Source organism: Peromyscus leucopus, chromosome 4 (genome assembly GCF_004664715.2).
Source record: "Peromyscus leucopus breed LL Stock chromosome 4, UCI_PerLeu_2.1, whole genome shotgun sequence".
Taxonomy (NCBI): Eukaryota; Metazoa; Chordata; class Mammalia; order Rodentia; family Cricetidae; genus Peromyscus; species Peromyscus leucopus.
This window is the reverse complement of record NC_051066.1, coordinates 57,212,888-57,322,862: the sequence shown is the minus strand read 5'-3', so window position 1 is coordinate 57,322,862 and position 109,975 is coordinate 57,212,888. Positions and strand designations below refer to the sequence as shown.

The 109,975-nt window shown below is 39.4% G+C and overlaps 2 protein-coding genes and 1 pseudogene across 3 annotated transcripts; 2 read left to right on the top strand and 1 right to left on the bottom strand.

Moving 5' to 3' along the window:
- Window positions 1–47,802: 47,802 nt before the first annotated feature.
- On the bottom strand, window positions 47,803–83,300 carry Dnajc10 (DnaJ heat shock protein family (Hsp40) member C10). Of its 2 annotated transcripts, XM_028884587.2 has the most exons (22): window positions 83,030–83,300; window positions 81,524–81,686; window positions 79,466–79,516; window positions 75,723–75,805; window positions 75,336–75,467; window positions 74,792–74,885; window positions 73,755–73,832; window positions 72,574–72,617; window positions 70,375–70,512; window positions 67,899–67,988; window positions 66,821–66,934; window positions 65,034–65,148; window positions 60,093–60,220; window positions 59,776–59,892; window positions 57,357–57,458; window positions 56,175–56,330; window positions 55,000–55,133; window positions 54,222–54,275; window positions 53,821–53,968; window positions 52,218–52,337; window positions 50,918–51,022; window positions 47,803–49,012 (listed from the first exon to the last, which is right to left on the bottom strand). In XM_028884587.2, exons 1-22 carry the CDS (start codon window positions 83,231–83,233, stop codon window positions 49,001–49,003), a joined length of 2,382 nt encoding a protein of 793 aa, XP_028740420.1. In that variant the 5' UTR covers window positions 83,234–83,300; the 3' UTR covers window positions 47,803–49,000. The 2 variants fall into 2 exon arrangements, with proteins under 2 accessions (XP_028740420.1, XP_037060805.1); XM_037204910.1 differs by lacking the exon at window positions 73,755–73,832.
- On the top strand, window positions 83,255–85,399 carry LOC119087860 (translation initiation factor IF-2-like). The gene is made up of 2 exons (XM_037204912.1): window positions 83,255–83,377; window positions 84,771–85,399. Exons 1-2 carry the CDS (start codon window positions 83,279–83,281, stop codon window positions 85,008–85,010), a joined length of 339 nt encoding a protein of 112 aa, XP_037060807.1. The 5' UTR covers window positions 83,255–83,278; the 3' UTR covers window positions 85,011–85,399.
- Window positions 85,400–90,606: 5,207 nt separating this feature from the next.
- LOC114703721 lies at window positions 90,607–106,097 on the top strand (annotated as a pseudogene).
- The last annotated feature ends 3,878 nt before the right edge of the window (window positions 106,098–109,975 follow it).

The window sequence follows — 109,975 nt, the reverse complement described above, 5'->3', positions numbered from 1 at the left end:
ATAAATGTTGGGAGATCAAATTCATTTCAAAACATCCCTGAAGAAGAAAATGCCTGTGTTTTATCTTACTTGGCAAAGGTTGGTTTTTCAAGTCAGAACTAAGTTTGTTGGGCTCTTGGGTCTCCTTTGAGCCCCAATGAAGGCTGTATAATACTTACAAGTACTTCTGAAAATATTCAGAGACAAAAGCGAAAGTTAGCAGCTAAGAGAAAATCAAGCAGCCTGAGGCATCACCCCTGGACGTTTGTCATCAATTAAAGCCCTGTTACCAGTCAGGCTGGAATTCCCCAGCAGTGGTGTTCCCTGTAAAATAAAATATTGCCAGCTGTGGTCAATTATTTGATTTCCCCATGAAACTCAAGACTCATGTAATCACTGTTAATATGGTAAAAATTGATGAAGTGTGACATGTTGTATAATTTACTGATTGCAATAGCCCTTAGGTACCAGCTCAGAGCAGACCTACTGATTAGTTTCCAGATCACAAAGGCCAAAGCAAGGTTGACCCACATATTTCTAATTTTGCTTTATACCACATCAGATGACTGCTGGCTGAAAAAACCTGTGATTTAGCCCCTTGAGAGTAAAGTATCAATTTTAAGTGTTTTTTTTAAATATGTATATGTAAACAGTTCCTAGTAAAATAAGAAATGATTTTTATTTTATTTTGTTTTGTTTTGATTTGGCTTTGGTTTTTTTCGAGATAGGGTTTCTCTGTGTAGCCTTGGCTGTCCTAGAACTTGCTCTGTAGACCAGGCTGGCCTCGAACTCACAGAGATCCACCTATTCTGAATGTTGGGATTAAAGGTGCCACCACTACCAAACAAGAAATGTTTTTGATAGAATAGAAATGAACAAAACAGGGCTCAAAGTTGTATGTATAACAATTCCAGTTATGTAAAAGTCTGAGCTTTAAAAAATCCTATAGAACACACACACACACACACACACACACACACACACACACACACACACACACTTCGATCCCTGTTTCTGTTAATCCACATGTTGGTTCGAGAATTACATTTAGCCATCTGCATATGATATGGGATTGTTGAAGGGAAGAGGTGTGTTAAAGCCAGAATAAAAGGGAAATAAAGCAGCCACAAAAATAGGAGCCTGAGATCCCAAACATTCATTTTCACAAATTGTGCCAAGAAAGTTAATTCCCTTGCTGCGTTCACAGAAAGCATTCTTGTTGTCTCTGGTGAGGGCAATAAAGACAAGGCTGTGTAATCACTGTGTGGCCCGGAGGGTAACCTCAGGAGCACACCATAAATCCGCTTCATTCAGCTCTCTAATCTACAGAGGAGGAGTAACGGCATGACCCCCCCCCCCCAGAGGACTATTACACAAAGAAGCACAGAACACCTCGCTTGGCCGTGGTTGAAAGCTCAGTAGGTGTCACCCATTTTTATCTTCAAAAAAAATGTCTCCACTTTATGTTTGAATTTTTTTGTTACTGCTGTTATCATCATCATCATTATTATCATTGTCATCATCATCATCATTACATTTATTATATATACATATGTATGTGTGCATGCCATGGTGCATATGTGTGAAGGTCAGAGGACAGTTTGCAGGTTTCTGTTCTCTTTGTTCTATTTTCCACCATGTGGGATCCAGATATTAAACTCAAGTCATCAGGCTTGTCCAGGCTTGGCCCTTTTGCACACTTAGCCACCTCCCCTGTCCCACACTTTGTGTTTTCCAAGTGTTCCCTGTGACCTCTAAATTTTAATTTTTGAGTATACTAGGTAATGACTATTTTAGAGATGATTTTGTGAGCACAAAATACCATAGGCATGGATCAGAGTCTGGAACATACCTCTAGGTTCTTCTGTACCAGAACAAAGAACTGCACTGGGGTCCCATGGAGACACAGAGAGACGGTTTGGTAAGAGAGTGCATCTGAGGATGGGACCGGGATGGTCTGAGAGTTGGAAAAGGTTAAAAGTGGGATGGTGTGGGATCACATGAGTCATCATCCTTTGTGCATCATTTTCACAGTACCTGCCTTCTTCCACATTTGGAGACCACAGGCTTTTCTCATGCATGTTCTGTCCCTTACACCCAGCCGTTGGTTGGGTGTTTCTAGTCTTTTTCTGTTACTGGCTTCTTTTGTGTGATAATCTTGACATCTCTTTCCCTCTCCCTTACTCTTCTGCCATAACTCTGCCCTGTGAGCAGATGGATAATGATCATTATTCTATAATGTCTTCCATGCTGGAAGTATAGATCTGGCCTAAGAGAGACCACAAAACTTTCTTCTGTGTTAGCCATAAATTGGAGAGGTGGCTTTGGATTCACTATATTAGAAATTGGCTGGACAGAACCTGGAAACAACCTAGATGCCCCTCAACTGAAGAATGGATTAAGAAAACGTGGTACGCATACACAATGGAGTACTACTCAACAGAGAAAAAAAATGACATCATGAAATTTGCAGGCAAATGGATGGAACTAGAAAATATCATCCTAAGTAAGGTAATCCAGATTCAGAAGGACAAACATGGTATGTTGTAGCATGAATCTTAAAAGTTCTTATTAATAAAATCAAACCCGAGGCCAGTTATTGGGGTGAACACTGGAAGATCAGAGAGACAGAACAAGCCACAGCTATCTCACCTTGCCAATTCCTCAACTGGTCCTGTTTCCTCAGGTTGGAAGCCTCTGTGTCCTCATCTGGAATGGGTCTCAGCTGAATTACTGCTCAAAAGCCTGAATGCTTAACCAGCCAAATGCTTAACCAGCCAAATGCTTCTAGTTTCTGGTCCTCATGCCTTATATACCTTTCTGCTTTCTACCATCACTCCCTAGGATTAAAGGCTTGCTTTCTGGGATTAAAGGATGAGTGAGTCACCATGCCTGGCTGTTTCCAATGTGGCCTTGAACTCACAGAGATCCCAGATGGATTTCTGCCTCTGGAATGCTAGGATTAAAGGCGTGTGCTATCACTGCCTAACTAGTGGCTTTTCTGTTCTCTGACCCCAGATAAGTGTATTAAGGTACACAATATTTTGGAGAACACAATACCACCACAGTATGTACTCACTACTAAGTGGATATTAGGTGCAAAGCAAAGGATAACCAGACTACAGCCCACATCTCCAGAGAAGCTATCTAACAAGGAAGACCCAAAGTGGGATGCATGGATCACCCTGGGAAGGAGAAATAGATGAGATTTCCGTGAGTAAACTGGAGATGAGGGGAGGGCAATGGAGGGTAGGGAATAGAGGATAAGAACATAAGGGAATGGGATGGAGTGGGAAAGCAGTGAAATAGATATCATGATAGAGGGAGATATCATGGGGGTAGAGAGAAACCAGGTGTTAGGGAAGTTTCCAGGAATCCCCAAGGATGACCCCAGCTTGGACTACTAGAAATAGTGGAGAGGGTGACTGAACTGAACTGGCTTGCCCCAGAGATCAGATCAGTGAATACCCTAACTGTCATCACAGAGCTTTTCTCCAGCTACTGATGGAAGCAGATGCAGAGATCCACAGCCAGGCACCAGTCAGAGCTCTAGGAGTCCATCAGGGAGAGAGAAGAGAGATTCTATGAGCAAGTGCATCAGGATCATGATGGGGAAACCTGCAGGGACGACCAAACCAAACTAGAGGGAACTCATGAAAGTTGGATGAATGGCTGTGGAGCCTGTATGGGACTGGGCTGGGCTCTCTGCATGGCGAGACAGTTGTTTAGCTTGATCTGCTTGGGGGACCCCCTGGCGGTGGGAATAGAATCCATCCCTGGTGCATGAGCAGGCTCTTTGGAGCCCACTACCTATGATGGGACATCTCTCTCAGCGTTGTAGCAGGGTTAGGGGCTTGGACTTGCCTCTATTGGATGTGCCTCCTCCTGGGAGGCCTTGCCTTCTTGTGCATGGGGAGTGAGGGGTGGGTTGAGAGAGGGGGAGGCTGCAGGGGTGGGGGAGGAGGGAAGAGGAGGATCTTTGATTGGTGTGTAAAATGATGGAAAAATTTTCTTAATTAAAAAAAAAAAAAGAAATTGGCTGGAATCCCTATATCAAAAGTTCAGTTTGAGGCTGTAATATATTCTAGATGACACAAACTTTAAGTATTCAGAATATAAAGTCTGAGTGAAATTAACATGATTATGACAAACAATGGACCAGAAAGACCAAGATACAGGAGAGCCATGGCCGTGCTTGTCCTAGGAGAGCCATCCTTATGTAAAGCTGTTCTCAGGGGTATGGTCCCTTGGATAGTGAAAGAAACAGCAACAACAAAACAAAATTCCAATGCAAACTAATGGTTATGTATTGATAACATGGCAGAATACAGCAACACAGTTTTAGGTAGGAATCAAGGGATGGAATAGGATAAAAATAACGTGAGGTTGTAATTGTTGAGTACCAACATAAAGTTACAACTATTCATAGATTTAAAGATAGGGCATATCCTTGTATTTAAGATGATATCCACTTTTTCTTGATTGAAGAGAAGTTTTAAGTCTTTTGTTGTTATTTTGCCTATTTTGCAGTTTTTAGGTATTGATGGTGTATTTGCAATGGCATTTTTAAAAAACATCTATTAGTTTTATTTTATTTGTATGAGGGTTTTATATTTATGTATGTGCACCATGCCTGGTAGCCACAGAGGCCAGAAGACGATGGCATCAGAGCCCCGGCAATTGGAGATACAGATGGATGATTGTGAGTCATTATGTGGGTGCTCAACTGAACCAGGGTCCTCTGGAAGAGCAGCAATTGCTCTTAACCTAGGAATCATCGCTCCAGTCCATTAAGGTATTCTCAAGGCTTCAGAAACTCATAAGGGTCAAGGCTTATTTTAGAGACTAGCTTTGTATCCACCTTGAGAAGGCACAGCAAACACAAAATATTTATGTCCTTAAAACAACTCATCTATCAGCATTACTTTAGTTGTTATAATAATACATGTCCTAGATATCCATATGTTGCATATTTTGAGAATGTTGCCATTTTTGAGAAGTGTTGATGGACTTTTCTTATGGCCACCAGTTCACAAAAAAACCAAAAACCAAAAACCAAAACCAAAAAAACCAAAACCAAAAAAACCAACCACCACCACCACCAACAACAAAAATAACCCAACCAACAAACAAACAAAAATGACATGGAGACTTATTAATCATGAAATCTTGGCCTATAGCTTAGGTTTATCCCACTAGTTCTTATAACTTAAATTAATTCATTTCTATTCATCTATGTGCAGCCATGTGACTTATGGCTTTTACCTCTCCTCCTGCATGTCTATTCTCTCTCTGCATCTGGCTGGTGACTCCACCTTTCTTCTTCCCAGAGCTCTCTCTATCCAGAAGTTCTGCCTAACCTCTTTTCTTGCCAAGCTATTGGCCATTCAGCTCTTTATTAAACCAATCAGAAGGCGCTTTGGAAAAAACACATCTTTACCATGTACAAAAAGATTATTCCACAACAGAGAAGTAAACTACAGGTCCAGGAATATCCCCTAACTTTTGGGTAATTACCCCTAGTGTTACTAGGCCATGTATAGGGCAATTCCCAAAGCTGAGGCTGACTGTAATTCCTTTGGCTTTTGACATTCCCATCAACACTGATTACTACATAAACACTTAATAAGGGGTTCTGAGTGATTAAGGCAGAGAATGAAGCCCTATGATTGGGAAGGCAGTTAGCACTTTACGTGTGTATGATGAGTCACCACAGGCACCGTGCTGACCATCTGAGGTCTTTTGCGTGGGGTTTAACAGGGAACACTGGGGAGCATCAGTCTTTAAGGGAAGCTGTCACTGGAGCTAAAGGCCCATCCTCTGTTGAGAGGGTAGGGTGTCATCCCTTAAAGTGATCTTCCTTTGTAGAGTGGGCAATATCCGTTTTCTCAGAACCCCACTGAGAGCAGCTCTTTGCCACAGCTGTGGCAAGCATTGCCCCTTCACAATTATCTTTCTTTAGTCTAAGAAAATATATTATTTCCATTGTTAAGGTTATTAGTTGTGTTGATAATAGTTTCTCCTGGCCATTTTAGATGATTTCTATATGCTCTCCTGGTGGGTCTCTTTCTTTCAATTTCTTTCTCTCTTTTTTTTCCTTGTCAACTTTACAAACCTTAATGGAGAAAATGCCTCCATCAGTTTGCCTGTAGGCAAGTCTGCAGGGTATTTTCTTAATTAATGGTTGAGGTGGAGAGCCCAGTTCTTTGTAGACAGTGCCATTCTCGGGCAGGTGGTCTTGAGTTGGGTTACAAAGCAGACAGAGCAAACCAGTCATCTGTTCCTTCATGGACTCTGCGTCAGCTCCTGTTCGCGTTCCTGCCCTGACTTCCGTCAATGATGGAGAATGACCTGAGAATTATAAGATGAAATAAACCCTTTCTTTCTCAAGTTGCTTTTGGTTATGGTGTTTTATTACAGTAATAGAAACCCTAACTAAGGCACATGCCATCATTACATTTTATGTCCCACATCTTTCTGTGATCCCCTTGGACTTTATGTGATGTGCTTAAGCTCTCTGGTTTTGTCTAATTATCTAAGCATAGTCAAGGATCTCTGTGAGTTCAAAGCCAGTCTCATTTACATAGTGAGTCTCAGGCCAGCCAGAGTTACATAGAGAGACCCTGCTTGTTTCACATGTATGAATGTTTGCAGATCTGTCTTTGCACACCTTGCATGGTTGGTAACTGCAGAGGCCAGAAGAGGGCATGAGATCCCTGGGACTGGAGTAACAGACAGTTGTGAGCCATCATGTGGGTGCTGCGAATCCAACCAGGGTCTTCTAGAAGAGCAGCCACTGCTCTCAACTGCTGGGCCATCTCTCTAGGGCCCTAAATTCTTCCTACTTCCATTTTTACACCACCTTTTAGGACAAAGCTTCCATCTAAATCATTCTTCATCACAAGACATTTCCTTTATTAAAACCTTATTGAATATATATTCTGTATCTGGAACTTTTGATATCTTCTTTTCTTACTTGATGGTTTCTGTCTTTTTTTAAAAAAAAACTTTAGAAAACATTTAAAAAATGAAATAGTTATATTCCAATGAGAACATAAGAAATATTTCGGAAACATATAAAACATAGACATTGTAGATTAAATATCTAACAACTATACAGAAAGAAAAAACTGTTAATTTACCGGAGAACATTTCTGTGCTATAGGATGGTCCCTCTGTACACTGTGAATGTGTGTTGCTCTCACTGGTTGATAATAAGGCTGTTTGGCCAATGGTGAGACAGGATAAGGCTAGATGGTACAATCAAATTGAGGACTGAGATGAAGAAGGGTGGAGTCGGGACAGAGACAAGCCATTAAGCCACAGACCACATGGAGATGCATAGATTAATATAATTTAATTTAAATGTGAGAGCTAGTTAGTAATAAACCTGAGCCATCAGCCAAGCATTTATAATTAATATAAGCCTCTGAATGATTATTTGGAAGTGGCTGTGGGATGGGGTGGGACAGAGAAACTCTGTTTACATTTCTATTTTCTCTTCCCAACAAATTAGAGTTAACTGATGCATTAAGAATTCAAGTCCTGTAAGAGGCACTTGGAAATGGTCTTTGTTTATTTAAAAGGATTTATCTCTCATTTGGGCCTGCAAGGTGAAGAGAAAGTATGATCAGATCCTGGCATTTTTGTCTAATCTGGGTTATCTGCCTTCAAATTGTTACTCTGTTGCTGTGATAGAACACCTTGACAAAGGCTATTTTAAAAGAAAGAACTTATTTTGGGCTCCTTGTCCCAGGGGGATATATTGATGTAACTAACCGTCTTATTAAATAAGAAACACAGAAACAATGTAAAAGAGAAAGCCGAGAGGTCAGAGCTCAGAGCTAAAATCTCACCCTTCCGCCTGTGGTGTCCTAGCTTCCTGAAAAGAAGGCTACTTCCTGTCTGTTCGTTTTTTTTATAGTATGTTGTTCTGCCTTCTCATTGGTTGTAAACCCAAACACATGACTGCCTCGTCACTGTCTGAATGTACAGGCCCCTAGGTCTTAAAGGCGTATGTCTCCAATGCTGGCTGTATCCCTGAACACACAGAGATCTATGGGATTAAAGGTATGTCCACCACCGCCACACTCTGTCTATGGCTCTAATAGCTCTGACCCCCGGACAACTTTATTTATTAACATACAATCAAAATCACATTTCAGTACAATTAGATTACCACCACAGGGATAAGAGTGCAATATGGCAGGGAAGCATGACACCAAGCCATAGGCATGCTGGCAGGGGTAGGAAGCTGAGGGCTCGCTCACATCTTGAACTGCAAGCAGGAAGCACAGACAGCGAACTGGAGATGGCAGTCTTTAAACTCTCGAATCCCACCTCCAATGACACATCCTTCAACAAGGCCACACCTCCTGAATCTTCCCCAAAAGTACCACCCATTATGGACTGAGTGGCCATCTTGGGTTCCAGGAACATCAAGACCTCCCGGGACATATGATGGTTAGTTACCCATGGGGCTTGGCTAGGCTGGAGCAGAAGCAGTCATGGCCTGCCAGCCAGTTGATTCCCCTGAGCAACAGGACCTCTGTAGAGCACTTGTCGAGACAGACCTGAAATACTGAATTCGTCGGGTAGCACATTGACTAAAGCTGTTCAATTACACGTGCTTCTTGTCCTCTGTTTTCATTTCTCCTCATTGTCCTCATAATTACTATCTCTTTAATTGGAATATTGGAACTGGTGGCCCGGGTTAACTGAGCTGCCAGAGCCAAGACTATTTGTTTTAACGTTCAGGCTACACAAGGATCTCACTGGCTAACTTAACTGTTTTAATTTCTGTGAATATTTACCTATAAGTGAGTTTGGTACCATGCAAACAGATAAAAACATAAGCCCATGTAGACTATCAAGATACATTTAAAAAGCACAAATTTTATAGTTTCTATCTAGCCTTATCATTCTAAGTTAAACCATTGGTCTGATCATTTTCCCATTGTGTTAAACAATCCTTAACCCAAAATCTGTACCTCAAACACATGGCACAATTCAGAAATATTTTTAGTTTATTCTTTGACAAATTCATAGACATATAATGTATCATTTTTATTTTTATTAATGCGTACAGGCATGTGTGTGTGTTGTGTATTTTGTGTGTGTGTACGTATGTGTGTGCATGTGTGTGGGTACCCATGGAGGGCATTGGACCTCCTGGATCTGGAATTACATGTAGCTGTGAGCCACTGAGTTTGGATGCTAGGAACCAAATTCCAGTCCTTTGGAAGATCAGCAAGTGTTCTTGACTACTGACCCATATTTCTAGCCCTTATACAGTGTATTTTGATCATATCCATTTTTAAAAATTTATTTATTTTTATTTTATGTGCATTGGTGTTTTGCCATGGGTGTTGGGGCCTCTAGAGCTAGAGTTACAGACAGTTGTGAACTGCCATGTGGGTGGTGAGAATTGAACCCAGGTCCTCTGGAAGAGCAGCCAGTGCTCTTAACAGCTGAGCCATCTCTCCAGTCCTGATCATATCCATTTCTAACACCACCTACTTTCTCTGGATTTCTCAAAATTGCACCCCATCTGGAGCACTGTCATGATCTTCTTGTTCTCTCTCCTCACCGCCCCCCCCCCAACCCAGGGAATCCAAAACTCCAAAAGTCAAACTTAAAAGTTAATTTAGGATGTCTGGGATTCTGCTGCCTCCCACTATGTGCACATGGACATCCCTACCAACAGCCACACCTCTAAAGAAGAATGACCCCTCCTACATCCAGCAGCCATCCTAGACAACAGCTGGTCAGATAGAGGCAGAGCCTCGTGAAATACCCCCCATCCATGCTGGAATCACTGACTGTTCTGATCTCATGCAGGTTTTTGTTCAGGTGACTACAGATGCTCTGAGTTCTCAAGCGCAACAGCTATGTCGTGTCCAGAAGACAGCTCTCCTCCACACTTGCCATTCCCAGCTCTCACAGTTTTTCCGCCTCTTTCTCCATGATGCTCCTAAGCCTGGTGTGGGTTGATATAGATGTCCCATTTAAGGTTGAGCACCCAATAGTCACTTCTTCAAGAATTTGAGCAGTTCTGAGTCTCTGAGTTGACTGGGCTCTACAAAAAACAGCTTCACTCATGAAGACTGAAGGCGGCCCTCGTCTCTGGGTGTAACCATAAACATGGAGAAGGCAGCGTGGCAACACCAAAGATGTGACACTACATAAATACATTAAAAAAAAAATCTATGTCTTAGAAGCACAGTAGCTGACCTGTGCTGAGAAAGCTCCACATAGGTTGAGCAGGCATTAACAACTTGCTTTAAAAGGACCTTTTTCTTTAGTTTAAAATTAGACAAGAACCTTGAAAACTACCTTGGTTTGATTTTTTTTTTTTCTTCTGAGAACATAGGCAGACAGGCAAGGACTCATTCTTAATGATACAATTGTAATTTAAAAATTATCCTACGGATGTGACGTTTGTTATTTCTCTTTGTTAAGACAGTACCGTAGTCACTTCCTCCCCTTATGTACAGCTGTGTGGACCAGAATTCTGAATGCTATTGCTTTGTTGGGATTGTATCCCCTGTAATTTCATTGTGAAAAGAAAATTTAACATGAATTTTTAAGACACCCCTCCACACGCATCCACCATTTTACATATATCAGAAAGTTCATAAAAATCTTACATTTTTATACTCAGGTGCCCATAATGCCTGCCTCACATAATTAAATTACATAATTGAAAATCTTACATGTATTATTTTATGTTAAAAATATAGAAAAAATCCATAGCAATTCATCTAATAAAGGAATTTTTAATGCACATTATTTAGTAGTGTTTTGATTAATGAAGTGTTTTGTGTCATTTATTTTTATTACTTTGACTATAAAATTGAAATAAATTTTTAATTTTTTTTCTAAAATCTGTTTTGGAAGCATATTCTTATAATGTCAATCTAGACAATGTTAAATGTTAAATTTTATAGCTTAATGAAACTTTTATGACTCCATGAATGTTGTTTCTAACAAACAAGTAGAATTTAAAAGATTTATAAAACACATTTAATAGTACCAGTAATACCATCTTAATAGATTTTAAGAAGTTATGAATACCTGAGTTTATAAGCCAGTATGCATTTGTCCCATACTTTCTTAGACACAGAGTGACATACAATTACATGTAAACAATTCTTATGAATCCATATGACACAGTCATATTAAATCAATGTATAGTTAGTAAAACAAAATAGAAAAATTTTTATCTCTGTGTATTTTTAGAAGAAACAAAATTACTTCTTTGGAATCCATAAGGTGATCTTTGCTTTTATGTCTTTAGTGCCTGTTTTCAGTTCTGTAAGGTGGTAATGTCAGGGCTTGGCCCTTTCCCTTTCTGGGAAGAGGGAAAATCCACCTTCCAGTGTCATGCCTTTGGGTTCTTACTCATTGGTTATGGCTGTGGGTGGTGTTTGGTGCATCAGTGGCCTAGGGCTTTGCATTTGAATTAGTCCTCACTTCTATTTTTGTCTATCTGAGACCCGTCTAGGAGTCCCGTAGCTGAGCCCATCCAGTGGTTCCTATGGTCTGTCTCCCTTGTCCTGCTGCTCTGAGTCTTTCAGATCTTGGTTGTTGAACACTAACAAGGCAGTGGCTGATAGCTGAGTCTTTAGGACCTAAGGTCTGTCTGCATTTCCAAGGATGTCAGGGCCTGACTGGCTAAGGCAATGTTGGTCATGACAGAGATCAGGAAGCCATGTTGGTGAACTTCCTGAAAGCCTCCATTAGCCTGTTGAGAAAATAGAGCGGTATTTTCTTTCCTTCTCTGGATAATGTTGCTCATTTTTTTATAGATAACGTATTTCCTACTATAATTGTTTATCCCTGCAGTGAGACTCCATCATCATCTTGTACAGGAGTCCCTGATAGGGTGTTCAAGTCTTAAGCAGCAAGTTCTGATCTGCAAGGGTTAGCACTCCTGGCAGACAGTTGGTAGTGCTTTCAGCAAATGGTTTATCTGCATGCCATCTAGCTTCCTCCCAGATCAAGGCCCAGCAAACAGTCAGGGTAGGTACAGGTCCTTCTATGTAAGGTTAGAGTTAAGGTCTGAGAGTCACTAGTCAATCGGGATAGGCCCTTTGTGTGCTTCAGAAGTGGCTGCGGTGATATATCCTGTTACAGTTGGTCTAACTAGGCACAATGAAGACTCTGCCCTTAACTTCAGGTCTCCCCTTGATACACAGAAGGTAAGAAGTGGAGAGGACGCAGATTCTCAGAGGGGCAGCTGTAACTTTCAACCACTAACTTTCAAATGCTAACTACTGCTTACTTAAAAATGAGCAGTAACAGACTCTAAACTGGCCCACAACAGGAGCTTTAAAGCAGAGGCCTTGCCTCTCCTACCATTGGTCAGTCTTCTTGTGTCTGCTGATAGCTATCAGTCACATGGAAGGTCATGCAAGTGTGTCCACTTTCTCCATAGCTGCTTCTAGGCTCTGCAGGTCAGTAGCCCGTGGGAGTGGAGTTCAAGTCTCGCCTCTGAGAAGTGTGTTGTGTGTCTAACCACCCCAGCAGCCTAGCTACATTTTCGTTGTAGCAACTATAATTTGCAGGTGTCTGGGGTCAGTCCTCAGACTGCCTTTCTAGTATCTCCTCCAACTTTCGTTGACCTTGGTTTCGCATATAAATATCAAGGCAAAATTGAAGTTCTTCTGGAATTCTCCAGACAGACAGTTTTGTGGTGGATATCCATTTGGAAACTCTCTGGAATATCTCGAGGACTACCCGGGGAATCTTCCATCCTTCCTTCATGCTCAGTGACTTTAGCGCTGGCATAGCACAGCGCACCTATCTGGTGTAGTTTATTGTTACTGAGCACGGAGACAGGCTGGTCTTCAAGATTTTTATAAGGACCACAGGTCTTTCCGTGATCCTCCCTGAACTGTATAGTTGCCCTAGAGTAATCACCTATGGATTTGGGGCAAATTTTGATAGAAGAAAGTCAAGGTAATTCTTCCAAACAAGATAAAAAGTACTGAAACCTGAATCAGTCAACCCTTAATTTTTTTTTTAAAAAAATAGGAGGTTCTATGAGCAGTGACATGGTTTTGATTATTCAAGTTGAAAGAAACAATATGCCCTAAATTGAATCAGCAGGCAGTAAATAGAAGAAAATCTAGTCACAAAAGATAACTGTTTCTATTAATTTATTTAAAGATAAACTTCACTAGTTAAACCCCAAATCAGTGTCTCATTTCCATTAGGGAAAAATATAATTTATGTTTTTTTTCCATTGTCTATTTTGGTTTTTATGAAAGGAAAACAGAAACACGGCCTGATGAGGTGATGGTAACGCTTAAGTCCACACCCGCCCCGACTTTTCTCCCCACAGGGTTCAGTTCGCCGAGTCTCTAACACTTGCTGCTATTAATAAAGCTGAGCAAAATGATGCCTTTGTCTGAAGACATTAGCAGGGTTGTAGTTGGGTTCCAGAGGACTTGGGGGCGGAGGCTGTGAGGAGGCTGCTTGTCCAGGGCCCTAACCTGAAGGATTGCTAAATTTGTTAAGGGGGAAGGCATCCAGCCAGGCATCTCTGAACCACGAATACAGTTGCCGCTAATCTAGGTGTCCACGATGCTTGGAATAAAGCCGTATGCCACTCTCATTTCTGCACTTATATGTTTTAATGAACTGATGATAAAAATTAAATACGTACACTTAGACCCTATGTATCTGTCATGATTAATTTAGAGTTATGCTATAAAGATATCTAGATATTTTAAACAAACCAGGAAAAGAGTACCATTTACACCTCCCCAACCAAGCCTCCACGATAGAGAAAAAAAAAATGCTCTGTGCGTGTAGTTCTTATTTGAAGGTAGTGCAATGTTTTAACCCCTTGAGTGAAAAGAAAATGACTAGAAACTTAGGACCCCACCATAGTATAGCTGAAACGAACCCGAGAGTCTAAATTCTCCTCAGCTGATTCTAGCAAGCATGAGAGTCCAAGAACCAAACATAGTTGCAATGAAAACACTCTCAAGCTTTCACTTACATCAGAAACACCCGGAGGGCTTTTGAAAACACTGATGAGCCCCACTCCCAGGATTTGCACTCAGTGGGTCGGAAGGGGGACAAGAGGGCTCGCTGCTGCTTCCGGTGCGCATGCTGAGAACCGTGGCTGTGAAAGGAATCCAGAGTCATTTTGTACCTGCTAAGGCATTCTCCTAGAAAACGGTCTGAAGTCTTAACTGGTTTTTAGGGTGGGGATCTGGGGAAGGGGCTCCGAGTCAGTGCCAAAGGGGCAGGAGCAGAGGAAGGAGGTTTCACAAGGAAAGGAGAGAGCTGAGAGCTTTAAAAGCACAAGCTGTCAGAGAAGTTTTCAGAGGAAAGCTTGGGGGTGGGGTAGGGGAGGAGGAGGGGGCGTTAAAGAAAACTAACAACCACGAAGGACAGGGATGGGCAAGATGAAGGCGCTTGCTGCCCAGCAGGATGACCAGGTTAGATCTCTGGGACCCTCCCAGGAGGAGACAACCGGGCCCCCAGGTTGGCCTCTGTCTTCTTGATAAAATGACCATGTCAGAAGTTGGGTCTGACGAATATCCCATAAAACAGAGACAGAATCTGCTGTGGATGGTACTTTGGACCTAGTTTTTGAGGAACAGAACTGTCTGCCTTTGACTAAGACTCAATTAGGTAAAATTCAGAGTTGTTTTCTTGAGTTTGGGGAAAAGGCCAAAATAAGATATAAAATAGCGTGGAGAAACCAGGAGGGCCTTTTTTTCAAGGTAGGAATATACAAAATAAACATTACACACAGTTCATCTTGGGCAAACAAGAAATTTTTCGATGACATTAGCAAAAGACCTCAAGACTTAGGTTTTTTTTTTTTTTTTTTTTTTTTTTTTTTTTTTTTTTTTTTTTTTTTTTGCTTTTTGTTTGTTTTTGAGGAAAATGTGACCTTTTTTTCTGCCCTTTTTGGGTGGTGTAGAGGTGTTTACATTCCTCAAAGGACATAGAAAATATAGATGTAATTTACTCTGCAATCTTAGATTCTGATTTCCTGTTTATTTTTAACTATCTTTATCAATTTTGGTACCAGCAAAGCCGTCATTTATCTTTGTGTAAATTAAGTTTATTGTCATTCTTTGCCCTATTTCTACCCAATCTCAGTAGTTATCTGTTTTATTGCTAAAATGCAAAGTTCTGCCAAAGGAGAAGTCATTGCGAACAAAGACAACAGTTTGACCATACTAGACTGCAGCCCAAACTACAAATGTAAAAGTTACCTATTCTGTTATTGGGTTTATTCGTGTTTGTGTGTTCACGCGCACACGCAGTAGCAGGCCCGTGAAGGTCAGAGGACATCCTGCAGGAGCTGATTCTCTCTTTGTGCTATGTGGATCCTGCAGATTGAACTCGGGTCATTATGGCTGTAGGATGTCTTTATGTACGCTGTGAATATGGGTTGCTGCTATTAGTTGATCAATACAGCCGTTTGGCCTATGGCAAGTCCGGTTATAGCTAGGTGGGAAATTGAAGAGAGAGTCAGGAAGAAGAAAGGCAGGAGGGAGATGCCAGAACAGCCAGGAGAAGCAAGATGTGAACACATGGCGATACATAGATGAATAGAAATGGGTTAATTTAAGTTATAAGAGCTAGCTAGTAAGAAGCCTGCCATAGGCCATGCAATTGGTAATTAATATTGAGCCTCTGGATAATTATTGTATAAGCAGCTGAGAGACTGCGCAGTCGGACGGTACTGGAGAAACCTTCTGGCCCTACATCATAGGTGGGGGGAAGTGCCTTAACCTGCAGAGCCATCTCACCAGCCCAAATATTAGCTACCCCACTTGATTGTAATATTAAACCAATTAGGAATGATATAGGATCATGAAATTTCAAATCACTCTTAATCAACAGTGTATGACTTGCCATGGACTTCTCTCTTACAAAACTTAGTTTTTATTGGATTATAATATATACCATCTTTCCTTATTACACAAGCTGTGTGTGATGTTTCCTGGGGGAGATAGGAAGGAATGTTTATTCACCATAGATAGGGCACTGATGACAATCCAAAGAACTGATTCCACCAAAGCCTAGCTTGGTGAATCAATGAGAGTTTTGGGATTATTTAGAGAAGCATGGGGAACTCAAGGCAGGTGTTTGGGCACCTCAGTGCAGGAGCATGGATGTCTCAAGGCAGCTGCATCAGCAAAGAGCCTACCCCGGCTGGAGCAATGACACACGAAATGGGCGTCCCTGAAGCTGTCTAAGGTGCAGGCAGCTTCACTGAAGTGTCTCCTCTTTGCTTACTGCTTACATAAGCTTGGGAGCAGGCCTCACGAGTCTTGGAAGTTTATGGGCTTTCTGAATCTTGTAAGTTTTGTGAGTTTCCCAAGCCTCTAAATTTTATTAGCTTCCTGAGACTTGTAAGTCTCCCTGGTCCCTTCAGGAAAAGAAATTTCCATTCAAAAGAAAAACTATGCAATAAAAACTGTCACCACAAAGGGCTTTATCTTTAGATAGGGCTCTCTGCTCTGCGTTGCCTTTGCCTCTACCCACAGACCTGCTCAAGACATTCACTCATAGTACAACTGGATCCTGTCCACACAGTGTTGGGTCTGTCCTTATTTCTCTTGTGTTCCCTTTCTCTCCTTCCTTCTCCATGCCCCTGTTCCCTGTTCTTCTCCACTGTCTTCTCCTTCTCACCCTCTCCTTCACAAGTCATATACTTCTGGGGAAAAAGAGTGCCTACCACGTTACAGGACCATCCTGAGTTGAGGCAGATGTGAAGAAACGGGGCAGACTGGACTTTGCCTTCCAGGAGCGTATGATCTGCTAGTGATGACAGTCATTTGCGGACTCCTCCCACTGTATTGTAGTCAGTCTATTGCACGCGAGCTTACAGCTCTAGTCTTGGTCACCCGTGACCTTCCAATTCCCAAACGAAGGCTCCCCTGTTTGTGTTTCATTGTGTCATTTGTTTACTGCTGACATAACCTTAGGAGCAGCCTCGTGAATCTTGTGACTCTATTGCTCTGTCTTTGTCCCTATTTGCATTTGCTGTTTCCTGATCCCATGAGCAAGTCTCCCAACTCTCATGTGTTCAGCCATTTTCCTCCAACCATATCCTTTTGCTGGGTCTGGTTTCATCAGTTCAGCTGTCAGGTAAGCAATTGATTTTATCTCAACTCTATCATGCCCTACATTGAAATAATTCTTTCTAAAATTGCTCTCTCTTCATTTGTTTCCTCTTCTTTTGGGGAAACACCACGTACAATCACCTAAATTATGCTGTTGTAAATAAGGAGCAGAAGGATTTTTCAAGCCCTGGCTTGTGTAGGTAAGATTTAGGCTGAGAAAAATGCCACAATGAAACTTGCTATGTTGAGTGCTAACAATTTTCTTTTCAATTCGAATGGAGATTTGAATGACGAAGAGTCAATCACATCCATGTTTGAAGAATGAATGCTCTAGGCAGAGGGAACAGGAAGTGCAAAGGGCCAGTGACAGAGAATGTGTTTTGAGGAATTCATCAAAGAGTAAGAACTAGAGTGACCGGAGGGTGGTGAGCAAGAAGGAAAGAAGGGGGGCTGGAGAGATGGCTCAGAGGTTAAAAACACTGGCTATTCTTCCAGAGGTCCTGAGTTCAATTCCCAGCAACCACATGGTGGCTCACAACCATCTGTAATGAGACGGGCTCACTCTTCTGGCCTGCAGAAATACATGCAAACAGAACATTGTATACATAATAAACAAATAAATAAGTAAATAAATAAATAAATGAATGAATAAATCTTTGAAAAAAAAGAAGGAAAGAAGGGTCAAGGGCATGAGGAATTAGCAGAAGTCACAGCACAAAGATTGTCACAGTTGTGGGGGCTTAATTTTATTGTGAGATGAGATGCATCAATAGGCATCTGCTAAGCAAACAGTAAGAACAGAAAATCAAGTGTGTTTAATATAAAAACTGAACTGAAAATGAGAGCAGCACAGCGGATAGCCGGACAGCTAACAACAACCACAGGACACGGAGAGTTCACTTCCTCATAATGCTAACAATATGGAGTCAAGTTGGCACAGTGGGAAGAGTTTTCTATATTTTTAATGTACTTTCAATTTCTGTACTACTAGCAATAAATATAACTTCCTTTAACAAACCTCAGTCAGAAATGACACAAAACATGCAGCAGACAATGTTTGAATAACAAGGCCATTTAAAATTACTCACTTTGAAAATTCTAGGGGCCAGCAAGATGGCTCAGTGAGTAAAGACACTTGTTTCATGACCTGAGTTCAATCCTGAGACCCACATGATGGAGTGAATTGACTCCTCCAAGTTGTCATTTGACCTCCATATACATGTGTAAATTCATACACACACACATGCACATTATGCTATAAATACAAGTAATTAAAATTTTTAAATCTATTTTTTTGAAAAAAAGATATTGTGGTTATATTAATAATAAAAAAAGCCCTTATGTGAAATCCATGTCGCAATACAACTGATCTGTACTGTTGAGTTCACATTTCTGCATTTGCTCACATACGAAAATGCATTGATAACCCCCAAATCAGGGTTGGTGGAACTTTTGCTGCCTTGCTAGATATATATGTTCAGGGTGCAGAAAGTTGAGGTCCTGAAGTAAATAGTCTCAGCTAAGAAGAAATCATGTGACAGTGACATTCTGCTTTCTTGTTTTCTTCTTCTTCTTCTTCTTCTTCTTCTTCTTCTTCTTCTTCTTCTTCTTCTTCTTCTTCTTCTTCTTCTTCTTCTTCTTCTCCTTCCCCTCCTCCTCCTCCTCCTTCTTCTTTTCCTCCTCCTCCTCTCCTTTTTTAATCTTGGGTTTTTTGTTTGTTTGTTTGTTTGGTTTTTTGAGATAGGTTGTATAGCTCTAGCTGTCCTGAAACTCACTCTGTATACTAGGCTAGCCTCAAACTCAGAGGCCCACCTGCCTCTGCCTCCCTAAAGGCATGGCGATGACTCCTGGCCTGCCTTGTTTCAATTCTCAACTATAAAAACAGACAAGGAAAGAAAACACCTCCTCTTGGTCTACTTTAATATCAGGCTTCTCATGTTTTTGTGCATTTTACACTTAAAAGTGGTTCTCATGCATAGAGTTGACATTCTGGTTAATATTCCCAAGTACAAAACTCATGTGTCTGTTGAGAACACGTGTCTATTAGGAAGCTTCAAATAGGCATGAGTTACAGCGCTGTTGGCCATGTGTTAGATGTTCATAAATGGACAGTATATTAAGTCAGGTGTTTTTAAGCAGAAGCACACATAAAATAAAGTTATGTTTGACAAAATTATGACCAGAGGTTTATAGTGACATGACTCTTTCCCTTCCCTAGTAACAATGACTTAGTAGTACCTGCCAATTACTGTTGGGGGTAACTTTATTTACCACACCTGCTAAGAGTAGAGAAAGTTAACTGTGTTTACTGATGGAGTGATGTGATATCTGGGTATACTTAGAAAGAATCTAGGGAGGCACAAGCATTTGGGTCCAGGCATCAGTGAGACAAGTTGCATGATGCCGGCCTAGGACTTGTCGCCTGTCTCCTCATGGGTGGAGGTACTGGTAGAATACACACTTGCTGTGCACAAGGTCCTGGGTTTGACCCCTAGCACAAAACCCCCAAAAGGTGTCCTTTATTTTAAAATTGTGTTTGATATGTTCCATAGTGGAGTCATCTTTAAAGCCATCACATTTATATTCAGAGACTGGAACTGCCCTCTGAACATTTCATGCTTTCAATCTATGTCAGTATTAAAATTTTCCTTAATCATGCTGCTTCTCCAGTTACCATAACTTATACTGTGGCTAAACTAAAATAGAATGAAGTTAGAGTAGAACATGAGGGCTCTGAAAAATGATGAAGCAAATCCCGCAGACCTAGAAAGAATAAGTTTGCGTCTGGGTTTTTTGTTCACTTCCCCTTCTGAGCCTTGTCATCTCTGCATCTCTGCTTCTTGCCTCGGGGACTCTAAGACGGGCTGCCTTCATTTGTTCTCCTAAAATAAGTTTGACACACAAACCCCTCTGCTATTCCAGCAGGAACAGCCAAAATAGTTTGTAGAATGGTAGGCTATTAGTGTCATGTTGATCTTGACTTTGAGTGTGGAGGATAGTCTCAGGACTGCCCTTGATGCAGACATGTCTAAAATGACCAATGAGGTTAGCTTAATGAGAGGGAGGGATAAGCCACCAGATCTGTTTATTTGCTTTTAATAAAATAACAGCCCAAATGGGAAGAGACAGGAGAAAATATGGAGGAAAAATCACGTCATTGTACTTTGCGTTTTCCTAATGTTCTTTGCCTGTAGGACTGAAAATATTCTCTGAATATAAACCCAAGCTTCAGCAGCTGCAGAGGACAGACAGGACAAACACTGTTACCTCTTGTGAGAGCTGAGGTCAGGCAGGGCAGGGAGCTGCCAGAGCCAAGATTAGGACTCTGAACTGGACTCCTATTCAGCAGCCAGCAAAATGAACCCAGGGACCTGCTCACCCTTCCCTGGGGAGGTTCTTTCTTCACCTTGTTGCAAATCATTTCTTCCAGGTAGCCCTCTTGACATATCCTTTTTCTTGTCAGTGTGATCTTTCCTGATCCCCTTTTTAGTAGTGACTCCAGCCACACACACACACCCCTTCCTATCACTCTTTCTTCTTTTAATGCTTTATGATTCTTTGTGTCTCCCATCAGCAGACACATTGTTTATTCCTGGTTCGCTCCATTGTGATGCTCTGCAAAAGCATGTTGCATTACTTTATCTCTGATGACTGTGGAGCTGTAATAGTAGTAAATGCTAATAAGTCATAGTAGCAAGTAGTTCTGGACTAAATCCCTTCTTCTTTTGAAAAGGTTTATTTTTATATCTGTATACGCGTGTCTATATGCATGCTTGTATTTACATATGTGTGTGGGAGGCCTTACAAGGGTGTTGGATCCCATGGAGCTGAAGTTACAGACAGTTGTGAGTCATCCCACAAGGGCACTGGGAACTGAACCTGGGTCCTCTGCAAAAACAGCAAGTACTCTCAACAGCTGAGCCATCTCTCCAGCCCCTGAATATCTTCTTTTTTACAAACCTACTTAATAGTTTCATTATAATAGGAAAAAGTCTGCTGTTTCTGAAACCCAAGGAATAAAGCTCTAATTTACAACAATTGAAATTTGGAGCAAGTACTTTTATGTTAATGCATTCTTTGACACTCTTATGTGTGTGTATATGACGTCCTGATCACATTTACCCCTCTACCCTCTCTTATCCTCCTCCTAACCCTCCCAAGCCTCACCTTCTCCCACCACTTTTTTGCTCTGTGGTCCGCTGGATTTAACCAGAGCTGCCCATGTGGGCAAGACTGTGAGGCTATCCACTGGCACACGAGTAACTCAGCAGTGGCTGCATTTCTGAGGACAACGACTTCCTCTCCCACAAGCATTCCTCAGTGGCCAATAACTCCTTGGGCAGGGCCGGGTGCCATGAGACCCCACCCTTCTGTTTATGGTCTCAGTTTTGTGTAGGCCAGCAACAGCTGCTATGAGTTCATGAGTGCTGTGGCTATCTTATGCTCATAAGATAGTGCTTCATGACCTTCTTCCCTGTCACCCAACTCTTAGATCATTTCCTCCCCTTCCATCGTCCACCATGGTCTCTGGAGCAGGTGATATGGGTGTCCCTGTTAAGGCTGAGCACTCAGCAGTCCCTTGTTCTTGACACCTTGGCCAGTCTTGAGTGTGCATTAACTGCTGTTCATTACAGAGAGAAGATGTTTTGATCAGTACTAGGGACAGCCCTATTCTATTGCTACAAACAAATCTGCAGGAAGCAGTTTGGCAACACGTCCTTTTAGAAAAAAAAAAGTAGTAGGTTCACTCTTAGAACATCCTCTCTCAGGCTGTAGAGATGGCTCAGTGGTTAAGAGCACTGGCTGTTCTTCCAAAGGTCCTGAGTTCAATTCCCAGCAACCACATGGTAGCTCATAACCATCTGTAATGGGATTTGGTGCCCTCTTCTGGCCTGCAGGGATACATGCAGACAGAACATTATATACATAATAAATAAATAAATCTTAAAAAAAAAAAAAAAAAAGAACACCCTCTCATCTCCCAGCCATGGGCCTTTGACTAAGTCCACAGCACCAGGAATCAACTCCCTTCTCCAAAATAGTCTATAGAAACAATCAGAAATCAGTTGATCACCCCAGAACAGCTGTGCTTCTGTTGTCCTAGTAAGCATTTTTTTTTTCATGTAAAGTTTGCATTGTAACATGTAAGGTCCAAAGCTGGGAAAGAACATTTTCTTCCTCAGCTGTCCCTTAGCATCTCTTCTGATACTACAAAAGCTGTCCAGCAGGAAGGAAGCTTTCAACTCAGCATGGCTTCTCTGTGTTCTGTAGATAAGGTGCATGATTTCTTCATCAATAGGGTCTTACCATACAGTTCTGATGGGCAGCCATGGGACTGTGACCATAATATGCATAGTTTTGGGAGCCTCTAGAGCTTTCTTAGCAACCAACTGCTAGGAAGGTGTCCCACACCTGCCACTAGGAGTTTTGTTGAATAACCCATGGCCTCTGGGATCTGCACATATTCAAACTCTTTTTAAGATTATATTCTAAAATTAGTTTATAGAGAAGTAGGTTTCTGTGTGGCTTCTTTATCCTTGGTTTTTGTTAACCATCTGCCTGTACCCTTACACCCATTCCTATTTGTGGTAGTTTGAATGTATTTGGCCCCCATAATCTCATAGGAAGTGACACTATTTGGAGGTGTGGCTCTGGTAGAATGGGTGTGGTCTTGTTAGAGGAAGTGGGCCACTGTGTGGGTGGGCTTTGAGGATTCCTATGCTCAGGATGCCACCCGGTGAGTCAGTTGACTTCCTGTTGCCTGAGAGATATAGCACTCTCAGTTCCTGCACCATGCTCCCCACCATGACGATTATAAACAGAACCTCCGAAACTGTGAGCGAGCCCCCTTTTCCCCATTAAATGTTTTCTTTATAAGAATTGCCATGGTCATGGTGTCTCTTCACAGCAGTAAAAACCGTAACTAAGGCACTGTTTAAACGTTGTCACCCTCACTATTCCGTCTTGTTTAATATTACAAGTCTTTTACCATAAGGCCTTCCCTATCCATTGCCCCTTTCTCATGTATAGGCCTCTATAGAAATTCTAAGCTGCCAGGCTATGGTGGTGCACGCCTTTAATACCAGCACTCCAGGAGATAAAGGTAGGTGGATTTCTGAGTTTGAGGTCAGCCTGGTCTACAGAGTGAGTTTCAGGACAACCAAGGCTACACTGAGAAACCCTGTTTAGGAAAAAGAAAAAAGAAAGAAAAGGAGAGAAATTCTAAGTTAAACAAACAAATATAAAAATTGAAGCTATTGTCTATATGTGAGAGAAAACATACAAACTTTCTGGGCCTGATTTACCTCACTCAGTATAGTATTTTCCAGTTAATTATAGACTTGCAATTTTCTTTGCAGCTGAATAAGATTCTATTGTGTATTTGTGCCACATTTTCATTATTAATTTATCAGTAGATGGACATTTAGGATGATTCCACTTCCTAGGTATTGAGAATAGAGCAACAATGGACATACACAGAGAAGTATCTCTGTAGGAGAAATAGAACCCTCTGGATATGTATCCAGGGTTGATAAAGCTGGTTTATATGGTATTTCTATATTTAATTTCTTTGTAGAATTCCTGAGACTGATTCTCATATTGGCATATTTTGTACTCCCACTAACAAAGTAGCAATGAAAATAATTATTGTGGAATCCCAAAGTAGTTTTCATTTCCCAGGTAGCTAACAATGTTGGACACTTGTAAAAGTATTAACCAGCTGTTCATGTTTCTTCTAAGAATTCTGTTCAGCTCTATATTCCATTTTTAAATTATGTAGTTTGTTTTTGTGATGTTTAGATTTCAAAGTTCTTTGTATAGTCTAGATATTAATCCTCTTTCAGCCATATAGCTGGCAAGTGTCTTGGGAAAAGTATTTTTATATAGCAAAGGATTCCTTGGATTTCACACCCAAGAGTGTGATAAGCCTTTTTTAACAACTCTCACCAGAGGTAAGGAATGTCAGAAGTTGATAAGAACTACTTGTTTAAATTATGGTGATGTAAAACAGTGTTTCACTTTAATTAAACTATATTCTACCAGGTAGTGGTGGTGCACGCCTTTAATCCCAGCACTCAGGAGGCAGAGGCAGGTGGATCTCTGTGAGTTTGAGGCCAGCCTGGTCTACAGAGTGAGATCTAGGACAGCCAGGGCTGTTGCATAGAGAAACCCTGTTTTGAAAAACCAAACCAAACCAAACAAACAAACACACACAAAAAAACTGTATTCTGTATTAGGAGTAAACCTTTCCATGCTTTTAAATAACCCCCTTTTCTATCTCATGCTTTCTTTTTTGCTGGATAGATGATTTTCATTTTTATCTGAAGAAATGATTTCCACACACAAGCAAAAGATGCATTGCCTTTTTAGCCAAGCAACCAGAGTAGCTTCCTTAGAGATGTGGACTCCTTGGGAAGAACAAAGAACAGAGACACAGCTTTCCTGAAATGCTGATCTTATCTGCTAAGAGGATTTTCAGTGGTGTCTTCCAACAGTGTTTCTTGGTCAGTCACATGGTACAAAGAACTTCCCTTATAGAACCTACAATCATGAAAGATTATAATTAGAGAAAATCAGGGCACAAAGAGACTTCTAGTTTCCCTGAAAGAGGCAAACACCATATTAAGGTCTATCTAGTCCAGTGGTTCTCAGCCTTCCTAATGCACAACCCTTTAATACAGTTCCTCACGTTGTGGTGACCCCCCCAACCATAAAATTATTTTCATTGCTACTTCATAACTGTAATTTTGCTACTGTTACTAATTATAATGTAAATACCTTTGTTTTCTGATGGTCTTCGGTGACCCCTGTGAAAGGGTTGTTCAAACCTTAAAGAGTTCATGACTCACAGGTTGAGAACCATGAATCCAGACAATTATTTATTTTTATTTTATGTGTATATGCATTTTGTTTTGCCTGCTGTGTATATGTATACCACACACATGCTGGGTGCATGCAGCTATTGAAGGAGGGCATTGGTCCTGGGAAGTAGAATTTTCAGTGGTTGTGAGCCACCATGTAAGTGCTAAGAGGAAGTTAATGTAAAAGAAAAGTAAGAGTGGTAAAGGTGAGAATAATGTCTAAAGAGAAACCATTTGCTTGCTGTTTGGTAGGTACTATTTTGAGCTTCTTGTGTGTGTGGTTTTTATTTAGTCCTGATGCTAACCCCAGGAGGTAGATGTTATTGTTTTCATTTTAGAAATGTGGAAACTGAGCATGGGTCAGGGATAATGACCACACAGATTTTAAGAGTCCGAGTTCTAGGGCTTAAAACTCAGGCCTGTTGGCCCCACGGCACTGTTCTGCCCCAACAATGAAGCTGGAAGTCAGGATAACACAGTAGAAATTGTAAGGTCCTGTGGTCTGGCTGGAGACTGACCACAAATTTGCCTCTCAGATTCTTGGCAGACAAAACTGAGAAGGGAAAATGATCCATGACATGATTCACAGTGTTGAGGAGATAATAAACAAGCCAGTTACTCAAGAGTAGCATAATTATTTCTGGTTAGGAGACCAGGAAGAAATTTCTCTGTAAATCTCACAAAGAAGTCACTATGTGATAAAGAGGACACTATTTTCCAATAAGTCTGACAGATTTTCACAGGCCCATTTTTAATAACATCCCACAGTGTTTCGTAATGTATAACAAACACCCAGGCCAAATTCAGTGAAAGGCTCTCCAGTGGGGGTGGGGATAGCAGATGTGGTCAGGTTTGTGGTGCTCTGCCTGTCTGGCTTAATTTGGGAAAACATTTTAGGCTATTTAGAGAGTTGAGTGGACTGTAGACCTTGCAGTCCTCAGTCCAGAATTATTCCTCTTAACTGAGCTTCGTAAAAATGTGAGTGGCAGTGAGTTTGAGGTTGCTTTCTCCCCAGGGTCACCCTCTGTGCTAACTGTAGAGTGAACTGAGGTGGGGAATGATAGACGGTTTTCTTTTGAAAAACAAAAAAAATCAAGACATATTATCATATGATTTGTGCATTTTGTGGGGTGCTTTATGATAATCCAGTGCAGGAACACAACGTGAAATAATCAGGATGAGATAGGTGAAATGGCTCAGTAGGCAAAGGGGCGTGCTGCCAAGCCTGAGGATCTGAGTTCAAATCCCAAGACCCATGTGGTAGAAGAAGAGAATCAACTCCCACACTCTAACCTCCATATGTGTGCACTGTCACACATCACACACACACACATAGTACTATACACACACACATCACACACACGTCACATACACATACCACTCACACACACATACACACACACATACACTACACACACTACACACACACATACTACTATACACACACACATCACACACACACATACTACTATACACACACATCACACACACATCACATACACATATCACACACACACACATACTACTATACACACACACACTCATCACACACATGTCACATACACATATCACTCTCTCACACACACACACATACACTACACACACTACACACACACACTTAAATGTAAAACATTTTAAGGTCAAATAAGTGTTGGAACATGGTCCAAGAATGGAGTCATGTGACAAAATTCCAAGAAGATAAGACAAGACTCTTGTGACCTCAGTTCCTTCAAAACATGGAAATTGTTCTTGGAATGTGATTTTGTGTTCCTTGTCCCAGGTGTAGCAGATAGGAATGAATTTACTTTAGATTATTCATTACAGCTGGATATTATTTGTTTATATACCTCAATGGAAAAACGTTTTTATCATGTGCAGTTTGTCTGTCACAGGCAACTTGTCCTTGTGATTATATGCTTTACTCATGTGACCCTTCTTAACCCTCAGAGTATAAATTATCTGATACTCTGAAAAAAGTTGACTATTGCATGAGACTTTAATCTGTCTCATTTATTAGCTCCAGACTACCAGGTCCCACTACCTTTAGAATTGTAAAGAAATAAACATTTAGGAATAAAACTTCTTAATACATTTTTTAAAAAAGATTTATTTATTTATTATGTATATAGTATTCTGCCTGCATGTATCCCTGCATGCCAGAAGAGCACACCAGAACCCACTATAGCTGGTTGTGAGCCATCTTGTGATTGCTGGGAATTGAACTCAGGACCTCTGGAAGAGCAGCCAGTGCTCTTAACCTCTGAGCCATCTCTCCAGCCCTTCTTAATGCTTTTAAATTGAACATGAATCATTTGCATGTGGCACTTCATCCTGTTCCTATTCACTTTGAAATATATCATGCAGTTTCTGCACTATGCTATACAAAACAAACACCATTTCCTCTGTGCTTTGATGACCTTTAACCCTTTCTGTCTCCCTTGTCCAGTGTGTGATGACCACCCTTCCACTCTAGTCAATGAGATTAACATTTTAGTTTCCACAGATAAATGATGAGAAAATGTGATGTTTCTCTGTATTTGGCATATTTCACTTACTACAATGACATGTTCTATCACATGGCTGCAGATAAGATTTCAGTCTTTTCTACGGCTGAAAAATATATATGCACGTCACATTTTCTTCATTCACTACTGGGCTGCTAGGCTATTTCTGTGCTTTATCTGTAAGTAATGCTGTAACAAATATAGGAATGTATCTTTTGGTGTACTTATTTCCTCTCCTATGCGCGCGCGTGCACACACACACACACACACACACACACACACACACACACGCCTACATTGGTAGAATTGTTAGAAATAGGCAGCTGTGTTTGTATTTTTGAGGCATTATTATAATGGTTTTTCATAGGACTGTACTAATTTACAACTTTACTATGACACAAATGCCCTTTGTCTACATGCTACTAAGCATTTACTTTTTTTGTTTTTGTGATGACAGCCATTATAGCTGTGTGGGATAGTGTGTTTCTGAGTTGCATTTCCCTAATAATTTGTGAGACAGGGCAATTTCCCACGTATGTGTTGCCTATTTGTGTGCCTTCTCTGGAGAAATGTATATTCAGATTTGCAGCTCAATTTGAAATGGGATTATTTGGTGTTCAGCTTTTTCCATTCCTTATATTCTGGAAGTTAATTTCTTCTCAGATGCATAGTTTGATTGTATTGCAGTTCTTTTTTTAAAGTTAATTTTGTACTTATTTCCTTTGCTGTGCAGACTCTCTTAGGTTTGATACAGTCTTAGCTGTCATTTTTGCTTTCACAGTCAGTGTGGTTTGGATGTGAAATGTTTCTCCATAGGCTCTGAATTTGGAAGGCTGTGGGAATTTTCATATCTTTCCTTTGTTTTGGAATTGTGGAGTGGGATGGACTTGCCTCAGTCATATGAGATATGCACCATCAATCCTGAGGACTATGGCCAACCCTCAGATGGAGGTTTTGGGCCAGAGATATCTTCTCTAGGTCCCATGTAGCAGTGGAATTTGATACTGTGGCTTGTAAGGACTGTTGATCACATTCATGGAGCTGTCAATGGACAAAAGAGCAAGAGATTGAAAAGAATAGGACAATATAGAAACAAATGCGGTTTATGTAGTTGTGACAAGAGGCCTGAGATTTTTTGTGCAAATGAGATAGGTTAAACAATAAGCCTTTGGACCGACCATTTGGGGGCATTAAAACCAGGGACCAAACAAGCGGCTAAAAATGAAATCACTCAATTTTATTAAGCTCTATGACAAATACAATAAAAAGCATCTTGGTAAGAAAGAGACTGAATGGGACTTTTACATTTTTACATTCTTTGAGTTCAAAATCTTATTCCATTCCGTAGGCTCCAGAATCTTTCATAATGATGACCCACTCCAGTGGTGTCATTTTATTTGGTTCAATTTCAATGTGTACTTCAGCTGATGCATTCAGGCCCACTGAGACCTGTGCAAAATTATAGCGTAAATGAATACGATGTTGTGCGAGTATTTGAAAAGCTAATGCTTTGTATACCTTTTTTTTCTTTCATTCATTTATTTTCCCAAAAATATGTTGAGCTTTGAGTCCATGGCATAAAGAGGGAAGAAGGTAGTGCCTCTGCTTTCAACCTTTGTGCAGCCTGGGGCAGGAGAACCAGGCTGGAACTGAGAAAAGTTTTAGCATCTGGTCCTCTGATTTTCTTGAATGTTCTATTGTTTAGAATTCAATTTAAAACTCAAAGGTTCAATACTGTATAAAATACAAATGTAATTTGCAAACTCTTTAAATGTCCATTTTTTTGAAATGCAATTTTGATTTTTGAGCGTTAATTTGATACCCATGCTGGAACAAATTAAAATGGCTAATTGTAAATAGAAACCGTAAGATGTTAAAAACCACAAAATTCCTGGGGTTGTTTTTGTGTCTTATCAACATATTTGAGTGTTTGTTTTGACACATTGTGTACAGTTTATGCAGCAGAATGCTAGAATTGTTAAAGAAAAGTGAGAGGCAAGAGAAGTAGGCATTATTGTAGCTGCTTCCATGGAGGAGAGCCCTTGGAAGACAAGGCATAGAACTGTGGTAGTTGTGGACAGTTGCTGTGGGATAATCCTTCTGTATCATGCGAATATGTATTGCTCTCATTGGTTAATAGCAAAGCTGATTGGCCTATAACAAGTTAGGTGGGACAATCAAACTGAGGACTCGGAGGAAGAAGGGCCGAGTTGAAGGAGACACCAGCAAACGGCCCAAGAAGCAAGATGCTAGAGGACAGGTAAAGCCATGAGCCATGTGGCAATACATAGATTAATCGATATGGGTTAATTTAAATGTAAGAGCTGGTTAGAAATAAGCCTGAGCAATCAGCTAAGCATTCTGTAATTAATATAAGCTTTACTGTGTTTATTTGGGACCAGGCGGTTGGGACAAAAAACTCTGCCTCTGTTTACAGATAGTGTTTTATGACCAGCTGTAGAGATAACCGTGGACAAATCTATTTTCCCAGCCTTGTATCAAAACACACATTTACTTCTAGTTGGGCTGAACTGTTCAAGATGTTGATATGTTTTTATTTTTTTCTAAATTTCACTCTACAGTAACTCATTTGATACTAATTTGACCGAAATGGTATTCAAAATATTGTGTATAAATGTCCACCTGAATTTATTTCTCCCTTAATTTCTAGCTTTTGAGGCTGAGTGAAGAGATTTTATGTTAAGGCTTATTCACACCAAGGCAGGATAGCTTTTGTTGCCAACTAGTTATGATTCAGGAGGACTGCAACCCAGGCTCTAGAGTTTTCTTTAATTGGAGAATTATTGCTTGGATTCCAATTTTATGGCTCAAGCCTGTAATAGATGAATTGCCCTACTTCTGAGGGAACACATTTCATGGAGGGTAAATCTCTGTGTGGGTGTTTATTTTTTGAATTTACATAGTTCATACTTTATCATAAATGAAGAACTATTAAAATGTTGATTTGAAACTATGTCATCAAGCTTAACTATCAGAAGAATGAACAAAGGGAGAAAGAGTAGAGTGGGAAGGAAGAGGAAAAGACAAAGCAAACCAAGGACGATTATCAGCAAACACGTCAGCTTAGCTGCGGTGTAACTAATGGACCGTGTCACGAGGTATCTGACTTCTGTGCTGGATGATAGTGTTCCATAAGTTTCTTCAAGAAAAGAGATTTCATTACCCAATGACTCTTGCCACATTTTATTTAGCAGATTTAAACACATCTAAGTATCGTTCAGATCTGTATGAATGAAATTTTTGTGTTGTAAATGTCTCAATTTTTGATTTCAGTCATATAAATAAATGAAATGAGTATGTTTTATGGATAAACCCTCAGCAACTCTTAAGTCTGTCTATTAAAAAACAAAACAAAACAAAAAATGGCTCCTACTCTTGAAGATCTAGCCATTTAGCTTGAGAAAACATCATATGTGAAAATCAGGGAATAACACAAGACTAAATAAAAGTGTGTGTGTGTGTGTGTGTGTGTGTGTGTGTGTGTGTGTGTGTGTGTAAATCCTAAGTCACATTAGGTTGAGAGTTAAGTATCTTTTGGAAATTGATAGATCATTGTAGGCTAAGTAAAAAAGTCAATGAAAGTTCTACAGTTCAAGATGCACGTTGGAGTTTAAGAACAAAGGTATAGGATGAGAACAGCATCCTCACAGAATAATGTGAATCAAGGTATTAAATGTAACTAAACAAATTTCTAAAATGTTTTGATATGGAAAAACAATAATTAAAAGAAAATTTGAATTGGGTAGGGTAAACACGTACCTGTAATTCCTGCTGCTTTGGAGCTGAGGCAGCATTATGAATTTAAGGCCAGCTTATGCTACACAGTGAGATTCTTTTTCAAAACAAAAGCATAAGCAAACAAACAAACAAACCCAAGATAGGCTATCTAACAAAACTACAGTGTCAGGAATTGGAAACTTCCTGTGACTTGCTGGTCAGGGAGCATCCAAGAGACTCTCCAAACAATATAGGTTATTGCCCTTGCCTTTGATTGTCTCAGTAAGACCCTGGTGCTGAAGACAGCATCCTACTATCAAAGACACCACACATTTTGGACATAGAACTTGGAGGAATGAAGTTGGAACTGATCTGGAAGACTTTTCCCTGAAGACTAGCTCTTGTAAGACCTGAAAGTATGATGCAAGCTGACAAGGAAGAAAAAATATTCATCAGTAGTTTTATCCAGCTGCAAAGTCTACAAACCACAATGACAGGTACAGAAAGATAACCCCCAATGATGGAATAGCGTTACTTCTATCTTGAGAGTAACCAGCAGTTGTCTATTGGACTTAAATACAGCTCAATAGGAGAGAATTGATGCCAACTTATGGTTATAGAACTCACAGACTCTAGAGGAGCACCTACTATTGACATTTTCCTAGACCAATATAACTCCTAATTGCATTCTAAATACTTATCCTTATACCCTCAGGTAAGTGTAGCTCTCATCCCTCATCTAAGAAGCTTCTTTTTACAACAGATGAAGATTATTAAAGAGATCCACAACGATTGAAATGCAGAGACTAAGTGACCATAGGGTACCCAGACCCAGTTGTATAGTTACAATGCAACCTCTGTACATAAGGCTCGGGGAACATCAGGAGAGAGGGGATAGAAAGACCGTAAGGCCAGAGGCTAAGATTCCTGTGACAAGACTAGTGTCTTCTAGGCATGTCAGGGAAGATGCACCCATTAAATCTCAGCAATATGGTTGTGTAAATAAAACCCAATGATGACAGTACTAACTGACATGCCAACTCGGATGGGTAAAATCCCACAAGGGTAGTTTTATGTCAGCTTGACACAGAAAGAGTCATCTGAAAGGAAGGAACCTCAAGTGGGAAAATGCCTCCATAAGACCAGGCTGTAGGCAGACAAGCCTGTAAGGGCATTTTCTTAATTAGTGATGGATGGGGAGAGCTTAGTGCATTGTAATTGGGGACAGCACTGGGCTTGTGGTCCTGGGGTCTATAGGCAAGCAGGCTGAGCAAGTCAGTCAGCAGCATCCCTGTATGGCCTTCAGATTCCTACCCTGCTTGAGTTACTGTTTTGGCTTCTCTCAATAGACTGTGACCCAGGGTATGCAAGCCAAACAAACCCTTTCCTCCCCAAGTTGCTTTTGGCCATGGTTGCTTTATCACAGCAATGGAAACCTAAACTATGAAAGCCCCACTCCTTGAGCTGTAGACAGTCAATGGCTACTGAGAGAGTGGGAGAACCAGTTTTCTCCAGGGACCGGCTCTCTGATGTTATTCAGTCTTAAGTGGTCAGCCCTAAACGGATGTACATCTGAACAACACTGAAAGGGATCAGTGGAGTGGTTATCATCGACAAACCAAAATCAACCAGGTAGGTGAGGATGCAGAGAAATTGAGATTCTGTCACACTGGTTAATGGAACTGTAAGATAGTGTGGCTATATTGAAAATAGAATAGCGGTTCCTCCTAAATTAAAAAATAATTACTATACAATGCAGCAATTTCACTCCCATAAATACGTCCAAAGAACTTTAAGAAATGTCTCTAAGGGATTCTGTACTCCCTTGTTCACAGCAACAGTGGCTCAAAGATGAACTGTAGTACCCAAGTATCAATCAACAGATGAATGGATAAACAGCTTTTGTTATGTATATGCCACTGTGCGGGGAGGGTGGTGGTGGTGGTGGTGGTGGTGGTGGTGGTGGTTCCCCTGACCCCACCGAAGACCTGCAGCAGATCTTGAGTGAGGAAGGGTAGTGTGCCACTGGCCCATCACCCAGCCTCCCAGTACCAGAGACAATCAGAGGCAGTGGGGAACCACGTCAAGTAGGAACTCATTTATTAAGCATCAGCACACCCTTTATAAAGCACCAAACTGCAAGCCAGCTTTCCTTCTACCAATCACAACAAAGGTCACATATCCACGAGCCTCTCCAGGCATAGCTCAGCATGATCATGAGGAGATCATGCACCTACGTCGTCATCTCTCCTGATCCCAAGAGCCAATCATAATTTTTGGTAAACAAGTTAGGTCCCCGCCCAGCTCACTTCCTCTCAGCGCCATCCTTGGCTTTTGCAGCCTGACATGTGCTCAGCATACCTACACCACTGACTGTTACTCAGTCTTTAAAAGGAACATTCAGGACAGGTGCTACACTGTGGGTATTCTAAGACATTAAGGACATTGTGCTAAGTGAAATAAGCTAGTCACAAAACACCTGAACTGTATTGTTTCATTTATAAGTGGAATCTAGATTAGCTAAAATGATAGTTATAGACAATAGACATAGAATAGCAATATGCAGAAGCTGGAGTCAAGGAAAGATGACCGACTGCTTAGTGATGTTTAAGTTTTGCAAGATAAAACATTTACGGAGGTTGGTCACCGATAGGATTTCTGTTAATGTTAAATAACAACAGTTACCTCTGTGTATTATGAGAAAAATAATTTCTGTCATGTGATCATGAAGTCTCCAGAAGTTGTCCATTTTCAAAGACAAGTAAATATCTTTCAGTAAGAAAATTCTTTGGCTTTGCTCTGAGATAAATCTATCTTGCAAGATTAAATGTCTTCCTTTGTTTTCTGGAACTAAATAATAGACATGGCCATCTCTTACAGGACTCATGACTACTACATACACAGAAGTTTCCTTTTGAGAGAGCTATTTCAACTCCATCTTACTTCCTAGCTATTTTCCAAATTTTATAACTTTTATTTATACAGTTTCTACTCTAGTTTTCTCACTTATTTTTTAAAGTGTGTGCGTGTGCGTGTGCGTGTGTGCGTGTGTGTGTGTGTGTGTGTGTGTGTGTGTATGTGCATGAGATGTGTTGGGAAATGTGTGCCATAGGACCTATGTGAACAGAGAATAACTTGATGGAGTAGGCTCTCTCCTTCTGCCCTCATGTGGATTCCTGGGATCAAGTTTAGGATGCCACTTGTTGGCACCTTTAACCAGTGAACTCTCTCTCTCTAGACCCTTGATTCTCTCAATAATGGTTCTCAATGTTTGTCATACCTATTTCTGAGGTTACAGTGTAAGAGGAAGTTTCAGTTTTTCTTCTTGCTGTTATCTCAGAAATACCTAACTCTTAAAAACATGTCTTGCCTATTACAAGTTATTGCAAATACACATTCAGTACTATACTATACCTATTTTATTATTGGTAGAGTTGGTTTGAATTTGAAATTGTTAATCACATGAGTCTTGATCAGAAAGATATGAACTGTCATCTGGGGCTTTGACAAGGGTAAAAGATCTAAGCAAGGGTAGTAGATCATGGGTTTGTCACAACTGCTTGAGCAGTACAAGCAATAAATTATTCAGTCTGGACACTAGGGAAGTAACAGATACGGAAACTAGGCCCACACTATTTTCTTTTTTAAAACAGTTTTTAAAAGACTTATTTTATGTATATGAGTGTTTTGCCTGCATGTACATATATGTATCACATGTGCCTGGTGCCTGTGGAAAAGGTGTCAGAAAAAGGTGTCAGATTCCCTAGAACTGGATGTATAGATGGTTTGAGCCACCATGTGGGTGCTGGGAACTGAACACAAGTCCTCTGCAAGAGCAACAAGTGCTCTTAAGCATTGAGTCATCTCTCTAGCCCACCACACTCTTTCTTACACATATTCCAGACTCTGAAAAAACAGAGACTGTGACGATGAGGGTGTGATAGGTACATTGGTACAGCCTGGCTTAGCATGCACAGCTCACCAAGTCCATAGTATCTCCAAGAAGAGGTTTCATCCATCACATTCATGCGATCAGTTGAGCTAAAATTGACTTGATGAAATATGTACAGTTAAAGGAGACACTAATGACCAAGTGAAGATAGCCCACACTGATGTCACTCTGATCTCAGCAGATCCTAACCAGTATTCTTTTCAATGATGAGATATTTTTCAAGATAATTTTTTTGTACGTAAAGTTCAACATCACATATTGTGGATGTAACAGACAAATTCATATTCGTGTAATATCAACAATTGTCAATAAAGTAACAAATACTCCAAATTGTGTCAGAGAGAGCAAATATTTAAAAATAGCAAATATTTCTCAATTTTTCAATTTCCTACCTTTATTGTCAGTGTAAGCATGAATATTTATGTCCAGACAAGTGATGCCTGCTGCTTCTGTGAGTCAGATGTAGCTCGCCAATCTCTCCTCCTGAGGAGGCTATGGTCAAGTTTACTGAGTCACCTCTGCCCTGGCTATCTCTGAGTGACTCACTATCACCACAGAGTGTGAGGGAGAAATAAAGTTTACTGTGGGAAGGTATGAAGATTTTGGATTAATTTGCTAATGTAGCATATGTAGTATATTATGGTTAATAGATGAATAAAAAAATTGGAAAAAAACAGGAAGCTCACAGAAGAAATGGTGATGACTAATAAATGTATTAAATGATAGGCAAATGGAAGGATCATTGAAATATTTTGACCAGTATAATGGACAACGTGGAAGATATTGGTCCTCTGAGTCTATGGTATTGGATGAGTGAGAGTCAGGGTCTGTCACAGTAGAAACCAATCTAGAAGTAAACACAGCTCTTTTTTTTTTTTTTTTTTTTTTTTAAAAAATAACTTTATTTATTCATTTAATTTTTATGTGTGCTGGTATTTGGCCAACATGTATATCTGTATGAGGGAATCAGAGCCACTGGAAGCTGAGTTACAGACAGTTGTGAGCTGCCATGTGGGAATTGAATTCAGGTCCTTTGGGAGAACAACCAACACTCTTAACCACTGAGCTGTCTTTCCAGCCCCAACACAGCTTTGGGGATATTTTGACAATATCAAATTCTATGCTTGTGCACACACACACACACACACACACACACACACACACACACACACACACCATGGTACACTTTGAACAATGAATGTGATAGTCATAGCTTTGTCAGAGAGAAAAAACCCTATAAATGTTTATTAATAAATACTTAAGTTATATTAGTTTCACTTTGCACCATGTTATTAAAATATTACAGAACAGTAGGGAAAAGTTCAGGTTTTATGTAGTAGTGATTTGGAGCCTTCTTCAAGATACCAAGTTAGGTAAAAATTCAAGTTACAGAAATTACTTTTTAATTGTTCTGATTGTTTGAGACAGATTCTCACACAGTAGCCCAAGCTGGCCTAGAACTCACTGTCATCCAGTCTGGTTCCAATCTGGAAACATCTTCCTTCCAAGTTCTGAGGTTCCTGGATGAGCCATAAACTCAGGGGAAAAAAAAAAAATCAAAAAACCATTTCCCAGTGTGACTTCAAGGCAGTTAATCTTTGTAGTTATGCACATAAAGAGATATTTGTATATATTTTTGATTAAAAGTAGGAATCTAGGACCTGAGAACTTCTCAGGCTTACTGTTTATGTTAAATTCTATGTACTAAAATTTCTTTTAGATTTTATGTGCATGGGTGTTTTGCCTGCACGAATGTCTTACATTGTATTTTGAATATCGTTCAGTACCTACAGAGGCTAAAAGAGAGTGTTGCATCCTAAGGAAATGGAGTTACAGAAAATTGTTAGCTGCCCTGTGGGTGCTGAGAACTGAACCTGGGTCCTCTAGAAGAGCAGCCAGTGCTCTTAACACCACCCCTCAACTCCCCAGGCCATCTCTCCAGCACTCCTGTGTTGGGTTTTGTAACAAGCCTATGTTCATGTATTACTGTGGACTCAGGAAATTAGAGGCTGTTGCAGAATATTTGTTTTATACTGTAAAGATATGTGTCTGACTAAGGTGCCTTCTGATTGGTTTAATAAAGAGCTAAATGGCCAATGCCTAGGCAGGAGAGAATAGGTGGGACTTCCGGGGAGAGAGAGAAACTGGGAGGAGGAATCTAGGCATGTGGCTCGACTTCCCCGGCAGACTCAGAACAAGTCAGATGTTCAGTACCAAGAAGAGGTAACCAAGCCATGTAGCAGAATGTAGATTTAAAATATATGGGTTAATTAAGTTATAAGAGCTAGTTGGGAAAAAAGCCTAAGCTAAGGCCAAGCTTTCATAGTTAATAACAAATCTCCAGGTCATTATTTGCAGGTTGGCGGTCTAAAGATAGTCCGACAAGAAAACTTGCTGTCAGAGACGGTTCAAACAAATTAAAGATACTTTTTTAGTGAAAGAAAAAAAAATTCTCACTTGTGCATCAGCCACCATTCTGTTTTCTTGTTTTGTAGAAGGGGACACGTGATGAGGACAAAATAGAAACTATCAAACAGACCGGCAAGCAATGGTTCTCTGGGACCCACTGCCTGCTCACCCTCACCCGGCTCCCTCCAACGCTTCTGCCTTGTCTAAGCCTCCCGCTCTTGTCTAAGCAGGAACTTTCTCACTTGTACCAGTCTCCTTAGGCTGCTGGAACAGACACAACCTAGATGGCTGATCAACAGCAGACTCCTGAACGATGGAAAGTTGAAAGTTGGATTCAGGGTATTGGCAGGCATCTGATGAGCATCCACTTCCTTGTTTACATCATAGATGGCACCTCTTCACTGGGTCCTGTCTGGCTTTCTTGCTCTACACCATTCTTTATTTATTTCTCCAAACCCACTTCCTAATACTGTCACTTGGGGGATAGGACTTCACAGATGAAACTGGTGCGTGCGTGCGTGTGTGTGTGTGTGTGTGTGTGTGTGTGTGTGTGTGGGTGGGGGAGGGTACTAACATTCAGACCACAACTTCTAAAAATAATATCTAAAATTTGTTGTAAAATTTGAAAATATTAAAACAAAACATTCAGTGCTTGAATCTTCAATTTTACTTTTCTGAAGCCAAAGAAATTTCCTCTTTACACTTCTCTATTGATTAGGACTTAGTTTATACCTCTAACTTGGGGCAACAGGGCTCAGCTAAGAGTGTTCCTGGCCAAACCTCTATATAAACTTTTATACCTCATAGCTGGGTCATGCAATTGAATCTTGAGAATTGTTCTAGGCTCCCTAGAGATTTGAATTTAGGTGACATTAAGTGATGATGGAAACCAGATCAAATGGGATCAGCCTGTAATCCTAGCACTTAGGAGGCTGAGGCAGGAGGATTCTGAGTTTGAGGCCAGCCTGCACTATATACTTGAAAAAGGAAAAAATAATAAAAGGATTGATGAGCTCTAGCTTAGCACACAGGGAAAGAGTGGGGAAGAATACCTTCTGAGCATATGAAAGTCAAGTGAAATTCTCTCTTTGCCTTTAGAACATCCAAGGTTAGTGTGTGCATGCATAACCCATATCCAAGTCCATGTGTCCATCTCACACATTGATTATATGGCTTTACCATTGTATGTGTGGTGTCTTAGAATTCACTCTGTTAAATGAAAAGTAGTGTTCCCAATCCTGGAGAACTAGTTTAGGTGCTGCAGAATGCATGGAATTCCCTTAAGGGAAAAGTTCTAGTTTCTAGTGTATTATGCTTTTATATAGAATTAGTTCAGAAAGAATAACACACACACACACACACACACACACACACACACACACGGAAAGGGAGGAAGAAGCTGAGATTCTGTACTGGAAAAGCTGGGCCTCCCACAGCATCACAATAATCACTGATAAGTGGTTATTCAAATCTGGGGCCCGGTGCTGCTATTCCCCTGGGGAAAGCAGAGGTCACCTTAGCTCCCTAAGATGGTTCACCCTGTCCTGAGTTGGTTGATCTTCCTTGGAGACAATGGCAAGAGCTCTAGGAGTTCTTTCACTAGACAAGAAATCCAGTTAGTGGTTTGTGCTTGGGGATTCAGTCTCAGGTTTTAGTGGGGAGCAGGGTTGTAATTTCACAGTGCTGTCGGAGAAGGACCCTAGACTCCAGGGAAGGGAAGTCAAGGAAGGGAGGTGGGGCAGACCCACACAGGCAAGCTGGCTCCTCACTCCAGACAAATCCACTTTCATGCGGTGACTTCCCTACTTCTAAATCAGTGAACTAATTTACTGGCAAACAATCATTAATGCTTTGTTTCCTTATAAATTTTTTTTTTTTTTTTTGGTTTTTCGAGACAGGGTTTCTCTGTGTAGCTTTGCGCCTTTCCTGGAGCTCACTTGGTAGCCCAGGCTGGCCTCGAACTCACAGAGATCCGCCTGGCTCTGCCTCCCGAGTGCTGGGATTAAAGGCGTGCGCCACCAACGCCCGGCTTCCTTATAAATTTTAATATTATACATTTTAAAATTAAAATTTGGTTACTGTTAAGCCTTGATCATGGAATATTTCAAAGTAGTGCATTAGCCCTTATTGGACACCTCTTCAGCACTTGTGTTTTAGACCAGCCGCCTCCATCCTCAGAATTATTTCTGACTCACCCCTGCCCATTTTGTTTCCTTTATAGTCTGGGTATTTTGGAGCAAATTTTGGACATTGTTACTGTTAAAAAAAAAGTCGGTCCACTTAAGAACAAAATACCCCTATCAAATATCACTTCCAGTTTTCTTGTTTCTCCCCCCACCTCCTCCCTTCTTGTTCCTCCCCCTCTCCCGCCCTCCCTTACTGAGGTCGATCCCAGGGCCTTGTGCCTGCTCGGTGAGTGTTCTACCACTGAGCTGTCTTCAGCCTTCTTTGGTTTCTAATGTTTGTTTGTTTTCTGTGCAAATCTAGATCCAAAACGTCCTCACACTATATTTGGCTGATACAACACGAAATCCTCCTTTTTTTTTTTTCCTGTTTTAAAAAATTTCTACATTCTTGATTTTTGTTTGCACATTTGTCAAAACGTGTTTTTTTTTTTATCTACATGACTAGCTGATGAAGTAGGCAAAAGAGATGTTTATTTTTTTCACTTAGCAAATTAGTCATGGTACAGAGAGATAAAGTAAGCAAAATTACCAAACTCACTAAGGAATTGGGTCACAGGACAGGAAATCCATTTTTTAGACCAACAGTTTTTTGTTTTCGTTTTTTTTTTTTTTTTTTTTTTTTTTACAACTGAGAATGGGGACTTTCACTTAATGAGTTTAAAGTAGCATTAAGAATCACAAAAAATTCTGAGAATCTTAGAAAAAAGTAACAATCTGATGAATATTTTAAGATTTCATATGAGGTTGAATATTGTTCTTTCGAGGTCCGTGAAGAATTGTGTTGGGATTTTGATGGGCCTTGCATTGAATCTGTAGATGCTTTTAGTAAGATTGCCATTTTTACTATGTTGATTCTACCTATCTATAAGCATGGGAGATCTTTCCGTTTTCTAACATCTTCTTCAATTTCATTCTTCAGAGACTTAAAGTTCTTGTCATACAGGTCTTTCACTTGTTTGGTTAGAGTTATTCCAAGATATTTTATATTATGTGTGGCTATTGTAAAGGGTGATGTTTCTCTGATTTCTTTCTCAGCCCATTTATCATTTGTATATAGGAGGGCTACTGATTTTTTTTGAGTTAATCTTATATATTGTCATATTACTGAAGGTGTTTATCAGCTGTAGGAATTCCCTGGTGGAGTTTTTGGGGTCACTTATATATACTCTCATATCATCTGCAAATAGTGAAAGTTTGACTTCTTCCTTTCCAGTTTTTATCTCTTGATCCCCTTTTGTTGTGTTATTGCTCTAGCTAGAACTTCAAGTGCCATATTGAATAGATATGGAGAGACAAGACAGCCTTGTCTTGATCCTGATTTTAGTGGAATCGCTTTGTTTCTCTCCATTTAATTTGATGTTGGCTGTTGTAGTTGGAAGGTTCTTCTGGTCCTGCCCAGCCCTGCAGTCCTGCAGCAGCTTATAAAATAATCACTCAGAAGCTTAATATTATTTACAAACTATGGTCTATGGCAGGCCTCTTGCTAGCTAGCTCTTATATCTTAAATTAACCCATTTCTATTAATCTATGTTTTACCATGTGTTCCATGGTTTACTGGTCTGCTGGCATGTTGTTCCTTAGGTGGCAGGCTGGCATCTCTCTCCAGACTCTGCCTTTCTCTTTCCTGTCTCTCTCCTTGAATTTTCTGCCTGCCTCTAAACTGCCTTGCCATAGGCCAAAGCAGCTTATTTATTAACCAATGGAAACAACATATATTCACAGCACACTGGAAGACATCCCACAGCAGGCTGCCGGCTTGTGTAAACATGGCATGTACTCTCTCATACGTGGATACTAGATGTAAAGCAAAGGATAACCAGACTACAACCCACAACTCCAGAGAAGCTAGGTAACAAGGATGACCTAAGAGGGATGCATGGATGGCCCTAGGAAGGGAAAATAGATTAGATCTCCTGGGTAAACTAGGGGTGGCGGGGGCAGGGGTGTGGCAGTAGAGGGGAGGGGATGGGGATGAGAATATGAGGGAACGGGATGGTCCAGCTGGGGGAAGGATGGAGAGGGAGAGCAATGAAAGAGATATCTTGATAGAGACATTATGGGGTTAGGGGGAAACACAGAAATGGTGCTAGGGAAATTCCCAGGAATCCACAAGGATGATCCCAGCTAAGACTACTAGCAATAGTGGAGAGGGTGACTGAACTGGCTTATACCTCAGTGATCAGATGGGTGAATACCCCAACTGTCATCATAGAGCCTTCATCCAGTAACTGATGGAAGCAGATGCAGAGATCCACAGCCAAGCATCAGGTTGAGCTCCTGGAGTCCAGTTGAAGAGAGGGAGGAGGCATTATATGAGCAAGGCGGGGTGGTGGTCAAGATTACAGGGAAATCTACAGAGACAACTGAACCAAGCTTTTGGGAACTCACGAACTCTAGACCAATAGCTGTGGAGCCTGCATGGGACTGAACTAGGTCCCTGCATGTGGGACAGTTGTGTAGTTTGATCTGTTTGAGGAGCCCCTGGCAGTGGGATCAGGATCTATCACTTGTGCATGATCTGGCTTTTTGGGACCCATTCTGTGTGGTGGGATGCCTTGCTCATCCTTGATGCATGGGGGGTGGAGCTTGGTCCTGCCTCAACTTAATGTACCAGGCTCTGTTGACTCCCCATGGGAGGCTTTACCCTTTTAGAAGAGTGGAGGTTGGGGGGCGGGGGATTGGGAGAAGGTGCGGGGGATCGGGAGGAGGGGTGGGAGGGGGAACTGTGGTTGGTCTGTAAAATGAATACAAAATTTAAAAAAACTCATGGAGTGATACATGGAAACTAGGCAGCATTCTTCATGAATGGGAGTCTGCTGAGCCTCAAGGCATGTATGGAACCTTCCACTCCATATGAGGCTTATGATGTGTTGTTGCACTGTTCAGTTTGTCATATTACATTGGATCAACAACTTTAGTCTGATTTCCATTTCACAAGTCAATACCTGATATTCAGGAGCTTTTAAGCCAGAAAACAATGCAAACCAGGGGCTCTGGATACACCAGACTGACTGATGGCAGAAAAGATTTTTTTTTTCCCCAATTGGAATAAGGTCTCTGCTTGGTTTTTACTGCCACCTACTGGTGCCTGATGCTCCTAATTAAAACCTACAGGGAAGCCTGTCTGAGAGACTTGGGAGAAAATACAGTTAGGAAAACTGAGGAAGTTCTTTTCAAAGGAGTAGGTGTGGCTTCATAGGCATTAGATCCATTAGATTTTCTAATAAACATCTTAAAAACACTGATTGCGCCAGGCGGTGGTGGCGCACGCCTTTAATCCCAGCACTCGGGAGGCAGAGCCAGGCAGATCTCTGTGAGTTCGAGGCCAGCCTGGGCTACCAAGTGAGCTCCAGAAAAGGTGCAAAGCTACGCAGAGAAACCCTGTCTCGAAAAACCAAAAAAAAAAAAAAAAAAAAAAAAAAAAACAAAAAACAAACAAACAAACAAACAAACAAAAAAACAAAAAACTGATTGCAATACTCTTAAGCATTTTGAGGGCTACTAATTCAACAGGAACCACCAGTGATATTTTTATTGTGACATTTGCACTTTTCTGGGCACAGCTTGTTAATTATATACAGGGAATACAGCACACCATCGTGTAAGTTAGGCAATAGGCTGCTACACCAGTAACCATTCTTACATGTTGATTTCCTGCCCTTTAGTGCTCTGAATTATATTGCAGGCTTTAAAGAAGATAACATTTCATTATTTTGTGTGTGGGCATGCATGTGCCATGGCACACACAGGAAGGCCAGAAGACAGCTTAAGGGAGTCAGTTCTTTCCTTTTCCCATGTGGGTCTGGGGAGTCATGGCTTCTCAGCAGGTACCTTTGACCCACTGGACCACCTCACCAGCTCTCTTGTAGGATGCTTTACCTGGTTACTCTGCTAAAGAACCAGAAGAAAGGACACCGTTTGATCAGCCCTTATTTGACTTCTCTAGGTCCCCCTGCCCTCCCTTAGTTTACAGAGGCACAGTGGCCTTTTGTTCTTCTGGAGGTCTTATTACTTTTCATCAACAACTGAGAGGTGGTATTTTCCTGTCTGCCTTATTTCACGTACTACAATGAATGCTAGTTCCCCAAATGTTGCTGCAACAGACAGGACTCCACTTTTAACAGCTGAATGATGCGCCACGACACTTCTATTTCTTTGTGATGACAGTCATTGGAACAGGTGTGTGTCCTTGGGATCTGTGGTTTGCATTGCTTCACTAGTGAGGCTGAGCAGCTTTTAATATGCTTGTTGACTACGCAGAGAAGTCATATTTCCATCTTACTTTGATTTTTTCTTTATAATCTGGACATTAAGATCTTAAGTGAAGTTTGTACTTTCATATGCTACATGGTTTCCTCTGCCACACAGCTTTTTAGCAGAATGTGATTTCATCTATTTGTGCCTTTTGCATCTTACTCACAAAATCATGGACACACTGAAGTATTCCCTCTATATTTCCTTACAGCAATTACAAAATTTGAGGCTTTACCTTTATATTTTTAATTGACTTGTGTTTGGAAAAAGGAAACGATAGAATTCTCTACTTCTGCATGTGTGTCCAATTTTACTAGGTTTTACTGGAGACACTCTGCTCTCCACTCTATGTTCTTCGAGTCTTCGTTGAAAATTAACTGTCCACATCTGAGGACAGTTTAATTTCAGGGCGCTCTCTTCCACCGACCTACTAGTTTTGTTGGTACGATGCTATTTTTGTTACTATGATTTTATAGTATATTTTGAAGTCAGGTTTTGTGGTATTTTCTAGTTTTCTTCTTTCTCTCATCACTTTGGCTATTTTTTTTTCATTTTGATATGGATTTTTACTTCTATTTTAGGATTTTTACTTCTATTTCTGTAATGAAGTCTTTGTATTCAGACAGGACAGCTACTATCACATATGAAATTACAATTTACTCAATAATTCTTATCACAGATGAGTTATTAGCACAGTAATTAGAATTAGAATATACTCTGGTTAATTAAAATACATGTGTACACCTGTGGGTGAAACCATGCTCTAAGCTATGGACAGGGCGAGAATTATAAAGACATGGCTGGGGTGCGGTGAGAACCAGCGCCTAGCAAGGCTGAAATCCTGGTTACTAGCTCTGGGCTGAAGAAATAGGAAAGGTTGAGCCAGTGATCAAAGTACAAAGGACATGGCTGCCTTTCTCAAGATGGCTACAAACAGGACAGTGACTTGTTTCAAATTAAGATATTTTGCCAGGCGGTGGTGGCGCACGCCTTTAATCCCAGCACTTGGGAGGCAGAGCCAGGCGGATCTCTGTGAGTTCGAGGCCAGCCTGGGCTACCAAGTGAGTTCCAGGAAAGGCGCAAAGCTACACAGAGAAACCCTGTCTCGAAAAACCAAAAAAAACCCAGATCATTGGAATTGATCCAATTAAAAGAGTTCTGGGACATGACTCAGTGGTAAAACTTGGATCTAGCATGAGCAAGGACCCTACATTCAACCCCCATCATCACCAAAACAGACTTTGAACTGGTCAATTAGAAGAGAAAACTTAGGAGACATATACTTTTTGGGGTGTCAGTAAGGTTAAAAAAATAGAAAATATTAAAGATAGAAGATATTAAAAAAAAAAAAGAAACCATGAAAGACCACCAAAATCCTGTGAAATAGTCATCTTAATCCAGGCATCAAAAGAAAAACAATGATCACATACAAGGAAATCCTCCTGAGACTATGAGTCGATGCAATCAGGTGGCTGGCACAGTATTTCTGGGTCATGACCTTCCCAACAAATCTACCCAGTTATTTGCAAAGGAGCTCTGACAGAACCTCAGAGAACTAGTTTGTAGCTGGGTGCGCACATGTGCCAAGCCTGTGGTAGCCAGAGCTTGAGGCCAGGGGCTTTCCTCCCTTGTTCTTGATTACTTTTGAGACCTGGTCTCCCACTGGACTTTCACTCACTAATTCAGCTGGACGGGCTGGCCAGCAAGCTCCAGGGTTCTGCCAGCACCAAGATTACAGGTGTACACCAAAGCACCAAGGTTTTTACATGGTGCTAGGAATCTGAACTCCTCATTTGTGTGGCACTTTACTGACTGAGCCATCTCTCTAGCCTTTTTTTTTTTTTTTTTTTTTTAAATAATTTATGAGTGTTTTGCCTGCAGATGTGTGTGTGTACACATGTGCTGGTGTCCAAAGAGGTCAAAGGAAGTACTGAACGCCCTGGAACTGGAACTGCACAGTTGTGAGCTGCTTCATGGGTGCTAGGAATTGAACCCAGGCTCCTCTAGAATCACAGAGCTTAGCCATCTCTCCAGCCTCTGGTCTTGGGATTTTAAAGAGTATCACATGCAGCCCTGGCCTAGAACTAACTGGCTTTGAACTCATGGCAACCCTCCAGCCTTGTTGAGTGCTGGGATTATAGGCCAACACTACTATGCCTGGCCAATCCAGTGTTTAAAAAAAATGATTCAAGCAAGTGAATCATAACATTTTCATGCATGATCAAAACTGCAGTATTTTACTTTGGTCTAAATTTACTACTACAAAATACAAGCTTATTCACTAAACAAATTTGGGTGTATTTTCAGGATTTCAGGATGTGTAATGTAGGATGCTATCAGAAAGAGTTGCTTCTCACTTTCAGAATTAACATTGTTGGGTATTTTGGAACATTCAAGATGCATCTTCTCCCACTTTGTACTATTTCCAGGTCAGGATGGAATGACCTTGACCTAATTTGGACACTTACCTGGCTCTGCTGGCAGACTTAAAAGGACCAAGAGTAGACTGCCACACACTGCTGCACTGTCCTCTTGTTAAATCCTTGGCTGTTATGTGTCATCAAAGACTGTCCCATAAGAAACAGTGTGTCTTTGAAACAACTGTACACCCAAGAAATTCCTACTGTACAAACTGTGGGAAAACAACTAATTTAAACTTTAGAATAATTATTACACAACCACCTCATTTGGTCTATGTAACCTGTTTTAAAATCTTGTGTGTCTATGGACAGGCACATGCATGCCACAGCATGCCTGTTTAGGTCAGAGGACAGCCCTGGACATTTGTTTTCACCTTCTGCTTTGTTTTGAGACAGGGTCCTTGGCTTCCAATCTCACACAGGGATTACATAAGTACACTAGCACCTCATCTGGCTTTAGCTGGCCTCTCAGATCCTGACGATTGCATGGCTAAGTGTTTTACCCATGAGCCATCTCCCCAGGCCCTAGAGTAATATACCCTTGAATAAAAAGGTATAAACAACCCAGGTGCCCCCAATACAGTCTGACTGGCTGTACACAGCTTGCCCCGCAGAATCTGCTCTGGTATGCTAGAGTGAGCTGCACACAAGAGTGGTGTTGCTGAGGGAAATGGCATTCCACATGTGGTACTCCTCAGAGGCGTTCTTATTTAAACATCAATCTGCCAGCCAGTTTTGAAAGATCCAGCAACACTGTTATGAATGGACAATGTGAATCCAAGGTGGGTCACCGTATGATCCTAGACTTGACCTGATGTCCAGCAGATCCTAATTTCAGTGCACATTCCATAGGCATACAGCTTAAGCAAGTAGTTACTGTTTAGTTTACTGCCTATAACATGTTTATCAAGTATAGGACATAATACTAGCCAGCCATCTAAGTCGTCCCTATGCACTATTTTTACGAGTTTGTGAAGGAGGGTAGTCTGTAGGCTCCCTTTGTGTTCTCTACTGCCCAGGATAGCAGTATGCTAACTTGGCATACTTTTACTAAGTACGACTTCACTGGGCATTCATTTGGGGAATTTTGCATCAACAAGCCATTTTAAAAAGAAATTCTAGGCTTTCAAAGTTCAATATATGAAAGGCTTTTGCCATTATCTATCAGTCATGATTCAAAAAGTTGGTTAGGAATGGTAACTTACATGTACAAACAGGATCTGAGGCAGGGAGTTGAGTGATAAAACACAGGAGAACCTGACTGGATTAGAGCAGAAACCAAAGTGCACTGCTTTCCCACCAATCACACCTCTGACATAACCTTTATCAAGACAGACTACGGAGTGCGGTAAAGTGATAAAAATCTCCCAAACAACAATGATCTTCCAAAGAATTTTAGAAAAATCATTTGTCTTTATTCATTGGTGTCTTTGACCATCCCCCATATTATGAGAATTAATATAATTATAGGTACACTCAACTTTTTGAGTTGCAGGAGAAACCCTGTGACCCTTTGAGTCCAAACAACTGAGAAATGGGACGAGTCCATCATGTGTTTGATATCAGTAAAAATAACTTCAGTTGTTATGGCAACACTTTATCGAAAAGACAGCGTTTGACAGGAATAACTGAGTAACAGTGTCATCATTGCCACATTAAAACAAATCCAAAATGACTGTTCCTATTTGAACTGTGAAGATTGAACAGGAGTAAAAACCACAGCTTTATGAATAAAATCAATATGAATGATCGAAATAGAGAACCCAGAAGGCAAATGTGTAAATATCAGGAAGACACCTCAAACAAAACAAAACAATCAGTAGGAACATCTTTATGAAAGCAAACAAACGAACGCGTGCCCTTTAAGACACGGGGCTCTAGGGCTTATATTCGTGACTCCTATGCTGTCCATTTAATTGTTGCAAATACTTTTCCTTACTTTGTTCTAGAATCATAGTTTACAAGATTTTTACATTTACTGTTGTGATAAGTTAAGAACATCTCTTCAACTCTTACAAGAAAACAAAAGGAGAAGCTCTGTATATACACTGTATATAGTATGAAAAATGGGTGCATTTTTATTTTATCATATTGTGAAAGTAGTCAAAATAAAATATATGGTCAGAGGCAGAACTTTTAGAAGGGCTGACTGAAAAACCAAGTCACTTTCTTTCAGGCCCTCATAAAATTACAAGTAAAAACCCAAATCCACTTTGTACAGTATGAAGATAACACGTCCACACGTAGAGCCAGGTGTCCAAACATCAGTTCAGCAAACTAGTCCTTTGACTGGACTTGGCCTAGGGAATATTTCTATATGGCCCTGAGCTAAGAATGGTGTTTTTTATTTCTAAAAGGATTAACAAAACAAAGAACCATATGTGGCTCCAGTGTCAGATGGCGCCGCCCGGCTCTCCACAGGAAGTGTCTGCAAACTACAGAACCACACAGGTGCTCAGACTGCACAGGGCAACTGCAAGGCCAAGGTCATGCGCATCTGCTGCCTCAAGAGCATCTTCATGTTTGGAAAACAGACCTTCTGATGTCATTTTCCAGATTCTTTTTTCTTAAAATTTCTTTCTTCAACATCATCAAAGCTCATCCTGTATTAATATAAAGGTGATTAAGAGAAAGGTATTACAAGCTAATCAATATCTTACTTTCTTTCAAATACTCAATGTTCTTACTGAATGGAGTATCACACAAAATACTCCCTGCTTAATTAACAATGGAAATGTCACAGTTCTCACCTGCACACAGTAGGTATGGTAACTAGTGTGTCATATTCCCTAAATGTTAACACTGTCAACTTGACAGAATCTAGAATGACCCGGAGAGAAACTTCAGCAAATGCCATGGGGGTTATCACAATTACATGACTGAGATGGGGAGACCTTCCGCATGACAGTGTTATTTCCTATCAGGGACGCTGGACCGTGTAAGATGGAGAAGGGCACTGAACAGCAGCACGCATTCACCACTGTTTCCTGACTGGGTGTGATGTGACCAGTTGTTCAAGCTCCTGCACACATGACTCCCCGCCAGGGTGATGTGTCAGTGAACTGGGAGGCAGAATCACTTTTTTTTAAAAACCTAAGTTGCTTTTGTCAGAGTATTTTATCACAGCAACAGCAAAGAAACTAAGATAGTAAGTGATATCTGGTATAGTCTTTATCTTAATTTCAGTTATGGTATTTTGGTTTATGAGGAATAATGCATTTAAAAATATTAAAATAACCAAATCATTAGAAGAACATGTTTACTCTAGACACTAAGAAGACATCTCCTCTGCCCTTTAGATGGGGATAACATGTTCGTGATACCACATTAGTCTTTCTCCACCTAGGTCTCCAGTGAATGCCACACAGACCTTGTCCACAAAGCCTGACCCTCTCCAGAGGCTGTGCCTGTCTCTTCCTCTTCGGCATTGGATGAGAGAGACGATATTAAATCCTACTCAGAGTACCCAGCACTCACTCGTCTGCTTCTCAGTATGCCGAGAACAGACTCAAAGGGGACCAAACCAATCAGCTAGAGGAGAGCACAGGCAGGACTGCAGTGCTGATGGGAAGTCACAAATTCAGGAGCAAGGGATTATGGTCTAATACATATTCCTCCTATACCAAGCACAAAAAAACCTTTGCTATCTAAAATACGCTGAAGTTCTAGAATATTCACTGCTAATAATTCAATATTTTGTTTATACTAAACAACATTTAAATGGCCATTAGCCATATCACTATTTTTAATAACATTACTGTATAATTTTCTTTTTAAAAAATTATTTTGGAGACAGGACCTTATTACTTAGTCACTGGCCTGGAACTTATTATGTAGACCAACTGGCCTCAAACTCAGAGATCTGCCTGTCTCTGCCTCCTAAATGCTGGGATTAAAGGTGTGCACCATGAAGTCCAGCTTGTGTATTTCACATACTCAAAAATGAAAGTGCAGTGGTATACTCAAGAGTTATACCACTATTTTCAGACATTTTTCTGCACTTCAAAGCCAAACTCATAGTAAGCCATTATAATTTCTATTCTCACGCTGCCCTGCCAACCACTAACCTGCTTCTTAAACATTCCACACATACAGAACCATACAATATATGGCCCTTTGTGACTGGCTTTTTTCAACTAAGCATGTTTTCAAAATTACCATGTAGCATGGATACATTCTTCACTTTTTAGGTTGACAAGACTTTACTACATAGGTATGCCACATTTTGCTTATCTACTCTGTTTGTGGGTGACTTGTCTTTCCCTGTTTCTGTGTATGAGCGATGTTGCTATGTACATTGGAGGCCAAGTTTTTATGGAAGAAACTTGATCATTTTCTTGTTAAATGGTGAGTATACAAATTTCTAAGCATTTCATTATCTAGAGGACATAATCTTGGCTGTCATATTTCTCCAAAGTCGAAATGTTTTTGAATGTTCACTTCTTCATGGAATGCATACTAAGAATACCCTTGGCAACCTGCCAGTCACTAGTAGGCCTGGCTCTTACCTTATTTCTCTTTCCTTGGCTTTGGAGAGTTTCCAATTTTCCATAAATTAAGGCAGCAATAGTTTTTGCATCTCTGGAATTTATTTGCTCTTCCCAAATACTTTTCTAAAATTAAAAACACTCATGTTATCTTTTAAGTACTTAAATCAAAACATGACATTTCCACACAAGAAGCTTGCTTTCTTATGCCCGCAAGTTCTTTTGTTCCAAAGCTGTTTGAAATTCGAGTTTCTTCACGTGCATAATGCCGCAAAAGCAGTAACCTGGACTCAAAGGCCGGTATTAGGAGCAGCGTTATGGGAGCACAAAGTGATTTCTAGGAAAAGGGATTTTTATTTGGGGTGTACATACGTAAGAGACTGAGCTGGGGAGGCAGAGCACTGCTTAGCCTTTGGCACCCAGAAGAAAAACAACAGGGACAAGTCTTCCATCAAGCTCCCATCCTACTTCTTTCAGGAGTTTCTCACAAATAACTGAGTAGACAAACATGTCTTCATTTGTCTTCTGAAGGATCAATGCTCTTGCTAACACATCATGGGTCTGTTAAAACCATCTTACTACCTGGGAAGACCCTTATGTGGTTTCAGTTAACGCTTTTGCCAGCTGCAAGATGCAACCTTTGAGCCAGTGATCACAGCCCTTGGTTTGTTGAGCTTTTGGTTAGAGCTTAGGTTTGACTGAAAACCTAACACAGCTAGGCACTGTGGTACATGTCTTCAATGCCAATACTCAGAGGCAGGTGGATACCTGCGAGTCCCATGGTAGCCTGGTCTACAAAGCAAGTTATCTACACAAAATCAAACCAAACTGACTAAAAAAAAAAAAAAAAAAAAGTGCACATTGGTAATGGTGCCCCCAAACAATTATAACCAAGCAAAGGACCCTACTTGTAATCTAAATCCTTAGTATTCCTCAAAAAAGGCTTGGTTACTAAGCTATTTCAAAGCATTATAAAATAATTTCCTTAAATTTTTTTTCTTGGAAGGGAACATTTAAAAAATAATCATTGTATTAAAAAGTAGGAAATATAGAACTTCACAGAATATTACTTTGAATTTGACAACACGTATTAATGTTTGGTTAGGTTTCTTCCTATTCACAGAGCACAAAGTCTGTAAGGCAACTGAGAGCAAACAGACCTCCGAGAAAACCCTTTAAGATCCCTCCACACACCACAAAAGAAGACGTCTCAATCAGAAGTATTTTAAAAGATGAAGGGACAAACTAGAGAACTAGAAACCGCATAATGTTTGGCATTTGGCCTGCTAAAGGAAGGCATGGAGCAGAAGCCTGTACATACCTTTGTTCTTTCATACTGGTAAAATTTAACACTTGGGTAGGCTTTGATACCAGCTTTCTGGCATGTTTGGGGGTAAGCCTGGCAGTCCACTTTCCCAGCTTTCACTTTTCCTTTAATCATCTGAAAAACAACAAAAAAAAATCCACATATCTTGCCATTTTATCTTTGGCATAAACTATTTTGGCAATTACATAGCCAACATAATATATTTCAGATCTTTACCTATTTAAGGACTTGTTACATTTAAAACCCAGTTTAATTCTTCCAATTGAAATGAGATCATTTCTACTTTTCCCAAGCCCTTTAAGCTTCCCACTAGCTGCCATCTGTCTGATATAAACAGTCTTTGCTCAGGAGCACCTTGAGGCTTTAACTCTGACCCCTACCTCCTCCCAGCCACCCCACTTAGCGCACCACAACCAAGCATCTGTCTTTAATACTAACTGGCATTCTTTGTCTAGCGCACGGCTGACCAGAGCATCTAAACTGCCCAGGTCAGATTTCACTCCTTCTGTATTGTCAAAGTCAACTCTTACTGTTTTCCATGCCTTGCAGATGATCACAAAAGGGGTTTTCTCTCATTACCAGCATGCATACTGCCATCTCATCCCTCCAGCATCATCTTTGTGTGACGTACTCTTAACTGATCTCCACTGTTATCATTCCCAACAGCTTTAAGGCCATAGCGATCTCTCTTTGATCCAACCAACAGACACTTTCTGGACTTCTCCATTTTCTTCATGTGTGCTTTAAGCCACTGCCTATGCCTGCCTCCTGTCTTTTCCTGATTTTACTTACAGTTCCCCAGCCCCACCAAGCACAGTGATCTCATTCTTTACCCTGAGTGAGGTTAGTACATGGCACCAGAGCCCCATCTTTGGGTATTTTCACTATCGACAGTCTCTCAGTGAAATCTTACATAGTCCTATGCTGATGAATCTTCCCTTGATTTGGTAATCTACTCTACTGGACTGCTCTTTATGAATGCCTCCAATCACCTCAAACACAAAGTATCTGCAATTAATTTTTTCCCTTTGTGCTAGCCGTACCCTCGGTTCCTTTCACTTCATCTGTCTACCACAAACAAAGTTCTGCTTGTCCTCACAGTTTTCATTTATGTCCCTTCTTCCCATCACCACTCTCCTATATGATTTGTGTTACCCTTTCCAGCTCTGGGACAATAAAAGTGTCTTTGCTGTCTCTGTTTTGAGCTTGTGGCTAATGGAATCAACACAAGCAGGGAGACAAACTTTGGTTAGCAGTAGGACAACAATGTGTACACACATAAACACACATACTCGTGGACACTCGTAGTTTGTCATTAAATGCTTTTAATACTAGCACTTGGGAGGCAAAGGCAGGCAGACCTCTGAGTTTGAAGCTAGCCTAGTCTACATAGGGAATTCCAGGTCAGCCAGCATTATAAAGAGAAACCTGTCTCAAGAAAGACAGATTATAGTTATAGGAACACATTTCTCTTTTTAAACTGAGAAATAAATTTCAAGAACTAAGTTAAGAGTTAGTTTACAATGTTTTAACCAATTACTAAAACATGTATGTGAGTAAAATTTATTTATTTATCTAACTAGATAACAATACTTACTCTAGCCAAGAGTTCAAACTCTGGAGCGAAGTTCTGGCAAGGTCCACACCAAGGAGCATAGAAATCAACCACCCAGTGAGTCTTCCCTTCTAAAACCTTCTCGTTGAAAGTCTGAGGTGTTAGATCTATGGATGCTTGGGGTAAAAATCTGCAGTAAGGGGATCAAACAGCATTTCTCATTATATAAAAGCAAAGCAAGAATTCTATGGCAATACCACGAACATTCCTAAGTTAAAAATGGTTCAAAAGATATTGATGGAATGAAGCTTGGTTTCACCATCATAAATGTTATCCTTCCCAAATATTTTAAATACCAGAATCCTAACTCACAGAAAACTAGGCACATGAGAAGACAAACAGCTTTGAGTCAGTGTTAGTCAAGAATATGCATAATTACTCACCCAAGACCCCAGCTTCTCAGGGAATAAGCATCCCTATTCCAGCCATTGTAACTACTGAAAGAAGAAAAAAAAAATATTAAGTTGTAAACAGTATTTTCTATTTCTGGATATGGTCAAGAAACTATCTTACTGTAGCAATTAAAAAAAAAAAGTCTTGACTGATTAAAGTCACCTAGTATCTCTTTCCACAAAGTAAATTAAGAGTTACATGACTTCAAATATATTTTTCATGAGTCTTTGTATCCCCCTGCCCCCAAGTGGCTGGGAATTAACCCAGGACTGTACATGCTTTTGTGATTTCTCCATAGCTGATTCTTTCATTTTTCAAAGAGAAACCCATGGCTCAATTTTCACTTCTTAATCAAGATTGTGTTTTTTAAAAATATATCTACGTAGTATAGAATAGGTGGACACTAGGGCAGTCCTGGGTTCAAGTCTCCGACTCGAACCCTAGCAGATGAGCTACGGAGTCTGATGTGGCAGTCCCTTCTCTGCAGCAGGAGGAGGGTACAAGCCCTCCCCACCCAGTGTTAAGAGTAGTGCAAACGATGCAGGACAGGGCTGGACGGAGCTGGGCCAGGAAGACTTAATAAACACGAGTTCCTCCTCTCAGCTTCCTGACTAGAACTTAACTAGTCTTATCGTTCAGTTTCCTCATCATCTTCTGAGGGCTCATCTACTGGTGACCTCCCAGTACATGTATGTTAGGCTAACTTCAATGTTAATTATACAACCAAGGGATTATAATAGATGTCTTCAAATTTGAGAGAATACTTACTGATACTGATAAGCTTTATTTGACTTTTGGGGATAAAATCTTATCTCAGGGTATCTTTGAACATTTTCTTGGGTACAAAAAGAATGATACTGTTGGCAGTCCACACTGCCTACATTGATCAGTCCAGTTAATGTCTATAAAAGAACAAAAGTCAACACATGGGTCAATGATTGAAATAAAATTATCTCTATAACTTTAAAGTTAAAAAAAAAGATGTGTATGAGTGTTTTGCCCGCACTTGCGCACCATGTGTGTGCACTGCTCTTGGAGGTTAGGAGAGGGCATTGCAACCCTGGATCTGGGACTGAAGATGGGCCAGAGTGAGATTAAAATATGCCATTTAAACTAATGACTTTGAACGTTATAGTTCTGTAATTAAGAACTCTCCACAGTTATTGCAGATGAAATAACTGGCTCATTTACCATGTGGGAAAAGACATATTTAAAAAAATTCAATGTTAGTAACCAAAATATAATCCAGTATTTTTTTAAAAAATATTTTTTTTCTAATGGAGGTAGTATTATCTCTGACTCACATTCAAAATTTTTATTAGAAGAGCATAAAAATACATAATCTTAAATGTTAAGATACAATAACTCACTTTAACTCCTGAGTTTATTTTTATCTGAGGTATAAATATGAACTATTGATTTCATTTTCCACTCTAGTATTTAAATAATTTGCTTTCATTCAGTATTTTATAACACGGTTTGTTTATAGGAAATTGATATAAATGTTTTACTGTTTGAGGTTATTTTCTGTTTTATGGAGACAGAGCTGGGAGCTTTGTGGCCCAGGATAATCTTGGATTCCTGATCCTCCTGTCTCAGCCTTCTAAATGCTAGTATTATCACTATGTACCACCACACCTACTGACTAGGGCCGGCTATTTTTATAACCCATATTATTATGAGGAAACAGTTATCTGCAAGCTCTAAAAAGAAAATGACAGAAAAATTTAAACAGAAAACTAAGATGACCTCAGGGCTAACCCTGGCAGTATTTTGGTCAGAAGTGTATTAGATGGTTCACTTAGTAGGCAGGGACAGTGGCGTGGTCTTAACAGTTCAATCAGGTCTGTATAAATTACCCAGTTACAGGCTTATCAGGTTGGTTTCAAAAGAACTGTTACCCCAGCACTTCAGCAGTATAACAGCAGACTGTGCTACCATACCCGGGCCATTCGTTTCCACTCTGGCATTAAGACCTGACAGGGATGACACCACGGAGAATAGAAATCAACCATCCAGACTTCGTCATGCTTTCTCTGTTTAACTAGTTCACTGAAGGTAGTGGGCGTAAGAGAGACCACTGAAGGGTTTCTGAGATCCTAAAAAAAAAAAAAAAAAAAAAAAAAAAAAAAACCACTATTATTATATATACCAAGTTTTTCATGTATTTCTGGCAAGTTACCAGGGTATGTCATTTAGAAAGTTCCTATTTTAGAGAAATCAAAAGACACTTAAGGATATTTAAAAGAAATCTATCATGAATTGCTTTAAAAAGTGAATTACCAAATGTATTAACTTTGGATTCTGCCAGTTTTCTTAAAAGATATATTTTCACATTAGCATTGAAATCACTGTAAGCTGGGAAAAGGGGTATCTTGGAGACTATGGGTAGATCATATAATCAAGTTCTAGGAATAATCCAGATACCTATATAAGCCACACATATCTGTTATGCTATCAGGAACAGAATGTTTAGGAATAACCATTTAATTATTAACCCAAAGCCTACTACTATTATTTTTGATATTTAAATAGAGAAGCTATACACCTTTCTTGAGATTGTATATTCCAAATGCAGTTTTAACAGAGCCTCAGCCTATATCATTCTAACTAAAACATTAGTTTCACTAAGACAGCAATCAAAACACAACACAACATATTACTTTGAAGGAGGACAGAGGAATAAGATGGAGTAGAATGGACACTAGTAGACAACAATAAGCTACAAGTTTTCAGTTCTCCAGAAGCCCCTGTAATGATTCTCGTCAAAGCTGATTGAAAACCAAGGAGAAGTGTGGATGCAGGCAATCTGTGCTAACAATGCAAAAGCTTTGTGCAGGATGCCTGGCCTTGATGCTGTGGATGAGAACACTTCTGCATTGAGAGAAAACAGGCAAAAGGGTGACAGGTTTCATGGGATATTACAATTCCACATATTCAATAGCAATGTCTCCCATGTACAAGACACCTTAGTAGGTTTAAACTAAAAAAAGAGAAGGCTTAAATTAAAACAAATTCTTTTCAGAAAACAATCTTCTGGCATAAAAAGAGTAAGTCCCAATACAGTCACCCAAAGTATACATATAAACAGAAAGATTTCTAGCTGTAGTCTCTAATTAAAATACCTCTATGAACTCCAAGATTTGTTCCGCAGAGTGGTGTCCTTCATACTCATGTATACTGGACTGGTTGAATACCACTGTTGTTGGATAAGCTTGAATGTTATACTGCAAGGAAGAAGACATTCCTATATCTTACCATTTGTTTCAATTCTGTACAAATTTTTTAGATATATTTATTTTTTATTTTATGTGTATGGGTGTTTTGTGGGAATGTATGTATATACACTGTGTGCTTCTTGGTGCTTGAGGTGGTCAGAAGGGGGTGTCTGATCCCTTGGAACTGGACTTACAGATTGCTGTTTCCACCATGAGGGTGCAGGGAACAGAACCTGGGTCCTCTGTAAGAGCAAAGGTGCTCTTAACTGCTGAGCCGTATCTCCAGCCCCTTTAACAAGACTAAAACTCTACTATCTTCTTGGTGACTGAAGAATGCTGGGTTGGACAAGCTTAACAAAGACAATGCATTACAGCTTGTGTAATGAATAGCCAATCTTTAACTATTAAGGTCCAATGGCACCAAAGCATGGGAAGGGAGCCAGAGTAATTGGTTAGTATGCACTTCATCTTTTTGCTCTCTTCAAACTAGGAGCGAGAGCCAGTGACACAGCAGTCACTTTTTCTAATGACAGTACTGTAGTCATCCTAGAGGGTGATGAGCAGCAACATAAAATAGCAAGAATAAATGAACATGACTATATTTTAAAGAACTAAGAGCTATGCTCTAAGAAAATGGTCACTTTTATTCTTTACTCAAGACAGTTCTCATAGCATAAATGTTTCATTCCCTCTTCACAGTTAACATGGGCACCAGCCCTGGGAGCATTTCGTAGTTTTTAAAGTTACAAAGTGATTTCCCTGTCTATGGATGTGTGATCTGCTGTAGCTGATCTATGGGTCTTAAAGTTGATAAGAACTAATTATTAAACAGAAAATTTTAAGATTCATAATTCTAGAGAAATTAGCAACATTATAAGGTTTTGCAAATGTGTGAATTCAAAGCATTTATTAGGTTAAGAGACTAGCTAAAACTTTACAAGTTCTTATTGTCTACTGAGCTCTAGCCACACACAATCTCATTCATCTCTCAGGACAATTTTACTCAGTAGCCAACATTACAAAGCCTACTTTACGTACCAGGCCACTGAGTATTGAGGACTAACTGACTTGCTCATGGTAAGCCAACGAGATGTGCCTGAATGAGGAATCCTGGCTTACGTCAGGTAAATGTGATGCTATGTTTTTAATCCTTACACTTTCCTTAATTGTTGATAATGCAGTTACTTGAGACAAAATATAGAAAAACCAATGGGTTCAAGATGAACTGCCATTACTCATGATGATTTTACAACTTTGGTTGGCATCTACTTTCCAAATCACATAAAGGACATGAGACACCAATGGCTCTTTTTATTTATTTCCTTAAAACACACAAACAGCCCTCTCCAACTTATTTTAATTTCAAACACACTGAAACTTAAGAGAATAACCTCATAAATGCCTACATAGTTCCCCCTACATTTAATGACTAATAGTTTTTGGCCATACTGGCTTGTTATTGACATTGTTTTCTTTGGTCCCAATCCTCCCTAATCTGCTGAAATTAGCAGGTGTCCAATCCACTGGTACTTTAAACTTCACTACATGTACATTATCTTAAAGCAGCATACTATACTGTTTTGAATATTTAAAGAATCTTCTCTGATTTTTATCATACTTAACTGCTGCTATGTAATATGCCGTTTTCATTTTATATTGTGTTTTTAGTATTTACTGAAGCTGGTAAAGATTTCTTTTTCAGTGCTAGGGTTTTGAACCCAGGAATTAAACATCCAAGGTAAGTGCTGTTCACTGAGCTACATCCCTAGCCTGGCTTACCCATTTGTAGATGCTCTAGTATTTCACTGTGCCATTTCAGAATACTGTTAGATTTCTAAATTTCTTGTCAATCTGATGGGTAGGGAAGATATCAAAATTTTGATGTAACTTGTATTTTCTAGTAAAGTCAAACATATTTATATTTAAAATATAAAATGTTGTCACCCACAACCATATCGTCGCTTTCACATCTTAAAAATGAGCAATTCTTTTCAATTGAATATCCTGTCTGCTTAATTCAACTACTTAAACTGACAAGTATAAAGAAATCTAAAGAATAAACTTGCAGACTGCTAAAACTAAAAAATATGTTACAAAAGTATAAAGCCTTAAATAAAATGGAAATTTATGTATTTTATGAGTCAAATAAATACATGTCTAAGTTTGGTAAACAAAGCTTGTATACAGTCAACCTTCTACAGATCTATTTACAATTCAACTACAATTTACTACTTTGTTGAAATCGTTTCAACATTACTACTAGAAGTAAGTGTGCATCTGAAAAGTTGTTTTAATACTGGATGGTCAAAGTCTGTCCTGGTCTTACCATGTTGCAGAGTCCTTCATGAACTGTGCAGTCTAATGTACCAACTTTGAGCTGGCCATAGAGCAGCGTTGATGCTTTCCGTAACTCTGGCAAAAGAGCTCGACATGGCGGGCACCACTGGGAAGAAAGGGATGCACATGAGCAAATCAACAAAGGAAGAGAAGCACTACACTGTCTCTGCTAAGTGACGCAAAGGCCGGCCAGTGGCACATTCTACCTGCACTGTCTGTCCTGGCAGTGCCCAGAAGGAGAAGCGGAGCCCACACAGCTCCAGTACTGATATTCAAGTTGTCTAGGGACAAATAAAAATAACTCACCGGGGCAAAGAAGTCAACAAGCCATGGTTCTTTGTCACTTGCAGGGAAGTTTTGAGGTCCAAGTGTGGTAACATGGGAATTAACACTTTCTTTGGCAAAAGCAAGAATATCATATAGAATCTTCTTTCCTATAAATTGACAAAAATTAAAATATGTACTGTCTTCTGTTTCTAGAGAAACATTCCAATTTTAATACTTAAAATATTCAAAGAACAAAGACGGAGCTATGGATGCACTGGCTCAGTACCCTCACCTTGGCTTGCTGTACCAGGAATCCCCTTCTACTGTACACTCTTTTGTTTCTTGCACTAGTTAAACGACACGACCTCTGTGGAATGCTTTCTCACCATCGTAAGTACAATAATCCCTTTAGTATTCTCTTGAATTCAAAAATGTATTACAAACTGTCCAGTGGAAAAATGTACTTGATATTTGAAAGTTAAAGAATCTGAATTAGAATGGGTCATCATCTCCAAACCCCTCCGTGTTTCTTTTTTCATAGTCTCAGTGTAACTGTTTGTTACACAGTTGTCTAAATGAGACCACGAGAGGATTCTTGTCTGCTTGTTCCTGTCTGACTGTGTCCACCCCGTCTCTCACCTAGCATCACACCCACTGTTACTGCTGCCGCTCAGTCTGGCCTCCTGCAACAGCTGCACTAGTATTCTGGCCTCAGCCTTCCTGAATGAACCCAGTTTCCTTCTGCTACTACAGTCACCCTTAAAAACAACAACAAAACCCAAATTTAAACGCACTTAATGATTTGCCACAGCCTAAAGAAGAACATGCTTCTTGGCTTGGCAGAAGATCTTTCTTAACTACAAGAGACTCCATTTTTTCATGCCTTCTGACTTATTCAATAGTCAAAATTAAGTTGAGCACTGAGTCAGATACATTCATATTGCCATGGCAAACAGAAAGAGGAAGCTCTTCCTTTTAGTGTCACGGTACAACAGAAAAGGCAGGTGACCACTACGTACATACGAAATGACAAGTGATTTTGTACTCTCCTGCCTGTTTTCTTTAGCGCTGTTTCTTGAATTGCTTCATGCATTTTTCTTGCTGACCACCCCTGAAAGGTAGTCCCAGTCACTGATTCTCTTCTCTTTACTCACATTAACTCATAGTAATGCAGGCCTTTACCATTAATATCCAACTTAATGTCTTCATTTTTGGCTTAAATTTCTTTACTGAAGCCAAGGCATACATGCGTGTGTGTGTGTGTGTGTGTGTGTGTGTGTGTGTGTGTGTGTGTGTGTGTATTCAACAGTGAACTATACATTCTACTTCTTGTCAACTCCTAATCCAGCATCCTCTGCCTCACTAAAGGTCCAATTACTCCAAGTCCAATTCACTAAATAAAATTAGGACACTTCCCTGACTCCTCTCTGAATCCCCTACATCCTAACAAAAACTAAATGAACTGAGTTTCTAAAAGATTTTAATCTGTCTACTGACCTTTGTGTTTCTCTTGGCTACCATCATCTGTCTATGGCAGTCCTACCCTTGGTGACCAGGCAGTCTCTGCAGTCCTTCCTTCCAATGTTGCCTCCCACCCACGCTGGGCAGCCAGTGACTTTTCTAAAACCAATCATCTCCCTGCTTTCCCTCAGGATGAAATTCCAATGCCTTTCCCCAGAAGATCAGAGATAATCTTTGTCTTAGTCTTCTCTCAACAAAGATCTTTCTCATCTTTTAAGTGCTGTTGGTCTAAGATCAACAGGGCTCTCTTATCTCAGGTCTGTGAATAAATCTACTGGGTTTTGTGCTTGGAATGTGTTTTATCACCTCTTCTACTGCTAATCATTGTGTGTACTTTACATCTTAACATGAAGATTGCTCTTTCAGGGCTTCCTCTAATCTCAGAAGATTGTTCAACCTCAGTTTCTTTGTAAGTACAATCTACACTTACTTACTGAAGGCCAGTTTCCTTCCAAGACAGCTCAAATGAGATTTACTTCATGTACAAGTGACCAACAGAATATGGGGCTGTGAGATCTTCTGTCTTGCCTTCTCATTTTCAGATTACTTATTCTGGGATTAGTCAGCTACCACACTGTAAGCGATCTAGAGTGCACAACATGGTGAAGAACTAAGGCCTCCTGAGATATGAAGCTTTCTGATTATCCCACATGCCATGCTGAACCCTGATGCAGTGGCTACAGCCTCGTCTTCAGATGACCTTCATCTACCTTGACTGCAGGATCATAAAGAAACTAAGATAAGTTGTTCCCAGATTCCTGAAGACCAAATAGTTGTTATTTGGGTAAAAGATACTACTTCACAGTCAAACATTTAAAATCTGTCCTTTACCTGTATACTTTCTCTCCAAGTCTATAAAGTTTTTTAGGGCAGAGGTTAAGTAGAGCTCACATTATTTTCTATTTTGTGTGTTTTACTTGGGACACAGAGATGCTGAGTGCAAGGTGCATTATAGTTATTAGTAACATAAAGGGAAGTGCTCAAAGATTTAGTGTGCTTCCTAGGGTAGAAGAATAAGTTTTCAAGGGTAATTTGAAGTTTGCTAAATATCTGGAGGAACAGGAAGGAATAATTATAATTCAGGAGGTAGAATTATGTGATGGCAGAAAGGAGTGAAAGAACATGGCATGTTCAAGAATTCAAAAGTAGTTGAAGCTAAGATTATTTGGAGGAGCAAAGGTGGGTGATGAGGCGAAGAAAACAGAAGAAACTGGTATGAATGCACCCTGTTCATTTAACAACTCTTCACAGAGTTCCTACTACATGCCTGACATTACTCTAAGTGCTGGAGACAGAGTAGTGAGGCAACGCCATTGCTGCTACATACTAAGGAGTGCGAGGTTCATTCTCCAGCAGACTGAAAATGCAGAGCAGTGTCAGGAAAATGGTATGCTGGGTACTGAGTGCAAACAAGAGAAAGAAGCAACCGTGACAAAGGAGATGATGGATCCAAGCAAGGCAAACAGAACAGAGACAGTGTGAGGAACACTTCAGAGGCAACAGCTGTACCTCCAACCTGGGCACAGTGGTGTAACACCAGTGTGTATACCTGTAACCTTAGCACTACAGAGGCCGAGGCAGGAAGACTACAAGTTCAAGGGCAGTTTGAGCCTGAGGCACAGTAAGTTCAGGCCAGCATGGCTCACAGTATAACGTACTGGCTGTGAGGCTCTAACAAGCTTAGGTTTTAGAGTTAGACACTTGTGCATGTTAAAAATCTCCTTTGTCTATGCTGGGGGCAATTATTTAACACTTTCAACTTCAGTTTGCATCTTCACTGGAAGCTGTGACTATGACAATGATTCAGCTGCACACGGCCCTTTGCTGACTTGCAAACAGAACTTGTAGTCGGGGTTATCTTATCATACCTTTGTTCACATAGTTCCTTTAGCCCAGTGGTTTTCAACCTTCCTAATGTGTGACCCTGTAATACAATTCCTTATGTTGTGGCGACCCTAACCATAATTTTTTTTTTGCTAGTTCATATCTTTAATTTTGCTGTTATGAATCATAATGTAAATATTTTAGGGCAGAGAAGTTTGCCAAGGGGGTCACGACCCACTGCTGTAGTCTAAAGGGCCCCCACTTCTTTTACTTCTGTATTTGCTTTAAGTAGCTAAGCAGTTCATTCTCAACTCACATGTTGACCCTGACCTATGCCACAGACAAATGCCTTGGATCTTGTTGAGATTTACATAAAGCGGCCACTGAGCATTTTTCCATGTTTTCCCTAGAGATCTTTCTCCTGGGCCTATCACACTGCCATCCAAGCTTCTTGAGAGCACAGCTTTTGTATTTGAATGAGAATGGTCCCCATAGGCTCTCGTTTGAATATTTAGTTTCCAACTGATGGAACTGTTTGGGAAAGATTACGAGGTGGCCTTATGGAGGAGGTGTGTCACTAGGGGTGGGCTTTGACGTTTCAAAAGCCCATGCCAGGCCCAGTCTCACTCTTCTCTTTCTTCCTGCAACTTGTGGATCAGATGTGAATTCTCAGATTCTGCTCCAGCACCATGACTGCCTATCTGCCGTCTGCTCTTTGCCATGATGGTCATGGACCAGCCCTCTGAAACTGTAAACAAGGCAATAAATGCTTTCTCTTCTAAGTTGTCTTGGTCATGGTGTCTCTTTACAGCCACAGAACAGTATCTAAGACAAGAATTCACACCTTATAATTTTAAAACCTCATACTTAAAGCAGTGCCATAATAAGGGGATGCAAGAAAGAAGCATTTCTTGACTCAGTAGCTGTTACCCATTGAACTGCATGCCTTTCAGGACAGCAGAGACAAAGCCATTAGTGAAGCCTGAGTTCTAGGGCAGGCAGGGTTGGGTAGCTGAGAGGCTGAATGAGGCATGGTGACCACAGGGGCTGCTTGCTTTGCCCATAAACCAATCCCCACACAGTGATGGGTCACCCTCAGATTTTTTACTGAAATAGTTATCAAAGTGTTTTTAAAAAGACCTTTAAAAGAAGAATAAGCATAATAAAATAACTATATGTAATGAAAAAGTCTCCCCCCATATTTGCTAGTGAAAGAAAAATTTTGATAATAATTATGTATACAAAATATAAATCGTAATTAGAATATTTCTCTTTGAAAGTCAATATGCGTTTCTGTCATTTTTCCTAGTCTCACTGTGATGGGTGGTCCCTAGTTGGTGGTGCTGTTTGGGGAGGCTTAGGGAGGAATGGCCTTCCTGGAGGAAATGTGCCACCAGCATGGACTTTGAGAGTTCAAAGCCTCATACCATTCCCAGGTTGTACGGTTTCCTGTAGCAGTTCGGGGTGTGAGCTCTCAGCTATTCCTGCTGCCAGGCCTGCTGCCGCCATGTTTGCCTGCAGTGATAATGATGGGCCCTTCATCCTCTGGACATAAGCTCACCTAAACTCTTCCTCCTGTAAGCTGCCTTGGTCATGCTGTTTTATCAGCAAGAGAAAAGTAACTAATACACTTACCATGATGAATTTCATACTCTTTGGTTCCTTGTCCTTTAAATACTGCTAGACAGGGCTGGAAAACATAGAGATCAGAACAGATGCCTGGTGCAGCAGAACAGTCAAACCTTCCAACCTGGGAAGTAGAACAATGAATTGAATAAATAATATCTTATACAATTTTCAAATATTCATAAAGATAACTACCCCCAAATAACATTAAAATTCAATGGGTTATAAAATGAAGGGGCAGAAATGGTTCATTTATATTTAATACTGAACTCAATAAAGAATGCTTCCTAGACAGTTTAGAAACCTGCAGGAAATTTCCAAGAAAATGTGAATTTCTTTAAGAAAAATATCCTTGTAGAGAATGTAGGGGCAATTTCATCTTGTGGTAGAGCAAAAGTAACTTTACAAGTGAGGCACATCAAAAATAATGCAGAAAAAGGATAATGTTCCCAGTGTCAAGGAAAACAGCACAAATAACATAAGCAAATAATAAACTAAGGAGGGAAATGTGGCTTTTAAGACAAAAGATCCATTAAAACAACAATCTGATGGACTAACATCTGACCAGGAAGAAGAATGAGCCAGCAGGACTATCAGCAGAAAGTAGATAAGAACTGTGACTCACAGATTACATTCAGGGGTCTGAGCAGACAGCTCAATTAGTAAACTGCTTGCTGTGCAAGAGGCAGATCTGAGTTCAGTAGCCAGCAGTCCTGAGTTTGAAAGACAGCAAGGAGAGGCATATGGAGTGTTCGGAGGGAGGGAAGGGAAAGAAGAAATACTCTAATTATAATCTCAAAAATAAATAAAAAATGACAATAAAGCCCGGGAACAGTGATTTGCACCTCTAATCCCTGTGATGGACAGGCAGGGACAAGAGGTTTGCTGGGGCTCGCAGGCCAGCTGGTCTAGCTCAACTGGCTAATTTGAGGTTCAGTGAGAGACACCATTTCAGAAATTAGGTCGACAGTGATGAAGAAGACATACAATGTTGACTTCTGGTCTCTACATCCACTTATGTATATAGGACTATATTCACAATCATTACAGTTTAGTGGGTGCTACTAATAAGCATCCTTTATATCAGCATTACCACAGACTATATATCACAAGCAAGTATCAACAACTTAAAACAACTAGTATTATAAGCCTCTCCTCATTACAATAAAGTCAAAGTGGAAATTAAACCATGGGGAACAAATATATGGACAATGAACAAAATCATCAATGGGTCATTTAAAAAATGTAACAGGAAATGGAAATGCTCCACAACTGGGCATAGCACCAGAGCCTACAATTCTAGGAGTCAGCAGAGAGAGGTGGGGACAAGTTCCAGAACAGGCTGTACTACAGCAAGGCCCTATTTGCTTGAAACAAAGCAAATGAAAACATTAACTAACAGACCAAAACCAAGGGGACAGAACAATGGTAAGAGTCCACAGCATTACGTCTATTACCAAAAGTAGCAGGGAGAAAACTACACATGTACTTCAAGGACCACAGACTCCTATGGGGTCCAGGTTGGCCTCTCTCTAACTAGTTCAGGATGACCTTGAACTTCTGACCCTCCTGCTTAAACAGGGATTACAAATTTGTGCTACTGCCAGGTTTAGGCACTACCAGGGAATCCAATTCAGAGCCTCATGTACACCATGTAAGCTCTACCAACCAATGGTATCCCAGACACTAAAGCTGTTTTTCAAAGAAAAAAATTGACAAATCTTGAGCCAAAGTGACCAAGGACAGATAAATAAGGACACACAGTAGCTAGGCAAGGTATATTTTTTTTTCCTTACTTGAATATGCTCATTTTTAAGCAGGGTTTTCAGTTTCTTCAACTCAGGATCATTTACATTTTCATTTTTTCCAAAATGAAAAAATACGAGCCAGCGATGATGTGCCAAACGATCCTTGGAGTGAGAAAGAAACATCAGTGTCAGCAAGGGGCTAAGGATCCAGTGTTTACTTCTGTGACGTACAATAAAGTTTAGCTATCCTACCCATTAATTCAAAGTCAACTGTACTCTGTATTCGTAGTAGTAACGCTGCGTACAGTACACAATAAGAGATAGGTCAGAGTTAGAAAAATCTTAATGCAATGGTTGTTCCAAGAAAATAATATGACTTTAATAACTTAACACTTAGGGTAGGGCTGGAGAAGTCAAAGATTTTTTAGTTTTAATAAAATATTTAGTAAAAATACTAATCCAGAGCTAAGTGATGAACAGAATAAAAAGATTGAGTCTACTACTACCTGAGCATTTATAAACACTCTCAAAAGGTGCTTCCTAAATCCTAGTGAACAACAGGGCTGTGTAATCAGACCTGAGGTTGCTCTGTCATTCATATCCTGCCTTTCTGGTCCTCTCCAAAGCTCAGTTTCAGGGATGTGTAGGTCTTTTGAATTAGAAGCACCATAATTTCAGTAATCAGAATCAAACCCAGAATTAACTAATATATAATCCTTCGAATGCTATTTTTAATCTCTCTAGCAACAAATAAAATACATTGTTAAAATACTAAGACCTGCTGGTATGTAAAATGAATAATTTTTCAAAAAATAATAATAATAAAAAGATAAGTCAGTTCCCAGGGCTGCTGCACACTCAAGAGCTGTAGCTCCTGTTGCCGTGTTGCTTACTTGACTGCTGGTGAGAGAGAGGGAGGGAGGGGTTTTTGTGTCCTTCACCCCACATAAATGGTAACTGCAGTGGTGACTTGTTTCTCATCAGTTAAGTACACCATGTACACATATCAAATCTCACATGGTATACTTCAACTATCTATTTTTATTTACAAATTAAATATTGAAAAGAAAACAAATATTAAGACCCGCAATGTTGCTAATATTTACTGTTACTGTAAAAGTATTACCTCTAATTTATCTGCTGGAAGCAGTTCAAAGTCTGGGAGATGATGTATGATTTCCATGTATATTTCCTTAGCATCCAATGAATTAAGAAACTAGAACAAATGAACCATACTGTAAACTGTCTAAGTAAATAGTCATTTATTATGTTTGACATCTTATTTCAATTGCTATAAAGTTTTAATAGTAAGTTTTAACAGTCATGTTAGTTAAGCAATTTTTAAAATTATTCCAAATGACAGTGTTTTGAAAGTACACCATATTTTCGTAATTATTAAAGATATTGTATAACTGGATTTTTTTTAAAAAAAGTCTATTAGTACACATGTGTGTGCACACACGTACCACACACAGAGAGGAAGAAGTTATGTCCTATTGCCTTTACATGGGATCCACACAGCAACTCAGTCCCCAGGCTTGTGCAACAAGCACCTCTACTGAAATATCTTGTCAGCTCATTAGACTGTTTTTGGTTATGATGTGTTAATTCAGTATGTAAAATTTTCTGTGGTGATCCTCTCTAAATTTGAAGTGAATTCTATGTCATCAGGAAAATATGGTTGCTTAATTTCGGTTATAACCACAATACCCATGCTTCACCGTCTCATAGGATTTTTAATAGAACACTTTTAATATTACAGTATTTCTATCAATATGGACTTAGAGCTCGAAAAATGATTATGGATGTTTTAAGAAACCAAATCCCATAGGTAGGAGTTTTTAAGAGTAAAACATATGACAAGGATTTCTTCAAACATGTCTGAAAGCCAAGTTTCTTCTTTACAAAACAAAATGCTTAAGAAAGCAAACACACCGCCCATCACACCTGTAACACCTCCTTCATCTATGCCTGTATTTTATCCTAGAACTCTATGCTGTCTTTTCAACGAAGTATACGTAGCAAAGAATGCAGTAAGAAAATGTACACGGTATTAACCATAGAGTTAGTATTATGTATCTTTACAGTTATCAACCATTTATGTTTAATAATTCAAATATTACTTAACTTACTAAAATCCCTTTAAAAACCTGCAGGAACTATCATAGAATACATTTTACTAGTGCTAGGCATGAAAATGAACAAATGAATAGAAACAGTAAGTATAACACTAAAACGAGAAAACTTAGTTTTCTTCTCAATTTCCTAAATGTGCCTTTATATTAAAAATTATAGAATAGTCTTTTTTTTTCTACATTTATTTTTATGTGTGTGTTTGCATGAATCTATCTATGTATGTGTATTACATGCATGCCTGTTGCTGGAGGAGGTCAGAAGAGGACATCAGATCCCCTGGGACTGGAGTTACAGACAGTTGTGAGCCACCATGGGTGCTGGGAATGAAACTCAGGTCCTCTGGGGAGCAGCCAGTGCTCTTAACCACTGAGCCACCCCTCCAGCCCTGCATAAATAGTCTTACATAAAATAATTTTTGGCTAGGGAGTAGGCTTATAATCTGACAATATGAATTGGAGAAAATTGCTGCAACTATTCCCTTCCAAAAAGATAACTAAAAAAATACAGAAGATGAGCACGCAAGATTGTACAACACTGCTCATAGCCATGAAAGTATACAAATAAATATGTCTCAAAACAGGATGCATTAATCTAAGTATGTCATAGTTAATAGATTATATTCAGGAATTACTTCTAAAAGGATGTATGGACATTTTAAAATAAAGTAATATATAAATGAATAATTAAAATAATACAAATATAGTCACAAAATTTTTTCTGATACAGTGATAAAAACTATCTACTATTGGATCCTATTTATAAAAAGAAAATCATATCTGCACCTATCCATTTCATCTGAACATACTGATAGAACATATATGCACATACACAAACATCTATTTGTATGTATATTGCAGAGACCATACACATGCATTCTATATATTCGGCATTTATCAGCAAATAAGCTCAAACTTATAATACATACTACAATAAAGTAGGAGAAAAACAATGACAACACACATGAACAAATTATGGTGTCCCATACATAGAAGGTGTAAGGGAGAACGTGAATTTGGGAGGGAAAAGTGGTGGGGAGGAGATAAGATCCAAACATGTTATTTGCATGCATGAATATTAAATATAACCAGAAAAAGAAGAAAAAATAGGTTATCTCAGCCTCAGCCAAGTCTAAAGATCTATATATTCAACATTAAAAACTACAATTAAATGGAAACCAATGAAAACTCATGACAAAAATTTCTTTCACTGTACTTAAAATACACTACATTCCTTTGTCATTTCAAAGTATAATAGTCTTAAATATAAATGCTGGTTTGAAAACAATCCCTGTAACAGATTTTAAAAATGAGTACGAAACACCCAGAAATTGTGGCAAGTAATGAAATGTCCTACAAATTACATAAACCAATTAATTTCCTTCCACATTGCTCACAAAATATTATTACCTTTCAAGGCGTGCATGTGTCCAATTACATGTAAGGAAAGTGCCTTAAAATTACACATACCAAAACACTGGATTTGTCTCTGTTACTCAACGTGGCCCCAGGAGGAAAATAGGCAGTGGTACTGGCCGTGACGTCCAAACTCTTACAGAGGCTGTCCTGGGTGTCACAGTCCACCCATCCCACATGAACAAGACCGTCCTAAGGGACAGACAGTGCAAAGAAATAAAAACACCATGGTGTAAAGGAAAGAAAAAGGTCAATGAGATTTACCTTTACTTAAAAACTCAGCTTTTCTATTATAAAGTTAAAACTTTTAAAAAATAGTACTCTACACAGTATTCTGTAACTTTGAATAATAAAATGTAGTTTTCTCAATATTAAATACATACTACATTAAACATATACTCTTATTTTTTTGGGGTGTGTGTGTGTTGTTTTTCAAGACAGCATTTCTCTGCATAGCTCTGGCTGTCCTGGATCTCGCTCTGTAGACCAGGCTGGCCTTGAACTCAGAGATCTGTCTGCCTCTGTCTCCCGAGTATTGAGATTAAAGGCCTATGCCACCAATGCCCAGCCTACTTTTACATTTTTTTTGTATACAAGAACTATATTTTTTTATCGTGTTATTTTAAACTAGGCTGTTCAATAGTCTCAGATTGAAAAAGCCTAAACTCTGACTCGGGTAAGCTCACCACCTTCAACTACCCTTCCATTATTATGAAGGCATCAGGTGTTTTCTGCATCTACACTTAAATCAGCACCCTGCCAGTCCTCACCTGTTGCTGGTTGAGCTCTTGTAAAGAGCTCCAAAATCCTACAAGGCAAGTACATTGCTTGAAATGTCAAGTTACTAAAAAAAAATTTCTAGACTAGGCAAGCTGGTAAACAGAGAGAACTGACGTCTATTTAATTGGGATTCCAGAAAGACAAGAGAAAAAACAGGAAATAAGTAAAATAACAGCAGCCAAACTGAAAAAAAAAAAAATTAACCTACATATTCATAAAGTCCAACAGTGTTAAAGCAAAACAAGAAAATGGCACCTATGTGGTAACAAAACTTCAGAGAATTAAAGACAAATGCCCTTTGTCTTTATATGGACAGATAGAAGCAGATGGCATTACATGTGAGCATCTGTAAATAAAAATTAAATTGTACAAAAAGATACACTATTCACTGGGGAGATAGCTAGCATACTCAAAGCCCTGGGTTCAGACACCAGCACCACATACAGACACATATAGACACAAAGATACATTCAATTTACTGCACAGAAGACTTGTGAAAACCCACATAGGACTAGCATATATGATAGCAAAGTTATAAGAGGTAGTGAACGAATCTACATTAAAGGACTCTTGGCCTTGTCTAAAAAAATGGATGTCAGAGACTTGTTATCATCTTTATGGTATACAAATTACAAAGAAAGTTAACAATTCTTATTTGTATTCATATAAGGCTCAAAACATAAGAAAAAGTTAGCCAAATTAAATGGAGAAATTGAAATATCCACAATAATAATGAGGCATCCTGAACACACTAGGCTTGTCTTAGTAAATTCTATGATGTTTCACAATGGTGAAATTGCCTAATGTATATCTCAGGGCATTATCTAATCCTTAAGCAAGAGATGACTTTGCTACATACATACATACATACATACATACATACGTGTACACACAAACACAAACACACGCACGCACGCACGCACGCACGCACGCACGCACGCACGCACGCACGTTGGTTGTTTTAACATGCCACCCCCCAAATTAAACAGTATAGCAATGAGGCAGATACAAAACTCATACAATTGTTCTACTATGTATACAAACCACACCCAATCAACACAATCACAGCTGACAATCTCCCAGCGACAGGGGAGTTTTCAGTACTACTAAAGGATAAGCATCATTCACAGCACATCCCCCACCACAACGTGAAGTCCGCAGAAGAAACAGCAGGCTAAAAACTGAGACAACAAACTCTAATTTAGAAATGACAAAGAAGCTAGTATACCACTGGTGGGATTCATACAAAATAAACATGGGAGAGCTGGAGGTGAGTTACAATGAAAGCACGTAAACACTGACTGAACACAGCTAATGATTTAGAAGGACACTTCAAGCTAAAAATCACGTCTACCAGAAAAGATCACATATAAGTAGGATAAAGTGTTCAAGAAACAATGAAAGATATTTGTTGTCAATTTCTAGCTGTACTTCTTACAGGGTGACAGCTTTATAAAAAAGATGGATGCTTACCAACATGCCACTAAGCCTGAGTCGTGTCTGTGACGTCAAACAATCTGAGGGAAAAATTTTATGAGGCTGTTTTAGTTTTAATTCTGATGCCCACTCCCACACCCATGTTGTTTCTAAGGCAAGTAACTGAGCTGTACTGGTAAATATGGATAGGTTTAGCAGGTATATTTGGGGGCCCATCAAGTAATCTCTGTCTCACACACACACAAACCCAATCTTTCATTCCCTCTCCTTAATTTCTGAGGATTTCCATCTATAGCAAGCATCTCTTTAGGTTTTATCCTCTTAGTAACAGTCTCCTTTGGCCAAGATACTCATGGTTTGAAAGAAATAAAATCTAACAGAGCTATTTGAAAAGGTATATACAGGATCCTCAAAATATTATTACTCTTAATCTTAAAATAGGCATTTCACTTTTTTTCTAAAAAACAAAATCTGTTAAATATGAATTTAGGACAGGATACAATGAGGTAAGACTTGGAAGAAAGGGCATTGTAACATTTCAGAGGCAGGAGATAAATGATAACATGTTAGAAAGTTTCAAAGTTGATGTGCAGATAGAGAAATCAGTATTTGGCTTTGGTTGGACCAATGGTTCTCAACCTGTGGGTCACAATGGTGGGGGTGGGGTTGAATAACCCCGTCACAGGGGTCGCATATCAGATACCCTACATTTCAGATATTTACGATTCATAACAGTAACAAAATTACAGTTATGACGTAGCAATGAAATAATTTTATGGTTGGGGGTCACCATAACATGAGAAACTTTACTAAAGGGTCGCAGCATTAGGAAGGCTGAGGTCCACTGTGTTAGGCTGATATGAAACTCACTGGTGAGACACTAAATTGAAGGTTGTGTTTTCTTAATGCAGGACTTAGAGGATGGGTGAATGGCTGCCTTTAGTCATAAATCAGCACATCCCGAGAACTAGGCTGAAAAACTCATCCCCTAAACATGAAATTATAAACATTTACACATCATTAATTTCATTACCAGTTATGTGTAAAGAATCAAAGATATATACATTTAGTAAATGTTTGTAATTTGGGACTTAAATCGTATGCTGAAGTAACTGATTGATTACTGACAGAAAAAAAAAAAAATCAAGTACAGTAGCATAAACTATCCCCTAAATTTAGATACCAGTCTTTTTATCCTAACAAAACGACAAAATTACCTTCTCCTTTAGAACAAAATGTGATCAGCCAGCCGATACCAGCAGCAAAAGCAGTTTCTATGGCGTTAACAAAATTTCCTTTAAAGAAAATAAAATTTCTGAGTACTTCTTACTGAATAATGAAAACACTCTTTCAAAAGTTACTTCTTTCTTTCCAAACTTAACTACTTCCAATCCTCTCTAACTATTACCAATTATTTTTAAGACATACTGATTATTTTGAGAACATACAAACAGGTAAGTCATGCCTCTTAAGACCCGAGCTTTGCCTAACTATTGGCCAGCCATGTTCTTCCCACACAAGCCCCACCCACCCACTCCACTGCTGTCTTTGAGATTTGTCAAGAACTGCTAATTCCCAAATGCCCAGTGCTCTCTGAAGCCTTCCTACTCGATCATGAGAAATTACTTGCATTTTCTGTAAAGAAGCACATTCTAACCTCTCCTCTTTTCTTCAATTGGGTTGCTTCACACCTTTATGCTTCTCTATGCTTGACTTCTAATCATAAAAGCTACTGGACTGCATTTCAGTTGTTCACTGGTATCCTGCTCACTGAAGTGAAGCTGCTGATGGCTGGGATTACATATACTCTATTACTACAAATACAGTGCTCAACACAGTTTCTAACCCATAGTTGGTGCGGAATGAATGAATAAGGCATCCCTCTAGCTAGGAACTCTGTCTCATGAATACTTCATTGGATGAATTAAAAGCTATCATTTGAAGTGTTTGTGAACTTGAAATGAACTTTCTGCCTGTAGCCATGGCATCAACAATGCAGTGCTGAGAGTCAGTAGTATTAAAGGAAGCCCTGACCTCCCAGCTCACACCCCTCTACACCTGAACTCTATTATAGTCTATGCAAACAGAACTAGACTGTTCAGTGTACAGGTCAGCAGGAACCACAGCAAGGACAATTCCTTTCTAAGAAGCACAGAAAGATACTTCAATTCTTCATTATTATGACCCAAATGTAAAACTATCATTGTGAATTCAAACCATCCCTGAGAAGCAGGCAAATGAGGAAAATCATTACCCGTCGACAGCTCTGTGGCTGTGCTCCTGACATGCTGCATGGCGAAGCTCACTAAGCTCTCCTTTGACCGGTCTCCATTATATTTCACTGCAGCCTGTTGGTTTACGTAAACATCTTTTACTTTTTCATTTTAAAACTCTACCAGTTTACCATTTTGAATAATGCTGGAAGTTCTACTTTTTAACAATACAATGTATTTACAAATGATACTTGGAGAACCCCAACAGTACAGATCGTATAGAATACTGCTTTTAATACCATTGGTAACAATTTTAGCTTCAGTTTCATTATTGGAAATTGGGGAAAAGAAAGATGTTAGAGCCTTCTATCTCATGAGGCAGCACCTACAATACGTTGTAATCTGCATTAAATATCCTGTAATGCAGAAACTGATGGCCCTGAAAAGTTTCACAAAGAATACAAAATGTTTATTATACATTACCTCCTAAAATAAGAAAAAGCAAGAAGCAGTCTAAAAGTTTACATAGTGTTTTCTCTAGTACTTCACTTGTTATAAAGTCTTAAAAGTGGAAACATCCCTTACCATTCCAGACCTAAAGATGAAGAGGCTGGGGTAACTGTTGACTCCTTTCATTCGGCAAAGCATCCGATCATCGCCACAGTTGACAGCTCCAATCCGAAGTAATCCATCCACTTCTTTAGCAAATTCTCTCCACTATGATAGAAAAAGAAAACAAGCATTTCTCTGGTAACGTTTCTTCTTTTGAACATACTTTATAATCTCTATATAATCTTAAAGGAGGGAAGTCTTACTAAATAAAACCTATGGGAAAAAGTATTTGATAATGATCTGATGGCCACATTGACTAATACAAATAATTTCCAACAAATTATTAAAAGAAAAAAAGGAAGCCAAATAATACATCAACTATAAAAAGGCTTTAATAGCTGGGACATTAAACATACGTACAGTGGGGGCTAAATCGTGGCAATGTGAGCATCCAGGGGAGTAAAAGTTTACAAACCACAGTTCTCCAGAATTAACAGCAGCATCTGAAAGCACATAGAACACAACGATTTATTATTAAAGGTTAAAGCACATTTTAATCACAAATGGTTTTGCTAAGACCAGAATGAAAAAAACAAAACAAACAAACAAACAAAAAACCCACCAGTCCTAAATATTCCATAGTGAGCTTATTTCCTGTGGTTTTTCCTGTAAGCAGTAGTGCTGCTTCTCAAATGTCAAGTCCATATAACTCATACAATCCCCTCTTAAGCGTAGGCTTGAATAAGCAGCTGCCCTGCAGGGAAACTGTGGTCGTGAACCACACAAGGGGTAGCCCAGGAGGTGAGAGCCAGGGCTTATGGCAGTCTGTGCACCTGAGAGCTACAGCGGAGAGCCCGAGCTGAGACGAAAGCTCTTCTACCACCGGCAGCAAGGACCTGTGTGAGGCCAGTGCCGGTCACAGATGCGGAAACTGACTCAGGAGACATGGCATGTTGGCTTAGGCCGGCAACCAGTATTAATTCAGGGAAAAATCTTTATCAATAGAGTTAATGAAAACTGAAATAGAAAAAGCGATCATCTTATCAGTTATAAACACATGTGATGGAGTATCTAGTGCTATGTGTATCCTTGAGTCATAAACACTTCTAATCTTTGCCATAAGTATTGCTCAGTTTGCACTGCCTACTGAGTAGTAAGATTAAAAATACATTTTCATTTCACTTATTGACTCATAGTCATTCTGCCTCAGCTTCCCATGTAGCTGGGGTCACAGCGTAGGCCACTGTGCTGGACCAAAAGTATTTTTAAGAGTGCAGTAAGAGCACAATGAAATGCTTTTATATAACTCAGTAACCTAAAACAGAATAAGTATATATTTAAAAATGCAAATTTCTTTTAAATCACAGAACCAGACTATCTATTAATATCTGTACAATAGCTTCTATTGGTACAGAAAATGCAGTACTGTCTTGAGTTCCTCTTTCCTGAGCCGTTTTCAAAAGAATGCTTCAACTGTAGCCTTATTTGGTGAGGTGTTTTCTACCTTTCAAATACAACCTAGAACTTGATCACAACTGATATACTATAGTACTGTGACATATAAAAAGACAATGTGCTTATGCTTAATAGAAAATGTGATTCCTTTTTAAGAAAAGATCAACATTACAGCTTTGAAATTAGAGCTTACTAACTATTGTCCTTTCTGTATTCAGTCGGACATTTGGGGTTCCTTTCCTGGTAAAAGTGAACTATGTAATTTGGACTAAATTTCCCAGTACTAACAACAACTGGAAAACCTGACAAAATATAAGAGACCCATGTTGAAAACCTCAGAGAGGTGTAAAGCACCCCAATGTCAATATATGGGAAGGTGGAAATCAGAGCCAGTGCTGGCCATTAGCAAAAGAGATGCTTGAGAGGCCAGGAACTGGGCAGAGCCTTCAATGGATTAATCAGCTAGAAAGATAAAAGGACTTAAGGTACAGAAGAAGGGTTCCGCAAATAGAGATGAACTGGGGCATGACCACAACACAGCATCTGCATTATTTTGTTCTATCAGAACGGAGCTCATTTCAGTGTGCTGAGGACTCTCCCCAGAACTCACTTAAAAATGACCCTATAATTATTTATGGAAAGATGAAATAACTCAAACCAATAGAAAAAAATGGCAACAGAAACTCACAAGCAAGCTCACTGGTGACATTTGTCCAAACACAAATTAGTTCTGTAACCCACATTTGTCATCTTCTCTCTGCTTTTTTGGTTTTTCGGGACAGGGTTTCTCTGTGTAGTTTTGGTGCCTGTCCTGGATCTCGCTCTGTAGACCAGGCTGGCCTCGAACTCACAGAGATCCTCCTGGCTCTGCCTCCCGAGTGCTAGGATTAAAGGCGTGCGCCACTATGGCCCAAGATCTCTCTGCTTCTTGAACTGAAGTGTCAGGATCATCTTATCTTAGTCTACTTGCATGAAGAACAGTGTTAGTTTTAGTTAACTATCTCTGAATTATCGCTAAGGTTTCATGGCTGAATTTAAAACTACCATTTGGGGTTCTAAGTGACCTAATTAGGAGGTCTTTTTTTTACATAATGACGTCTGAAAATGTATAAACTCATCTGCAATATAAAACTTAGTAAAGTCTCATTCTAGGTGGTCTCACAGAGCAGCCAGTTGCAGATTTGGCTTAGTTCTGATTCTATATGAAACTTTCCTGTTTTCTAACCACAATGCTTCACAAAACACTTAGAGATGAGTCAGAGTCAGGACCACACAGGAGAAGCTATGGCGCTACCTAACCACATACAGTCTGTGATTCAGGTATTAGTGTTATTGAGCGATAAACCAAATTCCCCTATTTCTTTTGTAGGAAAGATGTTGAAGTGTTCATATACACAACTTAAAATGGCACTATATTAAATAGTTAGCTACCTTTTATACCAGAAGTCACCTATAATAAAAAGTTAGAGAACAAAAGGCAATTCTTGCGTAGAAAGGACTCTACTTGGAAATCTAGTAACTGTACCACATCTTTTATAATAACAGAAAAGAAGCATATCTTTTTTGCAATTAGCATTTTTAGTTTTCTAAATTAAATGTTATCATAACATAGCAAAAGAAAACTGGAACTTTTCTGAGCACAACTTACTGTTTTGAAGTAGAACAGAAGAGGTAGAGTACTTGCCTAGCAAACTTAAGGCCCTCGGTTCAACTTCAGTGGCACATGCATGCGCGCGCACCTCCCCCGCCCCAAATCCCCTCCCAGAGACACGCACACACATAAACATATAACATACATGTACATGAAGTAGAAAAAAATTATTATAGCTATAGAAAGGTGGAGGTAGAAGATTCTAATCTGATTTTTCTAATGTTCTAATATGCAATGGGAATGGAGTAGGGAATTTTCACATAAGTCACATATAAAATTAAATCTGCTTCTACAATAACCACACTTATCTCAAAGATGGAAACTGCACTTTTTCTGTTGTTGCAAGTATGTAGCAAAATAACATGGACTCTAAACCTGAACTGCATATTATTTCTATTTTTATTTGGTATTCATACTTAGGCATTTTGTTAAACACTAAGAAGTATTAGTGTTTCTAGAATTTTTATGTATACACATAGTTTCACCTGCATGTGCACCACGTGGGTGCATGATGCCTGTAGAGGTCAGAAGAAAGTGTCGAATTCCTTAAAACATGGTTGTGAGACACCATGTGGGTGCTGGGAATTGAAAACAGGTCTTCTCAAGAGCAAAAGTGCTTTTAACCACTGAGCCATCTCTCTAGTTCTCAACCTTCCTAATGCTGTGACCCTTTAATACAGTTCCTCACGTTGTGGTGATCCCAACCAAAAATTATTTTTGTTGCTATTTCATAACTGTAATTTTTCTAGTTACAAATTATAATGTAAGTATCTGATGTGCAGATGGTCTGAGGTGACCCCTGTGAAAAGAGTCATTCAACTCCCTAAGGGGGTCATGACCCACAGGTTGAGAACCACTGATCTAGCCCCATACTGGTGTTTTTATTTTGAAACAATGGTCGACGTGCTTTTCTGAATAGTTTAATATACCATATACATCATGTTCCTTTTTAAAAATCTGAACAATTTCTAACTTTTGATTACATTTAGACTTATGAGTTTTGGGTAAGAGACGTGATTTGCACTATTTTCAGGAAGTCATATGCCCATAAACTTACCAAATTCTCTTCTTTCTAATGTTATGATTTCAGGATCATCATCATAAATACCTAATTTTAAAAGTGGATAAAAATCATACAATTAAAATTTCTTCATAAAAATAAATCACCACATAAAATATTATTCATGCTTGCCTTAGGTATAAAAAATCAGTTACTGCCGGGAGTTGGTGGCACACACCTTTAATCCCAGCACTTGGGAGGCAGAGGCAGGCAGATCTCTGTGAGTTTGAGGCCAGCCTGGGCTACCAAGTGAGCTCCAGGAAAGGTGCAAAGCTACACAGAGAAACCCTGTCTCGAAAAACAAAAAAACAAACAAAAAAACAAACAAAAAAAAATCAGTTATACTGAATTTCAAACTTGAACAATACACATCAAATTAAAAGAAAAACCAACAGTAATTATCCATACTGATGACTCATTTCAAGACTGATAATGACTTGATAAGTCCTATCACAGAATGGGTAAGGTTCCTAATCACTTACTAGGATGTATGAAGAGCTTCCTAATCACCTCCTTTATTTCCCATATGAAACCTTTGTGTTTTGCTACTTTTTAAAACACATTATTTACTTCTATTTCATGTGCACTGGTGTTTTACCCACATGTAAGTCTATACAGGGTGTCAGATCCCTTGGAACTGGAGTTACAGACAAGTCATGAGCTACCATATGCGTGTTAGAAATTGAACCCAGGTCCTCTGGAAGAGCAGCTAGTGCTCTTAACTGCTAAAGTTATCTCTCCAGCCCCCTTGTTTTGCTACTTCTTAAAAAAAAAACCACAAACTCACTAGAAGTTGCAAAAACAGCACAAATTCTTATGTATCCTTCACCTAACTCCTCCTAAAGATGACATGCTACAATATCAAAACCACAGAAAGTTACATTAATTATTAATTAAACTACAGAACTCATTCAGATTAAGTGTTTATTACATGTTATCACTTTAAAATGTTATATTGCTTAAAATCCCATGATTATAAGATTTGCAGAGGCACATATTTAGTAGTGAATAAAAGTTTTATTTACTGTGGTCAGACTCAATGTGGGAAAATTCTCATTGCTACCTAAAACACCCAAGTAACATTTACAATGGATATATAGCGTCAACAGATAACAAACTTTTCCTACAAAGGCCACTTGTAAATATTTGGGACTTTATAGGGATTACAGGGCACAGTTTTTATGGGTTTTCTTTGGTTTTGTTTTTAAACACAAATACTCAATTCTACCCTTAAAGTCTTACAGAAGTAATAGATAATATGTAGCAAATGAGCAGAACTGTATTCCAATAAAATTTTCTTTGTAAGCAAGTAGTAAGCCAGGTCTGGCTGGTGAAAGTCAGTAGGGAATACATTATTTTCAAAAGCATATCAAGTCTTGAGCACACTATAGAAATAAATTTAAACTACTTTTTTTAGTCTAATATAAAAGCAACACCAGTTCTTGGCCTGCATTTGAAGCAAACTAGTGATAACAGGAAACACTGGCTGTGATGCAACTGTCTTTACTTCCTCCTTCCCCTTCTTTTGTGTCTCCCTCTCTTCTGGCTTTCCTTGTCTACTCCTGTCAACATGTAAAACCAGGATCAACAAAGGTGCCGCACCAGGAGGACAGTGTTTCTATCAGACAAGCTACCATTACGCTTAAAACAAAGTTTAGCTTTTGTTGGAACATACTCTTCATGCTCTTCAAAGTTTTGAAAGGCTTCAATATTTAACTTCTAATGTAATATACAGCACAAAACACATTGCTAAGTTAACAGGAACCATATATGAAAGTATTAAGCATAATCTGACCAATACACTTTCATATATGTACAGTAATTTCTATATACCAACTGACTTACCTTTTCAACTCAACTTCAGAGTAAATTAAAGAGAGCTACTCAAAGTGACATATATGAAATATATATATATATATATAAATTAAACAGCAGAAAAAAACTAACTTTTTTTTAACTTGTATTAAAAAATAAACTTCGGGTCTGAAGACAGTTCAAATCCCAGCACAGGGAGGGAGGAGACAGGACAGATCTCACGAGGAGCATGTGCCTTACCGAAATCATAACGGTAGTAGCTCCAGCTCTCATACTGGCCTCCTTGATTATCTTCAAGTCCCTTTTCTCCATACTTGTCATACTTTTTCCGTAGATCTTCATCTTTAAGTACTTCATATGCTCTATTTATTTTTAAAAAATCACCATGTGCATTTGGGTTATTCTGTTAAAAAATATTAAGACACACCAGTTATTTCAAATATACAATCTGAATCTCTTCAGAAATACAGATTTAACTGATCCCAGATTTCTGAATACTAGATATCAACAGAAAAAAAAAAGGGCAGTTCAATGTGACATGAATCATCAAGATGAAATCAGGAAGTATTTCTAAGGAAGCATAATTTCAGAAGAAGCCTAAGTAAGGGAAATCAGAATGCACTATTCAAAAGTTTGACAGTTCTGGCAATCAATTTCTCGTTACTGTATAAAGTTTCCAAATAAGATGAACAATGGATAAAGATCAGTAATTCCCTTCTAAAATTGGTGAGAAAAAAAAAAAAAGCCACTAAGAAAAAAACCTAATGGACTCTTGAAGTCTTTACTTTAAAATGTGTTACTTTTGTAACAAGGATAAATAAATAGGTATGCATGCCATTTTCCCATTTGAGGCCAACCATAAAGTGTACCTTTCAATCTACCAGTTTATTAAATAACAAATAATACCAGAATAACAATTCAAAACTGGACTGAAAAATGTTACTGTTTTACTGTTTCATAGAATTGGCTTCTGTAAATCACACCTAGAAATTTTAAAACAAAAAGTTGAAAAACAACAAATCCCTAAATATAATATTTTGGGAAAGATAACCAACTAAGAGTTTATAATGTTCAGCTTTATGTAGTTAGGATAAAATGATCTCATTTATATAAAATTTTCTACCTACAAAATTATCTCCATCATGTCCTCATTCATGATAAGCTAAAAATTAATAAAAAATTTAAATATCATAAAATTCAAAACAAATTTGTTTTTAAAGACTCTTGGGTACACAAATCGTTACAAACTGAAATACATTTGAAGCTCTCAAGTTTTAATTTGTAAGTTTCTAAGTCAAAAGTTTGAACTGTGTATGGAAAATAACAGTGAAAGTTAAATCACACTGTGATTAGCTACTACTGTCAATTCTGTAAGACTCTTTTGAGTTGTAAGGGAATATTTGTCTCTATTGTTAATATGAACACTGTTTCAAAGACAAGGCTTGGAGTTAACGTCCTTATGTCTTCTGTTGGAAATCAGTTTATAGAGAAGAGGTAACTGCATTTGATTTTGACAAAATCACTGCACTTTGCTTCTGGTTTTAGAATGACAGGTGAACTATTAGTTTCAGGTGGCGGGGAATCAAACCCTGAACCTTGTGCATGTCAGGCAAATGCTCTTCCTCCAGTTGCCAAATATAATTTTTGACATTATTCTTAAGCATTTCAAGTGCTTATTGAAAAATAACTAAATAAGTATCGAGACATAGTAAAATAAGCAGATACCGAAAGAGAAATTTCACCTACCGGGTTTTTATCAGGATGTAACTTCAGTGCTAATTTCTTAAAGGCTTGTCTTATTTCTCTACTGCTTGCAGTTTTAGACACTCCAAGTAAACTGTAAAAATTCTGATCCGTGCCCACTACCACAACCACATACAGTATCAGAAGACAGAGACTGATCCTCTTCAAGTCCCTGATAAAGTCATCTTTGTTTAACCAGACTCCCATTCTCTTTCTTATGCCAGTTCTTCTTTATGTGAACATTAAGATACAATGCTGGGTCCGGTGGTTATAATACACACATTTGAGAACCTCTGTCCACATTACTTCAAGGGTCAATCAAGCATCACAGAACACAGCCCCCAAAGGTTAACCTAAAGAGAGCAAACCAGGCAGTTAGAAATACTTCAAACTAAATGGCTCTAACATAATTTGCCAAGTCAGCAATATAATCTCCATTGAGGTCACGTCGTCGTCGTGAATGGCCCTGAGTCCTACCCTTTAGAACCTCCCTTGCCTCTATATTCAGGTAGGCATATTTGTAAAACCATTCTAGAGAGCAGGAATAGGGTGATGAGTGCTGGTAGCTAGCTAGAAACACAGAAAGGTTCTGACCAGCGGGGCACCACACCAGGATAAGGACAAGGAGTGCTTCCTTCCTCTCCCAGCACACTACCCTTTTCTAATGCCTCTTCTCTTTTAGCTCCATCTCCATCTCAAAAGCTGTTCAACTTTCTTTTTAATCTAATCTCATTTGTAGAGGATGCCTTTCCGGGAAATAAAAGGAAGCATAAAGCTTTTTCAAGGGGTTTGTACCTTTTACATAGTAACTTAAGAATGACAGTATAAAAACAGGTAAGTTACAAAGCAGGTCACCCCAAGTCTTCTAAAGTGTTTGCACTGAGAGAAGAAATTGTTTTATATATATAAAAAAAAAGGGTAATAGTTGTAAATCGGTGCAATTTTTCTGTAAAACTCATGTCTGAAATAAACAAAAATAGGGAAACAAGAGAACCAGGCATGCTTGCCTGTGAAGGATAAAACCGCAGAATTTCACCTCACAGCTAAACTAGTATACTTTAAGTTCTTAAAATGCTCGGTGTGTGTGTGTGTGTGTGTGTGTGTGTGTGAGACCTAACTTTCCTACCATCCTCAATTTCCATTCTCTTCATTTAAGTCCAAATACGTTTCTAAAAATTCCTTACCCGTGAACAGGCCTCACACCTCACTTCTAACCTCTCCTTTTTGTCCCCCTGCCCCCCCCCCCAAAAAAAAATATACCTTTGTAAATGATAGTGATAGAAAAATCAGAAATCTCCAGTCTGACAACTATCAGACAGGAAAACAAATGAAGACCAAATCTCAGTCAGGAATTTGGGATAAGGTGTCCCTTGGCTTAGGGTGGCCCTCCACAGCGTGGGTCACAGAACAGCCCAGGGCCGGTGAGGAGGCTGAAGGTAAAGGCAATGTTAAGGATGGATGCTGCCATCTCTCCAAGAGCGGGATCGGGGAGAGGGGAAGGACAGGGCAGGGGGAACAGGGCTGGCCAGCGTGCGTCCCAGGTCCCAGGTCGGACCCGGGCGAAGAGACCCGAGGAAGAGGTGCGAGCAGAAGGTGGCCGGCCGAGGTGGGGTGGCGGGGGCGGTGCGGGAGGCGAGGACCCGACACAATGGCTGCGGCGCGGAGGCGGTGGGATGCGGCCGGCGCCCGCCCTCCCTCCCTCCTTCCCCGAAGCCCCTGCGGTGCGTGGAGCCGGCCCGCGCCCACCTCCTCGGCGTCCTCAGCTACTGCCCCATCCTTAGGCCGCCGAACCCGGGACCCGGCAGGACCGGACGCCGGCGGCTGCGAGCGCGCACCGCAGCAACACCGCCGCTCGGGTCGCGCCGGCGGGGCGGGGCCTGGCGCGCGGCATTGTGGGAACGGCGTGGGGGGTGGGGTGGGGAGGGGGAGTCGGTCGGACAGCGGCCGGCCGGGTGGGGCGGACGGGCGGGACGGTTTAGGTTGACGTGGCCTTCTGCGCGGCTGCGGCTGCGGCTCCCGCTCCTACCCGGAGAGGAGGGAGGCACCCGCCGCGGCCCGCAGCGGTTCTGCGGCCGAGCCTAGCCGCTGGCGGAAGGAAGGCCGTAAAGCCCGCCCCTTCCGGTCTCGTTGCCAGGGCGACGGGGAAACCCGGGAAGAAGGATCCGGCTTGCGAATCCTGTCTGGAGGTTTGGTGCCAGGGTGGGTCACGCGGAAAAGGCAGATTTGGCGGAAAGTGGAGAACTCGCCTGACCTGACCCCGTTTGCAAGGGACTGGACAGAATAATTGCAAAACAAAACACAACAAAACAAAATAACAAAAACAAAAAAATACCCTTCCTAGAAATAAAATTATTTACAATTGTGTGTATCTGCAAACATTGAGCATTCTACAGGATTTCTGGGTTTCTGAATCGTTCTTCTGACGGAGTTATTTCTCCTCTCCCATCTACTCGATTTGGTACAGAAACTGCATTTTTAGAGTCATCGCACTTTGACCATTGAAATAGCTACACTTAAAATCCCTGAAAGAGGAAACGACTGAAGCTGATGGTCGTAATTTGGAATAAATAGAAATTGGTAATGGGTCTTCGGATAGTAAACCAGATGTCAGCTAATAATTTTATGACTTTAGGGCCTAATGCAAAACCAATAAATTAAAGGAAAGAAGAGGAAGTATCATGAACAAAAGGCAGAAATATTAGAAGCAGCCCGAAGTGACAGCTGTTGACATGTACCAGGAACTGGCCTAAGTACACACGCATTAACTCAGTTCTCCAAATAATCTTGCGAGATACGGCTATTATATACATTTCAAAGTCGAGGGTGCCTGGGTAACTAAAAATTGAGGAAAATGAGAATCATACCTAAGCAATCAAGTTCTGGGGTCTGTGATGATAATCATTATGCCATTCTGAACCAAAACTGCTTAGAATAAATTTAAAAGCAAAACAGAAAACTGAAGAATTAAGTAAAAGCTAGATAGTAGGTATTTGTTACCATAGTGAATACATTCAGACTTTATCTTTTAGGTGAAAGGAAGCTTCGTAAGACTTTAAAGTGAGGAACTGAAGTGGCATTTTAGATCATTTAGCGACCACTGAAGGGAGAATACAAAGGACACAAGCTTAGAAAAGGGAGGGCAGTAAGAAGACAACAGGCAGTTTTAAAGCAATATGTAAACCATTTTCTCATCTCTAGGATACATCTCGCTGGTAAAGTGAGCAAAGACTAACTGCCCCCAAGAAATTGGATAATGGAGAGATACATCAGCCGGTTAGTTATTTAAAAAGATCCATAATTAGGAAGGAAAAATGTTGCAACAAAAAGGACCACAGACTACAGCAAGTCAAAAGAGTCAATAAAATAAAACTGATAAGTAGTCAAGACCACCCAACATCTTGCAGCTCACTTTAAATAGTTTAAAAAATTCCCTTTTCCCAATGGGAAGCTGAAGAAGAGTTTTATGAACTATTATTATATAATGATGACTTTGCTTAAATTTGGAAATGATCTCAAAGTTACAAAAATTAAGTGTATAGTAAAAATAACTTTGTTTTTCTCACTAATTTGGGAGTAAGTTGATTTCTCCCATTACCTCCCAAAACTAGTGTATATTTTCTCATAGATGGGCTACTTCCCTTTATATGCACAACCTTTACAACCAGGAAGTTAACGTCAACACATTATTATTGTCTAATTCACAAACACCAGATTCTGTCCATCCAATCATCATTAAGTATTCATAGAAGGATGTAGTCAAGAGCTTTTTCCCCCATCTAGAACACTAGTGCTTTAGACTCTGTTAATGGGAAATATTTTTCTAGTTTTTTTCTAGATTTCAAGGCTTTACATTTGTAAAGAATACAGGCAAGTTCTTTTATAAACACCTTTCTTTTTTGGTTTGACAGAAGGTTCTTCATGATTAGATTTAAGTTGTGTACATTTGACAGACATGTAACAAAGGACACTGTGTTCTCACTGCATCTTATTGGATGGTCTCAAAATTTTATTTCTTCCATTTTGGTAGTGTTATCTTAGATTACTTGATTTTTTCCATCTAAAGTTACATTTTTCATTTAATAAGATGTCCTTTGTAGGGAGCTACTTGGAGACTATAAATATAGTCTACTTCTTGTTCAGCTTTCAGTTTACTCATTATATCCTTATGGATTCATGGATTCCTGTTTCATGAAATGAACTGAATCTGTTACTCTCATTTATTTAGATACTTAAGTAGTTTTAGATTTGGCCAATTGAAATTCTTAAAATAAGATTTTGTGTTATTTTATCAATCTTACCATTCTTTAAGTATGGGTGCTTTAGTACACAATAGGATTTTTTAAGGCCATCCAGGACTTTTCCCACTTCAGCACTGACAGTAGCTATTTCTCCAAGAAGTCTTGGTTTTTTGAAGATGTTATTTGATTACAAGATCTAAGGCATACTCCTTAGTACTGTAGTATTTATTGTGTCTTAGTAGGCAGAGGTAGAGACTGTATGTAGATTCACACTAATATTCATGTTTATGTGCATAAGACTACCATGTTATATCAGTAATTTCAACGCAATTCTATGTGATTCAGTATTTATTCTATATAATTTTTTTCCCTTACCAAATCCTCTTCCCCCTTTTTGCTGATGGTGAAAAGCCTGGTTTCTCTTATCCTTGATAACTCTATTCATTGAGTTCCTTCATGATACCCATCTCCCATTACTCATGTTGGCTCTCCTCCTCTATAACCAGCTTGGATTCCCTATTACATTCTGAATGGCTCACTTGATGGATGCTCTACTTACTCCCATCAGGTCTAACCTGTACTAGGCTGCCTTCTCACAATGACACTTTCTTCAAGGTGACAGAATCCTAAGATAGAGTGACACACTCTCCCCATCCCCCCATACAGGCAAGTCTCACCTTCATTGATGTATGACACTGCATACCTCTCATTGAAAGGATTTTGGTATTCTGAATTATTTAAGATGAGATTATTTAAAATTTTTGAAAAAGTAGATCTATTTATTTTGTTTTTCGTGTATACTTGTTTTGCCTGTGTATATGCGTGTACATCACAAGGGTACTTGATACTCATAGAGGTCAGATCCTCTGAGACTGAGTTATAAATTGTTGTGAGCCATCATGTGCATGCTAGGAGTCAAACCCAGATCCTCTGCAGAGCAACAAGAGCTCTTCCCCACTGTGACATCTCTCCAGCACCAGGGCATTTGTATTTTAAATTAACCATTTTAACTACAGTGTGAAGAACATACTTAAGGAGAGAAATGGTTGATCAAGGACAACTGGAGGAGAGCGATGAACTGGTCTAAATGATAGATGATGATGGCATGGACTAGGGTGGAGTCAATGCAGATGTAGAGAAATGACCAGATTCAAGAAAAAAGCAGCATTCCCATTCTACCATTCATAAAGACATATACTGAATGAAATTATCCTGGTGTGTGAGCATGCTTATCTATAGAATCTTAAATAATGGAAGTAAAAAAAAAAAAAAAAGAACAGTGGTTTCCAGTATCTCAGTCATAAAAGATGGGAGGAAATATTGGCCAAGAGGAAAAAATCCCAGTTAAAAGATGGATATATTCTAGGGCTATAATGTAATGTTGACTATAGTTACTATATTGTTTACCTGAACCTTGATGAGAGTAGATTTTTGTGTTCTCAGATACATATATATGTATAGTAACTATGGCTCGTGATAATTATGGACATGTTAAATGTTAATTGACTCAGCTATAGTAATTAGTGTACTGTATACATGCATATATATATATATATATAATTTTAAAATTTATTTTATGTATTGGACATTTTATATATGGACATGTTCATTGACTGAGCTAATTAGTGTACTATATGTATAATATAGAAAAAATATAAATTTAATTCTTGTATATGGTAAAAGTATATGGCATAGTTTTATATATATGTATATTTGCATATAAATACACACACATATATTTAAGACTGTGGTGATATATTGTGTACTCTAATAAATTTGCCTGAGGATCAGCGGGCATAGAGGTCAGGCAGTAGTGGCACACACCCTTAATCCTATCACTAGGGAGGCAGAGATCTGTCTGGATCTCTGTTAGTTCAAGGCCACACTAGAAAGAGAGCCAGGCAGTGGTGGCACACACCTTTAATCCCAGTACCAGGAAGCACACATGCCTTTATTCCTAGGAAGTGACATAGCTGGGTGGAGATCGGCATATAAGGCACGAGGAGAACTAAGGCAGTTCAGCTGAGACCCTCTCGGGTGAGGGCTCAGAGGCTTTCAGTCTGAGGATTCGGGGAAACAGGATCCATTGAGGAGTTGGCAAGGTGAGGTTGGCTGTGGCTTGCTCTGCTTCTCTGATCTTTCAGCTTTCACCCCAATATCTGGCTCTGGGTTTTTTATTGAAAGACCTTCTAAGATTCAAACAACATAAGATCATGCTATATACTTTTACTATATATAATAATTAAATAATTTTCAATGAAAGAAAAATGATATAGATGATTTGGTAATGAATCGGTCATGATGAAGAGAGATATTTGAAGACATATATTAATGTCAGATAACTAACAAAAAAGGGTACCCACTTTAGGGGAGACTAAAACATTTATTGTCTGAGTATAAGTATCAAATCTCAACATCATAACTCCATCATTTATGCATGAGACACTATAATAAGAGGGTTACTTCTTTTTAGTTTCTTCTGGGGAACTACATAGCTTTCAAGATCTAGTACATGTTTCTTCTGAAGACATTTTCTGTGTACTACCACAGTGTATTTGACCACTTCATTTTCTATTATTACATTAACCATAACATATTGCAAGAGCATTTTATTGGTTGGTCTACTGTACTAATTCTTTGAGATCAGACATTTGGTTTTGTTTCTTTCCCCAATGCCTCATTAGAAGAGAGCTTGGCATCTAGTCAACACATGCATTAGGGTGGAATGAAGAATCAATATTTGATTTGTACAAAGAGGAAAGAGTAGCCCTTTGTTCTGAAAGTTATTGTTTGGGGCTGGGTAAAGAGCACATTCACAAGGCAAAAAGAAGTGACAAATGACTGATATAAAGAATATAGTCTATATGGTGAATTTTAGGGTGAAGTGCTCAGAGAATTAGAGGAAAGTGCAGTATTCTAATAAAAAGAATTCTTTAAAGTATTTGAACTTTCAGAATTGGATAGGTTTTGGAGTCATCACCTCTGTTCCTTCAACTCACAGTGTCAAAAGTCACTCAAAGGGATGAAATGGGAGTACAGTCTATATCCTCTGCCTTCTTAGTGTGAAATGGTAATTATAACTAAAACTTACTTATACTTTATATGTCTCGGGAACGATTAAAAACACTTTACCTACATTAATACATTTAATTATCACAACAACACTCGGAGGTAAGTGCTGTTCTTGGCAATTCTTTTCAAAAAATACTTTATTCTTTGTTTATAACTATTATGTGTATGCATGTATATCTATGTTTGGACATGCATGGGTGACTTTGGAGGCCGGAGATATCAAATCTCCCTGGAGCTGCTGGAGTTACAGGCAGTTCTGAACCCCCCAACATGGCTTGTGAGAATCAGACTCAGGACCTCTGTGAGAGCTTACTGGCTGAGCCAGCTCTCCAGGCACTGCTGCAGTTCTACTCAGGAGGAAACCAAAGCAAAGAGAAGGTTAAGCTTCATGCCCTCATCACACAGTCAGGTAGTGATAGAATATAGATTCTAACATAGGTAATCAGAAGTCCACCAAGAATATAACAATTAACTGAAATATTTTTGATAGTTATATTTGATAGATTTGTTTAATGCAGATGAGGTGCTCTTTCCATAGACTGTTTACTGAATCATATATGCTTCATTTGGGACATTAGAAATGTTTTATTAGATAAGATCGCATTTGCAAAGGCATTGCAAATTATTTGCTGGTATGATGTTGTGGAATAATCTTTTTGTACACTGTGAAGATGTGTCTTTGCAAAGGCATCTTCTGATTGGTTTAACAAAGAGCTGAATGGCCAATAGCTAGGCAAGTGAGGGTTGGTGGGACTTCCGGGCAGAGAGAGAGGAAGGGGAGATGAATCTAGGCACAGGGGAGATGTCAGAGGACATGGAGAGGAAGTAGGAAGTGCAAGATGGAAGAGAGTTAAAGCCATGATGCAAAATGTAGGTTAATATAAATGGATTAATTTAAGTTATAAGAGCTAGTGGGACAAGCCTAAGCTATAGACCAAGCTTTCACAATTAATGACAAGTCTCCATGTCATTATTTGGGAGCTGGCAGGAAAGTCCGACCACAGTATGTAGAAATCACCCACAGTATCTACCAATGGAGTTGGCGTTTGTGGTGATTTGAATGTGACACCCTCTGTAAGTCTTGAGCACTTGAGTGTTGGTTGGGAAGGATTAGGAGGGGTAGCCTTGCTGGAAGAAGTGTGTTACTGGGGGCAAGCTTTAGGTTTCAAAACCCTTCCAGCATCTCCAGGGAGCGCCCAGCTGTTGTGCAGCATCACTGTTGTCACGCCCTCTGCCCACTGCTGTGCTCCCAACCATGACAGTGACGGACTCCTGTCCCTCGGGAACTGTCAGCCCCAAATAGAGCCTTTCTTCTGTAAGTTACCTTGGTCACGATGTTTTATCACAGCAATAGCTCTGGGATAAGTGTTCAAAATACTTTTGAAATTTGTTTGTAAAACCTGACTTCTGGGGATGGAGCTCAGGTTTTGTGACAAGCACTTTGTGGACTGAGCCACCTCCCCAGTCCAAGAGTTTATTGTTTAGAAAAAATAATTTTACATCATGGCTGTTGGAAAAGAAATACCCTCAATGGGCCAGAGGCTTTTGAAAGTCGCCTGAAATGGAGCTGACAGAGGTGTTGAATTTACAGAAATACTCAGTGAGCAAAGCGAAAGGAGAAGAATGCTGCCAGTTGTGAGAAGGGCTTTTGGATGATCTTCTATGGAGCAAGAGACTAAGAAGGGGAGGCTGAGGTCACGGCTAGAGCAGCAGTGGACCTAGGGTAGATTTATGATTGGCACCAGTGTGGTTATCGCTGCCACTACTCTCATGTTTGGTGATTCACTAGAATGGCGCACAGGACTAAGAATATCCTTGCTATGCCCAAGATTTGTCACATGGAAATAATACAAGATGTAATCTGGAAGGCAAAGGAGTCTCGGCACAGTTTAGAGGAGATCAGATCTAAGCTCCCAAAGTCCTGACCCTTGGAACAGTGTAGAACTCACCATTCTAGAAATCAGCTTTGATGTGTACTGTGTGTTGTGTTGTGTTCTGGGCAGTGTAGCAAACAAAGGCTAAATGTCTGAGGTTTTATTGGAACTAGACACAAAATCATTTTCTGCTTAGCAGTTAGGAAAGTTCCAGCCTCCCAAAGGAAAATAAGTATTCAGCTCAAACCACACTGTAGAGTTCAGATGCCGTGGGCCAGTCTTATCATTTAAGGAAAGTTTTATAACATGGGAGGAAACTATTGACCAGCTAAGTTTCCGGATGCCAGCCAAAGGCTAACACTTCTAGAACAACTCCTAAGGGCAGCTGTCCTGCTTGTGGTGAATGCTTTACTGTGTACCCAGAGTCGCTCCCACCTCAACCTCTCACCAACTGGGTGGTATACAGAGCCGGGGGGCATCTTCAGCCACAGATTCAAGGATGACATGAGCTTTGTCTGAGATGTCAAAGAATAGTTTTGGTGGGAGAAGATGCTAGACTTGGAAAACTAATTACTGACACACCCCTTTCTTTGTGAACATTAAAGAGAGTCTCAGGACACAGGAGCAGTATATGTCTTTGGCTGAAGTATATACTTAATTATAGACAATATTTGACTGCTGTTTGGAAATAACATATTCTTCATATGTTGAACTAGTCAGGGTTCTCTAGAGGAATAGAACCCAAGGAATGAATATATATTTTGCTCTGCAAAAGGAAAAAATTACCATTGTGTTTAGTAAATGTTAACAAACAGAGGGTTTATTAGATTTTTTTTGCAGGAACAAGGTCTCCTTAGCCTAGGCTGACTTCATACACTAAGCTATATTATAAGATGTGATAAGTTTTAAACTTCAAAATTCAATTAAAAATAGATACAAGGCTATTAAATGTATTTACTAGTTTTTAAAAATTTAAAATAATTATATATTGAGAAAAAATTTGGGGGAAATAGTAAAGAGAGCTCTCCTGAGGACCTTCTCAGTTTTTTTCCCATGGCTGTGTTTTTCATAACTACAACCTGGTGTTGAAACAGAAAACTGGCATTGTCCCAGAGCTTGTATCTTTCTATTCCATTTATCATACATATAGATGTGTGTGACCATTACAGCCACAGAACATTTACAGAACCATTACAGAACCATCATGGCACAGGTCCCCTAATGCCAATCTTCAGTCACAGATTACCCAACACATGCCCCACTAACCCCACCTCTGGAAGAATAAATATTTTTCTGTCTTAACAATATCATCATTGATGGTGTTATGTAAACTACTATACAACATTTTAAGATTTCCTTTTACTCAGTAGAAAACCTTTGCAATTGTTCCATGTTTTTGCAGGTCCATTATTTTGAAACAGCATTCCATAGCATATACATATCATAGTTTGTTTAACTTTCCTCCTATTATGTAACATCTTAATTGTTTCCCGTTTAGGACTATGGCAAATAGTGTTGCTTTGAACATTTGTGTGTAGGTTGCAGAGTGTTTATGTGTTTACAGATTTTCATTTCTCTGCAATAAATGCCCAGGAATGTTGCTGTTGATTGCATGGTAAATGCATGAATTAGTTATTAAAAGAAAGTAGTAAACAGTTATCAGAATGGCTATACTAATTTGCATTTCCACAGGCAATAAATGAGGTTCCTGTTAACAAAATTGTGGTCTGATCACAAAACCAATGATGGGATTGTACTGCTCTCTCAAGAACAAATAAGTTTGCATTCTGCCTAGGATTTATGGTGGCAAAAGAGCTTTGGTATTTCTGGATGGCAATGTCATCACAGTCAAAGAGACTGTGCCACATTCTGGAGAAAGGCTCAGAAAAATGCTATACAGGACAAAAGCCCTGGAAGGCGCTAGTTTTCTACTCGGAACAGGTGTGGGGACACATGCAAATGTGTAATAATCCTAAAAGAAAGGGCAAACAAGGGCAAAAACTTTCAAGGGACATGCACATGTATAAGTTGTAAATATTATGCTTCTATAGACAGGAGACCAGCTATAACCTATAAGTCAGAATGGGTTCATTTTTTCTAAAGAACCAATTCAAAATTTTGCCAAACAAAAGGAGCTAGCATTACACCATAAAATAATATGATGTGCCTAGGTCATGTGTGAGAGATAATTACATAAGTCAATGTTCTCAGGGAGACAGAACCAAGAGGATAGACAGACAAATAGATGAGAGAGTATTTATTAGAGGAATTGGCTTATGTAACTAAGATTTTTTGAGGCCCTATAACTAGCCTCGGGAGACCTTGGATGTTACTAGATGGTTCAATCTAATTCCTGAAGGCTCAGAACCAGGGAAGCTGGTGGTGAAAGTGACAGTCTAAAACTGAATGTCGAAAGTAATTAATAATGAAAGTCCTGGAATGTAAATACAGGAGTTGTGATGTCTATAGGCAGGAGAAGAGTGCATCTTAGCTCTACAAGGAAAAGAAACAAATTCCTTTGTTTATTCTCTACAGATCCTCAACTGATTGGATAGCGCCCATCTTACCAGAGGGTGGACTTTACCCACTTCGTCAGACTCATGTGTCAGTCTTCTCTGAAAACATCCTTAAAGAACACCCCAGCAAAGCCCTTCAGTTTTCTAAGTATTTATTAATCTCATCAAGTTGACATCTAAAAGTAATAGTTGCAAAAAACCTTACATGTTTTCAGGTAATTAAGAATTGTTTTTTTTTTCTTGTGAACATGTCAACAAATTAAATTTTAAAAAAGACTGGATGAAAGGAAATGGAGGAATTAAGTACAATTAATAGGACTTTAAAAATGTGTGTTGAAAATATATAAAGGAGTAAAGAACAGTGAAAGTCTGTGGTTAACTTGCCTGAGATGAATTCCTGTAGGCTAAATCCTAGGGACTATTGAGTCTGGAGATCTGCAGAGTTCTCTAGAAATCAGCCAGGGCTGGAGGCTGCTTGAAGAATTCAAGCCCATAAGAATGCTGAGGAGGTAGTTCAAGCTGCATATCTAACATCTGCAACCTCAAGGCTTGGATCCAAATTTTTGATTCATGCCAGAGAGGAACTAGTGTTTTTGCAATCAAAACCCCATAGCATAAGGCTCAGCCTGAATTTTCTGAATCTTGTGTCTTCTAGAGACTTGGTTCTACACCACGGTATAATAAGCCGCAACCTGTACACCTACTCTTTTCTCAAGATAGTTAGTTCAGTTTATTATATTTGATGATGGCCATTTGGCATGCACTCAACAACTGGCACAAACCCCAGGTATCTGGGCCAGCATACCAGGTAGCACAGATCAAAGACCAATGTTGAAATGGGAAAACTCACAGATCAGGTATCTGGGCCAGCACACCAGGTAGCACAAATCAAAGACCAATGCTGAAGTGGGAAAATTCAAGCAGGGCAGTATGGTCAAATTCAAGTGTTGAGATAGATTAATTACTGATAGGTTGCAGTAACTACCCTTTAGAAGCCTCAAATTTCTTTTTTTTCCTTTTATTTTAATTTTACAATACCATTCAGTTCTACATATCAGCCACGGATTCCCTTGTTCTCCCCCCTCCTGCCTCCCTCCACTTCCCCCAGCCCACTCCCCATTCCCACCTCCTCCAGGGCAAAGCCTCCCCCGAGGACGGAGATCAACCTGGTAGACTCAGTCCAGGCAGGTCCAGTCCCCTCCTCCCAGACTGAGCCAAGTGTCCCTGCATAAGCCCCAGGTTTCAAACAGCCAACTCATGCAATGAGCACAGGACCCGGTACCACTGCCTAGATGCCTCCCAAACAGATCAAGCCAATCAACTGTCTCACCCATTCAGAGGGCCTGATCCAATTGGGGGCCCCTCAGCCTTTGGTTCATAGTTCATGTGTGTGGTGGTAATCTAATTGTACTGAAATATTATTTTGATTGTATGTTAATAAATAAAGTTGTCTGGGGGTCAGAGCTATTAGAGCCATAGCAAGAGTGTGGCGGTGGTGGCACACGCCTTTAATCCATAAGATCTCTGTGTGTTCAGGGTCAGAGCTATTAGAGCCATAGCAAGAGTGTGGCGGTGGTGGCACACGCCTTTAATCCATAAGATCTCTGTGTGTTCAGGGATACAGTCAGCATTGGAGACATATACCTTTAAGACCTAGGGGGCTGTACATTCAGACAGTGACGAGGCAGTCATGTGTTTGGGTTTACAACCAATGAGAAGGCAGAACGACATACTATAAAAAAACAAACCAACAGGAAGTAGCTCTCTTTTCGCGAAGCTGGGACAGCAGAAGGAAGGGTGAGATTTAGCTCTGAGCTCTGACCTCTCGACTTTCTCTTTTACATTGTTTCTGTGTTTCTTATTTAATAAGACGGTTGGTTACATCTACATCTGGCGCCCAACGTGACAAGAATCCATTAAAAACTGCTTGGCTTGGCGGCAGGTCCGCTTTCCCGCAAGGGCGGCAGGCGGCCCGCGGCGGCGGAGGTGGCACGCGGCGGCCGGCGGTGATCGGCTTCTTAGTCCGAGCCTGGGTCTAGTTCTGCTTCACCTCAGGCTGGACTATCGGTGAGCTGCTTGCTTAAATCCTGCTTGCTTAAAGCCGGTGCTACAAACAACTCAGAGTTGCCCTGCCGAACAGGGCCCTGCCTGTAAAGCCAACGCACGTGGTCGGAGCTTAAGGAAGCCAGACCCAAGCCTTGATTCGGCACAAGAGGGAACACGTGGCTGCATTTAAACTTTAGCCAGCTACGCTTTCTTGCTCTCTCTCTCTCTCTCTCTCTCTCTCTCTCTCTCTCTCTCTCTCTCTCTTTCTCTTTGGATTTACACCTGGGACACTAGGTGGCTGTTTTGAAAATCCCCTCGGATTTCTACTGTTCTACGCAGATTTGGTAAGTCATAATATATCAGATATTTTAAAGGAAACTATCTAAAAGAGAATTTTTTTCCACGTTTAAAAAAAAAATGGGTTTTATGTGTACATTGGAAGAAAATTGGTTTTTGTTCGAAATTTTAGGCAGTCTGGCAATGGAACAACTATATAATATTAGTATTGGTGGAATTATGCACCTTATCACTATAATAATCCACATTTTAATATTTAAAAAGATAGTCAATTTAAGTGCCAGGATAACAGCTTTAGAAGAACTTGCTAAACCTGTAAAAATTCAGACAGAAGAAATTAACAGTGAAGTTGTTTCAAGTCGGGATCATAAGGTTGCAGAAAGAAAGCCTGTTTTCACACAGTCACCCTTAATTTATCCTGTAACCGTACAGCAGATGCCTGATCAAATGGCTACACAAAATAATTGGGCTCCAATTGAAATGTTGGATTTAAAAAGGTTTAAGGAGGCAATAGTATCTTATGGCATGCATTCCCCATATGTAAAGCAAATGTTAAACTCTTGGTCAACATATAATAGGATAGTACCACAGGACTGGCGGGACCTCGCACAAGGTGTTCTGGAACCCAGCCAGAGACTTCAATTTCTGACTTGGTTTAAGGAGGAGGCTAAAAACATAGAAAAACAATGGAGGGATAAAGGAATACAAGTTTGCCAGGATCAGCTTATGGGCGAAGGCCAATATGCTTCAGCACAAACACAATGTTTATATGATGTCCAAACCCTAATTTTATGTCGAACGGCAGCCTTGAATGCATGGGACAAAGTTGAGGAACCAGGAAAAAAATCTGAGTCATTTACAAAGGTGAAGCAAGGCCCAAAAGAGTCTTTTACAGATTTTTTACAAAGACTGGCTTCAGCAGTAAAGAGAATGGTCTCGGATTCAGAAGCTAGTAAGGCAATAATTGAATCTTTGGCCTTTGAGAATGCGAATGCAGCATGCAAAACAATAATCAGGCCATTAAGGGCAAGATCTGCACCTATGGAAGATTGGATTAGAGAAACAATTAATGTTGAAGCTGATGAGCATGATGATACATGGGTAGGAGAAGTAATTTCAAAAGGTTTGAGGAGTGTTAGATGTTTTGGATGTGGAAAGCAAGGACATTTGAAAAGGGACTGTAGACAGGTCATTCCCAGAAACAATGTTTCTTCAAGGAACAATGGCAACAGAAGGCCCCTTCCTTCTGGAGTATGCAGAAGGTGTGGTAAGGGAAAACACTGGACCAACGAATGTAGATCAACAAAGGACAGACAGGGTAATCCTTTGCCTCAGTCTTCGGGAAACTCCCAGAGGGGCCTCGCGCAGGCCCCCAGTGCAAATCCAGTTCAAACCTTTCCTGCAGCCATAGAGGAAATGCCTGCTCTGGAGAGCGATTAAATAACCAAATGCCTATTGGAATAAATCATGCTGGTCAGGATGATGAAACAGAGAGAATAGAAAATTCAGGAGAAAACATAAAGAAAATTTTTTGGCAAACTTCTATTAATGAACAAAGACCAAAATTAACAATAAAAATAAATGGTGTTTTGTTGTCTGGTCTGGTAGACACAGGTGCGGACGTTACCATAATTGCACCAGAATTTTGGCATCCAACTTGGCCTCTTCAGGAGGTAAACGTTCAACTGTTAGGAATTGGGACATTATCTCAGGTGAAACAGAGTGCAAGATGGCTCGAATGTATAGGTCCAGAAGGACAGAGAGGAAAATTAAAACCATATGTGGCTAACATAACTATGAACCTGTGGGGTCGAGACTTGTTGCAACAATGGAATACTCAGATTAACATCCCTCCAATCTCAGAAACAAATCATAAACTAGCACATGTTACTGAGAGAAATATTAGAAGATATTGTTCTAATGAGTGGTCACCAGCCATCCATATTATACAAGAACAGGGCACAATAACTGATGATCTTCCAAAGACACCAACAGCTCTACCTTTAAAATGGTTAACAGACAAGCCTGTATGGGTCCAGCAATGGCCTTTAACAACAGAGAAACTCCAGGCTTTAGAAGAGCTGGTAGAAGAACAGTTAAATGCTCAGCATATTGAAGAATCAACCAGCCCTTGGAATTCTCCTGTATTTGTTATTAAAAAGAAATCTGGTAAATGGAGAATGGTAACAGACCTTAGAGCAATTAACAAAGTAATTCAGCCAATGGGCTCTCTACAATCTGGGATGCCTTTGCCTACTCTGTTACCAAAAGGATGGCCTCTCATAGTTATTGATTTAAAAGACTGTTTCTTTTCAATACCCTTACAAGAAAAAGACAAAGAAAGATTTGCTTTTACAGTGCCTACTTATAATAATTCTCAACCGGTTAAAAGATTTCAATGGAGGGTCCTCCCACAGGGAATGTTGAATAGCCCAACTCTGTGCCAATATTTTGTACAACAGCCATTGGAAGTGATACGTAAAAAATTTCCTAAATCTATAATTTATCATTATATGGATGATATTTTACTAGCTGACTCAAATGCAGATACTTTAGAAATAATATTTGAAGAAGTAAAGAAAATATTGCCTTGCTGGGGATTACAAATTGCTCCTGAAAAGATACAAAGAGGAGATTCTATTAATTATTTAGGATATAAAATAGAGCTACAAAAAATTAGACCCCAAAAGGTGCAAATTCGGAGAGATAGACTACAGACTCTTAATGACTTTCAAAGATTATTTGGAGACATTTCTCATCTACGAACTATTGTTGGGGTAAAAAATGATGAACTGACTAATTTGTTCAGAACCTTAGAAGGTGACAAGGACTTAAATAGTCCAAGAGAATTATCACCTGAAGCTGAGAAAGAATTGGCCTTGGTAGAAAAGAAAGTGCATGAAGGACACGTGGATCGTATTGATCCAAAGCTGGATTGCATTTTGGTTATCTTACCTTCTAGGCGTTCTCCTACTGGAATATTAATGCAGAGGGAAGATATTATATTGGAATGGATATTTTTACCAAATAAACCAAATAAAAAATTAAAAACTTATGTGGAAAAAATCTCTGACTTGATTTACAAAGGAAAATTGAGACTTCGTCAATTAGCAGGCATAGACCCAGCAGAAATTGTCGTACCATTAACTAAGGAGGACATTGAAAAATTATGGACAGAAAGTGAACCTTGGCAAAGAGCTTGCAGTAATTTTTTGGGAGAAATTAACAGCAAATATCCCAAAAGCAATAGAATTGATCTTATAAAGAGAGCTGAATGGATCTTGCCTCAAATTGTACGGCAAAAACCCATATCTGGAGTTCGTACATTTTATACAGATGCCAACAAAGAAGGAAAGGCTGGTTACAAATCAGAAAATTTAAGTAAAGTGGTTCAAAGTCCGTATAATTCAGTTCAAAAATCAGAATTGTATGCTATTCTGTTGGTATTAATGGATTTTTCAGAACCTCTCAACATAGTAACTGACTCTCAGTATGCTGAAAGAGTGGTGTTACATATTGAGACTGCAGAATTTATCCCCGATGCTTCAGAATTAACTTCACTATTTATTCAATTACAAGATACAATCAGGAAAAGGGATCATCCTTTATATATAACTCACATTCGATCCCATACTGGTCTGCCAGGCCCTCTAGCACAAGGCAATGATGAGATTGATAAATTATTGATAGGAAATGTGCTGGAAGCCTCAGAATTTCATAAAAAACATCACGTCAATAGTAAAGGTTTAAAAAAGGATTTTTCCATAACCTGGCAACAAGCCAAAGAAATAGTAAAGAAATGTCCTACTTGTTCCTTCTACAATCAAACGCCATTACCAGCAGGATGTAACCCAAAGGGTACTCAGAGAAATGAAATCTGGCAGATGGACGTGTTTCACTTTGCAGAATTTGGAAAACTGAAATATGTACACCACACCATTGATACTTTTTCAGGATTTCAATGGGCAACTGCTTTGAGTTCTGAAAAGGCTGATTCTGCAATCACTCATTTGCTAGAAGTTATGGCCATCATGGGTATACCTGCACAAATCAAAACTGACAATGCTCCATCATATGTCTCTGTTAAAATGAAACAGTTTTTTGCTTATTACAATATAAAGCATATTACAGGCATACCACATAATCCTATAGGTCAAGCAGTTATAGAAAGATCAAACAGAACTCTAAAGGATATGCTAAATAAACAGAAATGGGTAACAAAAACCCCAGAAATAGACTGCATAATGCTCTTCTAACTTTGAATTTTCTGAATGCCAATGAGAAAGGAACAACAGCTGCAGAGAGACATTGGATAATAGAGAAAACTATAGAATTAAATCAGCCTATATACTTTAAGGATGTGCTGACCTCAGAATGGAAACCAGGGTATGTATTACATTGGGGACGTGGTTTTGCTTTTGTTTCTACAGGAGAAGATAAGCTGTGGGTACCATCAAAATTGATAAAGGTTCGATTTGAACAAGAGAGACCTCTTAATTAGAGGAGGTGATAGTTCATCAACCAGCATGAACATCCAATTTAAACTAACTTGTATCAATAAAACTTGCCTTTTCATTTAATCAGATAATAACTTGCCAAAAAGGAACATCCCCAAAATTAGTCTTGGGGAAAGGTTTTTGTTTTTGTCTTTTAGGAAAATGAAGGTTAAGGAATCTGAAGAACACTGGACAAATGAGACAACTGAAGAAAAGGGACAAATCATCTATCCCAAGAAACAGAATGAAACGGTGTATGGGTATATATTATCTAAAAAATTTTATGTCTTCCTAAATGTTTGTTTCTGCTTTTCTCTAAAGATTTAACACTATTGGTTTTCTAATAGTCCAGTTCAATTAAAATTTAAAGCTGACTTTGGAGTTGGAGAATGGCTCTCTCCTTCTTTAAAATCAAGCATGTTGTTAAAAGGTAAATGCAAACTCCCTGTATCATGCCAGAATAAGAGCCATCTTCTGCTATGGTACAGGACAAAAGCAAAATTAATTAAGGGACTATTCTATTACTAATCTCAACTCTTTGATTCTATTCTGATTCTTTAAACTTTTCTCAAAGTATAAATTTTATATCAAAATTTACAAGATTAATATATATATACATTTTAAACTTGTTAAGATATGAATGGTCACATAGAGTACTAACTAATTCTAGAAAAAAGGCTAGCTGCATATATATGTTTTTGTGTTCGAGTCTCTTATCAGTTTTCTGCAGGAAATCATGGCCAGGCCTAACATCAACTGAAGTCTCCAGAAAGAAGATGGGGCCCCACAACAACAACAATTCCACGTGGACAATAATAATATCATTAAGCTGACAAACATCATCCATAGATCAGCTTTGAACTACAAGGTGCTCAGAGCAAATTTGAGATGACTAGCTGAGATGATCCAGTCTCAAAGACTACTTGAATAAGGACTTGAGATAAACCCTGAACTTTGGCATTATACACAGACTGGATAATGAAGGATATAGTTACCTCTCCTAGAATTTGACAATTAACCTAAAATTTTTCTTTCAGGATAAAGAAAACTTCGCCCATACCCAGCAGGAAGCAATTTTAAGAATACGACGCCCACATTCCCAAAGAGGTGGTGTGGGGCGGGTGGTTTTTTGGTCTTTTTAATGGGTTTTGGGTCTGGGATAATTTTCAGTATTTAGGGGGTTGGTTACAAGTTATTGTCAAGGGTTAGGAAAAAGGCTAAGCAAAGGAGATTAGATTTAAGGTTCTTGTTTAAAAAAAAAAAGAAAGAAAGAAAAAGAAAGAAAGAAAAGAAAAAGACAATTACTAATTTTAAATACTTTACATTGGATTGGATTGTTTTATATTGTATACAAATTTGAAATTGATATTGTTAGAAAATGCTATATGTATATTTCTAATTGTAATTATTCCATCCATTTAACAATGTAATGCAAATTTCTGATCCTTGAATGTTATTATTATCAACTATTAGGATATAAAGAAATGAAAGCTAGTAGTTAGACATTATCATAGAACTTGTAGTCATATTAGATATGTTTTAAAATTGAGCAGAGATGTTTTAGACAGGTCATCTTCAAACCCTTCAGAGATCTACAGAATATGGCATTTAAAATGTTTTAATAACTTAGAAAATTTTTCTTTTTTGAGACATGTCAGCTCCTGGCAGTACTAATCTACTTCAGAGAAAATATGGGCATTGAAGAAACTGCATATGGAGTCAACTTTCCTTGTGGCAAAAGTTAGCCACTGGACAACAAAGTATCCTCGAATCAACAGGACAAAATGGACAGACAGAACACGAAACAAGGGACTACTGATTCTTGCCAAAACAAGTGTGATTATGGCTTTATCAAAAGGCATCTTCTGAGGCCAGGACAATACGGCCCCATCCCTGAAATGGCCTTCGCATCCAGAAAAGGTACGGTGCCCTTTTCTTCAAAGCAGCTTAACAGGCAGAGGGCCGATGGATTCTGTTGTACAATGGAACAGCAGCTGAAAGCTCATGCCTCTCGAAAGTAGACTGGCATTTAATAGAGGGATGTGGAGAAGAAGGGGATGCCGAGATGAAGCCATATATACACAGCCAAGAAGAATGGAAAGCTGAATTAAAAAACTGTCAACAATTTCCAGAATTTAAAATCCTGAATCATGACAGGACACTAGTGGAATTCAGGTGTTTCTGGTACATGGACTGCTCTCACCCAATGTGAGGTTGAACTGTTGACCTTGTGTAGATCCTACTTCCAAATGAGTCTGTCAGATACACTGAGCCTATAGGCTGAAGATGATGCCCCAACACTGCGGAGAAACCTCAGGTGACTGCCCAGGCAGCTGGCTGTTTCTGTCAACTCACAAAATTTTTTGGAAGTTGCTTGCATGCACTTCCTGTTTTTATTTTTGTTAGCTAATATTATTCCCTTCTTGGGTCTCTGAGGGAGTTGAAGATTAGTTAGTTATGGTTGAAGATTAGTTAGTTATAGTTGAAAATTAATTAGGATAGAAAGTGCATTAGATACATCTTGGATTTACCAAAATAGGATAGATAATGGAATTATTTTCTCTGATTTGTCAAATACCTGTTTAGGTATTTATTACTTGTATATATTGTATATAGTTATTGTACTTTTGTATATAGTTTTTCTTTTGTTAGTTATAACCTTTTGCTTTTTTTCTTTTTATTAAAATAGAAAAGGGGAAATGTGGTGGTAATCTAATTGTACTGAAATATTATTTTGATTGTATGTTAATAAATAAAGTTGTCTGGGGGTCAGAGCTATTAGAGCCATAGCAAGAGTGTGGCGGTGGTGGCACACGCCTTTAATCCATAAGATCTCTGTGTGTTCAGGGTCAGAGCTATTAGAGCCATAGCAAGAGTGTGGCGGTGGTGGCACACGCCTTTAATCCCATAAGATCTCTGTGTGTTCAGGGATACAGTCAGCATTGGAGACATATACCTTTAAGACCTAGGGGGCTGTACATTCAGACAGTGACGAGGCAGTCATGTGTTTGGGTTTACAACCAATGAGAAGGCAGAACGACATACTATAAAAAAACAAACCAACAGGAAGTAGCTCTCTTTTCGCGAAGCTGGGACAGCAGAAGGAAGGGTGAGATTTAGCTCTGAGCTCTGACCTCTCGACTTTCTCTTTTACATTGTTTCTGTGTTTCTTATTTAATAAGACGGTTGGTTACATCTACACATGTGTTTCCATTCGTTTGGCTATTTGTCTCTGTGTAGAAGCCTCAAATTTCTTAAGTAGTAAACTAGCTGAGAATCTCAAGACCTGGTGATGTATAGATTGTCAGTCTTTCATGCTATCACTAAGGCCTTAGAAGTAAAGTAGAAGCAAAACTACTTAGTAAAACATCAAGGAATTCTAGATAATGTGAAGCCAAATAAATAGACCACTTCTTTAATTTACTGTCCCTATCCAGGAACTGCATGTTGTCATGGAACCTTGGTATTTAGTGTTCTGTCAAACCTATATAGTACGAGAATGAGAACATTCAGAGGATACCTTTTAGCTATGCAATGAGTACTGAAGATTCCAGATTATTTAATTACTGTATGTGACTGTTGGACTTTTGATCATCTTTAGAGCTGGCTAGAGGCTGGCTTCTATTATGTAGAACCTGAAGACAGGGCAGCCTGTTTTACCTGCCATGGTGATCTCAGTAACTGGAAATGAAAAGTGATGTTATTTTGGAACACGGGAGACATTTTCCCAACTGTCAATTTCTGGAAAATTGTTTAGAAACACTGAGGTAGTATTTCGAATCTGGGTGTGCAGTCACATTCCACTTGAATGAGAATGTTCTGTTTTGGGCGTATAGTGTTCCAGTTCAGCCGGAGAAGCTGTGAGTGCTTGAGTTTATTCTCTGGATTGCCCTGATGATGTCAAAGGCTTTTATTATGACGGTGGCTTGGCCTTTTGGGAATCTGGACATGACCCATGGGTAGACCATGTCAAATAATTTCCGAGGTGTGAGTTCTTGATATGCATGGAAGGGCAAGAGTTTGTTGATAGGATTCAATCTGGATATCCTCTTCTTCCTGAATAACTGTTGTCAAATTCAAACGCTCCAGGAGAAGAAAATGCTGACCCTACAATTGTGTATTTGGACCTGGCAAAAGTTCTTCGGAAGATGCAGTCATGTGGAACACACCCATGGTTAGAGCTGCTTGGGAAATGGTAATATGGATAAGTCAGTGTCAAACCCTGACTACTGGAGAGAGCTACAGAATAATATTGTGTCAGCTCTCTAGTGCTGAAGAGGAAAGAAAAAAGGACAGACAGACGGAAGGATGGCATAAAGTGACTTGTCATTAATCAGAGGAGTAGAATGGCCCCCTTTCAACAATTGGTGTGTGTCCTTTCATTTTTGTGCAGTCTTCTAAAGGTCAGTGTGATTACTAAACAGGAATATGACATTATAAAATGGAAAACACAAGTACCTTTGCAAACAAGAGAACTGATTGACACCATTTTAGTTAAAGGAAATGTTGCAGCCAACATCTTCAAAAACTGAAGGAAACTGACAACGTTAAGTGAAAAGTTACTGTGGAAAAGAATATGATGTAGTATCGCTGTCGGGTGACCAGCCCGCAGCAGTACAGGGAAATAAACAGAGTAGGTGTGTATAGCTTTTTTGTCTGAGGGGCTTAGGGGAAAAGACACTCACACATTCTCTTTATAGTTTCCTTCAGACCTTTTCTTTATTCCTCTTTTGCATTCTCTATTCTTTATTTTCCTGAAGATTTCCTTCTCTCATTCTTGATGCTTTCCTTCTAACCCTATCTTTATTCTTGATGTTTCCTTCTAGCTATCTTTATTCTTTCTTATTATCTCATTCTTGATGTTTTCTTTCTAATTCCTTCTCTCTCATATTTAGTGTTTTCTTTCTAACTCATTTTTAACTCTATCTTTATTCTTTCCCTTACAGCTCATTTACCCCAACAAAATCTTTCAGGCAATATAAAAATTACAAGGTGGTTACATTCTGTTTTTCAAGTGAATGATTACAATGGATACAAGTAAAAAACACCATGTTTTCCATATCCCTTACATGATTAAACATTTTACATATTACAGTTGAAAAACAAATTATCCCAAGAACCCACGTATATTCATACCTAAGCAACTTGTTATAGATTAACAGTGTGTAAGCAAGAAAGATATTCTTTTACTGTCAGGCTGTGTTTTGTGGTTACAAAGAAAGCATCAATCACTTTATTACTTATCTTGAAAGGTAATCTTATAAGGAATTTTAAAGGAATCATAAATCTAAACATGGGGTTGGAGGACATATGGTGGACATTTTCTGCACTTTCTACCATCACTCACACATGGGCCAGAAGAAGGCTTTGCCATATCTCTGAGCCTCACCATTTTCTCCATAGGTCTGAGGCTCTGGGGTCCGTGACATGGCTGTACCCACATCAACAGCATGTTCATTGAGGACTTCATTCACCCAGGGCTTTCTCTGCTCTCTACAAAGAACTGTTGGCGAGACAATGCTGTTTACTTCTAGGGTATCCAGATATCCTCTAGACAGACACTGAAACAACCTCCATAATTCAGAATATAATAAATGAACTGAATTAGTTAGACCCTATGGGTATTCCATGCACTATACAATATGCAGAATGTAGGGTGTGCTGGAAAGGGTCTCAGAGGAAGTCAACTTAACCACCTCATTGGCAGACTAGCTTTAGCTGCCTAATGCTACACATACTTTATCTCTATCTCTATAAGGATCTGTTCTTAGGGGTCATTTAATAGTCCAGTAAATTAGGGGCATGAATGTGTCTGGAGGGAAACAAACTGGTAGGATTCTGACTGTATTGGGTTTAACTGATCTTTTAAATTTTTACCACTCAAGGAGAAGTTTAAGAAATTAATTGAGACACTCATTTTTTTTTTCTGGTACAATGTTTCTAAATACCGTTTCATAATCATCTCATGTGTTTTTATTTATTCATATCAGATATTTTCTGATTTTTATTGTACTCTTTCTTTGGCCCATTGGTTTAAATGTCACAGGGGATAATCTAGTACCTTCCTCCAGGGTTGTTGTGAGACACAAAGGGCACTGTACTACTGTAGAAATGAAATTACTGTGGACAGTGCCTGGCATCACAATAATAATCCGTGTATCAGCTATTATTTTCATCACCAGATTGCCATTGTTTTTCTACATTCTGCTTAGAGAAGAAACCTGAAATTCCTCTTTCTCTGCCACCAACTCTGGGACGCATAAGTAATCATTGCTTATTTTTCATGCTCCATTGTTACTACATGTGAGAGATCAGAATTGATGGAGACCCCAGGCTTCTCATATTGCTACCATACAATCAGTCTCTGATTTACCAGACTTTGAATAAGAGAGAACCTCTATTTGTCTTTTGCAACTTCTGCTTGCTTTGGAAGCCATGCCTTTTAGTACTGTGTGGTCAGAACAAGACGATAAACAAGAACATGGTAGTTTATGACATTTACACCAAAGCACCCAGTTGCCTCTGTGATTGTCTTTTCCACCAGAAGAGTTGACTTTTGCTGTCTCTGAAAACATTCCTCATCCCAGCCAGGTCCTGTCATGGGCTCCTCTTCTTGGTGAGTCTCTTTTACCTGTAGAGGATAAAAGAATCCTTTAATCATATACAGGGAATACAGGCAACATGACCACATGTGGCTTTTTTACATGGGTGCTGGGCATTTCAACTAAGGTCTTTATGATTGTACAGCAAGTGATCTTACCTGATGATCCATCTTCCCAACCTCTCCTCCCTCCTCCTTCCTTAACAGTATAAAACATCATGCAGGACTAAATGTACTGTTGCCAAATTAACAAAATCAAAGCTAATATTAAATGAAAGATTTTAAATTTCAAGCACAGACTAATACACAGAAAATCCTTCTCAACGTTGACTAAGGATGCTACATGAAAAGGAGAGTATTGTCCACCAGTAGAGGAGAGGATGGGATTTCAAGGGAGCCAGCCGAGCCTGAAAGACTCTTTCAGCCTTTAACACAGCCCCACTGTTCCTGCCTGGACATGAATGCTAGCCTGATGATGGCTCCTTTTGACCTTGTCATATTTAATGGCCAACACCTCACATTTTGTTCAAAGCTATCCTGTTCACTTTTCAAAAGGGTTTAATTTACTTATTACTCACATTTAGATGTAACAATTCTCTTTGTGTGAGTAACCATAAAAGCTAATGTTTCTTGTTACTAGCAGTGGATTATTTAAAGTAAGTATTCATGATAATAAAACCACTAATACTCTATAGTTAAATATAACTTAGTTCTGTTGTCATGAATTTTTCCTTTAACACTTAGCCCTAAAAAGACAAATTTATATCCAAATACCTAACCTATTCCTTGTATAAATGTTCTAATCAATGTCTTTTGTTTATTAATTAGCAACAGTAACACTGAATAATTTTTTGTTTTAAAAAATAGTAAAGCAGTGTGGGAAGTCTCCCCTTTACCATGCTGCTAGGTAGCCCTGTTCCTTCCAATCCCATATGCTTGCCCCGTGCCTCTGGGTCTCCCCTCTTCCACAGTTCTATTCCTTCAGATCTCAAAGGGTCAAAGGCATGGGTATTCCTGGACTACTCTTCCCTGAATCAGTAAGTAGGTCTTGCTGTTCCCTACCCCATAGCCTTATCTTCTCCTCAGTCTTAAGTCTGGAAACATCAGCTAGGCTCTGCTTCTTCCCACCCCATTGACAATCTATCTCCTCTTGAATTTTGCTTCTTCAAGTGAATGGGTAGATATTGTTCTGTCACACACTATAGGCCTACCAGCTCTGTCAGGATCTAACCTCCAAGTGCTGCCAGATCTGGCTCTTCCAGGATCCCTAGCCCTCAGACTAGGCCTGCTCCTTCCTACCCTGAAAGCGTCCCATCGGGCTAGGATCTTGCTTTCTAGATAGTCTAGGTAGGCCTCCCTCTTCTGACCCCACAGGCCTTCTGACTACATACCTAACTTCCCAAGATCTCCTGTCCCCAACCACTGATTGACCAGATCTCACTCTAGACTTAGAGAGCTACACCAGAAGGCAGCAGGAGAGAGGACCAACAAGAAATATCGTGACTTTTGAGTAGTGTCTGCTTGCCCAGGCATAGCAAAGTCTCAAATTAAGATTAGAGATAGAGCCTGCTGACCTCAATACAAGTTCCACAAAAGAAATGAATCAGCCTTTTTACAACTTCATCCTCTCCTGAATATGCATACATCTACATGGAAATAAATGCAGAAGAATGATAAAGGTTATTTGATCAAAAGGGAAGATGCAATTTATCTGTATTCTGTGCCATTCTACGTATGAACTTTGCTTTTTGATGATTGCAGGGGGTCACATCAAAGATTGCCTGGAATAGAGACTTTTTAGACTTTTGA

Excerpts from the sequence above, each read along its gene's own strand:
- Dnajc10 (XM_028884587.2), bottom strand. The coding sequence starts at position 83,233 with ATGGGAGTCTGGTTAAACAAAGATGACTTTATCAGGGACTTGAAGAGG. Across the intron at positions 81,687-83,029 it reads TACATCCTGATAAAAACCCG|AATAACCCAAATGCACATGG; the intron begins GTAGGTGAAATT and ends ATTTTTTAACAG. Across the intron at positions 75,468-75,722 it reads GCCACGATTTAGCCCCCACT|TGGAGAGAATTTGCTAAAGA; the intron begins GTACGTATGTTT and ends TTTCTATCATAG.
- LOC119087860 (XM_037204912.1), top strand. The coding sequence starts at position 83,279 with ATGCTGGGTCCGGTGGTTATAATACACACATTTGAGAACCTCTGTCCA. Across the intron at positions 83,378-84,770 it reads AACACAGCCCCCAAAGGTTA|ACCTCCTCGGCGTCCTCAGC; the intron begins ACCTAAAGAGAG and ends CGGCCCGCGCCC.